The sequence below is a fragment of the Bos taurus genome, chromosome 22, assembly GCF_002263795.3.
Source record: "Bos taurus isolate L1 Dominette 01449 registration number 42190680 breed Hereford chromosome 22, ARS-UCD2.0, whole genome shotgun sequence".
NCBI classification, from domain to species: domain Eukaryota; kingdom Metazoa; phylum Chordata; class Mammalia; order Artiodactyla; family Bovidae; genus Bos; species Bos taurus.
In genome coordinates, this window is record NC_037349.1 from 28,818,178 (window position 1) to 28,962,356 (window position 144,179).

Below are 144,179 nucleotides of genomic sequence, written 5' to 3' on the forward strand. Positions count from 1 at the left end.
TATACAATATTTGTTTTTCTCTGACTTCACTCTATAGATAGTCTCTAGGTCTGTCCATGACTTTACAAATAACCCAAGATCCATCTACTTTTTAGGACAACCTGACTCACAGTTCATGCCCCTCTCACCACAGGAACAGGGGAAGAAGCTCAGAACTCTGGTCTGAATAGAACCTGGTGGTCCTGTGGGGGATTGCATGATGATTGACAACATGGGACCAGAGGGGACTATTGATATATGGATTACAAATAAGTCACTTCAAGGTCACTTCGACCAGTAGTTCTCTTGGTGAAATCAGAAAAAAATTTTGCTATTTAAGTGTGTGAATTTTATCCAAATTTTCAGTGTATACATATTAAATAAAGTTAGACTTCTGAGAATTTTTGCTGTGAAACTGGACAGTACCAAACAAGATAACACTGAAGGAAGACAGCCTGAGGCCAGGGGCGGTGGCCGGGAGGACCAACCCCACGCCGTGGCTTAAGGGCACAGGAGGGCGTAGAGGAGCTATCCCACATTGAAGGTCAGGAAGGGCGGTGGTGAGGAGATACCCCTCGTCCAAGGTAAGGAGCATTGGCTGCGCTTTGCTGGAGCAGCCGTGAAGAGATACCCCATGCCCAAGGTAAGAGAAACCCAAGTAAGATGGTAGATTTTGCAAGAGGGCATCAGAGGGCAGACACACTGAAACCATACTCACAGAAAACTAGTCAATCTAATCACACTAGGACCACAGCCTTGTCTAACTCAAAGAAACTAAGCCATGCCTGTGGGGCAACCCAAGACGGGCAGGTCATGGTGGAGAGATCTGACAGAATGTGGTCCACTGGAGAAGGGAATGGCAAACCACTTCAGTATTCTTGCCTTGAGAACCCCATGAACAGTATGAAAAGGCAAAATGATAGGATACTGAAAGAGAAACTCCCCAGGTCAGTAGGTGCCCAATATGCTACTGGAGATCAGTGGAGAAATAACTCCAGAAAGAATGAAAGGATGGAGCTAAAGCAAAAACAATACGCAGCTGTGGATGTGACTGCTAATAGAAGCAAGGTCCGATGCTGTAAAGAGCAATATCGCATAGGAACCTGGAATGTCAGGTCCATGAATCAAGGCAAATTGGAAGTGGTCAGACAAGAGATGGCAAGAGTGAATGTTGACATTCTAGGAATCAGCGAACTCAAATGGACTGGAATGGGTGAATTTAACTCAGATGACCAGTATATCTACTACTGTGGGCAGGAATCCCTCAGAAGAAATGGAGTAGCCATCATGGTCAACAAAAGAGGTCGAAATGCAGTACTTGGATGCAATCTCAAAAACGACAGAATGCTCTGTTCGTTTCCAAGGCAAACCATTCAATATCACAATAATCCAAGTCTATGCCCCAACCAGTAATGCTGAAGAAGCTGAAGTTGAACGGTTCTATGAAGACCTACAAGACCTATTAGAACTAACACCCAAAAAAGATGTCCTTTTCATTATAGGAGACTGGAATGCAAAAGTAGGAGGTCAAGAAACACCTGGAGTAATAGGCAAATTTAGCCTTGGAATACGGAATGAAGCAGGGCAAAGACTAATAGAGTTTTGCCAAGAAAATGCACTGGTCATAACAAACACCCTCTTCTAACAACACAAGAGAAGACTCTATACATGGACATCACCAGATGGTCAACACTGAAATCAGATTGATTATATTCTTTGCAGCCAAAGATGGAGAAGCTCTATACAGTCAGCAAAAACAAGACCAGGAGCTGACTGTGGCTCAGACCATGAACTCCTTATTGCCAAATTCAGACTTAAATTGAAAAAAGTAGGGAAAACCACTAGACCATTCAGGAATGACCTAAATCAAATCCCTTATGATTATACAGTGGAAGTGAGAAATAGATCTAAGGGCCTAGATCTGATAGATAGAGTGCCTGATGAACTATGGAATGAGGTTCGTGACATTGTACAGGAGACAGGGATAAGACCATCCCCATGGAAAAGAAATGCAAAAAAGCAAAATGGCTGTCTGGGGAGGCCTTACAAATAGCTGTGAAAAGAAGAGAAGTGAAAAGCAAAGGAGCAAAGGAAAGACATAAGCATCTGAATGCAGAGTCCCAAAGAATAGCAAGAAGAGATAAGAAAGCCTTCCTCAGCGATCAATGCAAAGAAATAGAGGAAAACAACAGAATGGGAAAGACTAGGGATCTCTTCAAGAAAATCGGAGATACCAAAGGAACATTTCATGCAAAGATGGGCTCGATAAAGGACAGAAATGGTATGGACCTAACAGAAGCAGAAGATATTAAGAAGAGATGGCAAGAATACACAGAAGAACTGTACAAAAAAGAGCTTCACGACCCAGATAATCACGATGGTGTGATCACTCACCTAGAGCCAGACATCCTGGAATGTGAAGTCAAGTGGGCCTTAGAAAGCATCACTACGAACAAAGCTAGCAGAGGTGATAGAATTCCAGTTGAGCTATTCCAAATCCTGAAAGATGATGCTGTGAAAGTGTTGTACTCAATATGCCAGCAAATTTGGAAAACTCAGCGGTGGCCACAGGACTGGAAAGGGTCAGTTTTCATTCCAATCCCAAAGAAAGGCAATGCCAAAGAATGTTCAAACTACTGCACAATTGCACTCATCTCACACGCTAGTAAAGTAATGCTTAAAATTCTGCAAGCCAGACTTCAGCAATATGTGAACTGTGAACTTCCTGATGTTCAAGCTGGATTTAGAAAAGGCAGAGGAACCAGAGATCAAATTGCCAACATCCACTGGATCATCGAAAAAGCAAGAAAGTTCCAGAAAAACATCTATTTCTGCTTTATTGACTATGCCAAAGCCTTTGACTGTGTGGATCACAATAAACTGTGGAAAATTCTGAAAGAGATGGGAATACCAGACCACCCGATCTGCCTCTTGAGAAATTTGTATATAGGTCAGGAAGCAACAGTTAGAACTGGACATGGGACAACAGACTGGTTCCAAATAGGAAAAGGAGTTCTTCAAGGCTGTATATTGTCACCCTGTTTATTTAACTTATATGCAGAGTACATCATGAGAAACGCTGGACTGGAAGAAACACAAGCTGGAATCAAGATTGCCAGGAGAAATATCAATAACCTCAGATATGCAGATGACACCACCCTCATGGCAGAAAGTGAAGAGGAACTAAAAAGCCTCTTGATGAAAGTGAAAGAGGAGAGGGAAAAAGTTGGCTTCAAGCTCAACATTCAGAAAACGAAGATCATGGCATCCAGTCCCACCACTTCATGGGAAATAGATGGGGAAACAGTGGAAACAGTGTCAGACTTTATTTTTCTGGGCTCCAAAATCACTACAGATGGTGACTGCAGCCATGAAATTAAAAGACGCTTACTCCTTGGAAGGAAAGTTATGACCAACCTAGATAGCATATTGAAAAGCAGAGACATTACTTTGCCAACAAAGGTTCGTCTAGTCAAGGCTATGGTTTTTCCTGTGGTCATGTATGGATGTGAGAGTTGGACTTAAAGCTGAGCGCCAAAGAATTGATGCTTTTGAACTGTGGTGTTGGAGAAGATTCTTGAGAGTCCCTTGGACTGCAAGGAGATCCAACCAGTCCATTCTGAAGGAGATCAGCCCTGGGATTTCTTTGGAAGGAATGATGCTAAATCTGAAACTCCAGTACTTTGGCCATCTCATGTGAAGAGTTGACTCATTGGAAAAGACTGTGATGCTGGGAGGGATTGAGGGCAAGAGGAGAAGGGGACGACAGAGGATGAGATGGCTGGATGGCATCACTGACTCGATGGACGTGAGTCTGGGTGAACTCCGGGAGTTGGTGATGGACAGGGAGGCCTGGCGTGCTGTGATTCATGGGGTCGCAAAGAGTCAGACATGACTGAACGACTGATGTGATCTGATCTGAATGCTGCTCTGTGTTATCATGCTCCAGTCAGTTCTGATTACAGCAAGATGGTACTGGCAGTTGAAGTCATGTGATGACATAGAGTAGAAACCTAAGAAATGATTCTGGACAGTGTTCATCTGTACTGTGAATTAAAGAATGCTTTTTGAGTCAGTGTGGAAGGATGGCTTTGGTGTAAACAAGTGCCAAAATACTTTCAGAATGGACTACAAAGTTGAATATAAACAATCAACCATAAAGAGCTGAAAGAAAACAGAAGTAAATAGTTTCATGAATTTAGTTTGAAGACAGCTTTTGTGAGCATAGCCAAAGTCATTCTTGTTTATAGTGGCCAAGAAATTGGATGCAACTGAATTATATAATCACTGGAATAAAATTTTTATCAAATCAGATAAACAAATAATGATACATTGATTCAATATAATGTAGTCACATAGAAAGGTTTTTCATGACATAATTAGTTTTAAAATGAGCTATCAAAAAAGTATGTACTGTTTAACTTTATTATAAGAAAAAACTATACATAATACTTAGCTAAAACGTGTAGAACATTAATACTCTGGTTATCTCTCACTGGTGAATTTATATTTTTCCTGTTTTTCTGTATTTTCTTATTTAAATAAACAATCTCCACAAAACTCCCAAAACTTCTGTGAGACTTCTCTCTACTAACCAATCTTTACTATTTTTAAATTTAAAATTAGTGGAAGCAGAATTATTCACAGTAGTCAAAAAGTTGAACCAAGCCAAATGTCCACTCTAATAGATAAACTAAGACGGTATATCCATACAATGGAATACTATTCAGCAATAAAAAGGAATTAGCTACTGATTCACATTACAGGATGGATGAACTTCAAAAATATGCTATGTGAAGGAAGCCAGACACAAAGGGCCACTTAATGTATGGTCTTATTTACCTGAAATATCCAGAAAGGCAAATCTATAGAGACAAAAGTAAATTATTTCTGATCTGCAGCTCCAGGCAGGAAGAAGGGTTAACTGTAAATGCACAGAGAGATTTTGTTGCAGGGAACAGAAATATCCCGGAAGTGGATTAAGGTGATGATTGCTCAACTCAGTAATAAAAAACGCTGACTGGTAGACTTAAAACAGAGTGAATTTCATGAAATGTAATTTATGCCTCAAAAAAGTTTTTTTAAAAAAACTTAATGGAAAATTTGGTGAAAGTTCAGAAACTAAAAGATTTAGAGGTTTTGTTGTATTCTGGTGTTAACATGAAAGAAGAGGATGGAGAAAGAGTGATTAGAGACTTCACAACTGCAAAAGAGAGAATCTGGCTTTATACACCGTGGTTATCTGTCCAGATATTTGGGATGGATATGGTTTTTTGTTTTGATGCCAGGGAAGAAAGCTTATCTAGATTTAGACACAATGAATCATGATTCTATTTCCTTAACCAACTGTGGGTTCCTGGAGAAAAGAAACTAAGTCCTAGCCTTGAGTATTAACTTTTGCCACCAATCTGCTATGTGACCTTCTCCCAATCACTTCATTTTTCTGAATTTCAGTTTCTTTATCTTACAGAAGTGTGAGTTGTACTAAATGGTTCTTATAGCCCTGTTCAGCTGCAGAATTCTTTTCCTGGGCATTCACCCCTCCCAAGGATTGCCCTAGACTCTTATCTAGTCCTAATGCTTGTTGCTTCAGTTTCTGTATCCTCCACATCAGATAAAGTGACCTGGTTCCACCCCATTTATCTGTATTTTTTCCCCTGGGAGCCTTTGCTCAGGCCCCAGGTTTATCAGAAATGAGATTTTTCTAATTGTTCAACCCCCTACACATTTCTCTATCTCTGGATCTCTCTCACTGGATTTCTACACTTGATTGTCTTTCATTGCTATTCTGTTTATCCCCTGCTGCATTGCAAAACCTCCCTCAAACCTAACAATTTGAAACAACAATCATTTTCTTAGGCTGAAAATTTTGTGAGTCAGAAATTAGGGCAGGCAAAGTGGGGATGGCTTGTCTCTCTTCTGATGTAACTGGGGCCTCAGCTAGGGTGGCTCAAATCCTAGAGGTGGCTGGGATGGGACTGTAAGCTTCGAGCTGTGTTTCTGGCTAACAGCAAGATTTCTCTGTTCTTCTTCACGTGGTATCTGCTGAGGCTTAGATGTCCAAGATGGCTTCTTCACTCTTGAAAATGGTACCTGGGCTGGGATGGCAGAGGCAGTCACTGCTGGCCACACAGCTTCTCCAAGTGGCAGGTTGGGCTTCCCCACAGCATGGTGATCTTAGGGGTAGCTAGATTTCTTGCTCGGTGGCTGGCTTCCTTTAGAGCATGTGTTTCAATAGTCCGGTTGGAAGTGGCAAGGTTTTTTTATGACCTGGCTTTCCAAGGTGACACCTGGCAGTGTCACCCCTGTACCACAGGGCCAACCCAGCTTCACACTCAGGGGTGGGAAGATGCAGCTTTGGAAACTGGCTACTGCAATTGCTAATTCTTCTGTGTTTCATTTTCACAACTAGAGTCTAAATTATTTGAAGTTAGAGATCATTTCTTTCATCTTGTATTATCTCTTCTCTCTCTTCCTCCTAGATCACCAAGAACAGAAACATGTGTTTTATAGATGGTGGACTAAAGGTGGGATAAACTCAGAGGTCCCAATCCTGACTGTGTTACTTATAAGCCATGAGACCCAGAAAGTCACTCAACCTCTTTAAGTCCAAGTTTTCTCATGAATAAAATGAAGGCAGTGGTAATATAAAGTCTGTTTCCTCCCAGAGCTGAAATAATGACATTGTTTGCAAAACACTTAGAAAAATGGCTCATATAAGCAACCAATAAATTTATTGTTGATTAAATTTATACCATAAGTTTATGATAACTTGGGGGCAGTATTACCTAGAGGCAAAGAAAAGAGCATAAGCATTATTTTCCAGGATGAAAAAAAAATTCCATAAGCTGTGATAATGAAGGCAACAGGTTCTGTTCTCACTGGTTGGAGACCTCTGATGCCATGAAGACAGAAATTTAAATTTTCTTATTTCTTCATGTTTTATATAAAGAGAGAAGGCACTTAACTGGCTACAAATTATGATTTTCAAAAATCACCATAAAAATGTTGTTAACTACTGAAGTGACAAAGCAAGATGAGTGTAAATAAACAAAACCCATAAGGAAAAATATTGATTTGAAGCAGAGAAAATGTCAATGTAGGAAAAATAAGTGTAAGTAGAAATTGAGGGATGAATGAACACTTAGAAATGTTGCAAAAACCGGAGTGCAGAATGGAGAAAAGCCAAGGGAAAAGATTGGGAGAAGGTTTCAAGGCTATGTCTTGATTATGCACCATTGACAATGACATGATTACTACCTACATTCCAAATGCCATGGCCTCTGGTTGAAAAGGGTGTACTTTTATTTAGGAAAAAGATAATTAACATGAACTCCCCTGGGAAAATAACATAAAATTATCCAGTTATGCTACTTCAACTTTACAGAGAAATACTTATATCAACTTCATAGAGAAGTACTTATAAAGAATTTACAATAGACATAATCAACAGAAATTGTTTCAAATTGCAGGGGACCTATTTTCCTCCTCCTTAGAGCTCATAGTATAGCTTAGTGTTTTCTTCAGAAGGTTAGTTTTCTTCTGAGTGACTGCAATAATCAAAAGGCATTCAGGAAGAAAGAGAGTCTTGGCAACAGTTTTTAAAAAATATTGTATAGAACAGGCTTATGGACTCTGTGGGAGAGGGAGAGGGTGGCAAGATTTGGGAGAATGGCATTGAAACATGTGAAATGTCATCTATGAAACGAGATGCCAGAAAAAAAAAAAAAATATTGGCAAATTCATGGCTTCCAGACCCCTTGGTGAAGGAACACCAGGAAATGACACTGCAGAAAAATCAAGGAGGCTGTTGAGTTAATTTTAAGAATGTTGATATTGAAAGTAAAGTGGGCATTCCAGTCTATTTGGAAGAGTAGACCTGTGGCACGAACAACATCTTATACTAGGGCTCCTGGGAACAGACTCTAAGAAGGACCACTGAGTGCAGATGGTTTTGGAGGGGGTGCTCTTTGGAGACCCACCTGCAAAGAGAAAGAGGCACAGGACAGAGGCCCACAGTGCCACTGCAACCAAGGCCTCTGCCAATTCTGCAGGGAGCCCTGGAGCCGGGATGGCTTTCAGTTACTTCTCCCATCTGAGGTAGGGAACCCAGGACCTTTATATCCTGCATTAGCCTCATGGAAGTGAGTAATTTTGGACGAGGCACTACTCTGCAATCAAGGACAATGCCCTCTGAAGGACATGACTGTGAGCCATCAGCAGTCTATATTCCCAGCATCCAGGCATGAGTCATCACTTCTGATCGTTTTCTAGTCATGCGCAGGATTTATTTTATTATATATTGATAAATTTCATACAGTAAGTTGCTTAATCTTATATATGTGTATGGCTCTCTGAATTTTCCATCTGTATATATATCCACATAATTCTCAGCCAAATCAAGCTATAGATTAAATATTCAGCACCCAGCAGGCTTTCTCACACCTCCTCCTAGTCAGTAACCATCCCCTCAAAAGTAATAACTGTTCTCACATCTATGATCATGGATTAAGTTTTGCCTGTTTTGAACTTCCTATAAATGGAAATATCTAGTATGAACTCTTTTGATTCTAGTCTTTTTTCCCCTGACATATAAATGTTCTTTAATAACTCTCTTATCTGCTTGATTTTATTACTTAAAAAGGCAGAGGGTATCTGTTTTTTGGATTTTTTAAACTTTTCACCTTTTTAAAAAATTGAAATTTTATTGATTTACAGTACTGTGTTAGTTTCAGGTGTATAGCAAAGTGGTTCGTATATATTTGTTCTTTTTTCAGATTTGTTTCCATTTTAGATTATTACAAGATATTGAATATAGTTGCTATACAGTAGATCCTTGTTGTTTACCTATTTTATACATACAAGTGTGTATCCATTAGTTCCAAATGGTTTCAAATGGTTCCTAATTTATCTCCCTTCTTTTACTTTTCAGTAACCCTGTTTGTTTTCTATGTCTGTGAGTCTACTTCTGTTTTGTGAATAAGTTCATTCATGTCATTATTTTTTAGTTTCCACATATAAGTGATGCCACATATTTGTCTTTATCTTACTTAGTATGAAAATCCCTAGGTCCAATCATGTTGTTGCAAATGGCTTTATTTTATGGTTTTGCTGTGGGTCAGCGGTAAAGAATCCGCCTGCCAATGTAGGAGATGCAGGTTTGATCCCTGGGTGGAGGTGATCCCTTGGAAAAGGAAATGGAAACCCACTCCGGTATTCTTGCCTGGGAAATCCCATGGGCAGAGAAGCCTGGCAGGTTACAGTCCATGGGATCTCAAAAGAGTTAGATACAACTTTGTGACTAAATAACAATACTCCATCTTCTTTTGGATCTGGTCTTTTTAACTTAACATGCCTACGTGATTCTACATGTTGTGTATAGCTATAGTCCATTCTTTCTTATTTCTGTTTAGCAATACTGAGTAAGTATACCACAATTTGTCTACTGTTGATGGGCACTTGAATTGTATCTAGTGTAGCATGTAATGGATAATACATCTGTGAACTTTCCTGTGCCTGTCTCTTAATGGACAATTACCACTCATTTCTGTTATGTATCAAAGAGAGGAATTGTAGGGTGCTAGGGCATACATATGTTTAGTTCTAGTAATACTGCCAAACAATTTTTTCAGGTTCACTTCAGTTCAGTTCAGTTCTCAGTCGTGTCCGACTCTTTGCAACCCCATGGACTGCAGCATGCCAGGTCTCCCTGTCCATTAACAACTCCTGGAGTTTACTCAAACTCATGTCCATAGAGCTGGTGATGCCATCCAACCACCTCATCCTCTGTCGTCCCCTTCTCCTCCCATCTTCAATCTTTTCCAGCATCAGGCTCTTTTCAAATGAGTCAGCTCTTTGCATCAGGTGGCCAAAGTATTGGAGTTTCAGCTTCAGCATCAGTCCTTCCAATGAATATTCAGGACTGATTTCCTTTAGAATGGACTGGTTGGATCTCCTTGCTGTTCAAGGGACTCTTGTCCAAGGTAGTTGTACAAATTTACAATCCCATCACAGTCTTTGCTGCCAAAAGAGGTACATTTAAATGATTTCTGCATGAAGGACTAAAAACACGTTCTCTGTGAATTAAGGAAAAGATTAGTTCTGTTAAGGATAGTTGGATTATAAGAACTTTGAAAAGAGTAACATAAAAACGTGTATCATGTATTCTCTGTAGATATTGTAGATAACTTTTCTCCAGCAGTTTTGAAGGACTGTAAGGAATGGTAAGAGGTTCCTCAAGCTGTATACATAGGTCAGGTACCCTCAACTTATTCCCTAAAAGTAGAGCCTGAGACAGAGATTCCGATGCATGTGACTTACTGTGGGGGTATTACTCAGGAGAAATCTGTAAGGAAGGAAGTGAAGGAAAGGGAAAGGGGAGAAGCTGAGCAAAGATGTGGGCTCAGGAAAAATTTGCCCTTAAGAATTCTGGGGTGTAAGCCACACTGGAGTCATCTGCCCTTTAAGGCAGTCTTCTGTACCCCATAATAATCCTTATGGTTGTGGATCTGGGGTAGGTGGCGGCGGCGGCGATAGTTACTTCTGGGAGTCTTCCATCAATCTAGGGCAGTCGTTCTCAACTATGGCCTATTTGGTCTCCTAAGAGACATTTGGCAAAGTCTGGAGATATTTGTGGTTGTCACAATAGCAGGGTTGGTATTGGAATTGAGAAATAAGAGGTCAGGGATGCTGCTAAACATCTCACAATACGCAGGCGGGCTCCCCACAACAAAGAATTAGTTGGCTCCAAATACCTGAGGTGGAGAAACCCTGAACTAAGGAAAGTCTTTGGAGAAGAGGTCATCCTAAATGTTTGTGGCCAGGTACAGATGGGCCTCCTGGGTCCATAAAGAACACCTGGGCAGGGCATCAAAACAGCACCTTCTGTAGATGTCTTTTATATATACGATAGAAAACAATAAAGGAAGCTCAAAGTGCAATTTGGTTAGCATTTTCCCCGTGGTCTGTATTTCATCAAATGGAATGGGACTAGCATCTTGGAATGTATGTTGCTAAGCCCTTAGCCAAACCCTGCACAAAAAATGTCAAAACAAAACAAAAAACACCCTAGGATTATCTGTAACTGTTTTAGTTTTTTTCCAGAACTTTATTGAGCTTGTATACAATTGGAATTGGACTAAGTCTTAACTGAAATACCCATGACTGTGCTCTTTTATTGCTAACACTGTGCTCTTCTAACAGCTGTAACTTGAATAGGCTGAAAGACTGGTGCAAAGATAAAAAATAGTTGTGCTTAACAATAAAGGGGTTTAAAAAACACTGGGCACATCACCAGTGTCCAACTCATGCTCATGTACCCTGTTAGGTCCCCATCCCTTAATCCTCTTTTACAATCCAAATTTCAGAGCTTCTCTGGTGGCTCAGATTGTAAAGAATCCACCTGCAATGCAGGGAGACCCAGGTTCGATCCCTGGGTTGGGAAGATCCCCTTGAGAAAGGAATGGCTACCTACTTCAGTGTTATTGCCTAAAGAATTCCATGGACAGAGGAGCCTGGTGGGTTACAGTTCATAGCTTTGCAAAGAGTTGGACATGATTGAGCTGCTAACGCTTGCTTGCTATCCAGGAATTCATCCAAGCCCTCTTAGAAATAGTTTATAGCTCAAAATTGCAAAACTTCAGATTATCTAGTCCCACTGTATATAGAAGGATAGTTGTTTTTCAAATTTCAAAATGGGTTATCTAGTTTGTATTCTAACTTTTGTATTTTTATTCTAGTTTTCTGATCTTTGCTTATGATTCTATTGGTCTCACTTTTTTTCCCCTCTTGAAACAAATCATCACTTTGTTCACTTCTTTTTATGTGTGTGTGTAATAAAGTTTTATTAAAGTATAAAAGAGATAGAGAAAGCTTCTGACATAGGCATCAGAAGGGGGCAGAAAGAGTACCCGCTTGCTAGTGTTAACAATGAAGTTATATAATCCAAAGAATATCTGGAGGTTGTAAAGACCTCATCAGACCTACTCCCATAATTTACATTTTAAGATGACACGGTCCTCAGGCAAGATACATCCTTGTAAAGACCAGGTCTACTCCCATAATTAACATTTTAAGATAACAGAAGGTTGAATCCAAAGACTGTCCTTAGGCAGGATACATTATTGTTATATAATCCTAAGGAATGTGGAGAAAGAAAAAAAGTTTGTCCTTTCTTCCTCCTTGAGAATTCCAGACCCCTCTCTCCTTGGGGACCCCTAGACTCCCTATCAATCTGCCTAGGAAATGACTCTCTCATTCCCCCCTTTTCTTTTAGGAGAATTATGTTGCCTAGGGAAAAGGGGCATCGTTCTCGTTCCATAACTGCTTCCGAGCTGACAAGGGGTGTTGTCCCTAAATTGGTGAGGCAACATTCTCCTAATCCTCATATTGAGGATATCTGATCCAGGGGCCCCAAATATTAGTTGGAGGAAGCTACAGCAGTAGCAGGAGTTTGAGCAACCATTTGTAACTTAAAAGCTTTCATGCGGCTAGAAACAAATCCAGTTATACAATTACAGATGCAGGGAGCAAACAGCAAGAACAAAACAACCAGAATTATTGTAATTAAGATAGTTCTCCACCATGGGGAACTAGTTAATGTCTCCCAAAGTGAGGCAATTGAGGAATCAAAGTTAAAATTCACATTATGTCCATAGTTAGAGTACAAAGTTGCACCAGTCCATTTTAGGGTTGGTAGATGTCATCAGATGAAGAAGAGGCATCGCATGTGATTGTTGTCGAAGGTATTCACAGACTTGGAGAAAGTCTTTTCCTTGAAGTGGGGATGTCCACCACGGGAAGCCTTCCACTGATGAACAGGGGAGCGCTCCGCAGACCCAGCAGTTAGACCAATTGTGGAATGTAACATAGGAGTGAGCCCAGGACAGGAAGACATTGTCTTGAGGATCCAACAGCAGACTCAGGATATTTGGAGTCAGCAGAAGTAGACTCACAGAGATTATCAGGCCTATCCGCTGCCCTTTGCTTAACTCTAGAGCTCGGGTCAGAGCCACAAGCTCTGCTAACTGAGCACTGGTTCCCTGGGGGAGACATTTTGCTTCCAAAACCTGTTCAGCAGTCACCACGCTTTCCATCCCAAACAAAAGAACTGCTATCTTGTCCTGAAGGATCCCGGAAGAGCCCCCAAGATGAAAGGTTGTTGTTGAATCACGAGAATACACCGGGATTCTTGGCCCCCGGAGGAGAAGAATTCAATCTGGGGCCAGAGACGAGGCTTGATTGCTCAGAGCTTCTGTGTAATAAAGTTTTATTAAAGTATAAAAGAGATAGAGAAAGCTTCTGACATAGGCATCAGAAGGGGGCAGAAAGAGTGCCCCTGTTCACTTCTTAAGAATTAACAATAACAGTGATAAATAAGGAAGGTACAGTTATGGTAAAATATTCTTGCCAAAAAACAGTCAAATGAAATACTAGATATAATGCCATGTTGGGTGGAAATAATGAAAAAATAAGGTATGATACCATTTTTGTTTAAATTCTCTCTGTACTTTTTATGAGTAGGAAGATACTTTTAATGAATTTTATGAATACACTGACAGTCATAAAAGATATGTGCCAAAATAATAACAGTGGTTAAAGTGTAGTTTGCAAGTTCTGTATAAGATCCCACCATCTCCCAAAAATGGCTCAGAGAATGAACTAGAGTTATAAACAGCTTATACAGGAAGCTATTTCCAACATAGATTAAAACTCTGTTCTTCATTAACATTGTCTTACTTGCCTAAGCGCCTGCCACCTTCTGGAAGCAAGGGGGACTTCACCATTAAAAGATTTCTAATAGTAGAATTTTGTAATAGGGCTGCAACTGGGATTGTTCTTAGAAAATATTTTTAAATTAACATTTAATTTTGAATCATGTGGATCACAATCAAGTTATTAGACTAAAAGAGGGGATAATTTAATTCAATCAGAGATGGCAGGTTATATGCATGCTTGTGCATGCTAAGTTGCTTAGGTCTTGTCCAACTCTTTGTGACCCTATGGATTGTAGCCCGCAAGGTTCCTCTGTTCAAGGGATTCTCCAGGCAAGAATACTAGAGTAGGTTGCCATGCCCTCCTCCAAGGGATCTTCCCGACCCAGGGGTCAAACCCAAGTCTCCTGCATTGCAGGCAGATTCTTTACCATCTGAACCATCAGGGAAGCCCAAGAATACTGGAATGGGTAGCCTATCCATTCTCCAGGGAAACTTCCTGACCCAGGAATCGAACTAGCATCTCCTGCATTGCAGGCAGATTCTTTTTTTTTTTTTTTGCAGGCAGATTCTTTACCCGCTGAGCTACCTGGGAAGACCACCAAACTGATCACAGGAAAAAAGCTATTTTTAAAATAGTGAAAGGCCATCCAAAAATAAGGCTTAAAACAATGGAAAAACAAACAAACCCCTGGCAACTTTGAATGCTCAAAAAAGATGAACATTTTCATTCTTGTTTTCTTCCCTCCAAAGCAGAGTTAACATGAAATGTTGAAATGATGCCTTTATTTTCAAGCATTGTCTATATCTAGAAATAAGAATTCAACTGGATCTTTGAACCAATATTGATGTGCCTGAAAAAGAACCCAAGAAAAACAATAAACTAGTGTTGCAGATATTCATTTATAGTGTGATAATGCTCCCCAAGCATTAGAGACATAAAGTAACAGGGCACTTAGAAATGTATATAGAAATCTAAAAATCTCTGCAAGAGTGGCTAGAGGGGTTATTCTTGATGAAGCAGGAGAAATAACCAAAGTGAGACAGCAGTCAAGGGAATTTTTCTGTAATATTCTGTTTTTTAAAAAAGAGAATGAACTTTTCACTTGTGTAATTAACCATTAATTAGAAGTCCCAATAGAGTGAACTATGACTTGCAAATAAAGTCATAAATCCCTGTTTTATATATATATATATATATATATATATATATATATATATATCAGTATTTGTGATATAGCGAATGCAATATATATTTTGAATAAATACATAACAGCAGCAATGTACCTTATGGTCTGTTTATCTGTATTGCAACAATTTGTCTGTGTGTGTTGCCAAACAAAAAGTAAAACATCCAGGAAATACGTAGATCTACTGTGTAAAGTGCTTTCAAATAGACTTTCCTCAGGTGTAGCTTCAGCATCAGTTAATTCTTTGGCATTAATAATTTAAAAATATTAATCCTTGTGACCTCCAGGAATGAGGTCCCATGGCAGATGTAAAGATTCTTTTTAGAGAAGCTAATTTGGAATGAGCCAGCCAAAGGCCTATCTCAAGGGATTTTTTGAGGGCTACACTAATTCCATGTTTGCATCACTTCATTTTCATTATAGAGCACGTGTTATTTGTAGGGCTAAATATGGTCTAAAGCAGGAAGACTTGTGCTCACAATGGGAAACAAGCTGGGTAGGAGGTAGTATATTGGGAGCCAACTCTATAGTATTTTAGAGCTTGAGCTCAGGAATCAGACTCACTTGGGTTTCAATTCTCATTGCACCACTCACTAACTGTAATCTTGTGCACACTATGGGGATATGTAATCCCTAGTTCACAGAGCTGTCAGAATGGAAAAATGAGATCATTATAAAGGATATGGTGCAGTGCTGGCACATAGTGAGTATTCAGTCAATTCAATTAATCCCTCTGCTCCCCAAGCAATAGATGAATGGGCAGAGTACTTTTTAAATTGTTTAACATAAACCTCTTGTCTTTATTAAAACTCTCAGATTTAAGAACGCATTGAGTCAGTTCTAATGAGGTGGATGAAACTGGAGCCTATTATCAGAGTGAAGTAAGCCAGAAAGAGAAACACCAATACAGTATATTAACACATATATATATGGAATTTAGAAAGATGGTAACAATGACCCTATATGCAAGACAGCAAAAGAGACACTGACGTAAAGAACAGACTTTTTTTTTTTTTTTTTTTTTTAAAGAACAGACTTTTGGACTATGTGGGAGAAGGTGAGGGTGAGATGATGGCATTGAATAGTATTGAAACATGTATACTACCATATGTAAAATAGATGACCAGTGCAAATTGGATGTGTGAAGCAGGGCACCCAACGCTGGTCCTCTGGGACAACCCAGAGGGATAGGGTGGGGAGAGAAGTGGGAGGGGGGTTCAGGATGGTGGGACACATGTACACCCAGGGCTGATTCATGTCAGTGTATGGCAAAACCCACCACAACACTGTAAAGTAATTAGCTTCCAATTAAAATAAATAAACAAACAAAAAACTCCCAGATTTAAGCAGATTGATTTTTATTTTGAATTTTTAATTTTATTTACTCCTATTGATGTGCTGAGTCCTAATTAATTTTCAAGACTCATAAAAAGTTGGAGGTTGAAAAGGTTTTTTAGGTTATCTGATCCACTGTCTCCAGAGATGACTTTCACTTGCCTTTCACTGATATTTAAAATCAGGAAATAAAAACATTTCTTGGACTATTCTAGTAACTGGTGGAATAACCAGAAATAAAATGAGAGGGAAGGAAGGCCAAGGGAATATGCAGGGGAGGAGAGAGCCTAGTGGGAGAGGCATTGAGAGAGTATGGCCAGAATAAAAAGGAGAAATACAAGGAAGAGAAATAAAAAAGACAGAAAAGAGGACCTCGAATAAGTGTAAGGAGAAAAGTGAGAAAAGGAAAGAGGAGAAAGCACAGAGGCTTTGCTATTCGTCATTGCAGACACTAATACGGTTTAAGAGTCAGATGTTACGGATTTTGGTAATTGTAAAATGCATGATTGTAAGACATATTGCTTAACCTTTGTGAGTCGTGTTCTTCGGCATTCGTGGTGTAGATTAAAAGAGATGAGTGGAATGGACGTTCACTAAACGAGCAAATTCTGTTCAATTAAGGAGTTAGGAAAAGGAGAAAAGTGGCAGAAACGGACAGAGGGAGAGAGGCATGGAGGGAAAGAGGAGGAGATAGAAATCGGTAGAGAATGAAGGAGAGGGAGAAAGGGGAGTTATTGACAAGGCAAGTGAGAACTAAGGAAAACCACAGTAACGGTGTTTCTGTGGTTTCTGCGGTGACGGCTCCAACACACCGGGCCTCGACAACTTGCCGGGAACCTTGTTAGAGCTTAACATGCACAAATGCATGCTATCCTCACACCGTTTCTACGAGGCTAGGTTTCTAACCTTATTTTATAGAAGAGATATCTGAAGCATAGAGAGGTTCTGTAACTTTCTCAAAGTCGTAATTCTGGGTATTGGAAAGAAAGAATTTAAACGCAGGTTTCACTGCCTGCAAAGCCAATGCTGTTAAAATCATCTCTTCTGCTGCTGCTGCTGCTAAGTCGCTTCAGTCGTGTCCGACTCATAACCCTCAAAGAAGCTTAGTGGCTCTGAGGTGGATTCTTGCCCGGGTTCTTGCAAGTTATGCCCTGGGTTCAATTTCTGCGCACAAAGCCTCACTCCTCCGGTCCCTTCTCTAGCTCCAAGCGCACAGCGTCCCGTCTTCATGGAAACCGGCGCGAGGCGGGATTTCCTCTTGCACGCACGCGCACTTCCGCCTAGAGCCGGAAGCACCGTGTCTAACAGCGGGTACCAGCGCGTGGGTACTTCTTGGAGAGTTTCAGTGGCAGGCCCGCGGCGGCTGCGAGAGTGGTCGACTTGGGCGCCCGAGTTCGGCGTGGTGATGCTGACTCCGGCGTTCGATCTTAGCCAGGACCCCGACTTCTTGACTGTTGCCATCCGCGTGCCTTACGCCCGAGTCTCTGAGTTCGATGTCTATTTCGAGGGAGTCGATTTCAAATTCTACGCCAAGCCGTACTTTCTCAGGCGAGTTCCGGGTGTTTGGCTCTGGGAAGAGTATGTTTTGGGGATTCATTTATTCATTCATTAGATAACTGCTTATCGAGGGAGGACTTCTCGGCATCGCGACTGCCTTTTTCCGAGGTACCAGCAGCAGGTGCCGAGGAAGCGAACTCTTTCGGGCTTGCGCTCTGAATGCTGCAGAAGCTTATTGTTTCTTATATCTTCTTACATCCCCGCCTGGAAGAGATTCCGGAGCCACTTTAGAACGCAGAGTTTGGGACCATAATCGCCTTTCCTGTTTTTGTCCTGTCGCCCTAGTTCTTGTCCCTTTTCCTGTTTCCTTTTCGCTCTGCGTTAGTCCTCCTTGTCCTGAGACAGCTCACGCTGCCTTCCCTACTAACCTGTCGGTTTGACTTTTTCAGTCCACGTCGTGTTCGCCGACCTCCTGGCTGACGCTTTCTCTTCCTTGAAATTTTCGCCTTTCTTGGTCCGGCTGATGCCATAGTCTCCTTCACCTCTTCGTTGTTTGGTTCTTCTCTAATATTACCCCTTCATTGTCGTTGTCATCCCGCAAGCCTCAGGGAGGGACCTTCAGCTCTTGTTTGCATTTTTCTCCCTGCAGAACCGTAACATCAGTGGTAACAGCTGACCTCTTCTCCCCCTCGTGTGGTGGGGCAAGCAGTGCGTTTAAGTGAAGGATTAAGTGCTTGTGTGCATTATCTCATTTGGCCTGGATAGCGATTCTTGGAGATCAGTTCAGTTCAGTTCAGTCGCTCAGTCGTGTCCGACTCTTTGCGATCCCATTGAATCGCAGCACGCTAGGCCTCTGTCCATCACCAACGCCCGGAGTTCGCTCAAACTTATGTCCATCGAGTCGGTGATGCCATCCAGCCATCTCATCCTCTGTCGTCCCCTTCTCCTCCTGCCCCCAATCCCTCCCAGCATCAGAGTTTTTTCCAATGAGTCAACTCTTGGCATGAGGTGGCCAAAGTATTGGAGTTTCAACTTTAGCATCAGTCCTTCCAATGAACACCCAGGACTGATCTCCTTTAGAATGGACTGGTTGGATCTTGCAGTTCAAGGGACTCTCAAGAGTCTTCTCCAACACCACAGTTCAAAAGCATCAATTCTTCGGCTCTCAGCTTTCTTCACAGTCCAACTCTCACATCCATACATGACCACAGGAAAAACCATAGCCTTGACTAGACGGACCTTTGTTGGCAAAGTAATGTCTCTGCTTTTGAATATGCTATCTAGGTTGGTCATAACTTTCCTTCCAAGGAGTAAGCGTCTTTTAATTTCATGGCTGCAGTCACCATCTGCAGTGATTTTGGAGACCCCAAAAATAAAGTCTGCTGTTTCCCCATCTATTTCCCATGAAGTGATGGGACCAGATGCCATGATCTTAGTTTTTGACTTCCCTGGTGGTCCAGTGGTTAAGAATCCTCAGAGATAGGCATCATTATTTAGAAAACATTTTAGAAGACACTGCCATATTATTCTTTCTCAACATTGTCAGTACTTTCTTTTCTCCTTTCTACCGAGTGAAAATCCAATCCCCTCATCTTTCTCATTCAAGTGTAGTTCCAGCCTACCCTTCCTGCCCAAGTACATTTCCAGTGCAGACATTCTTCTTGAGTTAAGCTATTAAGTACTTGGCCTGAACCTGTTCTGCTCAGGTATTCCTTTGGCCTTAACTTAATCTACCTACTTGAATATGTTGTATAAAAGAGTGTCTGGATTTATACAAATTGACCAGGGAAAGCCTGTTTGAAGAGGTGATATTAAAGCCAAAACATGAAGAATGGGAAGAAGATGATGATGTTAGCAAACATTTATTGACATTTTACTCCTAGTTAGTGCTTTATGTGACTCACTTGATTTTAGGACAGTCTTACAAAGTAGGTTTTGTTATATACTCATGTTGCAGATAAGGGCTCAGAGAAAAGATCTTAAATGAGATAGGATGATAAAATTAAGTAATGTGAAGGAGTTTATACAGTACTTTTTATACAAATTTATCCATTCCTTGAGTAGCAGAGGCTTGGGTGTTGGGTACATATGGGTGTCAGCACACTTATAGTTCTGTGACTTTTGGCAAGTTATTCAGTCTCAGTAAGTTTTCTAGTCTGTTAAGTGGGACTAATATTAGTGATTTAAAGAGCTGATGTGAGGTTTGAGATAATGCATGTATAATCCTTATTACTGTGCCTGATAATTACATATTCAATAAATGGTAGGTATTATTATTTATTAAGGGAGCATATTGTTGCAATTATCTGCTGCCAATAACCAATCAAACCTGTGTAAAATAACAATTCTTTAACTCCCTCTGTTGATTTTTATGCCTTAGGAGTTTGGTAAGAGCTTGGCTGAACTGTTCTGGCTTAAGGTCTTTAGTCATGCATGGCTGGACCTGGGACAGGAAGGGCTAAAGCAGCTGGGGACTTACAGGGTAGGTGAAGGAGAGAATCTCTTTTCATGTGGTCTCAGGACCTCCCTGTGTGGTCTCACTTGTGATTCCTGCAGGGAGTTACATCCCTACCATGACAGCTGAAATTTTTGAGTAAATATTTCCGGGAGCAAGGCAGAATCCATATCATCTTTTATAACCTAACCTCAGAAATCACAGTGTCACTTCTGCTATAATGCTTTGTTTCAGGTAAAACAATTCTAGAAGCCCACTCAGTTTTAAGGGGAGGGGACATAGATTGCATTATTGGGAGGAATGATGTGAGATAGGTCATCTTTGGAAATGCAGTTTGCTACAGTATACCAGAGATGAATAAAACCTCACCCCTCTCCTTGAGAAACTGAGTGTATAGCAGGGAAGGCAGATTTGTTAGCAAATACTGTTTCGCCATCATGCATTAAGAATTTAACTCTGTACTTACAAAGAGCTTAGAAGGGAGATGATAATAATAGTTTACATTTTCCGAACGCTTGCCTAATGTACTAGCCACTAAGCTTTTTGTATTATCCTTTCTTTCTCACAGTAACCCTCAGATAGATTCTATTATTTTTCACATTTTATAAATGATGAATATGAACTTTGAAGTTAATTAACTTGTGGTACAAAGAAAGTTACAGAGCTAGTAAATGGCACAACTTGGAATTAAGTCCACAAATGGACTTAATTTAGACTCTGAAGGTAAAGTTCATATTTGTATCCATTGTATAACAAATTTATTCATACCTGAATTTTTATGCTAGGTTTAGAAGGGATTTTTGTTTCAAAAATGTGTTATAGCTTCAGGAAACATTACGATCAAAGGTAAGTAGGGGTAAAGCCCTGTACCTTTTGGGGTCTGCTAAGATGGATGATGATGATCATGATGATGGTGTTAGAATAGGGAACAAGAAGGAGGGGGGTGTGGGAGGAAAGTAGGTTCATATTTTTAAGTTTGGAGTGGAATGGATCTGGCCTCATATATAGTATGGGTGAATTTAAATTGTCTACCCAATATCAAGCAGTCATGGAAGCTTTCATTGTAGAGAAGTGACAGATTTCTGTTTTAGAAAAATTCTTTTGGGGCCTCAGTTAGAGCATTGATTGACCCAGAGTAAAACTGGGAACAGGGAAATCAGTTCATGTCCTTTAGCAGGAAAGAGGGGGAAATCCCTATACAGTAATAATGAGATTTACAAAAAAAACACTTTTGCTTTCTGCCTTCTTTTTAAAAAAGTAGTGATTTACCCAATATAAACAATTGGTTTTGTTGGTTCTTTATTCTTTCTCATTTTTTTTTGTTTCTTTTCTTTTTGGAAGCCAATTAGTATACTTTTATTGAGCCCATCCTGTGTCAGTCATCAGGTATGTAAATAACTCATATTAGGAAGGGAAAGTACTATAAGAGTAGTGATAGCTAGTATTTATTGTGGCTTTTCTTTTTTAAGTGTTTTATCAGTGACTAGTGCCTATTCAAACAGAAAAATGAGTCATCTCTGATTCCTCTTTTCTTAGCTAGGGAAGAAATATAAGTTATTTAGTTTATAAAATTTAAATGCTGAGGAATATCTTTTTAAATGGTTGCTAGATTTCAGTGCTTGATGCTTACTATCATGCTTCATGATGCTTTGTAATTTAAGGACTTCATGAGACCTTTTGTTACATCTGCAGGTTAACCCTTCCTGGAAGAATTGTAGAAAATGGAAATGAGCAGGGATCCTATGATGCAGATAAAGGTATTGCCCTTAGAATTTTCTATTAGCTTTTTTTCTTTGAATTCTTCATGTTGGTGTAGCTCCGTAATAATCTCATGTTATGGTGACCTTTAGGTGAATGGCGAGTGCAGTCTGTCCCTGTCCCTCTTTATTGTTTCTTAATGTCCAGTGCCTGTTATTCATGGATTTCTTAACAGTTACAGTTTCCCCAGTCCTTTAAATTATACTTCACATTGTTCTTTAAAGTTTAATTAGTTAAATACTCTGGCTCTGTTTTCTGAAAGTTTTATTTCCTACTTCTCCCTACATTTAGTAAGTGTTTAAAAATTAAAGTTAGATTGTGGGAAGTGACTGATTAGAAAAGAAGTGGATGATTTTTGTAAGCTGTGAGTCAAATGTTTCTAAGACAGTTTTTTTTAGAATTTTAAAAATTTATTTTTTGTTTAAGCATAATTGATTTACAGTGTGGTTAGTTTCAGGTATACAGCAAAGTGATTCAGATATATATATATTCTTTTTTTCCATTACTATTTTCAATCTTAAAATATAATTATGTGTAGGTGAGAGAGAAACTGTCCATATTGGACTTTTAAAGACTGATTGAATTTTCTTCTCTTCATTGATAAGCCCTTCATTTCAGCTTATCTTGAAACCATTTATTTTCCTTCTGTAGAAGTCACTGGATTTTCCTTTATCAGTGAATCTGGAATAAGAATACCTTGTGTACTGTTGTGTGATTTATTCAGTGAATATTGACCTCAATGAGCTAGGGTAATGGAGGAAAGATGGAATGAAAGAGTTAAATGACAAAGTTCTAACCCATAACACAGTATAACTGATGTGATGAAGTACAATGAAACTGCCTTTCTAGGTATTAAATCCACTTTTAATTGCAGATAAGGTGCATACTGAAGCACAGTTATTAAATCTTGAAAGTAAATGGGGGTTTAGGAAGGTTAAATATGTGGAAATATTTGGATTTAGTTGTGTTTGATATATTAGAATATGGCTAAGTGCACTGAAAGAGGTAGTTCAGTTCAGTTCAGTCGCTCAGTCGTGTCCGACTCTTTGTGACCCCATGAATCACAGCACGCCAGGCCTCCCTGTCCATCACCAACTCCCGGAGTTCACTCAGACTCACGTCCGTTTTAAAATGTAAGAGTAGTGAATAATGTAATCTATTCATAGAGGAACCTAGATGAAGGTGATAAACCCTGTCAAGGGAAAAAAAGAAGTACATAGATGGAATTTGGGCTTGTATTAGACAGGCTTTAGGGATATATCTCTTGAGATATCAAAGAACTTTATCAAGCCATCATTGCCTTATTTAAGATTTTGTGTATATTTGAAATGGCTGCTATTCTTCATTGGATTCAGTTCAGTTCAGTTGCTCTGTCATGTCCGACTCTTTGTGACCCCATGGACTGCAGCACACCAGGCCTCCCTGTCCATCACCAACTCCCGGAGTTTACTCAAACCCATGTCCGTTGAGTCAGTGATGCCATCCAACCATCTCATCCTCTGTCCCCTTCTCCTCCCACCTTCAATCTTTCCCAGCATCAGGGTCTTTTCAAATGAGTCATTTCTTCGCATCGAGTGGCCAAAGTATTGGAGTTTCAGCTTCAGCATCAGTCCTTCCAATGAATATTCAGGACCGATTTCCTTTAGGATGGACTGGTTGAATCTCCTTGCAGTCCAAGGGACTCTCAAGAGTCTTCTCCAACACCACAGTTCAAAAGCATCAGTACTTCAGTACTCAGCTTTCTTTATAGTCCAACTCTCACATCCATACATGACTACTGGAAAAACCATAGCTTTGACTAGATGGACCTTTGTCAGCAAAGTAATGTCTCTGCTTTTTAATATGCTGTCTAGGTTGGTCATAACTTTTCTTCCAAGGAGTAAGCGCCTTTTAATTTCATGGCTTCAGTCACCATCTGCAGTGATTTTGGAGCCCCCCAAAATAAAGTCTGTCACTGTTTTCACTGTTTCCCTATCGATTTCCCATGAAGTGATGGGACCAGATGCCATGATCTTCATTTTCTGAATGTTGAGCTTTAAGCCAACTTTTTCACTCTCCTCTTTCACTTTCATCAAGAGGTTCTTTAGTTCTTCTTCGCTTTCTGCCATAAGGGTGGTGTCATCTACATATCTGAGGTTATTGATATTTCTCCTGGCAATCTTGATTCCAGCTTGTGCTTCTTCCAGCCCAGCATTTCTGATGATGTGCTCTACATATAAGTTAAATAAGCAGAGTGACAGTATACAGCCTTGAGATACTTCTTTCCCTATTTGGAACCAGTCTCTTGTTCCATGTCCAGTTCTAACTGTTGCTTCCTGACCTGCATATAGGTTTCTCAAGAGGCAGGTCAGGTGGTCTGGTATTCCTATCTCTTTAAGAATTTTCCACAGTTTGTTGTTCTTCATTGGACTAGATATCTTGATTTCACTGCCTCCCCCACTCCCCCAGGCTAGAAATAAATCTTATGAGTAGCTACAGTTGAATCTAAGCTATTGCCTTCTCAGGCCATTGTGTTTTTGACCTGAACTTTTAATGTTATCAGTAGGTGAATGTGATATTGGGTAAGATTTAAGCATTTGCAGCTTTAACAGATTAATTTCTCATAGAGAGGACAGCTGAATCAGTGGTTCTGAAAAACCTCATTTGAACCTTTTCCTATCTTGATTTTTATTTACTAACTATGTAATAAGGGCATAATTTTGGAGCTCTATGAAATAAAATGATAATTCTGAGATGTCTGTTTCTTAGGTATGTTTGTGAAGTGTTTGAGTATTTTAATTTAGCTAAACATAGAACCCATTTATCTTTAAGGAATTTTTACCATTCGGTTGCCCAAAGAAACTCCTGGCCAACATTTTGAAGGGCTGAACATGTTAACTGCTCTGCTGGCACCAAGAAAATCCAGGACTGCAAAACCACTTGTGGAAGAGATAGGTATGTTTATTGCAGTTGGGAGGAAATGCAGGTAAGTGAATATTTGGAATGCTGTGTGTTTCTCGGGGAAAAGGGATATAGCACATAGGAAATAGGAGAAAATACTTCAGATGACAAGATGAGGAGATCATGTCACACCATATGAAAATAGTTCATTTGTTGACATTTAATTTAAGACATAAAGAACTCTGTTAAACCAGTAGGTCAGTCATTTTTGGGGACCAATTGAGGCAGCATCTATGTGTTTGGCAAAATATTGGCCTCTTGAGCTAAATCCAGAAGCCTACAATTCAGTGTAAGCAGAAAGCAAACACCACCCAGGTCAAAGAAGTAGAACATCTCCCATGTCCTGGAATCTTACCCTGGTTATTTCTCACTCCTGACTCTCCAAGGTAACCACCACCTTCAGTGTTGCCTGTTTTTGAATTGGATCAATATATATATAATCCATTCGGAGAAGGCAATGGCACCCCACTCCAGTACTCTTCCCTGGAAAATCCCATGGACAGAGGAGCCTGGTAGGCTGCAGTCCATGGGGTCGCTAGGAGTCGGACACGACTGAGCGACTTCACTTTCACTTTCCTGTGTTGGAGAAGGAAATGGCAACCCACTCCAGTGTTCTTGCCTGGAGAATCCCAGGGACGGGGGAGCCTGGTGGGCTGCCGTCTATGGGGTCGCACAGAGTCGGACATGACTGAAGTGACTTAGCAGCAGCAGCAGTAGCATATATAATCCATTACAGTAAATGATCTTTGTTGTCTAGCTTCTTTCACTTAACATTTTTGTGAGATTTATCCATGTATAGCTGAGGTCCGTTTGTTTTTATCATGTTATTGTTTATATATCCTACCATTGATGGAACTTTGGCTTGGTTCCTTTTTTTTTTTTTGTCTAATAAGAATAGTGAGGTAAGGGCTGGGCAAAATAGGTGAATGGGATTAAGACATACAAACTTCCAGTTTTATAAGGAAACCACGGGGATGTAATATACAGCATAGGGAATCAGGTCAATAGTATTGTAATTACTTTATATGGGGACAGATGGTGGTCATTTTGTAATGTTTGCCAGTATCAAATTATTATGTACTACACCCAGAATGGACCTAGTATGATACATTAACATATTTCAAAAAAAAAAAGAGAATAGCAGGAGTATTCTTTTGGGGTACATGGGCAGACACTTTTTCCCTATACTTTTTCTTCCCCAAGGAAATCTAGTGCTTTAATGAACTAGTACTTTACATATTTAGGTGCTTCTGAGGTTTCTGAGGGAGGAGTGGAAGATGACGATGATGAGTTTGATTGGGAAATTGAACAGTCCCCCTATGAAGAGGTACCAGAAAGTGCCTTGAACCCAAACTGCCGCTACGGGTTTGGAAACTTGCGCTCAGGAGTGTTTCAGCGGTTGCAGGTATGATTTTCTAAAAGACCTTGGTATATACCAAGGGTTTGACCATTTGCATAGTTTAATTTCAGTTCTGCTCATACCTGGAGGTTTTCTTATGAAGATAGTAGGAGATGTTGTATTTAGAGCGCAAACCATAACTGCTCGCACGTGATCGTTACACAGTCACTCCCTTCCGTGTCACTGTCTGTGTAGCCCGGTCTCATTGTGCTTACACATGAAAGATGTCCTGGTACTTTCTTTTTTCTCCACTTCAGTTGTTATTTTAGACATGAAGTTTCCAAAATACAGAACAGAACCCCTCTCTCCTCATACTTCCTGAAAAGCTTTATGTTTTATACTTCTAAAAAATGAAAATTCTTTATTTGTGGCATGATGTCTCTTCTGTTTTATATGTAAATGAAGCAGAATATTCCTGATGAGAAGGGGTTTCCGTCTTTTGATCAAATTGTTTAGTGTTTAGTGTACTGTAGACACTTTTCTGTATTTACTCTTTGTGGGGTTTGAATGGAATCTTTTGTTAAAATCTGCTCTTTGGTCAGTTAGGCTAAAAAAGGAATGACATCACTCTCTTCCTCAGACAATGTGGGAAATTCTATTTCATGAATAAAATGGAGATTTTGGGTTATTTTCTACTTTAGTTGTATTATAGAAGGCAATATAGTTGATGTCTTACTTTAAAATTTTTTAATTTATTTACTTATTGAACTTTTTGGTCTAGTTTTACTTTTTTTTTAAATAGAATGTCACATAATTGGAACCATGCAACATGTAAACATGTAGCCTTTTCAGATTGGCTTCTTTTTTAGTAATATGTGTTTAAGTTTCCTTCACGTCTTTTCATGACTTGATAGCTCATTTCTTTTTTTTTTCTTCTCTGTTTCCTCTGACTGGAATAGAGCCCCAGCCCTTAGCAGTAAAATTGCAGAGCCCTAACCACTGGACTGCCAGGGAGTCCCCTTAATTTTTTTCAAATGAAAGAAACATGTGATGAACAGTTTTTTAACTTCATTCCTTCTGGGTAGAGGATGTTAAACCTGCTTGGTATGTGGTTTATTATAGTAAGACATATTTGAGTCTGCTAAGGAAAGGTAAAGGATCTGTGTTTTGGTCCTACTTGTACCTCTGTTTAAATTTGGAATTCAGGCCAGTTATTTGACCACAAATAAATTTTGTCTCCTCTTTGTAAAACAGCGATAAATTTGCTCACCTACTTTATAAGGCTGTTTAGAAAAAATACAGAGATGCTACATTTGAAAACTCTTGAGAAAAAAAAGATTAGCATGCTAGAAAGACTTCTGCCCTTAAGAAATTTAAAATGCTCTCAAAACTTCTTAAAAGAAACAAAATTGGGATTTACTTAAGAGCAAATAATACTGATGAGATACTTCATTCAAATGCCTTGTATGTTTTTCTGCCGAGTTATGGTTTCTCCATATTCTCTCTCCCTAACCAAATTTCCTGGTTATCTCTCAGGTAGTAAGAATAGAATCAGTTTTTTTCTACAGCGGAAACTACAGTAAATGGACCTCCGTTGTTTGGCAGAGAGTAGTCTGTGGTTAATCTTTTGGAGATTACCTGTCTAAAGCTATAAATGAACGAGAGAAGACTCCTGCAGGCTAAGGACAGATTGTACGTTCAGTCTGAAAGTGCTTGTTGATGCCAAGGAACTTGGTTTCTTCATTACTGCCGCTGTGGAGGGAAGATCCTCTCAAGGGGTTTCTGCCACGTTGCTGAGAAGATGCAGGACTGCCATGATGTGAGCCCAGGCCAAGTCCTTGGGAGGTCAGAAATTCTTGTATGTGTTGAAAATGTTCACTAAGTTAGTAGTTTAGGTTAAGAGAAAAGTTATTAATCAATATTCTTTTTATCTTTGAATGTCTTGTCTAATGCCCTGAATCTCTAGATTCCTGTCTCCCAGCTTAAAAAAACATAAGCGAATCATCCTCACATTTTTGGAGCCCTCCTGTAGCTCTTCCTGACTGCATCCCTCTGAACCTTGTTATTATAAACAATTTGAATGCCTGTTGTCTTCAACAGATGGAAAAACAAAATGCATTTGATAAAATTCTAAAGGATAATGTAAATAGCAATACTGTTAACAGTGTAGGTATATAACCCCACATGTACAATGTAGGGATCACAAAAAGTTCTGAAACTAGAAGTTTTTTATATTGAGTTTGATGACATGACCTGATCAGAGCTGATATGTGAGTTTTTCAATAATTAAAAAAAAAAATCCCACTTAGTGTACATATTCAAAGATTTTGCAGTAGAAATAGCAATGAATTTAAATAGGGTGTGCTGCCCCAGACTTCTTAGAGGGGATTAAGTAACACATGGATTGTATGTGCACCATTACTTTTCTACACTCTTTTAAGAGTGAATCCTGAAGCTCAGCCCTCCCTGGGGAACTTGGGTAGACCGTGGACCTCAGTGACAGCTAGTGGACAGTATCTGGACCTCCAGTGACAGCTAGCAGCTGGTATGTGTGTCCCTGAGAGGCACTGGGCTGGGTTCCACGTCACCATTCTGTTGTGGCCTCATCGCTATTGTATATGCATATTCTACCACTGGATGAACCAATATGTAGTCTTTAAAGAATATTGTGTTTTCTTATATGGATTAAATGTGAGGTTTGTGGTGTCCTTCATGACAGTTTGGAAATGTCAGAACTTTTGAAAATCATGTGTGAATCAAGATGCCAGTAATTAAAGGATGCTGTCTTCGGGGTATTAAGGTACATGTGTTTTATGTGATCGTGCCACAGAAATCTTTCATAACTGGTATTACTTGCAGAGTTCAATTGCATTTATAACTGTTCTGTTTGTGACATTCATGTCATGCGATTAAAAACTGAACAATCATGTAAGATTAGCGTGTAAGACCTTTTTTTATGGATTGTAAAAAAAAAATTCTTTTTATTTTTAGAAATTTTATTATTTTTAAATTTTTTAAATTGCAGTATAGTTGATTTATGATATTGTGTTAGTTTCAGGTGTACAGCAAAGTGATTCAATTATACATGCATACATACATATATGTGTGTATATATGTGTATATTTCAGATACTTTCCCCTTATAGGTTATTAGAAAATGTTGACTATAATTCCCTATGCTATACAGTAGGTCCTTGTTGATTATCTGTATTTTACATGTGGTAGTGTGTATATGTCAGTACCAAACTCTTAGTTTATCTCAACCCCACGTCATCCACAAGACCTTTTTCTACTAGTAAACGAGCTAGAGGAAACTGAGACCATTATTGCATAAATAAGAACTTTGAGAACATATTTTCTATTTTAAATGATGTGTTTAAGAAACCACCATTTACAGTTCCTCTGGTTCTGCCTTTGGATGAGACAATATCCATAAAGTTTTGTTGACTCATATTTTATTAACATTTTTACAGTCTCTTCCCACCCACCCTCCATTAAATGAAATACAGCTTCATTTTTCTCTGATGATAAAAGCAATATATATTCATTATAAAGATACAATATAAGAAAGAAAGTAAAACATCATCCATAATTCCAGTACCCAGTTATCTTCTCTGAATTGAATTATTTAACCCTTTATTGGGGGACAGTGTATAGTCTTTCATGTTTATTTCCCACCAGCCATTTACACAGGGTTTGCTTAGGACTTCTGTATTTTATGCTAATACTGAGAAGGAAATAAAATTATTTTTGCTGAAACAAATTCTCTGTCACCACCCTGCCCCCATACACATGTGTGCACGCTCACCCACACTCTTTCCTTTCTGAAATTTCTGCCAGCCACAGGGTGCCTTTGGAAAACTGTCCTGGCAGTTCCAAGTCAGGGTTTCTAACCAGGCTTCTGGCGTCAGTGGCTGCCAGCAGCAACAATCCTAGAGTCTCTGGACTGCCACCCAGCAGGCTCCCGGGACCACTGCTGCCAGCAGCCGCAGGATGCTGGCCTGCCGGCCCTTTCCTTCTCTCAGCTACACTGGGGACCTGAAGCTGTTGTTTCCAGAGACCTACTGGCCTGATGGGCACACATTTCTTCATTTTCTCTCTGGAGAGTCTCTGCCTTCACTCTGCTGAAACTCACATTAGCCTTGTTTAGATCCCACATGACCTTTTCTTGGCGCTGCCCATCTTTAAATGGCTCTCCCAGTGCTGACCTTAGCAGTACTTTCACAACAAAAGAAAAACAAGAATCATTTTCACCCTGTTGTAGCGTGTCATTTCTCATCCTCTTCACTTCCTTTCTCTTGTTTGACAGATGCCTTAGATTTCACTGCTCCAAGCTAACTTCACTTTTTAGTTTGTTCCGTTTCACACTCCCCGCCCCCCACCATGCTGCCCAAGGCCTGCCTCGCTGCCCCTCCTGTCTCTGTGGTTGAGGAGGTGATGTCAGGCAGGTGAGGAAGCAGAGGAGAGAGAAAGAGTCCAGGTTGTCCTGCTCAGGGAAGAGATATGTCTGAGAAATTAAACCAGAACTCTAAAAATGTTTTCCCCTGGAAGCCTTGCTGCACGCTTGTAAACTCTGTATTGCGAGTGCTCTATTTCCAGTTTATTTTGAATTGAGTAAATTTGTGGGCTGCCCAGAGAATCTAACTCTGATTTATAATCATGTATCTAGGAAAATTCATTCTGAGCCTCCTAAAAGTAAATTGTAAAAGAACTCTTGGAATGTAGATTTTTCCAAGTTTGGGGATCTGTTTTTTCCCCAGAATGTTTGTGCTCTGAAGTATTCAAATATTCTGGATGTGACTTCCAAAAATGAAAGAGCCCCTGGGCCCCTTCATTTCACTAGGATGTGCTTACATTAAATGTTGGTGATGTTTCGTTGTTCAGTCGCCGGGTTGTGTACAACTCTGTGACGCCATGGACTGCAGCAGGCCAGACTTCCTCGTCCTTTACTGTCTTCCAGAGTGTGCTCAGATTTCACATCTGTTGAGTCAGTGATACTATCTAACCATCTCATCCTCTGCCACCCTTTTCTTCTTTTGCCTTCAGTCTTGCCCAGCTTCAGGGGTTTTTCCAATGAGTTGACTCTTCACATCAGGTGGCCAGGCGCTCAGCCTTCTTTATGGTCCAGCTCTCACATCTGTACATGACTACTGGAAAAACCATAGCTGATGTTACTTTAGCTCAATGGATTGTGGTAGGGCTGAGAGGCTTTTTTTGAGGGTTTTTTTTTTTTATTGCAGGAATTCTGATGGTGTGGAGAGTTCTATATCTTAGTCTCTCCCTGGAAGATTCCATATAGCTGGTTTCATTGTAGTGATTTTGCTGTGCCACAGCTGTTGACTTTAAGCCTGGGCATCAGTCACCAACCAGTCATTCTATTTTCAAGTCTGTTTTAACAGTTTGCCTTCAACCCTCTACCAAGTTATTTCCCTTGATTTCTTTTCAACTAATAGTCTTCAAGCTGCTTCCAGTTTGCTTACTTATCCCTTGCAGTTGGTGGTGGGAATGGGGAGATTGAAGAAAGAAAAAAGAGCTTTAGAAATATTTTGTATTGTACAAGTTTTCTTCCCTTCATAATTCTAGTCAAAAGAAAAAAGACTGTATGGATTGTAGGTGGTTTTACTAATACAGGTGTTTTTTGTAGAGTTGGACTTAGGAAATGTGGTAATGTTGAATATTACTTTGGATTAGATTTTTAAATTTTCAAGTGGAAATTATGTCTATTAAAATTGTCCTTAAAAATTCTTGTTAGGGATGAAAAGGGGCAAGGAAATAAGGACAGATCCCAAAGTTGGCTTGGTCTTGGGGGATTGACTAAAAAGATTGCATTTCTCTTCAAGGGGAGTATTTACAGGGACATGAAAATTATCTAAGTTTTGGGTTGCTGACATGGCACCCCTGGCAGCAGCAGCTCCATCTTGGGTCTAGAAATTTATTTCAACTTGCCCTTTTATAATTTTTAAATCTCTGGGAGTAAATGGGGGAATAAATGGAGAATTAGATGTTCCTGTTTGCTTGGAGAGGTTTATTCTGTTCTGGTTTTCATGTTAAACTTTTATAGCTTTAATCCATGTTAATCAGTTTGTTTGTTGTAAGGATTAAATGAAATAATTGATGTGAAAGCTTCTAACAGGGCCTGGCAAATAGTAGATGTTTAACAAACATTTGTTGGATTTGAATTTAAATGTCACAGGGGGTATAATGACTTATCGATCTATTAGATTCTTCTTGTGTTTGGGCATTTTGTACAAAATTAGATATCTCATGGCTCAAATAGGAGACAGCAATTATTCTTTCTTTCCTGGGTGTTCTTAGGATGAATTGAGTGATGTTATCGATATTAAGGATCCAGATTTCACCTCTGCTGCTGAACGAAGGCAGAAACGCCTGGCTGCTGAGCTGGCCAAGTTTGATCCTGATCATTATCTGTAAGTATTGAGTTTTATTTTTTAAGGTTTAAATAATTTACTTGAAATTGAGTATTTAAAAAAATTTTGAGTGCGTTCTTGACCATGTTGGACATGTGCTTTTTGGACTCCAGAAATGAGTGATAGCTCACAATCTTAATTGACATTTAAATTAACCTACAGCTGTTATACCTCGGTGATCTTTGTAAGGTGCTACTTTTCATTACCTCATTTTAGCACACCACAGAAATCTTTTAAGGTACTTCTTTGAGTTTTTTGTTCTCCAGGCTTTAAAATAGAACACTGCATTCCTGAGAATACATACCATTCTTTTGAGAAGACTCTGTTGTGATTAATGGTATATATGAATAAAAACACATTTCAGTTTCTTTAAGAATTTGAATCTACATGTACTGCATTTCTTGGCTGATCTAGGGGTGGGTTTTCCCAACACTTTTATCCACTAGCACCTGTAATCAAGGATCCATTTCAAATTAATAAATAACTTTATTGGGATAGGACATAAATACAGTCTAATTTTAAGTTTTGCTTTATTTCCCATCTGCATCAGTTGTATCTTGAGCTATCATGTGTCTCTGTCCGGCTTATATTTGTTGAAGGAACAAAACTAAGGGGTAGGTAAATAATCACTTGCCTTGGAAAGATTGTGATGTGTCTCATTGATCACGAATAGCAGCACTTCTTGCAAGGAAGTGATTGTCCCCAGGTGTCTGTGAGTATTTGATAGCTTTCTTAGGATGTCAGTAGTATTTTGGAGAAGGCAATGGCAACCCACTCCAGTACTCTTGCCTGGAAAATCCCATGGACGGAGGAGCCTGGTGGGCTGCAGTCCATGGGGTTGCGAAGAGTCAGACATGACTAAGCGACTTCACTTTCACTTTTCACTTACCTGCATTGGAGAAGGAAATGGCAACCCACTCCAGTGTTCTTGCCTGGAGAATCCCTGGGACAGGGAGCCTGGTGGGCTGCCGTCTATGGGGTTGCGAAGAGTCAGACATGACTAAGCGACTTCACTTTCACTTTTCACTTACCTGCATTGGAGAAGGAAATGGCAACCCACTCCAGTGTTCTTGCCTGGAGAATCCCTGGGACGGGGAGCCTGGTGGGCTGCCGTCTATGGGGTCGCACAGAGTTGGATATGACTGAAGCGACTTAGCAGCAGCAGCAGCAGTGTTTTGATATAGACCTCAGGTAATATTCTCCCCATACTCTGGGCCGGCAGTTTCTAAACTGTTACGTATGCAGCTATTCCCTTGTACAGTGCTCTCAGCTTATCGAGTTCTCTTGTGTGATTATTTCAGTTTTCACAGCAGTGAGGAAGAGGGGGTTAAGGGACTCACCCAAGGTCACACCACTGCTAAGTGACTCATCTGGGACTTGAAAAGAGTCTTTCCATTTATCATTTTGTATTTCCTTTTCATGTACACTATTTCAGTTTAACTGCTGTTGCTCTTGTGATTAACATTCTATCTCCTGTGACTCAGTGGGAGACTAATTGGAATGGCAGAAATATATCTTGTGATGTGCAAATGGGTTGAGTGATATGTGACGATGAATGGTGGAACCCTTCAACATCCTCAGGGAAGCTGTGTAAGAGTAGGGTGGGTTATATTTTGGAGGACATCTGAGAGATTCAACTCCATTTACATTGCCATTTCTAATTACCTTTATCTCTCCAATTGTGATTTTAAATGTCCACTGAAGAATAATTTGAAGAAACCCATTTAAAATCATGCTGAATATTTAAATTGGAAATTTCATTGTCAGCAAATTTCCTGGGCAAACATGAAAACAGGTTGAGCTTTACAAGACAGAAATTTTGAGTGGGAGGGAGCTTAATTAGCAGAACTGCCTATCTCTTCTCTTCTAAAACTTGAAGAATAGTGATATGGCCTGAGAGAGTTAGGAAATTGGAATTTATAGTTAGCAGTGTGATATTAGAAGCAGCCCTTATTTTTCTCTATCTTCTGTGTCTTTATCCAGAAGCACATTTTCTTTAATAGTATGCATGAAATGTTTTTTGTATTACTCCAGGAAGGGTTCTTTTTACATAAGCGGTTTAAATTCAGCTTCAGGCAAGTTGGAGGCTGAGAGTCAGGAGGTAAAGATTCTTTGTGACTTTTCTGGTAGGAATGGTGGTGGTGGTATAGTCACTAAGTCGTGTCCGACTCTTTGTGACTCCTTGGACTATAGCTGGCCAGGCTCCTCTGTCCATGAGATTCTCCAGGCAAGAATACTGGAGTGGGTTGCCATTTCCTTCTCCAGAGGATCTTCCTGACCCAGGAATCAAACCAACATCTCTTGCATTGCAGGCAGACTCTTCGACTGAGCTATAACGGGAGCTGGTAGGAATAAGACCAGTTATTTGTCATTTTTGTTTTACTCTTTATTTATATTAGCTGACTGACTCGCCCAAATGTGTTGAATTAAATGAAGTGCAAGTAAAATTCTTTTAAATTATCAGTTAAAAATCACTGCTTATTTTGTCATTCTTAATGGTTAATACAGTGGAAGAAAAGGTTTATTTTAAATTCTTACCTACTATGAAGACAATACACTGCATGTTTTGTATTAAAATTTATATGTATATAATGTGATATGCATGTGTAATACATAGTAGATTTTACATTAGCATAATACATGATGTTTTCAAGTTGTTTGACTTGCCCTCACAAGTCATGATGTCTCTTCATGTTGTCCATGTTGTCAGGTTTTTCAGTAGCTTGCTGCTGCTATTGGTGCTGCTAAGTCGCTTCAGTCGTGTCCGACTCTGTGCGACCCCATAGACGGCAGCCCACCAGGCTCCCCCGTACCTGGAATTATCCAGGCAAGAACACTGGAGTGGGTTGCCATTTCCTTCTCCAATGCATGAACGTGAAAAGTGAAAGTGAAGCCGTTCAGTCGTGTCCGACTCTTAGTGACCCCATGGACTGCAGCCCACCAGGCTCCTCTGTCCATGGGACTTTTCAGGCAAGAGTACTGGAGTGGGGTGCCATTGCCTTCTCCATTTCAGTAGCTTAAGGAAAACTAATTTAAATTTTACCCTAAGGCAGAACACCGTGAGGTAAATTGACTATATACAAAAATTTATACATTCCAAAGGCACATGTAAATGACTTCAGGTTATTATTGTTTTAAAAATCCTTTCTTGTAAAATCTGGGTACCAGTGTGTGATATTTTCCCCCATAAGTTTTGCATCCCAGCAGAATGCTGAGCATGTAAAGTTGATCCATTATACTTTTTGATTATCCATTTCTTGCCATTTTAAATTTATTTTGGTATTATTTTCACAGTAAAGTATGTTGAAGGAATTTTGAAACATTCGTTAATAGTCCTTCCTTTTTTGCTTATTATAATTTCCATATTTCTCTAGCTGAGCCTGGTTTTTGTTTTTTTTTCCTTCCCAGGCAAGTTTTTTTTTTTTTAATTGTTGGCATATATTTTACTTTAACCAGTTCATAAAGTCTCACTTATTCTCTTATTAAAGAAAATAAAAGAATTTAGTTAACATTCAAAATAACAAGATAAGAAAAGGGACAACAATGATTATATAGCATTTGAAGTGCCTTTTTTGGGACTGAGAGAAGACCTTTTGTTTATTTATTTATTTTTAAAAATTGAGGTGTAGTTGATTTACAATATTATATTAGTTTCAAGTGTACAACATAGTGATTCACAATTTTTATAGATTATACTTCGTTTAAAGTTATTATATAACCTATATATATATAAAGTTATTATATATATATATGTATATATATACACTGTATATATAAAGTTATTATATAACCTAGATAGCATATTCAAAAGCAGAGACATTACTTTGCCAACAAAGGTCCGTCTAGTCAAGGCTATGGTTTTTCCTGTGGTCATGTATGGATGTGAAATTTGGACTGTGAAGAAAGCTGAGAGCCGAAGAATTGATGCTTTTGAACTGTGGTGTTGGAGAAGACTCTTGAGAGTCCCTTGGACTGCAAGGAGATCCAACCAGTCCATTCTGAAGGAGATCAGCCCTGGGATTTCTTTGGAAGGAATGATGCTAAAGCTGAAACTCCAGTACCTTGGCCACCTCATGCGAAGAGTTGACTCATTGGAAAAGACTCTGATGCTGGGAGGGATTAGGGGCAGGAGGAGAAGGGGATGACAGAGGATGAGATGGCTGGATGGCATCACTGACTTGATGGACGTGAGTCTGAGTGAACTCCAGGAGAGGGTGATGGACAGGGAGGCCTGGTGTGCTGCGATTCATGGGGTTGAAAAGAGTCGGACATGACTGAGCGACTGAACTGAACTGAAAGTTATTATAAAATATTGACTCTATCCCCTGTACTGTACAATATGTCCTTATAGCTTATTTATTTTATATATGATAGTTTATACCTCTTAATCTGGGGAGTCTTGTAAAATTGTAATGTTCAGCATTATACATTTGGTAAAGAAGATGATAGAATGATCAAGCTCCTGGATTTATTGAGGAGATCTCACAATGACACGGAGAAGGCAATGGCACCCGACTCCAGTACTCTTGCCTGGAAAATCCCATGGACGGAGGAGCCTTGTAGGCTGCAGTCCATAGGGTCGCGAAGAGTTGGACACGACTGAGTGACTTCACTGTCACTTTTCATTTTCATGCTTTGGAGAAGGAAATGGCAACCCACTCCAGTGTTCTTGCCTGGAGAATCCCAGGGATGGGGGAGTCTGTTGGGCTGCCGTCTATGGGGTCGCACAGAGTCGGACACAACTGAAGCGACTTAGCAGTAGCAGCAAAATGACAAGTAGTAATTAGAAGCTTGAAAAGAAAGGTTTACCTCCTTCCCAGTGTGGTTCTTTATGCAAAATAGCAACCTTCGGAAAAAACACTGGAATAAAATGTCACTTATTCATTCTTTCATGTATATACTTACTTGTTCTACCAATATTTGTTTGAATGACTTCCATGTCAGGCGGTGTTGCAGACAGCAGGCAGAGAATGGTGAATACATGGTAGCTGGCCTCAAGGGGCTTACACTCCAGTGGGGAAATGAAAAGTATTTCTATTGTGATAAGTGCTATGAAGAAAAGCCAGGTGAAGGGTTTAGAGAGCGACTGGGCATCTCACTGATTCCTCTATTTCCACATGTTTAAAATCGAATGCATCATTTTACCTGTAAAATCTTCCTGAATTTTCTGCTTGATAGGATGCCCTTTATTTCATCCCAGTCACCCAGGTTGAAAACCTGGGATTCACCTTGGACTTTGTTCTTTATTCCACATTTCCAGTCAATCCTGAAATTGTACCACTTATCTCTTTCTGCTTTGCTTCACTCCATCTCTTCCTGGCCCTCATCTGTGTCTGGCTTGTTGCATCTGTCCCCTAACTGCCCAGCTGGCGTTTCTCATTCCAGCCCTGCTCTTCTGCAGATCCATCAACCATAAAACCATTAGTGCAGTGTCTACTGAGAGTGAAAATCTGCTTAAGGCCTTACTGGGCTCTCCTTATGGATGTGAGAGTTGGACTGTGAAGAAGGCTGAGCGCTGAAGAATTGATGCTTTTGAACTGTGGTGTTGGAGAAGACTCTTGAGAGTCCCTTGGACTGCAGGGAGATCCAACCAGTCCATTCTAAAGGAGATCAGCCCTGGGATTTCTTTGGAAGGAATGATGCTAAAGCTGAAACTCCAGTGCTTTGGCCACCTCATGCGAAGAGTTGACTCATTGGAAAAGACTCTGATGCTGGGAGGGATTGGGGGCAGGAGGAGAAGGGGACGACAGACGATGAGATGGCTGGATGGCATCACTGACTTGATGGATGTGAGTCTGAGTGAACTCTGGGAGTTGGTGATGTACAGGGAGGCCTGGCGTGCTGTGATTCATGGGCTCGCAAAGAGTAGGACACTACTGAGCGACTGATCTGATCTGATCTGGTCTGGGCTCTCCTTTGCCTAAAGCATAAATTCCTAACTCCTTAGCATGTATAGAAAGTTTTCTGTTATCTGGATGCTACCTGCCTCTGTGGTGTCTATTTTGCCACCCCCTGCCCACATTTCATATGATGACAGTAATGAATGTTTGCATCTCCCCACCTGTACCACACTGCTTCTCACACATTTTTTTACTTCTGATTTCCCTTTGCCAGCTGATTTTTCCCCTTTTCCTGCTTTCCCTGAATAACTTTGACTTATCCTGCAAGGCTGGGCTCAATTGTCACCCCCTGGCACCCTTGCTTCCAGCAAGGGTGGAAGTGCTCATGTGTTATAGCTCATCTTGTTTTTACTGCATTATTTTGTAACATTCTGTGTTTTTTTTTTTTTTCTATTGTTCCCATTGAATTGTGGTGCCCTGAAGGACAGGGCAAGAGTCTTACTGGTCTTCCCTCTTACGCCACAAAGAGGGCACTCAGTGAATGCCCATTGAACTCATGGCATTTTAAAACTTGAAAATAATTTATTCTGAAACGTAGAGCATCAGTCGACCTTAGATGTTGGGCATCACAAGGAATGAACCATCACTGTTTAGATGAGGGACTGTACTAGTGAGATTTTACTCAAAACATTTTTGAATTTTTTGAGGGGTGTGCATGAAGGTGGCAGAGATACTGTTTTACAAGAGGATTTTCCCCCTATTATTTTTCCTCCTGGGGAAAAAAACAGCATCTTTTCAGATGGGCCCTTCTGCTGCTGCTGTTGCTGCTGCTGCTGCGTCACTTCAGTCGTGTCTGACTCTGTGTGACCCCAGAGATGGCAGCCCACCAGTCTCCCCCGTCCCTGGGATTCTCCATGCAAGAGCACTGGAGTGGGTTGCCCTTCTTCTATCCTTGATTAAAACGTCCTTGGTGCTCCAGCTTTCAACACCCTTTCCTCTCAGGTGGCCACTTCACCCTGGGTGTTCTGTCCTCTTCTTTCGCCTCAGTAACTGTGTGAATGCTCAGGACTTCTGTGTGTCTCTCTTGAGCACAGGTTAGCATATCTGACTGCCTGGGGGACAAGTTTCTGTCTTTCCTACAAGGACACCTCCAATAACTCGTCCCAAAGCAGAAGCCGTTCCCTCTCCAGTCGAGTCTGTTAGCATCCTGTGTCACTGTCTCTGTGGGGGGCACCTAACTGTTCAGGCCAGAGTCCTGGGCAACAGCCTGATCCCGAGAGGAGCTGGCACTGAGAATTACTCCTTCAAGATAATTGCTGTTCAGTTTTGTCCAATATGTGCTTTATTTCCTCACTCATAAAAATGGAAAGTTTATATTGGTTAATAGCTTGGATTTCAGACTGAGACTTAAAGGGGTCCAAATCCTGGCCCCACTTATCACTGGTTCTTTGACCTTAACCCTGGTACACAACTTTTCCAGCCCTCAGTTTCCACTCGTGTAAAAGGGGAGTATTGATAGCACCCGTTGCCTAATGAAGTGGTGTGGGTATTCAAGGAAATAATGAATGAAAAGCACTTAGTGCAGGGCTTGCCACATCCAAAGAACTCAGTAAGTTATCTGTGATCTTTCTAATTTTAAAAAGATTTCAGTATCTCAGTTGAAAGTCTTAAAAATCTATTAAAGTCTTTAAAGTATTAAAACCATGAGCTAGAAAGTCCAGTGTATCAAAACGACCAGTGTCTTGAGGTTCTAATTACCTGAAATATCAATGAATTTCCCACCATAAGTTATACTTTATGTCATTCTTTTCCAACTTCCAACTTTGAATATAAGATAGTATTTGTGCTGTGTGTGCTATGCTAAGTTGCTTCCGTTGTGTCCAATTCTTTGTGACCCCATGGACTGTAGCCCCCCAGGCTCCTCTGTCCATGGGATTCTCCAGGCAAGAATACTGGAGTGGGTTGCCATGCCCTCCTCCAGGGGATGTTCCCGACCCAGGGATCAAACCAACGTTTCTTCTGTTTCCTGCATTTGCAGGTGGATTCTTTACCACTGCTGCCACCTGGGAAGCTGTAAGACAGCATCGTTTCTGAATAAGTGTCTTCAAAGAGTTTACTTTGAATGTAGCAGTTATTTTTCTAGTTAAAACTGAGAAAGTAAAGTACAGGAAAAGTAATTTTCTGTTCTCTGTGAAAGTTCCTTTTATCTTTTGCAATAGTTTTGACTTAGGGTCTATAAATATTAGCATAGCTAAATGAAATAGATTGCGTCTTGGAAGGAAACATGAATGCACATACTAAAAAATGATGTGTGTGTGTATGTGAGAGAGAGACCTCTTGGTGGTGGTGGTGGAATTAAAATACTATTTATTATAAGCTTATGAAAATTTGTAATATTTGCAAATTGCACAAGGCCTAGCCTTCATGAGCATTGTGTATTCAGATTTGCTTCATCCCACATAACTGTGGTATAGGACATAGGACTTTAGAGGGGACTGGTCTTCTCTGTACTTTCTGTTTAAAAAGATCGCAAATGTCAAATACCCCTTTAGTCTGAGGCTTACTTTGCATTTATGATGATTAGTAACCACAGTGAAAGTCATAGCAGCGCTCAGTCTTGCTTTGAAATGTGCTTTAAATCAGTCTGTATTTCTAGTACAAATACGATGAATTAAGGTAAAATTTTAAACAGTGAAAACCAGCCTGATTATATGTAACAAGCCCCTTCTTTTTTTTTTTTTTTTCCAGAGCTGACTTTATGGAAGATGAAGCAGTTAAGCAGGTTTTGGAATATAATCCTTGGTGGAGTGATTTATATTCAGAAATGATGACCTCTTTGGGAAAGAGTCAGGAGGAAGAAAATCTTGCTGCGTTAGGTAAGAAACTCAAAATAAGACTCATTTGCACACTGCCTTTCTTAAACACACAATTGTAATTGTCACATGGGGTGAAGATATTATTTTGATTTGCTAATTTTGGAAATAGGAGCTTTACCCGGGACTTGGAAATGTCACACAGTACTTATACTTATTTGTCTGAGAAAATTCTTTTGGAATATATTTTACTTTTGAATCATTGGGGTTCTTTAAAATTTCTTAATTTTTTAAATATTTTTATCAAATTTAGGGACATGTGTAGTTGTTGAATAATCTGCTTGTGGGATCTGAATGTTCCTCTGTGGTAAAGGCGTTTGAGTATTAGTAATGGTGAGAAAAGACCAAGTTTTCCATCCCTTTGTCTGTTGGATGAATTTGATAAGTTCTCCCCAGTTATTTCAGAAGTGGTTTCATGTGGAAGCAGGACTAGTTATCTTCCTTTCTGTACCTTACAGAGAGCAATTTTTACCAAATAAGGCTGAGTTAGGGGGTTTTATGAGCCACAAGAGACGATTGTGCCATGCTTAACATTAAGCCAAATATTATACACAGAGTTGTAGTTTTAGACAAGCATTTTATTAATGGGCTTCCCGAGTGGTGCAGTGGTAAAAAAATATGTCTGCCAGTGCAGGAGACATAAGAAATATGGGTTCAATCCCTGGATTGGGTAGATTCCCTGGAGTAGGAAATGGCAACCCACTCCAGTAGTCTTGCCTGGAGAATGCCATGGACAGAGGAGCCTGGTGGGCTATGGTCCATGGGGTCACAAAACAGTTCGACATGACTGAGCACTCACACACATACACACACACACACACACACACACGCATTTTATTAACACCTTTTCTAAGTGGGAGGTTGGTATGTTAAGTCTGTGAATTAGAATTATAACAATTTCACATAGATCAAGAATAGTGGGCTAATGTTTTCTGTTATACTGATTTGGCTTTTAATTATACATTAAAAATACCATGCCTAGACTTGTGTTGTGATGATCATTTTGTAGTATATGCAGATGTTGAATTTTAATGCTGTACACTTGAAAATTATATAATAAAAATACATGTATTAAAAAATCCATCCTATGCATTATTTGAGAGCAAACAATCTTACTTCCAAAAAAAAAAAAAAAAGTCAGTGTTTAAATGAAAGGAACACACACACATACACACGTGCATGAAATGGAATATAGAATCTCCTCACTCCAAATTCCTTTTCCTGAAAATAATCACTGTTAACAATTTGGGGTATTCTAAACATATATACCCACATCTAAGCATTTGCTTTTAGAAGTTTATACACATAGATTCATATACACTCTCTTCTCACTTTGCTTCCTTTATAGTGTATGTTGTACATCTTCCATCAATGCTTACAGTTCTACCTGAAGCTTTTCATACCTGCCTAGTATCCTGTTGTGTTTTTGTGTCACAACTGGTGACTGTTTGGGTTGTTGACTACTTGTGGACATTCGGGGTGTTTACATGGTTCTGCAGTGACCTTCTTTGACCACTGATTCTGAAGAAACTGTTGCTTCACAGTATTTTGATCCTCTGCATAGAAATGCAGCAGCTTGCTATTTGTTCTATTTCTAGAGCCTTGAAAGAGCCTATCATGTAATGGGTACTCAACAAATATTTGTAGAATAAAATAAATATTGCAGTAAATATTTTTGTAATTAGGTTTCGTTAGAATTTAGGTGGTCTCTAGCAGATTGAAAAATTGCCAGTATTTTTTGGAGTTGACTCTCCGGCACAATGGAAATTTATTTGTAAATGATGATTCTTGTTACATTGTTTTCAGCAAATCCTTGGTTGTATATTTGATTTGAGTTCAAGAATCTTTCAGAGACTTCCCGTATCATGTAAGGGAATTTTCAGGCATGGGATTGCTAACACGATTTATAGACCTGCTTAGAAAGTTTGTTCAGACTTAAATCGTCAATGCTTTCTATTGGTTTGAGTCCGTTCCCCAGTTTTGGTGTGGTATCTTACTGAAGCAGTCTGGGAAGGAATTGGTGGTTGTGTAGTTTTCTGTCCACAAGGGTGAGCTAGTTGCCTTAAAAATCGAGATGGTATTTACCTTTAATTTAAATTTTAACTTGCTCTGCTTTAATCAGTTGTAGTGTATTCTAGGTCCTATTTTCTGTCTCAGTCGTTCTCTATGTATACTTTTAACAGAAGGCTAAGCCAGTTGGTGCCTTGAACCACTGTCCCTTCTGAGTCTCTGTGGTGTGTAACCCAGACTGGTGCTTCATACACATTCCCAGCCCATTAAACTGTTACAGTGCTTTATTCTAAGAATCACTTTTAAAAACAACAAGGGCATGTGATAAAGGTAGAGGAACTTGAATTCTTTGTTGTACAGATGGTATCTCTTGTAAATGTGTTAAGTAATGGTTATGCCTATGAAAGTGCTCAGTCGTGTCCAACTTTTTGCCACCCCCTGGACTATACAGTCCATGGAATTCTCCAGGCCAGAATACTGGAGTGGGTAGCCTTTCCCTTCTCCAGGGGATCTTCCCGACCCAGGAATTGAACTGGGGTCTCCTGCATTGCAGGTGGATTCTTTACCAACTGAGCTATCAGGGAAGCTTGGTTATGCATAGGATATAAGGGGGATATAATAGGGGGTTCAGGGTTTAATGCCCTCCTCCTCCACAGGCTGCTTTGTGACTTTGCAACTGCTCTGGGATGCTGTGGAAATCCTGTATCTGCCTCACAGAATTGTCATGAGGATTGAACTAGATCATTTACTTAAAATCTTAGCGTATTATGTGTTAGAAATATCAGTACAGAGTAAATCAATGGCAGGAGAGCCAGGAATTGGCTTCCGTTTGAAATGACAGTTTTTGCACATTTACATGGCTTTAAGGGCAAGTTCTTTGTTTACATGATTCTTCTTTCAGGTTTTTTTTTTTCTTGTTCAATGTTTTGAGACACCCAGAATTGGAGGCACACATTGAAATGCGTCGAACCGGGCTCAAATAGGGGAGAAAAGAAATAAACCAAAACATGAACTTTGAAGTTCTCAGCTCATTCAAGCAGCGTGCTGCTGCTGTAATTTCCCCCTTCCTCCTCTTCCTCTCATCCCCTCTTTGCTCCCAGGCCTTCTTCCTCTCTGTCATCGCAGGGGGACATTTCCAGCAGATACAACAGTGCAGGTGAGGGGTGCGTCTTGGATTCCTCCTCCTCCTAAAGCATTAAGCTGGATTGTCTTGATTTCCAGATAAGCCTTAGGTGATAAACTTTGTCCCCTGTCTTTGCCTCGGTTATGACTTGTCATATTCGTCACGTCGCTCTGAGTTACAACGCGGAGACTTTCCTTGCCGTCTTCAATTCTGTAATGATCTGGATCTTCCTCCCCAAAGGCTTGTAAATGGAAGTGTTAAATGCAGTGCTCCCACTGAGCTCTGGTTTCACGAGGATGAACTTACCACATTTCCCATGTTGTGTCTCAGCAGTTAATCTCAGCTCAAGAATCTTGGCACATGATCGCTTGTTATGACACCACGTAACACTCGTAGTCGGTGAACTTCCTAGCAGGGACATCCTGTTTGGCACCAGTGTTTGCGGAGTTAAACTGTCAGCATCAGCCCTGAAAGCTGCAACACTGTGGGGCTGGCCACTGGGGCCAAGGGTTTGAGTGCAGTACCTTTTCTTCTGATTCCCCTGATCTGTTTCCAGAAAGTGTACAATGGAATAGGTTTGCATTTCTCTGAGAGGAGCCAGATCATGTATGATTTGTTGACCCACAGAGGACAAGGATGTTTGGGAAGGGAATTAGGCAGCAAAGATTTAAAAATAATAAAAACAGATGATGTTTGAAGTGAAGTAACAAAGTCACTTTCCACTTTGGTGGGAGCCACTTGGCGGTCTTCAAATGTTTTGGTGGAGTTTCTCATCTCGGGAGGTGATCTTGGGCCATTTGCTTCCATGTTAAGGCACCAGTTTCTTCCCCAAATAGAGCCCGAAATAGGCTTTTGTTTGACTGTAGATTATTTGTTGTTATGTGTTCAGTTGCTGAGTCTTATCTGATTCTTTGTGACCCCCTGAACTGTAGCCCAGCAGGTTCCTCTGTCCACAGGATTTCCCAGGCAAGAATACTTGAGCGGGTTGCAATTTCCTCCTCCAGGGGTTCTGCCTGATCCAGGGTTTGAACCTGTGAGACGCTCCTGAATCTCCTGCATTGGCAGGCAGATTCTTTACCACTGAGTCACCTGGGAAACCCTGTAGATTGTTTACAGAAGTATAATTAACCAAAATGTTATGAACTGGATAGCAAAGCTGCTATGTTGTGTAGCTAAAGTCACATGAATGCTTGACTTTATTATAAATGTTAATTGTGGTGGCAAGCATCCAAGTATTATTTGTACCGCGTCTGTAGTTATTTGTGGTGCTTCTCCTTGGTTGGACCTGACTGTGTGCAAATCTCCCCAAGTTTCCCTTTGGGTGATATGATTTATAGCTCTAATGTGAAAGGCCTGAGGGAGCTCAGACTTTTGGTTTCTCTACTGATTTCCCGGTTTGCTGTTATTGTTATTTATTATCTCTGGTTTCTTTGTTTGAAGTTCAGAATTTAAATATTTCTGTGTATTTTTAATGAACTACTTAGGCCAAACTGGAACTCAAACCACCCAGGAAAAGGTGGGTGTGTTGTAAGTGAAGGTTAGGGGCACCCAGCATTCAGGAATTTGGAAGAGTGCATTCAAGTCAGCCTTGTGTGTACAGTCATAGAAAATTATTTGTGATGTATGGAAAGACTTATCTGTGGGTCATATAACATCAGAGCTCATAGTACCCAAGTCAACCTTTACAAATCATTGAATACATACAGGTGTGATGACTTAGGAGTAAGGAATAAATGTGTGTGTGAATGATTTGGTATGTTGTTCACTGGTTCTGGGCACGCTTACCTTGTGATTCAGAATTCCATGGAAGCAGAAGTCTTTCTTAGCCAGCTAGAGTCTAAAGGCTTTTCTCTAGTGAGATCCTATTGTCACGATCACCTGGCACTTTCCTATTAGCTAAACTAATGAACGTCTCCAAAACTGTACTTAAGGGAATACCTTCTCAGGTGTTCTTGCTGAGTGATAGGAGTCTTCAAATATTTTGTCAGATATGTGTTCTTCATGCAGCGAAGAAATGTTCCTTTTAATAGTTTCCTCACATCAGACCACTTTAAGTGAACGGAGAGCTTCTCTTTAATTGAAAAATCTTCATATGAGCCCTGTAATGGGACAGTCAATACCCACTTGATCTGTCACATGAATTTCTTTTTTAGAATTCAATCTTTTTTTGTTTTTTTAGAAGTCAGTCTTTAAAGAGTGCTTCTCCTAACTGTGTTATACTCACCTGTATTATTAAACTTTAAAATATACACATTTCTTTTTGTTGCTGGCCAGCAAATTAAATACGTTCATATAGTTACTTGTTTATGTGAACAATGCTTGTACAAATACACTAAAATTTTTTTTTTCTTTTTTTTTTTATAATAAAAAATTATACATGTGTTCCCCATCCTGAACCCTCCTCCCTCCTCCCTCCCCATACCATCCCTCTGGGTCGTCCCAGTGCACCAGCCCCAAGCATCCAGTATCGTGCATTGAACCTGGACTGGCATCTCGTTTCATACATGATATTTTACATGTTTCAATGCCATTCTCCCAAATCTTCCCACCCTCTCCCTCTCCCACAGAGTCCATAAGACTGTTCTATACATAAGTGTCTCTTTTGCTGTCTCGTATACAGGGTTATCGTTACCATCTTTCTAAATTCCATATATATGCGTTAGTATACTGTATTGGTGTTTTTCCTTCTGGCTTACTTCACTCTGTATAATAGGCTCCAGTTTCATCCACCTCATTAGAACTGATTCAAATGTATTCTTTTTAATGGCTGAGTAATACTCCATTGTGTATATGTACCATAGCTTTCTTATCCATTCATCTGCTGATGGACATCTAGGTTGCTTCCATGTCCTGGCTATTATAAACAGTGCTGCGATGAACATTGGGGTACACGTGTCTCTTTCCCTTCTGGTTTCCTCAGTGTGTATGCCCAGCAGTGGGATTGCTGGATCATAAGGCAGTTCTATTTCCAGTTTTTTAAGGAATCTCCACACTGTTCTCCATAGTGGCTGTACTAGTTTGTATTCCCACCAACAGTGTAAGAGGGTTCCCTTTTCTCCACACCCTCTCCAGCATTTATTATTTGTAGACTTTTGGATCGCAGCCATTCTGACTGGTGTGAAATGGTACCTCATAGTGGTTTTGATTTGCATTTCTCTGATAATGAGTGATGTTGAGCATCTTTTCATGTGTTTGTTAGCCATCTGTATGTCTTCTTTGGAGAAATGTCTATTTAGATCTTTGGCCCATTTTTTGATTGGGTCATTTATTTTTCTGGAGTTGAGCTGTAGGAGTTGCTTGTATATTTTTGAGATTAGTTGTTTGTCAGTTGCTTCATTTGCTATTATTTTCTCCCATTCTGAAGGCTGTCTTTTCACCTTGCTAATAGTTTCTTTTGATGTGCAGAAGCTTATAAGTTTAATTAGGTCCCATTTGTTTATTTTTGCTTTTATTTCCAATATTCTGGGAGGTGGGTCATAGAGGATCCTGCTGTGATGTATGTCAGAGAGTGTTTTGCCTATGTTCTCCTCTAGGAGTTTTATAGTTTCTGGTCTTACGTTGAGATCTTTAATCCATTTTGAGTTTATTTTTGTATATGGTGTTAGAAAGTGTTCTAGTTTCATTCTTTTACAAGTGGTTGACCAGATTTCCCAGCACCACTTGTTAAAGAGATTGTCTTTAATCCATTGTATATTCTTGCCTCCTTTGTCAAAGATAAGGTGTCCATATGTGCGTGGATTTATCTCTGGGCTTTCTATTTTGTTCCATTGATCTATATTTCTGTCTTTGTGCCAGTACCATACTGTCTTGATAACTGTGGCTTTGTAGTAGAGCCTGAAGTCAGGTAGGTTGATTCCTCCAGTTCCATTTTTCTTTCTCAAGATCGCTTTGGCTATTCGAGGTTTTTTGTATTTCCATACAAATTGTGAAATTATTTGTTCTAGCTCTGTGAAGAATACTGTTGGTAGCTTGATAGGGATTGCATTGAATCTATAAATTGCTTTGGGTAGTATACTCATTTTCACTATATTGATTCTTCCAATCCATGAACATGGTATATTTCTCCATCTATTAGTGTCCTTTTTGATTTCTTTCACCAGTGTTTTACAGTTTTCTATATATAGGTCTTTAGTTTCTTTAGGTAGATATATTCCTAAGTATTTTATTCTTTTCGTTGCAATGGTGAATGGAATTGTTTCCTTAATTTCTCTTTCTGTTTTCTCATTATTAGTGTATAGGAATGCAAGGGATTCCTGTGTGTTGATTTTATATCCTGCAACTTTACTATAATCATTGATTAGTTCTAGTAATTTTCTGGTGGAGTCTTTAGGGTTTTCTATGTAGAGGATCATGTCATCTGCAAATAGTGAGAGTTTTACTTCTTCTTTTCCAATTTGGATTCCTTTTATTTCTTTTTCTGCTCTGATTGCTGTGGCCAAAACTTCCAAAACTATGTTGAATAGTAGTGGTGAAAGTGGGCACCCTTGTCTTGTTCCTGACTTTAGAGGAAATGCTTTCAATTTTTCACCATTGAGGATAATGTTTGCTGTGGGTTTGTCATATATAGCTTTTATTATGTTGAGGTATGTTCCTTCTATTCCTACTTTCTGGAGAGTTTTTATCATAAATGGGTGTTGAATTTTGTCAAAGGCTTTCTCTGCATCTATTGAGATAATCATATGGTTTTTATTTTTCAATTTGTTAATGTGGTGTATTACATTGATTGATTTGCGGATATTGAAGAATCCTTGCATCCCTGGGATAAAGCCCACTTGGTCATGGTGTATGATCTTTTTAATGTGTTGTTGGATTCTGATTGCTAGAATTTTGTTTAGGATTTTTGCATCTATGTTCATCAGTGATATTGGCCTGTAGTTTTCTTTTTTTGTGGGATCTTTGTCAGGTTTTGGTATTAGGGTGATGGTGCCCTCATAGAATGAGTTTGGAAGTTTACCTTCCTCTGCAATTTTCTGGAAGAGTTTGAGCAGGATAGGTGTTAGCTCTTCTCTAAATTTTTGGTAGAATTCAGCTGTGAAGCTGTCTGGACCTGGGCTTTTGTTTGCTGGAAGATTTTTGATTACAGTTTCAATTTCCGTGCTTGTGATGGGTCTGTTAAGGTTTTCTATTTCTTCCTGGTCGAGTTTTGGAAAGTTGTACTTTTCTAAGAATTTGTCCATTTCTTCCTCGTTGTCCATTTTTGGCTGAAAAAAATAGTGTATTTTATGTCATATCCTGTCTTTTTTTTTTTTTTTTTTTTAGTACTAACGGTATTTTAGTAAGTAAAGGAATATTGCTTCTAGTAATTTCATGTAAGGGTATTTAAGATTTTTTTCCCCAAGAGAACAGACTGCAAAAAACTGCTGGAAGGAAACCTTACAGCAAAAAGAAGCCATGTTAAACTTAAGGCTCCTGAGAGTATAGACATGAAAACGATATGTGAAAAGGGACCATTATGCGGGAGTAATCATATTCTTTTCCTTCAGGCTTTTGCCCAGTTGTGATGAACAGAAGGGCAGTCTTTTGTTGAGCAGAGACAGAAAGGCTGGGACTTAACTAGCTATTAAGATAGTGACTTGGGAATACTAAAAAGGTGGTTTAATAATTTTTGGTTTCTGAGAAGGTGTCAAAAACACGTGGCTTTTATTAACTCTTCTCCACTAAGAAGAGGCTTCCTGAGTTAAAACTGAGCTCATGCCCTCTCAGCTAGTGGCCAAGTTTCCTGCCTTTCTTTGCCCCTGGATGTGTTTGTAAGACTTAAGTCCTCGATGATAGGAAGTGAGTGAAAGTGCTGTGTGCACTTTCTGGATCAATTCCTTAGAAAAAGGTGTTTGTCATCCTCTTCTTCTTCCACTTTGCCATTGGTTGGAAAATTTTAACCTGAAACAGCATCTTATACCATAGATGGAAGTCATATAGTGGAAATGCTGATACTCACCCGTTCTGGACTGTTCACTCCGAGTAGTAGTGTGAGAAACTTCTGTCTTACTGAAGCCACTGTATTTTGGGTCTGTCTGTATGTACATTTTATATGCCTATATGTGTGTGTGTGCTAAGTTGCTTCCACCCTGTCCAACTCTTTGTGAGCCTGTGGACTATAACCCACCAAGCTTCTCTGACCGTGGGATTCTCCAGGCAAGAATACTGGAGTGGGTTGCCATTTCCTTCTCCAATGCATGAAAGAGAAAAGTGAAAGTGAAGTCGCTCAGTTGTGTCCGACTCTTAGCGACCCCATGGACTGCAGCCTACCAGGCTCCTCTGTCCATGGATTTTCCAGGCAAGAGTACTGGAGTGGGGTGCCATTGCCTTCTCCATTGGTAAGGTGACTGATATTTAAAAGAGATAGTGTCTCTCTCTTCTGTTGATAATTTATTGGGAATGGGAAAAATATTGTATTTGCAGGTGACAAAAACCTAAAGTGCTTGGAAGTAGTATTTAGCAAGAAAAGCAGCAGATCTATTTGATAAAGTTGGTGGTTCAATACAGTAGAAAAGATGGCTTACTGAGCAGACTGTGCGGGCACAATTAACTCCTCATCTGTAATTAACCAAAATCTGAAAATACAAAAAAGTAATTTTCAGATAGATTATAGATTTAAATTTAAAAGAGGAAACGGTAACTCTTAAAGAAAAGCTGAGAGACTCCATGGACAATTCAGGAGTTGGAGAAACCTTATTGAAGGCTATAAATTCACAATCTGGTTTAAAAAAAAAAAAAAGATAGACATATTGGACTACACACAGACATAAATAATTCAATGACCTAAGATCCTCTGAACAGAGTCAGTAGAGATGCAGTAGATTTGGAGAGATGACTCGGGTTTGAATCCATAATAGACAAGTTCTTAAATATTTGACAAGCCATCCAGAAAATAACTGGGCAAAACATATGGGTAATTTATAGGAGAGCAGATCCAAGTTGCCAAACAAATCTATGAAATAATGTTTGGAGTTTACTAGTTAGAGAAATGCTAACTGACGTAACAGTGATATGTCACTGTATTAGTTTCCTCTTTTTGCATTCCAAGTTACCACAGATCAGAAACAGAGTTCTGATTTGGCTGTTTTCATGGGTCAGGAGACAGGTATGGAGACCCTGATACCCACCTGTCCTGGACTGTTCACTCTGAGTAGTAGTGTGAGAGAGAAACTTCAGTGTATTTTGGGTCTGTCTGTTACAGCAATTTAGCCTGTCCTGACCTGCATATAATGGACAATTCTGAAACCTGGAAAAAAGGCTTCAAAGTTATTTTGGCAATACTTTGATATTCACTGGTTCTGGAAGCTAAATGTTCCTCATGACTGAGTTGAACAACTTTTAAAGTGAATTTGAAAGTGGTCTTCTTATGGGGCATGGAAGGAGAATGAAGAATTAATTTGTAAGGGAAGAGATTGATGACACTGACATAGAGGTAATAATATATCTAGATACTTAATAGTTTATCTAGATGCTTAGAAGCTGAGGTGTGGTCCTCTGCTAGGGGTCTTGGAAGGCTGGAGACAAATATGGCCATCTTTTCATTTTCAAAAAATAGATGTTTGCAGCTGTATTCCTTTCTGAAGCTCAGAGTTCTTTTCTAAGCTCACATGATGGTTGGCAGAACTTGATTCCTGCAACTATAGAACTGAGACCCCCATGTTCTTGTTGGCTTTCAGCCGGGGCATCACTCTCAGATATTAGAGGATCCCACAGTTCCCTGCCACGTGGCCCCCTCATGACATGACGTCTTATTTCTTCACGATTGGCGATTGGCGGGAGAGTCTCTGCCAATATCAGAACATAGTCATAATAATCGTAACAGTAACTGTCCTATCACTGTTGCCGTATTCTTTTGAATAGAATCAAGTCACAGTTCCTGCCCACACTCAAGTGATGTCTTATTGGAGGTTATTTTAGAATTTTTCTTACCACAGTCCTTTCATATCCATTAAACTGAAAATGGTTTTTAAAAAAGCATTTATGGCTGGGAGCAAGCAAGAGATATGCTTAGGGAAGGGAACTTCTGTCCATGACCATTACAAAGGAGAGATGTAGCCCTTAAATAAAGTATCTCTTAAAAACAGATAAATTTTTTGACCCAGTAAGTCTACTGTTGGGGATCTGTTTTATGGAAATAAGGCCTCCATTATCCAGTGACATATGATATGACATTTACTGCAGCATCATTAGCAGTGGCATAAAGTTGGAAGCAGAGTGAATGCCCATCAGTAGGGGGAGTGGTTGGATAGAGCATACCACACCATGGAATATTCTACTCCTTCACAAAATTAGCTAAGTACCAAGTGACTTGGGGAGATTTCCTGGAGGTGTCATTGAGTTAGACTGGCTAGATGGAAAAAAATAATCTGATTCTCTGGGGAGGAAAAGATATCAACTCCCTTGTATACATGTTTGTGTGTCCTATGGTTGTAAAGAAAAATATGAAGTGACATATACTAGATTTTTTTTAACACGGAAAAAGTTATTGATGAGGATAAAGGGTGCCAAGCAGAAGAAGAAAAGGAAACATCCTCTTCCAACCAGTTTAGTATGTGTGGTATAATCAAATTTGCATATTTATGTAAAACTTTGTATAAATGATATTTTGAAAAATAATATGCCCTTAAAATTGACTAATACATGGGAATACTTCGAAATAATATTTACAGAGTGTTTCACATGTTTTCTGTTATCAAAATATAATTATCTTATTTTTAAAGTCAATTGAGTAATTGTCAGAGTTGTTGTTGTTGTTGTTGACAACAGAGTTGTCATTTAGCTGTCTTGAGTACAGAACTGTGTAGCAAAAAAAAAAAAAACAGTATGTGGGAGGGGTCTGGATATAAGGAATAGATATTGTTTAGACATTTTTTTTCTTTTTTTTTTAGCCCTACTAGAATTTGAACAAATACATAGCTCTTAAAAAAATTGTGAAGTCTAATTAAAAAGTTGTTTCCATGTCCAGAGTTTAAGAATTTTTATTTCAGTTTCTATAATTAAAGTTCTAATTTTGACAAATCTGTCTGCAGTGGGGGTTTTACCAAACAGAATGAAACATCTAAGTTTTAAATGCATTTTCTTCTAGTATCTTTTTCTGAAGAAGAGAAATATCAGCTGCGAAAATTTGTTAATAAATCTTACCTGCTGGACAAGAAAGCCCATCGTCAGGTGTACTACAGTTTGATTGATATCCTTCTGGCATATTGCTATGAGACCCGTGTCACCGAAGGAGAGAGGAATGTAAGTGCGTGTGTGTCTGTGAACGTTGGCATAGACTGTTGTACAGAGTAAACTGTATTAAGGTCATGAGTGTTTATTTGGGGACAGTCCGAACTGAGGTGCACAGGTCTGTTGGTGATGGATGCCAGCATGAAAGCATAATGCTTTTTAAAGGTTTGTTCATTTATTCATTTTTGATTGTGCTGGGTCTTCATTGCTGCACAAGCTTTTCTCTAGTTGTGGCAAGCAGGGGCTACTCTCTTGAGGTATGCAGCCTTTTCACTGGAGTGACCTCTTGTTTCGGAGCACGGGTTCCAGGGTGCATGGGCTCAGTAGTTGCAGCTTGCGGGCTCTAGAGCACAGGCTCAGTAGTTGTGGCACATGGGCTTAGTTGCTCAAGGCATGTGGGATCTTCCCGGACTAGGCATTGAACCTGTGTCCCCTGCATTGGCAGGCGGATTCTTACGCACTGAGCCACCATGGAAGCCCCAGCATAATGCTTTTATTTGGTCTTTTTTTTCTTCTCTCTTGGCATTAGTCTCACTCAATAGCAGAGTGGGGAAGTAAAGCTGAAGGTAGGGAAGAAGGATATCCTGGGCTCTCATCTCTTTTAGGAGATGAAGTGACCAAATGAGACACCTGTTGCCACATGACACCTGACATTGGAAAGGGGTAAACTTTACCATTTCTAGTCTTTCTCTGAGCTGTCTATTAACAGATGTAAGGTATAGTATTTTGTACAAAAAGGAATGTGAGCATTTATCTGCAGGTGTCCCTCAATTTAAATAGTATTTGTACTTCTGAAAAATTGTATGTAAATCACATTTTAAAAACCTGAATTGTATCTGTTTGCTATTCAGTGAAATCCTATTGCAAAAGTAAATCTTTTTGTAAAGAAAGGATGATCTTACTTTTTAAAATGATCTTTTAAAGAAACATATACAATTGTATTGTATCTCTTCTTATACCACACTTGATTCTGTAAATGAAGAGCTGAATTTCTTTCTCACCTGTATCTCTGATCGTATATATATGTTTTTTTCAAAAGGCTGGAAAGCCAGAAAAAAAATCTTTCCAGTTAATGTGTCCCTGTATCTATTGATAATAATTTTTGCTCAAGGGGTTATACTTGAGGTGTGCATATGCTTCCCTGTTTTTTATTTATTTATTAAATTAAAAAATTCTTTAAATTGGCATAAAGTTGATTTACAATATTTCACGTTTACAATGTAGTGATTCAGTATTTTTATATATTTTACTTATATTTCCTTGTGCTGTACACTGTATTCTTGTATCTTATTTATTTTGTACATAATAGTTCATCTCCTACCCCTATCGTATCCCTCCCCCCTCCTTTTTAGATTACACAAATAATTCATATCATTGTAAAGGAAAATACAGGAAGAAAATAATTAAAATTTCCTGTCATCTCAGCTATCAAAGGTAGCCATTGTTACAAGGAAATGTTTCTCTTCTCGGCTTCTTTCATCACACACATGTATTTATATTGGGTTGTAATGTATGTACTATTATTTAACCTGCTTTTCTCGCCTACTTAACATCATAGTATTAGCATAATATTGGGATAAGGATTTGATATGTGTCAAGTTTTTTTGCTGTTGGGATTCTGAAAATTTCAAAGGTGACTTTTGAGATTTGTATTTGACTCCAAAATGAATATTAATGAGTGTATTAAGTGCATACTATAACTGAAAATGGATTTTGTTCCACTCACCTACTTAGAACACCATAGTCAGAGAAAATGTTTTCTTTGACAGAAAAAATAGCTTCATATTGCTTGAGAAGATGAGTGAGAGTGTTTAGTTATGCCCAATAAAATTTTGCATTTTTCATTCTTAGATTCATATATTTGAAATCACAAAGTCTTGCAAACTTCAAGGTCTTCTCTAGAATGTACTTATTCTTGCAGACCTTCTCTGAAAAGCCAGATTCTTCAGCAGCTTTTTAAATGCCACAGAGGGTACTTTAACATTATCTTTGAGTCTTTTCGTAGATTGTTTGTGAAATATTTGGGAGGTAAGTAACCTAGTTGAGAAGGACAGAAATTGAGCATGCATTGCTTTTCTTTAGTTTCAAAGCTCTTGCTTATGTGCTCTTGTGTTCTGGTACTCTTACCAGTGCAAAAGCTTCACTTTATAAAATTCTGAAGAAAGTAGAGACTTGGCGTTTGATCACCTTGACATCAGCAAAGCCATAGACACTTCTTAGGTTTTACACATGTCAATACTATTCATATACTAGTTGAATAAGTGGATATAGTTGTTTTCTTTCTAAATGACTTTACCTCTCATATGACACTATCCTTTTCTTCATAACAAATAAAGGTTGAATCTGCATGGAATATCAGAAAATTGAGCCCAACGCTGTGCTGGTTTGAGGTACAGTTTTCAGTTGCAGTTGTTTAGATTTTGTTTATTCAGAGTTACATTTTGTTGTTATTAGTTCATTTGTGGTAATTTAAGCAATTCTTTGACTTTTTTTTTTTTTTGCAAATTAACTAATTTATTTTAATTGGAGGCTAATTACTTTACAATATTGTAGTGGTTTTTGCCATACATTGACATGAATCAGCCATGGGTGTACATGTGTCCCCCATCCTGAACCTCCCTCCCCATCCCATCCCTCAGGGCCATCCCAGTGCACCGGCCCTGAGCGCCCTGTCTCATGCATCGAACCTGGACTGAAAAGTGGTAACTTTATTGTACTAGTTTTTTTTTCCCTATGTTTTTAAATGAAATTCTGCTTTTATCTGTTACTCTTACGCTAATCATAGTACATAAAGAAGGCCAAGTGTAGGGTTATCTTCGAAGTTTGAAGAAGTGATGGGGACATTGTTATGGGAAGATGCTGAGTCAAATTTGAGGCCTGTATATAAATTGGCATATATTGGGGCTCAGAGCTCAAAGACAGGCAGCAAACCTAGGTGATAATACTGTTAACTGTCACTTACCACCAGAGACTGTGCTAAGCCTTTTATATACATTACTTCACCTAACCTTGCAGTAAGTCTGTGAGATAAGTATTACTGGTGTTTTACAGATGAAGAAACATAGGTTATATAGCTTAAATAATTTATCCTAGGTTTCTACAATTAGTATGTTTAGATCTCATAACTCTTCTAATATAGCCATATTTGGTTTTGTGTCTGTTTTCTAGAAAGCACTTGTTTATATTTCAAATGGCAAAGGATGGTGTCTTTAAATTTACTAGTTTTGAACATGCTGTTGTCCATCAAAACAGAAGCTTTAAAAAAGTGTTTATTTAAGACAATTGATAACTGCATCGTCTATTAAGGCAACTAGTTTTGTTTCTGTTTCCTCCCCACCCCAGTTTGAATCCTAAATAGTGTACATTTTCAGTTGGAAAATCAAAGTTGTTTCATGGCATCACTTTGTTCAAATAATAGATAAGGCCTATATGTAAGTTGGCATATATTGGCATACATCTTCCCATAACAGACATTGTCTCCAAACTTCCAAAATACCCTACATCTGTTCAAATAATAGGTAAGATAAAAACAGGAACTGAAACACTTCACTTTAGCAGAGAATCTTACTACTCCAAGAATGTCCATGAACCAACTGCCTGACCAGTATCCTCTGCTGGGAGCTTGTTGAAAAAACAGAATCACAGAGCAGACCCTCTGAGCTAGACTCTATAGCAAGATCTCCAGGAATTCATATGCATATTTAAGATGGAAAAGTGCTTTTCTCTGGACTCCTCTTGGGTTCTGTGTATTTCCACAATCAGCATATAGTGGATAAATCGGCTTTTGTGATACTCACAGTAATTATTCCAATATTGAAAACAAAGTAGTTGGTGACTAGATCATTTCATAGTTTAGTTATTAAAATCTGCATGAAAAAGTTCATCGATTTATGATTTTATTTTGACATTTTTAATTGTTTTTTAGATAACTTGCTATTGTCATACATATAACCAGCTCTGTCAAACTTTTATAAGTATTTAGTTTTTGCCAGAATTTTTTAGAAGTTCACCATTGTTTTTTATATTATATCAACTATTCTTTGTTGAGTACTCAGTATTCTTAATCAGATCACTCATTTATTAAAGGTGAATATACATGGAAATGTTGTACTCCTTTAATGTTATATGTTAAGTTTTATTTGCAGGTTAACATTTTTATACATTTTAAATCAAAACCCAATTAAAAAACAATTTTGTAGAAAATGTGTTTTCATTAAGTTTTACATTGCTGATGGCATCAGTTTGATACCATTCAAGATAAAGCCTTTTCACAGAAATGGGTAGTTTTCGCTTTGATAAGTGAAAGTAGATTACTGAAGTAAATGCCATGTATTACTCATGCCCAAAGCAGAAAAACAAAGAGAGAGAGGAAAGAAGGGAACTCTGAACACGTTGCAATAAAGAGTTCTGCATTTTTCATCTGTATTATCTCGAATGGTCCTAAAGGACAAAAACATGAAACATGTATCATTTAGAGATGCATTTTATGCGCATCTGTATTTTGTTAGTACCATGTGTTTCACATTCATAGTGGTAATTCTTAAAAGACTTTAAAAACTTTCCTGCTATGAATGTGATTTTTAAGGAGCACTTGTGATATGTTGATAAAGTATGAGGAATTACAAAGGCCGAGATAAAAATTTTATTATAAGTTTACAGAAAGAGTCTCACTGTATGGCACTGTATTTATCTTCCACTTGGCTTCATGTTGACTCAGACTTGGTTTTTAATTGAGAATAGTTTTACATTTTGTTGTGGTGCTTTTGTTTTGTGTAATATGGAAATGATTATTCATGTAAATGATACTTCACAGACTTGGACCAACGTTCATGAAATCCTGGTGTCTTTTGGAAGAAGAGTTTTGTGTTATCCACTGTACCGCCATTTTAAGCTGGTGATGAAAACCTACAGAGACACTATAAAGATATTGCAGCTAGGTAAGATGTTATGCTTGCAAATTTGAGAGTGAAAAGTTAAATGTTTTTAGTCTGTGAGGATGTAGTCATTGATTTTTACTTTTCTTCCTTTACAAAAATAAGTAATGAAAATCATTCAATCCAAACACTCTTCCTCTCAGGTATTATATAAAGTAATTGTCTCTCTCTATAGGTATATAATCATACAGACAGGTGTGGTACTTTTTTTAGAGTTCGAGAGTGGGGAGGGTAAATACAGACAGTGTTCCCAAACATCTTGTATTTAGTAGATTGTATCATTCAGTATTTCTGTGTCATACAGATGCCTGTAATTTTCTAGGCTTTATTTTAGGGTTGCGAGTAAATTAATAAGTAAGTTCCCTGCTCCTGTGAAGTTTACAGTTTTGCCAAGGTGACCAATGGTAAGTAAGTAAACAATTCCAGCGGTGAGTGAAAAGTTCTCTGTTGGAGGAAGGACAGTCATCCTAGGAGGGGCACAGAACCTGGATTTGGCAGATCAGGAAAGGTTCTCCAGAGAAAGTTCAGCTACTCTGGTTACTTGATTACTGCTAAATCAAACCCCAAAAGACAAATGTTTGCTATTTTTAAGGATGTGGAAAATTCTAAGCTCTGAAACAAATTCCAAAGTGCCTATAACAGCATCACTGGATTAAGTATATATTTTCCAAGGTAATGACTTTTTTAATGGGACAACATCCATTTGTATGTATTAGTTCATTTTTATTAAAACTCACTTGGTATACTTTATGGTCATTTCTTATATTTTTTTTTAGGGAGTCTCATTATTTCTTTGTCTTTAGATAACAGTGCTTCTGGAGGTTTAGTTTTCAGACTTGAGGTTAAGAAGGAGAAAGGAAGAAGTTCGTTCCTTTATATCATTAGGCTTAATGGGAATAATCACATCTGTACTGTTTTCTCCCTCCTAGGATTTATCTAGGTTTTTCTTTGACTTCTGTGTGACCCATAGTTTTCCTGCCCTGGGGGGAAAAGTCATCTTTGAAGTAGATTCTTTTAAAATAGATAATAATCGTAAAAATGAATCATAGTTAAGTGAAAGATCTTTTTAAATTCATCCTACTGGTTTAGACTAGCAGTATTTTATTTTAAAGGATTGTTGATTATAGAACAGAAGAGCTACTGCCTTTGAGGAATCTGTCTTCTGGGGAAACACACTGTTTTGTTTGTTTGTGTTTTTTTTTTTTGGATATTCTTTCTTTTTACCTTCTAAGATATTTTTTTTAAGATATTTTTGGTGTGGACCATTTTTAAAGTCTTTGTTGAAATTGTTACTATATTGCTTTTGTTTTATGTTTTGGTGTTTTGGCCCTGAGGCATGTGGGATCCTAGCTCCCTGACCAGGGATCAGATCCATACTCCCTTCATTGGAAGGCGAGTGTTAACCACTGGACCTCCAGGCAAGTCCCCAAGATATTTTTTTTGAACTGAAAAAATTATCTTGAAAAGTCAATCTACTATAAATGACTGATTGTTGAATTTGAGTACATGTCACAGTTAATTTCTTATTGAAGTCATGCTAGATTATCTGCACATTATTCATAGATTTAAACAGTGAGAATGCAGCTGTGATTTTCTTGTTATATCATGGCTTTGAGATGGAAAACTTGCAAAACCCCCATGTGCGTGTGCACATGCACGGATGAGCATGCATGTGCATGCACACGCGCACACACACACACACACACACACACACACCCTCTTGTTATTTTATTCTGCGAAATAATCTAGTTCTCTGGGTTTTTATTTGAAAAGTAAGCAGTTGTGTGATTCATAATCAAAAATAAATTTGATTGCCTTGACTTACACTGTAGTCAATTCCTCAGTTTTAGTAGGTCGGAATTGAAAATTTCGACTTAAGTTTCCATTATTATCTATCTACAAAAAAAGGCTTATCAGCTGTGTTGTGATAGCAACAGAAAACCCGAGGTAGCATGCTGAAAATGAATCCCAACCCTGTATAAACCATGCACAGTATGTTCTGTGGCTTGTTTGGGTTGTGGCTAGTTAGTGCTGAAACAGAGAGCTAGGTTGTCTAGAGTTCATGCCCTAAACTATGGGGATGGCAAGCTCTGGATGAGGGTTGACGCCTTTGTTCATACAGGTCGGTGCCACCGGGATGCCATTAATACCATTGAAGAGTCTCAGTTGTTCAGACACCTTATAGTTTAAGTGCAGGTAGCGCTGGTTTGGCATTTAACGTTTTCCAAGAATGAATTCGTGCCTACTTATAATCAAAAAAGCCATCACACTTTTATTCTGAAGGTCAGTGTCATGCTTTCATAGTTGAAAGTAATAAATAACTCTCTCCCCAGAAGAAATGCAAATCTTACGTGAAACACGTTTCCGAAACCAAGGAAGGAAGGCTGGTATCAGAATCTACAGATTGACTGAGAGCTAAGTTTTTAAAGAGCCATGAATTTGCTTTACCTGACTTCACAGAGGCCTTACAAAATTCTTCTCTGGGCCTTTGGCTGTTTTCAACTTTACATTCTCTCTGCTATACCTTCCCCACCCCTGGAAGACTGTACATTCATCTCTCACTGTTGCTGTACGGATAGCTCAAATTCTTGTAAGAGAAGAAAACCTACTTTGTGCTTTCAAGTGTCATTTTAGTGCTTAATGTCGGGTCTTGCATGTGGAATTCCTCTGTCTGAATCTATAATCTTGGGGCACATGATCATTCCATGTTTTCCCCCTCTGTTCCTGTATCTTTAGCAATTTTTACTTCTTCCTTCATTCTTTTGAGAAGATTAAGAAGAATCCTTCATGGAAGTATCACTTAGCTGCCATTATTCACTGAAAATCAATGATAAAAAGGAATTAAAAGAGAGCAGTGTTCTAGTATGTCTTAAGAAATTTTATTGCTTTTATAAATGACCTGAGTACTTGATTATACATTGTTTATACAACTTACTGTTTATTCTACTATCTGTGTTTCATTCATCTTTCTAAAGGCATTCTTTATTCTTCTTCCACATTCTTGTATGGTTATTGAGCATATCATGTAACTGTTAGATTGAAAGGGCTAAACATCAAGGGGTAAAAGGGAAAAAACTTAATTTTTTCTCCCTGTTCCCACTTCAAGCTCTTTCTGTGGAGTGTTTCTTTTATTGCTTATGGATGGAATATATATCCTATAAATATCACATCACACACATATATCCTATATGATAAATATTCTATAACTTTTTATATTGCTTTAGATTATAAGAGAAGTCTCATTTCAGTACTTAAAATGTTCCCTTTGAACTTGATTAAAAATATAAATCTTCCCTTCCCCAGCTTGGGCTTGCCTCAGGTTGGGAAGCCAGCAGTGGGGAGGGGGCCCTTACCCTGCTGCGGGAACCTTGCTTTCTTCCAGAGCTACTCTCTACTCAGCCACAGGCTGCTCCTGCCTGCTTCTCTATGGGGGCCTTTTATCAGTTTGGGGTCAGACAACAGTCTTTGTGCCCCACAGTTTCCAGGACAGGTATCTTATGCTCTCCAAGGTCCCCCCTTTGAAATCTCCTTTCTCTTGGTTTAAGAAAAACCAAGAGACAGGAGAGCACCTTTTTCCCTTCCTCATGAATGATGGTAGAAATCCCATAGTACCCCAACAGTCTTATCCGAAGAGATTTTCTGGACCATGATACCCTTAAATTCCAGGAGGTGAATATTGGTCCAGAGGTGACATACCAGGTTTTTGGCTAGTGTCTTACGAGTTTAGCAACAGAGGGTTAAGCATCCCTTCTTAAAATATGGAAATACTTGATGTCTATTTTGTCCTCTGTGAGCCGCACTGGAAATGAGCCACAGAGCCCTGTCTTAATGTGCTAGCACAGTGATCGTTCTAGCCACAGCACCTTGGTGACTCCTTTCTGTGTGCCAGCACGAGGCTCAGTTCCTCATTATATCCACACTGTCTTCCTGAGAAGTCGGGATGTCAGTCTCCATCTCATGGATAGAAGAAGACAGTCTCAAGGAAGTTCAGTCCAGTTGCCCAGGCTCACTCAGCTAGGAGTTGGTGGAGCCTGGATTGGACGCTGGGTCTGCCTGACTCTTAGGTCTGTGCCCTTTGAAGTATTGAAATAGTTATAGTAAAGGAAATTTTATGAAACTGGGATTGACTTTACAATAATCCACAGTGGGTTGGCGGAAAGTGGGAGGGTGTGGAGACAAGGCTGGCCATGAGTTGGTCCTTGCTGAAGCTGAGTAATGAGTACTTGGGGGTTCACCACCCTATTTTTTCTCTTTGTACATGTTGTGATCTTCCTTTATAAAAAGTTATTTTTTAAAAAGAATCTGGGGTCTTAACCCCTATATATCTGTGTTTTCAATTTAAATTTATTCACCATCTTTTAGAAAACATAGTACTCTTTGTTCAGACCATTATATAAAATTTTTGGCTAGTAAAAATGCATGTTTGAAGTTATTATTTCAGGTTCTGTTTTGTTTTTAGGTCTAACAAGAAACCTACCCTTCTGTGAACATTTGAGATCTGATGTCTGGTAGTTCTGTGGGCAGACTATAACCTAAGAAATAGCCTTCTGGCGATTAGTTATTGTTACCAAGTAAAAGCTGGCATTATTTCATGTAATTAATAGCCCTTACATATTAGTCTTACTGGGCTAATCACTTTTTCAGAAATGACTGAAATGACAGCTTCACTAACCTCTTCTGTGAATAGATATAATAGCACAATCCATGTGAAAGAAAAGAGCCATAGTAAGTGGCTTAGGGCTGATCTTTTCCTTTAAGGCAAATGGTTGTTTAAGAAACAGAACTATGGCAAGTGTATTGTGTGAGCTCTGAGACCTCATGCAACCTGGAAGATGAGTTTATTTTTAGCGTTTCATTTCTCTTTAGTCCAGTATCCAAATGCTTCTTTTTAAAAATAATTAATTAATTAATATGACTGTGCAGCATTGTAGCATGTGGGATCCAGTTCCCCAAGCAGGACTTGAACCCAGGTCCCCTGCATTGGGAGCTCGAGGTCTTAGCCACTGGGCTACCAGAGACATCCCAGCTTCTTTTTATTGAATTTTAAAAATTGTCCTAACTTGAAAACTAGAAGAAAAATCACTAGTTTTTGATGTTTACATTTATCTGTACTTAATTTTTGTGGGTTCTCAATTATGGACATTTTAAAGAACTATTAGACCTTTTAATTGTTCTTTCTTATGGGCCTTATATGAAATGATTTTGAGGGTTATTCAACAAGTATTTGTTGAGCACTTGCTATGTGAAGATGCTGAGCTGGGTCTGGAGATCTTGGAGTAAGCAGGTGGGACATGACTTGCACTGGGAGAACTTAAAATTCTATTGGGGTCCTGGAATAGCACAGCTATCAGGTTTTTAAAAAATTACATCTTGTAATAAGTAGTTCAAAGGAGAAATACAGTGGATGATAATATAAAGCCAGGAAAACTGGCTGAGCTTTAAGTCACATATGACACGTCATTTCCTGCAGAGGGGAGCTTCTGCCTTGTTTGACTTCTGATTCTAGGCTCCTCCTCAGTTTCCCGTCGCTCTAAAGTACTTGTTCATTGGTTAGTGTGTTCATCTGTTAACTTATTCATTCAGTAGGTATTTGTCAGCACCTACTATAAAGCTATTTATTATGTACAAAGTGCCCATATGAAGAGCAGCAGAAAGCTGAATTAGGTTCACGGACTGTATTTGGGGAACATCTTCATGAATAAGGGAGCTAAGATGTCCATCACAAACATTAAAGACAGAGCAGACAGTGGTAAGCACCTTACAGGAAATGCTGAGTGAGCGGTTTCAAAACAGGGAGAGGTGATATTTCGTTAGGGATCAGAGAAAGCTTCATTCGGGACTGGAGATTTGAATTGGGACTTCAAGGACTGGTAGTATTGCATAGCAGGGTGGAGGGAAGTATTCTAAATATTGTGAGTGAGGGGCATGAGACATTTTATAGATGAGCATCTGTTTCATCAGTGAAACTTGGGAATTGATAGGCTCTCTGACCCTGAGACTTGCCCTTGTTGTTCAGTTGCTAAGTCGTGTCTGACTGTTTGCGACCCCATGGACTTTAGCACACCAGGTTTCTCTGTTCTTCACTATTACCCTACAGCCTCTAAAATTAGTTGACAGTTTTACTTGAGTCAACTGGTCTCCAGAATTGATTTCTCTGCTTCCCTAATATGATCACTTAATCTCCTGCTCTCCAGTCAGGAGATGATATTTCTTGATGTTTCCCTCTTCATTCTAAATTGTTCTTGAACTTTCCCTTTCTTGGTCAATTCCCTGTCACAGTTAAAACATTTTGAAGAATGGAACAACTGTAGTGCTTTCAGTTAATTTCAATAGCATGGAATTCAGATTGGATATTTGAAGTTGTGTTGGTATCTGCTTTTGCTGACTGCTTCCTTACATGCCAACCAGCCTAAGAAAGGAGGGACTTTGGAGCCCTGGCGAGTGTGAACTACAGCTGGAACCTGTGAAGGAGAGGATTCCCCTGGGAAGTCCCCATGTGCCAGTCTTCTGCCTTGCTCTTCTGGGATTCTTCGACAAGGCAGAGCAAACTTCTTTTACTTCCATCACTTCCTCAGAGCCTAAATCCATGTTCCCAATCTTAAATTGGCACATTCTTATTGCCTATCTATATTATTTATCCTCACAGCATTTTTGGGTTTATACATATACTTTTGTATGGAAGGAAGGGTATTGTATATGAGCATGAACATTAAAGGGAAGAAAATAAAATTCTGATCAACTCCATAGACACATATTTCCTCTAAGTATCTTATTCATCATTAAATATTGTTAATCACTGAAATTTTTTTAGATTGCTTGCCTGGAAATTACTGGTTTACATTTGTATAAAGCGTTCTTTGTTCTCTTAAAATATTCTCTGCTAAGTCGCTTCAGTTGTGTCCAACTCTGTGTGACCGCATAGGTGGCAGCCCACCAGGCTCCTCTGTCCCTGGGATTCTCCAGGCAAGAATACTGGAGTGGGTTGCCATTTCCTAATCCAAAAATATTCTCTAGGGGGCAGCATTTCCTGTATGGTTTACAAATAATAAATTGCTTTTAATTGCCATAACTGATTAAGATCTTGTGGTTATTCTGCTCCCCCCAAAAAAATCACTTAAAGTATCTTATGGGTGGGTAATAGCTCAAGATATACTGCTTATCTTTTAAATATTTAAATTTAAATCTACATGTTATTTACATTTAAGTCTACATGGTATTTCCTATACCATTTATATAAGATTTTTTGTTAATTTCTACAGTTTCTGATCTGAGCAATGGAAAAGAACCCCAGGAGGTTAGTTACGTGGTTTGATATTATGGCTTAAAAAAATTCTATGTTTAGTGACTCTTTTAATAAATCTAAAGTCAATTTTGAGATTTTTTTTAATCTGAATTTTTAAGGAAGTAACTATAAACTTTCTTTAAGAAGATAAAGGTATAAAAATGTATATATTTAAGACAAATTTGGGAGAACAAAGAGAAAATATTTTATTTACCCTAAAGAGTGAAAGTCCTGTGGCATGGTAATATTGAGACCTAGATGAAGTATGTGCTGTGCTTAGTCATTCAGTTTTGTCTGACACTTTGTGACCTCATGGACTGTAGCCCCCAGGCTCCTCTGTCCATGGGATTCTCCAAGAAAAAATACTGGAGTGAGTTGCCATGTCCTCCTCCAGGGTATCTTCCCAACCCAGGGATCAAACCCAGGTCTCCTGCGTTGCAGGCGAATTCTTTACTGTCTGAGCCACCAGGGAAGCCCAGATGATGTATATTGAATAATAAATACTTGTATGTTATCTGGAAATCATGGAAGAATTATATTTTTGCAATTTAGGGTTCCTTTAAATAGAAATTAATACTGAAAAATAATGACCAAGCATATGTTTATTCAACAGACACAAATCAAATCCCTTCTCGGTACAAGACATTAAAAGAGAATCAGGAAAGAATTATGAGGATATATATGACTTGGCTTTGACTCTTGAGTTTATTGTGTAACAGGAATGATAAGACAAAAGTACAAAATATAAGTATTTACAATATACAAAGGAGAAATAGTCCCTTAAGATAATATCTTAACATCTTCAAATGTTGAAAAAAAATCAAAACAAAAATAGCATTTCATGACACACGTAAATTATATGAACTTCAAATTTTAGTGCCCGTAAATGAAGCTTTATTGGAACATAGTCGTCCTCATTCACTGGGGTGTTGTTTATGGCTGCTTTTGTGATATAATGGCAGAGTTGAGTAGTTGCAACAGATCATGTGGCCTGCAAAGCAAAATATTTACTCTCTGGCTCTTTAGAGAAAAAATTTGCCTCCCCTTGCTATAAGTACATATGAAGTTGACCCTTGAACAAGCTTGACTTTGAACTTGGGCAGGTCCTTTTATGGGCTTCCTTGGTGGCTGAGATAGTAAAGAATCTGTCTGCAGTGTGGAAGACCCAGGTTTGATCCCTGGATCAGGAAGATCCCCTGAAGAAGGGAATGGCTACCCACTCTAGTTTTCTTTCCTGGAGAAGTCCATGGACAGAGGAGCCTGGTGGGCTACTGTCCTTGGGGTTGCAAACAGTTGGACGCGACTGAGCGACTGATGCTTTCAGGTCCTCTTACAGGTGAATTTTTTTCTTCAGTGGAAAATACTGTAGCGCCCCACTGTCCATGGTTGGTTGAATCTGTGGATGGGGTAGAACTGTAGATACAAAGGCCAGATTAACCCTGTCATTGTTCAAAGATCAACTGTATTTGGGGTTGGAGGAGAGCCCTTTCCAAGTGAGCCAAGGTCTTTGGCTGCCTTCCATCCTAAAGAGTGGCCAGCATTGATGGGCATCCTGTCACGTTTCTCTCCCCCTATAGGATGAGATGGACCCATTGTTCCTGCAGTGTAGGAACAGCAGGAGACACAGGTTCCATCCCTGGGTTGGGAAGATCCCCTGGAGGACGACATGGCAACCCACTCCAGTATTCTTGCCTGGAAATCTCATGGACAGAGAAGCCTGGCGGGCTATGTCCACGGGGTCTCAAAAAGTCAGACATGACTGAAGCGACTTAGCAAGCCCGTGTTCAGCTGCAGTGAGGCCTTGTACCAGGTGTCCGTTCCTTCCATCACAGTTTAGGTTCAGTCTCATCCAGTGTAGCTTCCAAGATGAGGTCTGGGGAGGAGGTAGAGGTCCTGTATTCTCTAAATGACTATGACCAGAAACTTAGAAAATCCAAACACAACAAAGCCCAGATCCCTTACCTCTCTTTCTACTTAATTTTCTGATGTCACCAAAAGGGACTTGTAAATCTGGTCAGACCAGGTTTGTTCTTCCCATTTACACGCCATTTGAGAAATCCGGTCTTTCTTCCTGTATGTTTCTTCTCTCTGACTGCATGTTTAATCTGGTCTTTCTTCCTGCATGTTTCTTCTCTCTGACTGCATGTCCAGTCTCAGTTTTCCCAATTTGAAACTAAGCTAATTGCAAAAAAAAAAAAAAAAGTCAGAACTTTTCATACTAATATCTACTGGGAAAAATGAAGTATAATATTAATTAAAGCAGCAATACAAAGAGTTTATTTTAAATTGAGGTACCAGGCATTGAGATCCATGCCATATTCATGGCAGAATAGTTGAAATGCAATTTTATCTGCATAATTAAGTTTTAGATGCTTATGGATTTTTTAAAAAATTGAGATCTAGATCGCAGCTGTTCTAAGAGCTTTTTCTCCATGCATGTTCAGCTTCTTGACCTGTCTACTTTTATACTTACTGTGTGGATGGGTTTTTTTTTTTTTTAATGTTTTACCTTGAACTTGGATGCCTCACTCTTAACTGTCTAAAGAAATGGAAATTAGTCATGCTGCCATTATGTAATTTTGATGACATCAGGCCATGTATTTCTACACTGACACAACTGCTGGCTTTGACAGGTGACTTGGAGCACAGAGTGAATGTCAAGGCTGTCCTTTCAAACCAGCGAATCTAGCAGAGACTGTTAGAGCAGAAAAGGCAAAAAGCAGCCTTGGGTTAAATTCATTATTTGAACTTCAGATGGTGTGGTGGTACGAGAAAGTTGGCACAGCTACATCCTTTTCTTGTTGGGAATAGAAATAAAAAGGGAAGGCAAACATGTTGTGTACCACACATCTGTCAGGACACCTTGACTTTTGGGTACAGATCACAAAAGTGTTATAACTAGTACAAGTTAACTGAGCAATCTGACCAAGTGGTTTTAAACTTAAGTTTTGTGTACTCTGGGTTACATTAGCAAGCTGCCTTTACTGAACAGGATCCTACCGTTTGCCAGACATTGTTTTAGACTCTGGAAGACAAATGAAAAGCTGTGTTCTTTCCCATCAAGAGGTTTGCCACAGAAGGTGATAAATAGTGACACTATGTATTATGTAGTGGCTGGGACGCAGACATACCTATGTTCATCATGGCTGTTGTTTCCTAGCTGTGAGCTTGGCTAACACCTTCGGTTGAGCCTCAGTTTCCTCTTTTATGAAATGAGCAAGAAAGCACCAAACTAGTAGGGTTAAATGATGCAGTATATAGAGAGTACTTGGTGGGTAGCTATTAATTAACAGACAGTGTGACAGGCATTTTGAAAGAACCCAAACTAGCTTGGGTGGAGGAGGGTGGGGTTGGGCAGTTAGTTGGCAGCCAGTTCCTAAGGAAGCATGGCCCATGTTGAGACTTGATGGAAAATTAGGTTTGGGTTGAGGTTTGTGCTTTCTAGGCAAAGGGAACATTTATAAAGTATGTGTTTGCTTTTGCTGATTTCATTTGTGGCTATACAGATAACATGTAGAATTTTAATAACACATATGTAATTTAATAACTGAGAAGCTTTCATAAAGTTAAACTAACTCATGTTTGTGTTGTTAAGGACTTTATGCTACTTTCTAACAGAGCCTGACATTGAAGCAAATTCCCACACTTTGATTCTCTTCATTTTGATCACTTTGATATAGTTCTTCTGTCATCCCTTTTTATGGTCCAGTGATCTCTGAAAATTAATGTTAAAGATAACTCATAAATTATCCCTCCTCATAATATGGTCTCATCAAAATCCCAGAATTCTAGCCAGGCATCTACTAAGTTACCCATTTTAAGATGATAGCCATGTTGGGTTTTATTTTGAGATGCTCTTACAAATGAAGGCCAACCAGTGCTTTCTTTCAGATGTTTTGAATCACCATTTCTTTCTCCTTTACTCTTTTTGACTTCTTGTTATGTATGGTTCAAAACTTTAAAGGACAGAACTATACCCAGAAAACACAGTCATATCATAGCTATAATGTACCAAGAGTTGAAAAGAAATTCTGCTCTTACTGTATAGAGTTAGCAATTTATATTATTTTTTCTATGCTGGCTTTTAGCCAGTAAACATATCCACTATTCTTCTAATCTCCTAGAGATGGGAGCCATTTCTTAAGAGCCTTCAACCATGAGCTGGCCTGTCACTGAATGATTATGGTCAAACCTGGTCAGCTAATAGGAGGATCTCAGATAGCCAATGGATTCTAACTTAGAACAGTTCAATCTTGTCTCTGGTTTAAGATGTATTAACCTGAGATGCCACATCTGCCCAGAACAGGAAAGCATATTGTTCTTAGTTTACATTCCCATTAAAGGAATGCTGGAGAATGCATAGCCAGAGACTGTTAAACACTGTTTACTGCCCACCTGATTGTTACTATCATGTGTTTGTTGGTGGTGGTGTTGTGTTTCTCTGTTGTCATTAGATAGTCATTTTCCCAGAAGTGAAACGTGCATGGAACTTGTCCATTTATGTGCTGTATTTCTAGTTTTGAAGTCCCTTCACTGGTTTAAAACTCTTAGAGAAATCTTGGTGTCAAAAGTCTTTCCTCCATGGACAGAGTTGGCTTCACTGAGGACCAGGTGAGCATAGAGAATCCTTAACTCATCAGAGAGGTCTGTTAGTGTATCACTGCAGTGAAATTAGTTACTGTGGTTATTATGCAAGGTACCTGCTTTTTTGTTCTCCGGGCCAGGCAGTGAACTGGCGGAAAATGGTCACTCATCTGCAGTGCCTTGGAGCAGAAATGATTCTTTTGGATTTAGGTCTGAACAATTTTTTAGGCCCATGTGTTGTGTAACTAGCCCACAGCTAGCTACAACCCCACAGGGAGGCAGGTACATTGAGTCCCCTTCTAGCCAGTGGTTGTGCGACTGTCTGAAGATGGACCAGCTCTTTCCTTTGCTCATAGCTCTTGGATAAGTGCTTGGCAACTTGAGAGAAAGAGCAGTCAGTGTAAGAGATGTAAAACAGAGAAGAAAAAAAAGTGCATGCTTCCCAAGCTTCTTGGCTATGATGCTGCAGTCACCTATGGTGATTTAGTAGGAATACACGGGATCAAATATGTCCTTGGAGTAATAGTATACATTGTTGGGGGCAGGATGGTTTTAATGTACTTTTGGTTCTAGAGTGTCAGCTGCCAGTAGCCTAGTTATCTGTTAGCTTATTTGTCACATAGCACACTGCAAAAATAGTTTGAATAAGACTTACAATGAAAACATAAACTTTGAAAGAATGCCTAAAACTGCCTCACATGTGATTTTCTAGAATCACCTGATCCAAATGTTGCTTGTCTATTGTTCAAAAATACAAGGTAAAGAAGATTGAAATAAGAATTAAAAATTTTTCACATTCTTTGTCAGTATTTCAAGGGTTAGCTATGTAGTCAGGAATATCTGAATTTTGGTAAATTACTAAATGTTTATTGTGGAGAATTTTGAAAATAGGGGAAAGTTATTTCTGTGTCCATGGAGATGCCATGATAGCCTTGAGCAGTGGGAGAAGTTCAGGTTGTCAGGGCTGTCCCTCAGTGGGTTCTGCTTCTAGAGAATATCCAGGGCATCTGTTGCCTTTAAGAACACTGCTGCATCTAAAATAGCAAATAATCTTAAGCTGTAAAAAAAACTCAAACTTATAAGATAAGTGAAGTTGCATCCATATATGAGGTACATCAATACAGGAGGTAGTTTTTGAATGTCCTAGTAATGCCTAATGTGATTGGCCTGTGAATCTCTGTAGAATTTGCCCTTACTGCAGTAAGATTATACATAGTTATGAACTATAAAATTAAAGTAAGTATGAACTATATTTTAAAAAAAAAGAAAATAGGGGAAAGTTTAAAGAAAAATAAACAACTGTAATCCCATGTGTGAAACGATGCCCGACACACATCAGACTCCCACATGTTTGTTCAGTGACTATAGAAATATGAGTGTGTTCAGGCTTAAGATTTTTTTCCATGTGTATTTGTCTTTTTTTAAAAAAAGAAAGAAAATAGAGATCAGAACATAAGTACAGTGTAACTTCACTTTAAATTTTAAAAGTTGATTTCTTTGGTCATTGCTGTTATTATTGTTATTATTTTGTGACAACTGGAAGATTTGAACTTGCCTGTGGCCCCTAGCAAGGGGCAACCTCACTTTAGGCATGTCTGTTAAATGAAACTTGGAAATTTCTTAAAAAAAAAAAATTTAATTTGCTTTATTCAGTGATTCATGAATCAGCATCCCATCTAGCAAGTAGAAAAGAGCTCCTATAATTTCATTAGGTAATGGTTGCAATGAATTCTCATTAAACATGTAACCTTAATTCCACACACTTTTTTCAGAAAATCTCTGGTGTGTAGGGTCATTTTTCACTACTGCCCACAGCTGCCTTTAGGTCTTGTCCCCACAGTCCTGCCTGATCACCTTCAAATTCCCTTCCTTGTCACAGTCTCACTTCTGCCAAACTCATCTGTTTACTCCCCGTTTCCCTACGAGAACTATCGCTCCATCTAAATGGTCTCCTTCTGTTGTGCCCCTAACCTACCCCATTTTAAGTCTCTGCTCCTTTACATGCCACCCTCCAAGCTGGCATACCTACCCCTTTTCTTCACTCACTGAATTATTTGCTATGAGAAAGAAGAAAGTGTTAGTTGCTCAGTCGTGTCTGACTCTGCGATCCCATGGACTGTAGCCCATCAGGCTCCTCTGTCCATAGAGTTCTCAGACAAGAATACTGGAGTGGGTTACCATTCCCTTCTCCAAGGGATCGTCCCATCCCAGGGATTAAACCTGGGTCTCCTGCACTGCAGGCAGATTCTTTACCATCTGAGGTGACCTAGCTCCAAATCTTGCATTTTCTATTAACTCTCATGTCATAGTAGGGCATGTCATATTGAGAGGCAGTATTCTGGGGCATCATGCCATAGAGGAGCTTATGTAAGCTTCAAGTGAATGTCTTTTTGGTTGACTCTGAAACCTTTAAGTTAGTAGTTGTCATAAAACTCCGTGTCCCCCCTCCCGACCCCCTGAACAAGAGAGAGAGGGAAAGCAAGAACTTGGCATATGCGTGCCCTGACAGTTTTTTTCTCTGTTGCAATTTAAACTGTTTCCCCAAATTCTCATAGTTCCCTTGGTTGTCCCTTGATTTTTTCCTGTTTGAATAACATGGCTAACTTGGTTTCATCAGTTCTGTGAGTTATGATTGGGTTCCTTCCTCCTGTCTTCAAACTTAGCCTTCAGGGTTACCTACTTTGTAATTAAAGTAGGTCTGTGGTGGTGGGGAGATGGAGATCCACACTCATTAGGTACAGTTACCCTGGGCCACTTTGATAAGACACAAACACCTTGACTTAGCCAAATGTAGTTTTAGGCCTTCTAAGTATTTATTTCTCTTAACCCATTGAGCAGTGAAGTGTTTATTGACATTCTTTCCCTCTGCATATAAGGAAGCCACATAAATTGTGAACATTTTTGAAAAAGACATGGTCTCTGTTTTGAATTTAGTACCCCCTTAACTACTGAATAATAAAAATGTGATATAACCAAATGGGCCAAGAACACATGGGTAGCAGAGCACAGTGGGTAGCTTCTGGAGTCAATAAGATCAGAATTTAGATCCTCCACTCAAGGGCACTGTGAGTATCTTATGGTCCTTGAGTCTCAAAGAAAGTTTCTCTTTCTTTGAAATGAGCAAGGGAGGTTATAGGGAGAATCAACCGTGTTTTCTTTCCACTTCTCTCCTTTTCAGGGTTGGGTCAATAATTGTGATGCCTGGGGAAGTCAGTCCAGGCCTCCTGAAGGGAGCTGAGCTGTGAAGGCAGGCTAGAATTCTACTAGGTGAAATGAAAAAGTAAAGGCCTTCCAGATGTGAGGAACCGATCAAGCCACAGACTGGTTCATAGAGCCTTGCAAGCAAGTGCAGGGAACCACTTGATGAAAACAGTGCATCAAAATGTATGAGAAGGCTTGACAGGAGAAAGTCTGCGATCTGACGAATGCAGAAGAATTTATAATCTAGGATGAGTGAGGATGGGTTATTGGGAAGTGGTGGAGAAAGGGTAGCTCTGAGAGGCATTTCCAGGGAAAAATCATCAGAGCTTGGTGTGTGAGGCTAGGTGATTGGCAAAATTGCAAGGGTTTAAGCAGGTGAAGAGTCAGACACAACTGAGCGACTTCACTTTCACTTTTCACTTTCATGCATTGGAGAAGGAAATGGCAACCCAGGGTCACAAAAGAGTTGGATATGACTTAGCAACTAAACAACCACAAAGCAGGTGATTACTGTGTCATTCATTCATCATTAAAATACTTAAATCAAAAATCTGCTGCTATGGGGTTCTGTTCTAGATACTGAGGATTAACCACTGAAAAAAATAGAAGTCCCTGCTCTTTCGAAGCTTAGTTTCTAGGGTTAATTGTGTTAAAAATTTAGTGGCTGCAATTTTGGCATCTTGAGGTGTTATTAGGCAGCTCATGATGCTTTTATTATGTCTAAAAGTCAGTTGGGAAATGTCAGTGAAAGCACATCCAGTGTCTTCACGAAATGAATAGACAGTATTTTCATGTTTTAGGACTATAAAGATAAGAATAAAGCAATTAAACTGAAAATGCTGTATTTCACAGATCAAAGTTAGTGCTACTACTGTAGATTTAGTAATTTGCCTTATAGTTGATAAATTTCAGGGACTATCTTGAAGTTTGGAACACCTAGAGAGTTGTTGTTGAGTTGTGAAAGGTTCCTTTTGTAGGTTTGGGTTTGGGTTAAAATTAGGTTCATTTAACAAACAGGATTTAGAAAAGGCAGAGGAACTAGAGATCAAATTGCCAACATCCGTTGGATCATCGAAAAAGCAAGAGAGTTCCAGAAAAACATCTACTTCTGCTTTATTGACTATGCCAAAGCCTTCGACTGTGTGGATCACAACAAACTGTGGAAAATTCTTAAAGAGATGAGAATACCAGGCCACCTGACCTACCTCCTGAGAAATCTTTATGCAGGTCAAGAAGCGACAGTGAGAACCAGACGTGGACCAACAGACTGGTTCCAAATAAGAAAAGGAGTACGTCAAGGCTGTATATTGTCACCCTGCTTATTTAACTTATATGCAGAGTACATCATGAGAAATGATGGACTGGATGAAGCACAAGCTGGAATCAAGATTTCTGAGAGAAATATCAATAACCTCAGCTATGCAGATGACATCACCCGGATGGCAGAAAGCAAAGAAGAACTAAAGAGCCTCTGATGAAAGTGAAAGAGGAGAGTAAAAAAGTTGGCTTAAAACTCAACATTCAGAAAGCTATGATCATGGCATTGGGTCCCATTACTTCATGGCAAATAGATGGGGAAACAGTGGAAACAGTGACAGACTTTTATTTTTGGGGTTCCAAAATCACTGCAGATGGTCGCTGCAGCCATGAAATTAAAAGACGCTTGCTCCTTGGAAGAAAAGTTATGACCAACCTAGACAGCATATAAAAAGCAGAGACATTACTTTGTCCACAAAGGTCCGTCTAGTCAAAGCTGTGGTTTTTCCATTAGTCATATATGGATGTGAGAGTTGGACTATAAAGAAAGCTGAGCACTGAAAAATTGATACTTTTGAACTTTGGTGTTGGAGAAGACTGTTGAGAGTCCCATGGACATCAAGGAGATCCAACCAGTCCATCCTAAAGGAGATCTGCTGCTGCTAAGTCGCTTCAGTTGTGTCCGACTCTGTGCGACCCCATAGACGGCAGCCCAACAGACTCCCCCGTCCCTGGGATTCTCCAGGCAAGAACACTGGAGTGGGTTGCCATTTTCTTCTCCAATGCATGAAAATGAAAAGTCAAAGTGAAGTCACTCAGTCGTGTCCGACTCTTCGCTACCCCGTGGACTGCAGCCTACCAGGCTCCTCTGTCCATGGGATTTTCCAGGCAAGAGTACTGGAGTGGGGTGCCATTGCCTTCTCCATAAAGGAGATCAGTCCTGAATATTCATTGGAAGGACGAATGTTGAAGCTGAAACTCTAATACTTTGGCCACCTGTTTCGAAGAACTGACTCATTGGAAAAGACCCTGATGCTGGGAAAGATTGAAGACGGGAGGAGAAGGGGATGACAGAGGATGAGATGGTTGGATGGCATCACCGACTCAATGGACATGAGTTTGAGTAAACTCCTGGAGCTGATGATGGCCAGGGAGGCCTGGCGTGCTGCAGTCCATGGGGTCACAAAGAGTTGGACATGACTGAGCGACTGAACTGAACAGGACTGAACAAACAGGAAGTAATTAAGTTGGACAAGACTTCGATACTTGATACCTTTTTTCCAAGTGATTTTGTCAGTTTGTTTTTGAAGCAGAGTTATGATATTTTATATTTTTCAGTCTGAGTTTTCTTCAGTTCTTTAAGGTGGAAAAATTTATGTTTGTTCTAGGTAATTCCTTGACAAAAAATATTGATTTAAGAAATAGAGACATTTGAAAATATAATTTTCCATGATATTTTGAAAGCTTGAATTAGGGAAACATTATCTAATTAAAGCTATGATACATTTAAATATTCATTTACTTATGATAACTTCTCTCCTTGTTATTTTAATGTACCTTGTCATATCTTATGGTGTTTTTATGGTAACCATAGTTAATCAACTATAACAATAGAGTATAAAGATTTTTCTATAATTCTTCAGGAAAGAAATAAAAAGGTTTGGACTTAATGATACTGATATGATATCTTGCAATAAAATAATATGAAAAATATTTAAAAATGATTAAAACTCTGAGCTGCTATACATATGTTACTCCTCCATATGTGAATTTCTCAGTTAAAAAAATCAGATTTTTTTTTCTTGAGGATAATTTTATTTTTTTCAATTTCCTTTAGGGAAAAGTGCAGTTTTAAAGTGTCTACTGGACATTCACAAAATTTTTCAGGAAAATGACCCAGCTTATATTTTAAATGATCTCTACATCTCAGACTACTGTGTGTGGATCCAGAAAGCCAAGTAAGTTTTGAGTTATGTATGCTACATGCTCCCATTTCTGAAACACTGAAGAAAGTGAAATAACCTGGAGGTTAGTTTTAATGAGAGAGAAACCTCTACACCTACCAAATACTTGAGAAGTAATGGATCAACATGGGGTACTTGGTGAAGTTGCTTAGGGAGGAGGTGCAGATGACAGAAAGGTGAAGTTTTCTAGAAAAAATTAGCAATAGCTTGGAAAATAAATGTTAAACAGTTGTGACTATTCATTGTTACGCTATTGACTGTTCCCAATGAAATCACAAGACTGTTCTATCTGAACCTGTATCTGGAGTTTATTTATAGGGGAGTGTGAATGTGAGTGTGTGTGCTAGCAAATGTTTAACATGACAGGATAGAGACCTAATCAAAATAACTGTGCCCTCTTTGGTTAATCACTGGCAAATGGAATCCTTTATCAGAGTATAAGAACAACTTTCAGAGCCTAATTAAATGTATCTAAGGGTCTGAACGGAGAAGGCAATGGCACCGCACTCCAATACTCTTGCCTGGAAAATCCCATGGACAGCGGAGCCTGGTAGGCTGCAGTCCATGGGGTCACTAAGAGTCAGACACGACTGAGCGACTTCACTTTCACTTTTCACTTTCGTGCATTGGAGGAGGAAATGGCAACCCACTCCAGTGTTCTTGCCTGGAGAATCCCATGGACAGAGGAGCCTGGTGGGCTGCCGTCTATGGGGTCGCACAGAGTCGGACACGACTGAAGCGACTTAGCAGCAGCAGCAGCAGCAAGGGTCTGAACACTAAGAAATGAGCTCCTTGAACTTGGTATGTAAAAAAAAATTTTTAATTGTTTACCATTGTCTCATTCAAGGAGGCTTATCAAGTTTAAAAATACAATGAATTTTCATTTTGTTAAGAATGTTCTATAGACCTGATTCTTATCAGACATGCCTAAAATATCCATCTTAGTAGCAGGAGACTGTTAATTGAGAACATACAAAAAGAGCCTTTGATTGGAATAATTCTTAGGTGCTATAGAAAATGATGGCATAATATCATTTGTGACTTAGAAGATAAATGATAATATTTTTACTATTACTGTGAATGGTAAATGAATGCGTTAGGATGGCTTTTAATGCCTGTTTTGAACAAGCCATTATACAGAATTTATTTTTGATTTCTGTTCACGGGGAAGCAATTATATTGCAGAGTGAAGTAAGAAAAAAACTTGAGGCTATACCTGTTGTAAGCAAAATGCTTAGGGACTGCTCAAGATAATGCCTAATAGCATACAGCAGGTGGTGTCAGCATTCGAAGTAGAAATCTAGATTTCACCAGATGGAAAATTGGATCTTTAACCCCTGAGGTCATAATGGTATGTCATCACTTCATTTGATCCTTCTGCTAATTGAGCTTATCAAATACCCTGCTGCCATTTCCCGTTGTTTTCATAATAAAATTAAATTGAAAAGTCTATTTGTGAGGGTTTAGGTTTTTCTTTTTTCTTTCAGGGTGAGGATTTTATAAGCATGTAATGAGCATTGAAGTTTATGCTAGGATCCCATTTCTGAGAGCGCCTCCTTGCTCTGTTTGTGGCATTCTTTATTGACTAGAGAGATCTTATTTCATTGAAGTAGAAGAGTGTAATACCCTCAAGTTGATGTGGGGATTAATAGGACTTTCTTTCGCTTTAAAAGTTTTCCCTTTGTTTTAAGTTGCCGGAAATCAAATAACATTCTTAGGCTACTTGTCATTGTTGTGGTGACAGTAATTTTTAAAAAGATGTTAATGTATAGGGAGCAGAATAGAAGAGAGAAACAACAGGAATGCTTCAAGTTGCTTTGGAAAAGAAATTTTCAACTTTATCATTTGACTGTAATGTCCCTTTCTCTAAGTAGGTTGTGTTGTTTTCACTTTGTGTGTTATGTTTTACCTATTTTCCCCTCCCCCTTGAAGTAAGAGAACTGAATTTTAAATTTTCTAATATCATTCTTGATTTTTCAAACACAGAATAATTGAGCTTTCTAGTATCATCTTAATTGTGAACTTTGAATTAATAATACTATGATGAATGTCCATAATTTTCATAACTAATTTCTTCCTTTCTTTCACTTTCTATCTCATTTCTTTTCCAAACAATTTATTAGTGAAATCTAGTGCCTTATTTTTATGTATTAAAATAGTTCTGCATTTTCCTTAGTCTCTAGTTGATGCTTTTTATTTTTAATAATGACTGTATAAAATTTTATTTGAAATACCAGACAGGTGCTACATTCTGACTAGCATTCCGTTTTTACAGTCAGACATTTACTTTGGCAAAAACTTCCTGGAATATGGGCCGCAAAGTCATTCTTATGGTGAATTAATGAAGTTAGGACAACAGTTACCATGAGGTTTTGCTTTAGTGCTTCATAGTTTTCTTTGTAACATTTGTGTCCTGTAGAGCACACTTGCAGGTCTTAAAAACTGAAGCTCGTGTATTTTTATTTCGAGTTATAGACTCTGCACATTACTTTTCTAAAAAGAAATGTTTCATGCTATCCTTCATCGTAAGCTGCATTGTAAGTTTCAAGTGTGGTGGCTCCTACAGCAAACACACCCTGGGTAGCAGCATGCAGGGGTGGTTTGCTTGAGGTCATATATCTTATAAGAGATATGTCTGTGATAATCTCAGGTCTTCTGGCTCCAGGTTGCATGTTTTCCCAGATATGCCACCTAGACAAGCAGTTGTCTCTGTCCATGATATGGGGTGGGGTAGAGAGTGAAGAGGGGAACCTTTCCTGTAGAGAGCTTTTCCTTTAGGAAGAGGGATTAAGGATTTATCTGTCTTCCTCAGGGATGTTCCCATAGCACTTGGTTTAGAGATCACTTGGGCGCACACTGTGTCTGCCTCTCATTGTAGTAATTTAGGTGCATATCTCTTTCTTCCTCTAAAAATTTAAAATCCATGTGAATAAGCACCTATCTGTGCCTATTACAGTCCCTTGTGAGCACAGTAAATTTCAGTTGAATTGAATGGTACCTCATAGAGCCAGTTGAAGGAACACATTTTTTTTTCCCCCTCAACTGAACTATAAATCAGCTCTAACCTATTTTTATTGAAATTTTTAGCTACATTTTAGCTATATAAGATTTTGCCTTTCCCCTGATTTCCTTCTGGTGGGCTGTGCTCACCAGTAGCACTGGTAGTTCTGACCTACTGAAAGTTTAGCATTTTACACTCTTTAGTATAAGCTGGAGTGGAAAAGCTTACACAGTAAAATATGTTCCAGCCCTGCCTCTCATTGACAATAAGACTTTAGCAAGTCACTCCATTATTTCATCTAATGCATTCAGTGTTAGTATTTTAATGCATGGTGTATTTTAAAATGACACAGGATAAAATATGATGTTTTCTATGTCAAAGATTTTGGATTTTTTTTTAAAAGTAATTAAAATCTAAAGTCCCAGCTAACTTCACTGTAAGTCAGAGCTTGTCCGTGAAGATTCTATATCTTCGTTTTCTCTGGTATAGTTTTTTAAGGTAGGTAGTTATAGGGGAGAAAAGAAAATATATGTCTTTGAAACACTGAACCTTTTTACATTGAACTGATAAATGGTTTGCTGCTGCTGCTGCTAAGTTGCTTCAGTCGTGTCCGACTCTGTGCGACCCCATAGACAGCAGCCCACCAGGCTCCCCCGTCCCTGGGATTCTCCAGGCAAGAACACTGGAGTGGGTTGCCATTTCCTTCTCCAATGCATTAAAGTGAAAAGTGAAAGTGAAGTCGCTCAGTCGTGTCCGACTCTAGAGACCCCATGGACTGCAGCCTACCAGGCTCCTCCATCCATGGGATTTTCCAGGCGAAAGTACTGGAGTGGGGTGCCATTGCCTTCTCCAGATAAATGGTTTACTCTCATTAATACTCTTTGTGCGTTTGTTTTTTTCACTGCTTTTTTGCATTGTTCCCACCCACCATGAAATGCAATCTTATTTTGCAGCCCTTTGGACACTAATGTGCAAAGTTTGTAGAGGTAAACAGCTCCATTGCTAGAGAATTTTATTTGATAAATCCTGGACCTCAGATTCTGTAATAGAGCATGTTCTGCTCTACGGCAGCTCTTAGCACACCTGGCGGTTGCTGCGCACCTTTCATTGGGCAGCTTCCACAGTGGGCCCCTCCCCCAAGCGAATGACTGTCCAACAGCGACCGTTAGTGGTCCTGCTCAGCCATTGGTCAGTTTTGCATTGGGCCCCTCCCACAATGAATAATTGTCAAAGAGCAACCGTTAGTGAGCCATTCAGCCAGCCGTCAGCGGAGCTGTGGTCCTGAGGTGGAGAGTGAGGTAAGAGGTGGATCGCGGCTTTCTCCCGGTGCCCTCTAGCTCACCTGGCCTTGGGCCAGTGCGTGAGCTGGGTGGTCCAGGAAACAGGCTGGGGTCTGTGTCCTGTAGGGCTCCAGAGCCCTCGCCAAGGCACCCCACTGGCTGGGCCCGCTTTGAGGTGGGGTGAATCTTTTCTGTATCCGTGCCTCTGTGACCTGAAGGCCGCAGCCGTCTGCCTGGCATGCGCTCTGCTCGCCCTGCCCCCGCCATTCCAACTTCCTGAGGAACTTGAGGGTCAGTTGGGTCTTAGGTGCCTGGCTCCCTCCATGATGACAGCAGGGCAGGGTCTGGGGACCGGACCCTGAGGGAGCTGCCAGCTGAGACCTGCTTCCTCAGCCAGGACCTGGGCACTGGCGGGAGGACCCAGGCCGAGTGGTATGTGAAGGTTTTGGGGCAGAGTACCTGGCCCTGCGGGAACCTCTCCTCTCAAGCCAGGATCTGGACCTCAGAGGGTGAAAGCTATGCCCTGGGACCTTGCTCTTTCTTGTCAGAACGGAGAATAACATTTGTTTAGTGTAGATTTATAGGAACATCATTGACATGACCTCAAGAACAAAGAATCTGGTACCAAAAAATTTGCAGCAGCTAATCACTCCCTTCCCTCACCTTTTCTATGAGGAAAACTTTCAGAGAGTTTGGGGTTTTTAAGGCAGGAGCCACCCATCTCCTTGCAAGGCTCTCAGTAAACTTTTTCCTGTTCCAGACTCTGATGTTTTGGCATTGTTTGGCCTCACTGTGTATCAGACACACAGACTGGCGTTTCAGTAATATTTCCTCAATTGTGAATAAACTTAAGCTATTTCTGCACTAAAATCTTAAAATTTTAGAAAACTTAAAACCTTATATTGCTTCATACTGCTTTGGTTGCTTCCTCTGTGTGTGTGTTTTGGTAGGGAAAAGAATTATGTTCCTGAGAAGAGTATAGATCTCTTCTGGCTTTCTCTTGTTCCTGGTTTATCTGCCAAAAGCCATGGGAATGGTGGTAACTGATGCAGAGGTAAACCATCAGCATTGGATGTAAAAGAATTATTTTTTTAATCACTAATTATCGAGCCCTACCATGTGCCAGGAACTGAGGTGATAAAGCCACTCTGGTGAACATGAGACACGCCACGTTGCAGCTGACCTTCTAGCAGGAAACACAGATATAAGGGGAATATTATTCTGTAGCCAAATAGCGGCTGCAGTGGGAAAGTATGGTGCTGTGGAACCACCTAGAAGGCCACATGCCTAGTCTTAGGGTCTCAGAAACCACTTCCAGAAGGAAGAGTTGAAGCTGAGAGCTGAAAGGTCAGTAGGGGATGGTCGGATGCAGATGGGGAAGCAGGTATGGAGAGTATTTCAGACAATAGGGACAAAAGAATATGGACCTTTTAAAGAGCTTGAAAGCTCAGATTAGTTGACTGTTGGTACCGGAATGAGAGGAAAGAAATAAGGCTGATTCTTATAGAGCCTTAGCCACATGAAGATGTTTGAAATTTATCCTGGAAGAGCGTGGAGAATCTAAAGAGTTTAAGTGCTGGGGTATGTATGTGAGTGACATGGTGAGATTTAGATTCTGGGAGGGTCCATCAGGTCACATTGTGGGGAATGAACTGGCATAGGAACAGAGCTCAGATTCAAGCTGGAAAGGCTGATTTCAGAAGAAAAGGTGATGGAAGCAAAAGGCAGTTGTAGCCTGAGTGAGGGCAGTGAGAGTGGGGCAGGAGACGAGTGGTCAGGGGTAGATGAGAGAGGACCAAGTAAGAATTGGATCTCAGGCAACGGTGAGAAGTGGGGGAATCAAAGATGAGATCTGAATTTTGACTTGGCCAGTAAACCAGGTGGTTGGAGGTGCATTTGCTGAAATTAAATCATATTGGAGAAGGGTATAGGATGGAGGAGAAGGGAGGTGAGATGAGTTCAGTTTTTAAAATGTTGATTTGAGATCTCTAAGGAGTATCCGTGAAAAAAAGAGTCAGGAACATTTGGATCACAGCTGGAAAAGATGTATGGAGAAGAGCTGGACAAAGAAAGGATGTGAATTAATAGCAAAACATAAAAAATGGTATCTGGTTGCACAGCACTGTTTCACATATGAGTATAATAATAATCAGGAGTGGATGCATTCCAGGCTGGGCAAACAGCATCATGCAGAGGAGTAGACAAGTTAAACATGTAAGCAACATGGAGAATAGATTTCCTGGTTGTAGCTCTGGTGCATTGAAGGGCAAGAATGGATGTGAGGCGTTTTTGCTTTTGGATCACAAGTTTTATCTGTCCTTTAGTGTCCCTTATTATTGAATAAGAGAGTCTGCAGTTAGCCTGGGGTTCCGGCGTTTTAGTAACAGGGCCAGATATGAAACCTTTATTTCTCTCTTCAGCGTCTGGAGACTACAACAGTATTTTTACTTAGAAATCGCTTGGTTACAAACAAGAAACCCACTCAGACTTTTATAGTAAAAATGGGGACGTTATCAGAAGGCTTTCGATTATCTTCTGGGACCCAGGTGCTGGGAGTGCAGTTGGACCCCTGAGCTCAAGGCACAAAGTACAACAGTTGGCTGACTTTCTGGTGACCTGTGTCCCTCATGTTGCTTCTTTCTGTAAGTCCTTGCTGCTCTTCTTCCTTGACGCACGAGAAGGAGAGTGGCTTTTCCACTGCTCTGAGTTTCCATGTGCCTAGTTTCAGTAGAGATGGACTAGAGTCACTTGCTTATGATTCCAAGGGAGGAGCATGTGGTTGATCCAGTGTGGGTCAGTGTTCTGGTCTAGTTGCCTTGATGACAGTGGGCATGTGCCCCCTAAAGTGGTTTACACATAGTCCCAGGGCCCACTTTGTCACTAGTGGGTGGCCTTTCTCAGAGCAGGGTGTGGTGCATGTGTGGCACCAAAGAGGACTGCTGTAATTTCATGGCACCTATCTGAGCCATAGCTGAGGGAGAGCCCTGCTGCCCATGTCATTGATGATCATAATAAAAATACAGTGCTGCGGCTGATTTCAGAGGTCTGTTTAATTCAGGCATAACCAAATGATAATCAGGCACTCTAGGTGGTTTCACTTCTTCAGGGGAAGTTACTTCTCTGACAAATGGTACAATGTTAAGTGTTACATTAGCTGCTAATGATTAGCATGTAGAAATTTCAAGAAACAATTGTGCAGAATTTCAAGCAAGTTAAACCTCCCTTGAATTGAAATCATTCTTGGTAAGGTGCTTATTCTGGCCTGTCAAGTTGCTCTTCAGTTTTACTGTTTATTTTTAATTAAATCCACAAATTCATCCTAGATGGGAGTGGGTTTTATCTCCGTAAGAAAAGATTAGTACATGCCAATCTCCATTCACTTGTAGCCCTTAGTGAGGTTTCATATAGAAAGGATTTACTTAATGGTTCTTCACCTTATCACCAGTAGTTCAGCAATGCCCACTGGGGACTGCTGCTCTTCATTAGACTTCTCTAACAAGAAATGTGCCAGTGAATCATGGGATTATGAATGTTCCTAAAGATTTCAGGTCAAAATAACCCTTTGTAAAGATACGAATGCTCCCTGTAACTATATACATTGAGAAAACTTGTCAAAGAATCCTGTATCTGACCATTCCAAGGTTTGTGGAGCTTTTTGTTGTTGTTGTTTTTGTTTGTTTTTTAAAATTTGTAATATCCTTTTTTTTTTTTTAAGTAGCCTTTGGAATAGTTTTTAGATTTTGGAATAGTTTTAGATTTACAGAAAAATTATGAATATGGTTTAGAGAGTTCCCAGATGTCCCAGACTCAGTTTCCCCTATAATTAACTTTTTATATCCGTATGGTCATTTGTCACAAAGAACCATTATTGATACATTATTGTTAGCTAAAGCCCATTGATTTATTTAGATTTTCCTACTTCTTAACTAACATCCTTTTCCTATTTCAGGATATCACATTTTGTTTTGTTTTTTACTAAGAATGGGAACTCAGATCAGTTAAGCTCTGTTTCTTGCCTGTTTTGTTTTTTCAAGAGCTTAAATGTTATCAAAAGGCAATAAAATATTATTGAGATATGTTAAGATTTACCTGAGGGGCTTAATACATACAAACATTATAATCCAGACCTTGGGAAAAAAATATGTTTGGAAGGTGGGAGAATTTTTAGAAATTTGAAGACATAATTCATTTATCATTTTTACTTCTACCTGTACTGTGGGTATTGTGATTTTGCTAGATTAATCAAAATAGAACAGATTTGTAAAAATAAAGTAAGACTTTATATTTTCTTACTGATTTTCTAAAGGTGGAGGATTTAGTGGAGAAAGTGTGAATACAATTTCTTGTAAAAAAGAAACTTGCAGGGGTGACTTGGCAGCTCCCAGACCGGAAAGTGCCTGCATTTATTGCTACATGGAGGTTTGTGTGTGTCACGCCCATTCAAGAGCTACAGCTGGGTGGCTGTGTTTGGTTTTTGTCTCTGTCCTTGCTCGTTTCATTTCTGCATACTTGGCTTCAGACTTCTCAAATCCTTAATTTTGGCTTGCTGGAGCCCTGGCTTTACAGGGAGTATAATTAGCTACTGTGTGAGCAAATTGGTATTTTCCTTCACCTCCCTTGCTCTAATGTACTTTTTGCATGTCAAAGGTCTTGGAAGGATTCTCAGTGGAGAAGATCTGCAGGATCAAGTGAGTTTAGGTGGGGATTGATGTAGTCAGCTTTTGTAAACCAGTATTTTCTGCTTCAGATAGAATTTTCCCTGTGCTCGGATGGTCTTCACATCTCATTCAGAGAAGAGGCTTACATTGATTAATGTGGTGTATGTGTGGTTATCGTACTTAGAAAGTGCTCTGTTTAAGAAGAGCTTTGTCAAGAGCGTCCTTTGAATGGAGTCACAAGAAAGCTTTTTTAAAAAAACTGACAACTTCAAGTACAGTTTCCTTTTTCTTCTGCCAAATATGATTGAAACCCAATCCTTGTTATAACATAATTATCTCAACCTAAGCCAACAGGGAGTTGCTGTCTTAATGTAAGGGGTGTGAAGTCCCCTAAATAAATAGAGGATTAATTACATTCACAGCATGTTGTGAAGGTGATGAGATTGATTGTGATCATTTGGTCCCATTTCCTGCTCTGACTACTTTCCTGAATAAATAGAAGCTGGGAAAATTATAAATAGAGCTTTAGAGAGTATTGTGCCTGGGATGGGAAATGATGTTGGAAAAGGGCCTCTGAAGTTTATTTCTCAATTGTAAGTGATGTATAACATTTATTGTAGATAATTTTATCATTGATTATTTGCTGTTCTCAGTTTAAACAGTCCAGGAAATAGTGTTTATCTTGTAAATTATAAATATTAATAGAGCATTGAAAGAATTTGACAGATTCTTTTTTAAATGGATGGGTTTCAGCAAATTCCTGATCCATTTCTAGATGTTTTCACTCAGTGTGGCCTTTTAGAAGGTTTACACTAAGGAAAGTGTCAGCTTTTCCATGCTTGTGTTGTCATTTCCTCATAGAAGCTTCTTCTTTTGTTAAAATGATGTAGTATTTTCATGAAGAGTACTGTTTTCTATTTTTATTTTATGTTTATCTTATCTCTTTTTCGTGTATAGTTTTCTAATACTGTAAAATTGTGGTTACAATTTAGATGTTTATTTTCTAAATCTATTGTAGTCACCTTCAAAGTGAAGTGATCTTAGGCCATGGAGAGCATAAAACAGTCTTTAGAGTGCAGGAAAACTGTATAGATCTGTGTTTATTAAGAAAAATATTAAGCTTCACTAATATTTAGTATATGGAGCAGTAGCAAAAATCATGTTTTGTGGGTACCAAACTTTTAAAATAATGGTCTGAAGTTTAGAGGAACAACCATCCTTGTTTCCAAAGGGAAGCAGTATATTTATTCTCAGCCTGAATTATGGCTGGGAAGGGGTTGTTTCACGTAAGAAACTGGAGTTGAGGTTCAGGGACTCCAGTCAGGCTCTGTCAATTGCTTGAACTTAGTTGAAGACATAGAAACTCAACTTTTGGAGCTTGAGATTTATGCTAGCTATGAAATGGTCCCTTCCTGCTTTAGTTGTATGTTCTGTTTGCTTAGTGGGGAGAGAGAAGCCTGACTTGGAAGGCGGGGCCTTTGTCAATGGTAGCACATATTTCTTGGACACTTTGGACTACAGAGGCTTTGTCTTTTGCTTTTGAGCTTCTTATTGTTAACCTATAGTATGAAAGAACAAAAAGATGACTATCATTATGAGGCAAAATGATTGAAATTTGAAATGGATGATTATATAGATCTGGGAGTGGGATGAGATAGAGGTTCTTTCTCAAGATGTATGATTCTGTGAAGAATCATTTTGTTATTTCATTGTTAATTACTGATTTGAAAAAATAATTATTGAGCATCTGCTCAACCAGGAGTTAAGAGAAGTGGTGAATTTTAACATTTTAGGATTTCACCTAGAATGTAGTAGGTCCACTACTTGCAGAGGCCTTGTGGCAGGAGGGAATTTTATATGTGTTCAAGAAACTGAAGGAACCAGAATGTCTGAAACCTAAAAGGTGTATGTATGTGTGGATGGATCAGGATGTGGCTGGTGCTTCAGGCAGGGCCCAGACTGTAGAGTATCTTCTGTGTAATGTTAAGAATCTTTATCTTAAGTGCAGTGGGAAGCTGGAAAAAGATCGTAGGTACATGATGGGAGATCACTAGGGTAATAGTCTGAATTGCATATTGTACCAGCTAGAAAGGTTCTTGTAAAGGATGAATGTAACCTGACGAGGAAATTAGGATTTAGAAACTAAAATGAATTTGAGGAGAGAGGGAAAAGACATCTTGGAAGATTATGCCTGAGTTTGTGGCTTGCACAGCTGAAGAAGTGATGAGAACACATTTGGGAAAAATAATTCTCAGCCTGTTGACTTTTGTTAGAAAAATTCCTCTATTTACAGAACTTGGCTTCTTTTGGGGTGGTCTGCTAAAACTAATGGTTAGTTTTCTTTCTTTGCCTCTGTGGATTTTTTATTTTTTAATTCTTTAATGGAAATATTGGATTCAGTTATCCAGCTTATTTGCCTTTTTTGTATGTTTATAAAGTTTATTTTTAAAAAATATTTTCTTATGAAATATTACAATAATATAAGATATATGTGTATACTTTAAGAATAATAAAAAAAGTGAACATGCATATACTTACCACCAATCCTAAGAAGTAGAGCATTACCAGTTTCCTAGAGGCACCCTATAGGAGCAGTTCCAGTCATATTTCTCTCCTCCCTTTGCTAACCACAATTCTGAATATTGTGTTAATCATTACCTTGCTTTCCCTTATGGTTTTGCCATCGTATTTATCCCAAGTTTAGTTTTAGTTTCACTTGCTTCTGAACTGTATGTAAATGGAATCATACTGTATGTGTTCTTCTGTTACTTGCAATTCTCACATAATGTTTTTTCTTTTCTTTTTATTTATCCATGATGATGCATATAGAAAATGAAAGTGTTAGTCACTCAGTCATGTCTGACTTTTTACAACCCTATGGACTTTAGCTCCCCAGGCTCCTCTGTCCATGGAATTCTCCAGGCAAGAATACTGGGTTGCTGTTCCCTTTTCCAGGGGATCTTCCTGACCCAGGAATCGAACCTGGGTCCTCCTACATTGCAGGCAGATTCTTTACTGTCTGATCCACCAGGGAAGCCACCAGGGAAGATGGTGCACATAGGTATAGTTTATTTTCCTGCTGTGTGACTTGACTGCAGTTTGTTTATCTATTGTAATGTGTGTTATATTGTTGATGAATGGTTCCCATTTTGGGTTATGAGAAAAATCCTGCTCTGAACATATTTGTTCATGCTTCATGGTACACTTGTGCAACTTTTTGAGTAAGCCCTTTTACTCTGGAGTGGAATTGCTGGGATTTAGGGGATGGCTATAGGCCAGTTAGACTTCACTGGGTAATGCCAAGCTATTTTCCAAAGTGGCTGTGCCAGTTTATTTCAACTTATTCCCTAGCTCATCCTTCATACCAACACTTGTATTGTTCAGATTTTAAATTTGACATTCTATAAGGCTGTGAAAGAGTTTCTTTTGTAATTTTCATTTTCTTGGTAACAAGTGTTATCTAAGCATCCTTTCATGTGTTTATTAGCCATTCATGTCCCTTCTTTTGTGAAATATCTGTCTGTTGTATTGGCCTAATTTTCATTAGGCCTATCTTTTTCTTTTTTGATTTTTAGATTTCTCTGATAGTCTAGATACTAGTCCTTTATTGATTAAATATGTTGCAAACATTTCCCCCCATTTTGTAGTTTATCTTCCAGTCTCCTTGTAGTGTCTATATAAACAGAAGTTTTTAATTTTAACGTTGTAGGATTTATCAATATATTCCTTTTGGGGTAGGCTTTTTGTTTCTTGTTTAAGAAAGTTTTTTGATTTGCTTGTCATAAAGATATTCTCATATAGTATCTCCTAAAATTTTTATTCCCTTGGGTTTAGCATCTAAGTCTTTAGTCCACCTGGAACTGATTTTTGTATGTTTTATGAGGTAGAGGATCCGGTTTCATTTTTTCCCCATATGGATAACCTTATTCCGGCTTCATTTATTAAATAGTCCATCCTTTTCCCATGCATCCAGCAGTGCTCACTCTGTCATACATCAAGTTTACATATATACATGGGTCTGCCTCGGGGTTGTCGCTTCAGTTTCACTGATTTACTTGTCTATCATGTGCCAATACCATACTTTCTTAATTACTGCAGCTTTGTATCTTAGAATCAGCTTGTCAAATTCCATGAATAACACTTTGACTGGAATTGCTATGAATCTGTTTATCAGTTTGGGGAGACTAAAACATTTCATCTCTTTGCAATAACATGGTGTGACTCTCTTAAGTTTTCTTAGATGTCTTTTAATAAAATTGTATAATAATACTCCATAAAGACTTTAGACATGTTTTGCTAGATTTACTGCTTTATTTTTTGCTTTGCTATTATAAATGGTATTTTAAAAAAATTTAATTTTCAAACTTCTTGTTTAAAATATGCAGAAATATAATTCATTTTTTAATACTGATTTTTGTATCTAGCTACCTTGTTAAAGTCTATTATCAACTTACATACAGTTTCTCCTCAGTTTTGATATAGGCAATGATAGCAATGCAAATAATAGCAGTTAGATTTCTTCTTTTCCAATCTTTATATCTTTTAATTTTTTTGTCTTTTTCTTCATCATATTAGACTGACTAGACCCTCCAGTAAAATACTGAATAGATGTAGTGGTAAAATACTTCTTATCTTGCTCTTTATCTTTTAGAAAAAACTTTCAGCAATTCACCATTAAATTGGTGTTTGCTGCAGGCTTCTGTAGATAGCCTGTATCATGTTAAGAAAGGTTCCTGCTATTCATAGTTTTTGCTAAGAATTACAATCCCAAATGGTCATCAAATTTTATCACATATTTTCCTCATCTGTTGGGATGATCTTAAGGATTTTCTTCTTTAATCTGCTACTAGACCATTCAGGTATGACCTAAATCAAATCCCTTATGATTATATACTGCAAGTGGGAAATAGATTTAAGGGACTAGATCCGATAGACAGAGTGAGTGTCTGATGAACTATGGATGGAGGTTCGTGACATTGTACAGGAGACAGGGATCAAGACCATCGCCAAGAAAAACAAACACAAAAAAGCAAAATGGCTGTCTGAGGAGGCCTTACAAATAGCTGTGAAAAGAAGAGAAGCGAAAAGCAAAGGAGAAAAGGAACGATATACCCATGTGAATGCAGAGTTCCAAAGAATAGCAAGGAGAGATAAGAAAGCCTTCCTCAGCGATCAATGCAAAGAAATAGAGGGAAACAATAGAATGGGAAAGACTAGAGATCTCTTCAAGAAAATTAGAGTTACCAAGGGAACATTTCATGCAAAGATGGGCTCAATAAAGGACAGAACTGGTATGGACCTAACAGAAGCAGAAGATATTAAGAAGAGGTGGCAAGAATACACAGAAGAACTGTACAAAAAAGAGCTTCACGACCCAGATAATCACGATGGTGTGATCACTCGCCTAGAGCCAGACATCCTGAAATGTGAAGTCAAGTGGGCCTTAGGAAGCATCACTACGAACAAAGCTAGTGGAGGTGATGGAATTCCAGTTGAGCTATTTCAAATGCTAAAAGATGATGCTGTGAAAGTGCTGCACTCAATATGCCAGCCAATTTGGAAAACTCAGCAGTGGCCACAGGACTGGAAAAGGTCAGTTTTCATTTCAATCCCAAAGAAAGGCAATGACAAAGAATGCTCAAACTACTGCACAATTACTCATCTCACACGCTAGTAAAGTAATGCTCAAAATTCCCCAAGCCAGGCTTCAGCAATACATGAACAGTGAACTTCCAGATGTTCAAGCTGGATTTAGAAAAGGCAGAGGAACCAGAGATCAAATTCCCAACATCTGCTGGATCATGGAAAAAGCAAGAGAGTTCCAGAAAAAACATCTATTTCTGCTTTATTGACTATGCCAAAGCCTTTGACTGTGTGGATCACAACCAACTGTGGAAAATTCTTCAAGAGATGGGAATACCGGACCACCTAACCTGCCTCTTGAGAAACCTGTATGCAGGTCAGGAAGCAACAGTTAAAACTAGACATGGAACAACAGACTGGTTCCAAATAGGAAAAGGAGTACATCAAGGCTGTATATTGTCACCCTGCTCATTTAACTTATATGCAGAGTACATCATGAGAAACACTGGGCTGGTAGAAGCACAAGCTGGAATCAAGATTGCCGGGAGAAGTATCAATAACCTCAGATATGCAGATGACACCACCCTTATGGAAGAAAGTGAAGAACTAAAGAGCCTCTTGATGAAAGTGAAAGAGGAGAGTGAAAAAGTTGGCTTAAAGCTCAATATTCAGAAAACAAAGATCATGGCATCTGGTCCCATCACTTCATGGGAAACAGTGGAAACAGTGTCAGACTCTTTTTTTTTTTGGGCTCCAAAATCACTGCAGATGGTGACTGCAGCCATGAAATTAAAAGACGCTTACTCCTTGGAAGGAAAGTTATGACCAACCTAGACAGCATATTGAAAAATAGACACATTATTTTGCCAACAAAGGTCCATCTAGTCAAGGCTATGGTTTTTCCAGTAGTCATGTATGGATATGAGGGTTGGACTATAAAGAAAACTGAGCACCGAAGAATTGATGCTTTTGAACTGTGGTGTTGGAGAAGACTCTTGAGAGTCCCTTGGTCTGCAAGGAGATTCAACCAGTCCATCCTAAAGGAGGTCAGTCCTGGGTGTTCATTGGAAGGACTGACGTTGAAGCTGAAACTCTAATACTTTGGCCACCTGATGTGAAGAGCTGATTCATTTGAAATGACCCTGATGCTGAGAAAGATTGAGGGCAGGAGGAGAAGGGGACAACAGAGGATGAGATGGTTGGATGGTATCACCGAGTCAATGGACATGGGTTTGGGTGAACTCCGGGAATTGATGATGGACAGGAAGGCCTGGCATGCTACGGTTCATGGGGTCACAAAGAGTCGGACACGACTGAGTGAACTCAACTGAATGAATGACATTTTTTAAATTTCTAACTTAAATTGGGCCTTGCATTCCTGGGATAAGTGTATTTTATTAAGATGCATTATTTAAATAGTATGCTGAATTTGGTTTTCTAACTCTGTGTGTGTGTGTATATGTGTGTGTGTGTGTGTGTGTATGTGTTGCGTGTGATTTCTAGTCCCCCACATGGACCACTTGGAATGTCTAGGGACGGACTGATGGAAAAGTAGACTGATTCCACTTGGAAGCACCTTAGATTGTTTGAAGGTTCTCCTTTGAATTGGATGAAATCTACTCTTTTCATATTAGTTTTAATTCTGCACCCATACAGAATAATTCATTTTCTATTCAAGTATCTGTTTTTATTTATCTAGAGGATTGCTATTGGATCCCTTCCAAATCTTCTAGATTAGGCTATTCTGCCTTTAAATGATTCTTACAGGTCCCAAATTTCTACTACTTTGCCCTTCTTGGTCTCTTTTTAAAAAGCAAACTGTACTTTGTCACTACCTCTTCCCTTCCTTTTTTGGGTCAATACCTTTTCAAAGCATCCTCCAAGATAAATATAATCCTCTAGGTGTGGCCAGAAAGTAGAAAAGAGCTGTTGCTCTCGTTTTCTATTACCATTCTTGTGTTCATATGATCTAGGAGCTCATCTACTTACAGTTGGAAACCTCAACACACTACTTACTCTTAGTTTACCATTAACTCTAACCCTTAGGATTTTTTTCTCAGACATTGTTGTTTAACTTCTCTTGTATCAGCTATGAAGAACTTTGTTTCCTTGATTTTTACCTTACTGGGTTTGGTTTTGTCCTATATACCTGCTTTAAATCTTTCAGGAGCTATAAGATGTCATCCCAGCTATTTCCTGATCTTTTCTGGATATTTTTACTTATGTAACACTCTTTGTAAACTTGACTCCTGAAATCCAATAAGTAACCATTTTTGGAGCTCTGTTAGTGTGTGAAGCATAAAATGTGGCACTGGGGAACTGAATAGGAATTAGTAAGGCTTCTAACCTTAATGAATTAGAATGAACATTCTGTGTTTTCATCTAAGACAGTGAATACATGTTGAATGAACAAGTCTGACATGAAAACTTTTTATTCTCCCACTAGGTTACTTCCTTCAGATGGAAATTAATCTGTGATGTCAAATGTGAGTCCAGTCAGCTTTATAACTAACCATACATCCCATGTTCTGTATTTTCATCCATAAAGAAGCCATAGGAGACTGTCATCAGTTCAGTTCAGTTCAGTCACTCAGTCATGTCTGACTCTTTGTGACCCCATGAAGTGCAGCATGCCAGGCCTCCCTGTCCATCACCATCTGCCGGAGTTCACTCAAACTTGCATCCATCGAGTCGGTGATGCCATCCAGCAATCTCATCCTCTGTCATCCCCTTCTCCTCCTGCCCCCAATCCCTCCCAGCATCAGAGTCTTTTCCAATGAGTCAACTCTTGGCATGAGGTGGCCAAAGTACTGGAGTTTCAGCTTTAGCATCATTTCTTCCAAAGAAATCCCAGGGCTGATCTCCTTCAGAATGGACTGGTTGGATCTCCTTGCAGTCCAAGAGACTCTCAAGAGTCTTCTCCAACACCACAGTTCAAAAGCATCAATTCTTCGGCGCTCGTCTTTCTTCATAGTCCAACTCTCACATCCATACATGACCACAGGAAAAACCATAGCCTTGACTAGACAGACCTTTGTTGGCAAAGTAATGTCTCTGTTTTTCAATATGCTATCTAGGTTGGTCATAATTTTTCTTCCAAGGAGTAAGCATCTTTTAATTTCATGTCTGCAGTCACCATCTGCAGTGATTTTGGAGCCCCCCAAAATAAAGTCTGACACTGTTTCCACTGTTTCCCCATCTATTTCCCATGAAGTGGTGGGACCGGATGCCATGATCTTCGTTTTCTGAATGTTGAGCTTTAAGCCAACTTTCTCACTCTCCTCTTTCACTTTCATCAAGAGGCTTTTTTAGTTCCTCTTCACTTTCTGCCATAAGGGTGGTGTCGTCTGCATATCTGAGGTTGTTGATATTTCTCCTGGCAATCTTGATCCCAGCTTGGCTTCCACCAGCCCAGCGTTTCTCATGATGTACTCTGCATATAAGTTAAATGAGCAGGGTGACAATATACAGCCTTGACGTACTCCTTTTCCTATTTGGAACCAGTCTGTTGTTCCATGTCCAGTTCTAACTTGCTTCCTGACCTGCATACAGGTTTCTCAAGAGGCAGGTCAGGTGGTCCGGTATTCCCATCTCTTGAAGAATTTTCCACAGTTGATTGTGATCCACACAGTCAAAGGCTTTGCTATAGTCAATAAAGCAGAAATAGATGTTTTTCTGGAACTCTCTTGCTTTTTCCATGATCCAGCAGATGTTGGGAGTTTGATCTCTGGTTCCTCTGCCTTTTCTAAATCCAGCTTGAACATCTGGAAGTTCATGGTTCATGTATTGCTGAAGTCTGGCTTGGGGAATTTTGAGCATTACTTTACTAGAGTGTGAGATGAATGTAATTGTGCAGTAGTTTGAGCATTCTTTGTCATTGCCTTTCTTTGGGATTGAAATGAAAACTGACCTTTTCCAGTCCTGTGGCCACTGCTGAGTTTTCCAAATTGGCTGGCATATTGAGTGCAGCACTTTCACAGCATCATCTTTTAGCATTTGAAATAGCTCAACTGGAATTCCATCACCTCCACTAGCTTTGTTCGTAGTGATGCTTCCTAAGGCCCACTTGACTTCACATTTCAGGATGTCTGGCTCTAGGTGAGTGATCACACCATCATGATTATCTGGGTCGTGAAGCTCTTTTTTGTACAGTTCTTCTGTATACTGTCATATGCCTTCTTAAAACCCAGGCACAGTCTTTGCCCAGGGCTCCTAGGCTCAGGCCACTCCAAGGGATGGCATCTGTTTTCGTGAATTGACACCAACTCCTGAGGATACCAGTTTATCTCCTAATGCCCCACAGTTTATGGATTTTGAGTTCACTGTCTGTGATTTCACCACTTTTCTTCTTCACATTCTGAAAGTTATTGAAGATGCATTTCCGTCTTTCCTGTCTTTTCTGGGGTTATTGAGAGCTAAAAATATTGTTGATTCCTTTTCAAAAAGGTTTTTTCTATGATCAGCAAAATGCCTTTTCTGTTAGTATTAATCTATGTGAGTTTTTGCCTTCCATAATGATATTTATAATTTTATAGTATTTCCTAAGCATTTTTCTTTTTTCCTCATTATTTTCATTTTATAGGACATATAGCCCTTGGTTAAACTGACAGAAAAGCAAATTGCTTCTTCTTGGAACTTCTGAAATATAGTTTGGCTCAAACCAAGCCCTGATCACTCTGTCCTCTTAAACCATTGTCTGCAAAGTGAAATCCTGCTTTTGATTTGAAAAGGTTGTGGTCAGAAAGATGTCCCTTCCCATTAGATATATAAAGACGCCATTGAGTATCGTCATTAAGAGTATGGGAGCCAGTTGGCTGGGTTCAGATCTGGGTAGCCTAGACAAGTCATTTAACCTTTCTGTGCCTCAGCTATCCATAAAATAGGTAAAATTAAGAAAGTGGATGAGCTGACACATTCAGTATGTTTAGAGAATGTTAGCAAAAAATAAATAGTCAATAGTTTGCACATAAGAAAGTTCCTCCATTGATGCAATGCTTGCTTAACAATGATATTGGCTGAATCAGGCTATTAGTCCATGATAATAAGAGCTTACTGTGGCTCAGCTGGTAAAGAACCTTCCTGCAATGCAGGAGACCTGGGTTCAATCCCTGGGTTAGCAAGATCCCCTGGAGAAGGGAAAGACTACCCACTCCAGTATTCTGGCCTGGAGAATTCCATGGCCTGTATAGTCCATGTGGTTGCAAAGAGTTGGACAAGACTGAGTGACTTTCACTACTGCATGCCAGGCATTGTGCTAAGTGCTTTATATCTATTTATGTATTTTTTTTATCATCTCTTTTTTTTTTAGGAGTTTTCATAATGTCACTTTTTTTTTTTAATGTGACTGTCTTTTTTTTTTTTTTTTTTTTTTATGGAGGCTAATGACTTTACAATATTGTATTGGTTTTGCCATACATCAACATGAATCCGCCATGGGTGTACATATGTTCCCCATCCTGAACCCCCCTCCCACCTCCCTCCCCATACCATCCCTCTGGGTCATCCCAGTGCACCAGCCCCAAGCATCCTGTATCCTGCATCAAACCTGGACTGGCGATTCATTTCTTATATGATATTATACATGTTTCAGTGCCATTCTCCCAAATCATCCCACCCTCTCCCTCTCCCAGAGTCCAAAAGACTGTTCTATACATATGTGTCTCTTTTGCTGTCTCGCATACAGGGTTATCATTACCATCTTTCTAAATTCCATATATATGCATTAGTATACTGTATTGGTGTTTTTCTTTCTGGCTTACTTCACTCTGTATAATTGGCTCCAGTTTCATCCACCTCATTAGAACTGATTCAAATATATTCTTTTTAATGGCTGAGTAATACTCCATTGTGTATATATACCACAGCTTTCTTACCCATTCATCTGCTAATGGACATCTAGGTGGCTTCCATGTCCTGGCTATTATAAACAGTGCTGCAATGAACATTGGGGTATACATGTCTCTTTCAATTCTGGTTTCCTTGGTGTGTATGCCCAGCAGTGGGATTGCTGGGTCAGAAGGCAGTTCTATTTCCAGTTTTTTAAGGAATCTCCACACTGTTCTCCATAGTGGCTGTACTAGTTTGCATTCCCACCAACAGTGTAAGAGGGTTCCCTTTTCTCCACACCCTCTCCAGCATTTATTGCTTGTAGACTTTTGGATCGCAGCCATTCTGACTGGCATGAAATGGTACCTCATAGTGGTTTTGATTTGCATTTCTCTGATAATGAGTGATGTTGAGCATCTTTTCATGTGTTTGTTAGCCATCTGTATGTCTTCTTTGGAGAAATGTCTATTTAGTTCTTTGGCCCATTTTTTGATTGGGTCATTTATTTTTCTGGAGTTGAGCTGTAGGAGTTGCTTGTATATTTTTGAGATTAGTTGTTTGTCAGTTGCTCCATTTACTATTATTTTCTCCCATTCTGAAGGCTGTCTTTTCACCTTGCTTATAGTTTCCTTTGTTGCGCAGAAGCTTTTAATTTTAATTAGGTCCCATTTGTTTATTTTTGCTCTTAATCTCACAGGTTTTATATGATTTGGGTTATGTCCCCATTTTACTGTGGCCCCAGGTTACAGGTATGGGAACCGAAGCTCAAAGAGATGAAGAAACCCAAGCCTGCTTGTCTTCAGAATCTAAGCTCTTAACCACCTTGCTGTGGTCAGTCAATCCCTGTTGTCTTCCAGATTGTTAACCCTCCCTCTCCATTAACACTGCATACTCCATCTCCATTGATGGATTTCCAGAGTGGTTTCTATTATTGAGCATTTAGTCTTCTTGGGGAGATAAGATATGCAAATAGAAGAATTAGAGGATGGTAGAGTGAATCCCTGCCTCGTTGCCAGTGACACAGTCATAAGAAAGATATTGACTCAGAGAAGAGGGAACTTGAAGTGGGGCTGAGTGGAGTAGGAGGGTCTTGACCTGGGAAGTAAAGATGGGTGGGATCTAACCAGGCACAGAGAGAAAGGAGGGAGGTGTGCAAGGCAAATCCCCACAGTTAAAACAATTGTGCTGGGAATGAGACAAGTAGCAAACTGGTCACACCAGTGTTACGGGAATGTGTTGGGGTATTGAGAGTAGGTTGGAACAGTGGGAAGATGCAACTAAGTTTGCAGAATGTAAGGGTTGCAAGCAGGCGGCCATTGGGTCACTGTTGGTACTCAGTTTTGTAAAACTTCTAATTGGTTGTCAGCACTTAAAAATTGGTAGATTTTATGTCAAAGTCTGTTTACAGCTGCCCCTAAACTAATGGAAGTTCTGGCAGTTGCTGAGCCCACATTCCCACATGGTGACAGTTGGCTGAAACTGAGGCCAGCTGTCTCCATCATGCGGGACAAGTGTCTTCATTCTGCCGCAGACCCCCTCCACTTCTTGTGACTCCATCTGCCTACTGGTGAGGGCAGCAGAGTTTGTGACCTTGGCCTCATGGATACAGGCTCTGAGAATGGCTCAGAGGACCTTGTCCTTTCTTCCTGCCAAACTGCAAGCTCCATGTGAGCAGGAGCCAGGCCTTGCCTATGCACTACTGCGCTGCTCAGGTTGGAAATCTGCCCCACACATCTCATGACACCAGTGACCACGTTATAGTGGGCTCAGTTTTGGAAGCTAAATACAGATGAGGCACACACCAGTAAACCTAGTGGCTCATTTTAAATCCACTTAAAAAGGCAAACTGTAGATGACCCTTAAGCAGCAAATAGGTCGCTTATGAAGTTGAGAATGGTCATGGTGTGTGTCAAGGAAAGAGCTACTGGTTGTTCGTTGCTCTGTTTCCAACACTACTCCTGGACACAGGTAGGCACGCTCTTATTTTCTTCTTTGGACACAAACTAAACAATAGAAGTAGAAAATGCATCAGGAGGACTTTGGGCACGTACTTATTTGCTTCACTCAGCAGGACAGCAGCACAACAGAGATCACAGCCAGAGCTTCTGGCTTGGCGTGGTTTCCCCAAAACCTGTAAAACCCTTGTTGCTTTTCACTAGGGATGTGATCTTTCCTCCTGGCTGCTGATTGCAGCTCTCCACCACGGTTTAGTGTAGTCTGGCTTCTTGTTTTGTTTCTTTTTTTCTTTCCCTTTCTTCCACACTTGGTATTCCTCAGGGTTCTGTCTGCACGCACCTTGCCATGGGAAGCCCCGGGAAAGAAGAAAGTCCAGCCGCCTCTACCCCCAGGCGCGGCTCCAGAAAATCAAAGCCAAGCAGAGGCAGCTCTTCTCTGCCTGCAGCAGGGTCAGTGATTTGTGTAATGTTTTCCCTGTCAGCTTATCTCTGCCGATTTCTTGTGTTTTTGAGCAAGAGGAGGAAGCTCCACGGCTGCCTTTTTAAGCAGGTGGGAGCTCAGCTGCGATCAAAGCCCAGCCTCGCACTCCCTGCTGACAGCCAACCCTGCTTTTTTGTCAAGTGCTCCTGGTGGGGCTGGATTCATCTCGTTGGAGTGAGGTGGCTCCAAGAAAAAACCCACCCAGATGCCCTGACAAAGAATGAAAGGAGAAAAGCACTTACATCTCTCATGCCACGCGGGAAATGTTTTGATAACATCATTGAATCAAACCATAATTAGGCTTTTGCATCTAGTTCTTGTAGGAACATGAAATGCTGTTCAGCCAGCAGGTTTGTTTCTCACAGCCGTCTAACTGGGGGTTTCACTTGTGCTGTGTATGCCTGTATTTAGTCAAATGATATCTTGGAGCCACTTTTTCATTCTTATTTTTAGTAATCAGTAATTTTTGTAGATAGTAATTTGGGTCTGATTGGACATCTTGGCAACTCTTCAGTTCTAATTATAGCAGAGTTTTTGCCTGTATGTCTTGATGCTAAAGTGAACATAGGATTTTAAAGAGATGTCCAACAAACTAGTTGAGTCCTAGTTTTTAAAAGTCATGGTTACTACCCTCAAATAGAGAACCAAGTGTAATTGTATCCTGGAAGACTTGATTTGCATAAATGTTTGGTCAAGGATTGCATCCCCCATAGGAAAGATTCTTCAGTAGTTCTCCTGGCCAGTGCAGTCTTCCAGCAATTTGTTTCACATGGGTAATAAGCCCTCTGAGTACCCAGCTGATGTCACTGCTTCCTGGGAGCCAGCACACAGCAGGTGTGTGTGTTAGAAGCCCAGGCTACCCCCGGATTTTCCCTCTAGTATCAGGCACACGTTGGCCTGTGAGCCATGGTAAAGTGTGGAGAGTCTTAAGTGTGAAGAGTCCCAGCTTAGCCTGCATGGCTGAAGAAAGAATCACATGGGCTCATGCATGTGAATGCAGCTTGAAAAGCCTCCAGTCTGGTGCTCGTGTGGAATATTCATGCTTCAAGTTGAGGTAGCCCAGTGGTCTTAGCTTTGTCTAGGCCTCATCTTTGTCACAGAAAATTAGGGTTTTAGATTTTAATTATGTGGTCCAATTTTATAGTAATGGCCTTCCAAGGCTATTTTAGTGTAAATTAATTAAAATACAATTTAAGATTCAACTCCTCAGCCACACTGGACACTTCAAGTGCTCAGTTGACACATGTGTCTTGTGGGTAGCATGTTGGACAGTACAGATCTAGAATGTTTACATCATTACATAAAGCTCTGCTGGATGACCCTGGGCTCAATAGGTTCCTTCCAACCTATTGTGTAGACCTCAACAGAGTAGCTTGCTCAGTCCTTAGGAGAATTTTTTTTTTAAAGAATTAATTGTGCCTCTAATGCCATGACTGAGCGACTGAACTGAACTGAACTGAACTAATGCCCCATCCTCCACTCATACCAGCTTCACGGATCTGCTGTAATCTTTGCCCTCGTTTCCCTGGTGGCTGAGCATGAGGTCTTCCTATGTCATCTTTCATAGTTTCTTAGCAGAGAGAATTTAGCTATAGAAGGATACATTCTTGAGCCCTCAAGTGGTTTTATATAGCTTATATTTATCACATGAAATACTGTAAAATTCTGGCAGAATTTTTCTCCTCTTTTCCCAAACCTTTGGGTCTTCCTTTTTAGAAACAAAGTAACATGTTGTCACGTCCCATGAACATGGGACTGCACAGGTAGTCTGTCCGGCTCAGGAGTGAAGCCAGGTAGGAGAAGCAGTTGTCTAAGCATGGATACATGATCTGTATATCTGGAGATTAGACAACCACATGGCAATTGATATCCATATGGCTCTTAGGACTGCAAACAGGGAGTCAGTTTGAGTGCTATACTCTGTGGGCTGGAGGGTCAAGCCAGGAAGAAATGGATTAGTATAAAGAAAGAGTAATGCCAGGTCCCACACTTCAGGCTGTTCAGCGTATTTGGTCTTTTTGTCACCTTTCAGTGAGGTCTTTTCTAAACACTTATAAAAATTGAATGTCCTCTGTCCTTAGCACTTGTAAGCCACTTTTTAGCTCTCTTTTCCCCGTAGCACATACAGCATGTGGCACATTTATTGTCTATCTTTTCCTGCAGAGTATAAGCTCCATGAACATGAGGATCCTTATGTGTTTTGCTCAGTCCTTGGGCACATAGTACTTTCAGTAAATGTTTATTGAATGAATGAATGAAAAAAATCACCTGCTACATTGTTTCATTGAGACCTGTAGGTAGAAGTTACTTGTAGGAGGGTCCAGGTGAAGTAATGGGTGGAGGTTGGGGGAGGCAGGCAAGGGATTGGGGCTGTTTGGACAGCAGAGGGGTCAGGGCAGACTTTGGGAGCCTGACCTTGGTAGAGGTCCCTGTGGAGGTTGAAGATTCTGTACAAGATAGCAGCTGACCTTAGCTTTGTAGAATCAGGGCTGAGAGATAAAGTGTTTCTGAGATTGAGCCTCAGGATTAAGCTGGCCTAGAAGAAAGGCCGTAGGGAGAACCTTAAGCCAAAGGGCCATTAGAGAAGGGCTCCTTGCAACTTTGACCTGGAGCCATGGTTGCTGAGTGGCTGCAGGCTGAAGAGTCAGGTTTATGCTCCAGGTAAGAGAGGGCTAGGACAAAGTCAGGCCACCCTTTCCAGAACCTGTGAAGGGAAAGCAAATGCTTCACCCTCAAGAGCTGACCCAGGAGTCAGGGAGAGCCTCATGCTGCCCCACCCTCCCAGGTGTTTGATAAGATTGAGTCAGCAATGTTGAAGCCATAAAGTATAAGGTGGTCATAATCTTCATTCTGATGAAGATGATGGTCACAGCTATCTGACTCAGTGCTTCTGAGACTTTATTGAGCAAGCAGGTCCCCTGGGAGCTTGTTAAAATGCAGATTCTGATTCAAGGGTCTGGGGCAGGCCCTGGGATTTTGTAATTCAAACAAGTTCTGGGGTAATACTGCTGCTACTGGTCCATACTTTAAGTAGCAAGGGACTATACTTAAAGTAGCAAGGCTTTATTAAAGAGAGAAGCTAAATATGTCATTGATATCAATTGCTCTTATTAAAACTATTTTAAAATTCCCCTTAGATGGGCTGGGAGCTGCCACTTGAGAATGTTCTGATAGGCAAATGCTTTTCACTTTAGTTGAAGTAATTTTTGAGAGAATATAATTGAGCATTCAGAAAATCAGCCTCCCCAATTTTGATTTTCTGTAGATGAGTGCTTGTCGGCACTGCTGTCCAGTCTGGCTTTCAAATCCAAGACTTCCCAAATCAGTCACTGAGTACTCCAAGCCTGAGTTGAGTGGACTTTTATGTCTGTTCCCTTCGTGCAAGAGGTGGTTGTGCCCAGCAGGATGTAGTGTGGTATGCTGAGCCACTGACCAAGCTGGTCTAGACATGGGCCTGGATCGGGATTAGGAGAAATCTGTTCTTGTGGTGCAGAGGAGTTGGTGGCACCTGACTCACACTGAAGGCTCTCCATGCTTTTATCAATATTGCTGTCTGGAAGACTTAAGAGAGAGAAGTAGGAAAGATGACTTGAAACCATGGGCATTTTGGAATTTGTGTTCTGAGAGTCAAGGTGACTTATAAATAGACCCTCTTAGCAAACCTTGTCTGCTGTCTTTGCTTTGTCACCACCATTCCAAACCTGAAATGGTTGCCCCCTTCTTCTGGTCTCATGGCCAATACCTAGTTACAGTCACCTTTCATCATTTACAGCAGGCATGTTATATGAAGTTGTTGCAGACACTCAATTAGCAAACTTGAAACCATTGAAATACAGGCTTAGTTTCTTGTGAGCCTCTAGCCACAACATTTTCATCAACCAATCAGTGCATATCCTTGTCTTATTAGTGTTTCTGCTTAAAGACACTTTATTTCATATATACCAATATTATTGATTCATTCACAGTGAACTCTTGGCCAACAGCACCATAACTCATGTCTGAACAAAGCTTATCTAAGAACATGTGTTTTCTTCATAAGACACATTCTAGACTTTGGGCAGTAGACAACAGTTAAACACTGGACTTGGAGGCCATGATATACAGGAAAATTGTCAACAAAAGCCCCCAGATACAAAAACCATGGCACTAAATTGACCGTGAAGAAGGACCGTATTTACAGTATGAAAACTGAAACAAGAAGGCAGAGCTGCATCCAGTCATCCCTCAGAATATGTGTGTTGGGGATTGAAGATGCCCACTGCTCTCTGTGCAGCCATGAATGACTACATAAGGCTGAGGAGTATTGATTTTGAGGCTACAGAAAACTGTGACAAGTAGTCAGATTTACCAATATGGAATTTGTGAATAATAAAGCCTGTAAACATTGATATACAGACTCACACAGAAGGGGCAGAAGACAAGAAATAACTATTGCTTCTCTCCAAGAATCTGATATTTAAAAATTTAAGATAAGCATTGAAGTAGTCAATGGTAAGTCAACTGTTGTCGTACCCTCAATTTAAGGCATAAAATGGTTTTCCTGTGGAATTATATGTGGGAACAGACTGTCTCTTCAATGCCTGAGGCACCCCAGGCTGATCCTTCCCATAGATGTCCTTCACTCTAGTGGGATGTCTTCTTCCTTGCCAAGTCCAGACTAAGATGATATGATCCTCAGAGCAAAGACTGTGTTTTATATTCACCATTACATCCATCAAACCTGGGTGGTCACCAAACATAGCAGATGGTCAATAAATATTTGTCAGAAGACTGACTTTGGACCTGGGCACTTGAACTGAAAAGCTGCAGCTCAGTCTACTTGCTTCTGGTCCTTGTCCACCACCCCTTGACCTCAGTTCCTCAGTTCTGAAACCTACAAAGTTCTGAAATCAGAAGTATTTTCAGGGCAATGGACAGCAAAACCTGACTGACCTAAATTCATCTGGTGACCTGAGGCTATTTATAATATTTATTCAACTTGGAGTGACTAACCATACATCTTGCATAGAAATATTAGTCTTATTTGATTACAGATTGCTGCTGGTGGTGTTAAGTAATGCATATATAATATTACAGATCCAGAATCACCTTTCTGATATGTAAAACAAACTGTAATTTTGGAACTCATCTAGGTCCAAGAGTTTCAGATGATGTCTTATTCACTTTTAGTATGATTTAGGGGTTTTCTGTAGAAATTTTATTTAAGAAGCAAATTTATTTAGAAACAAATTAGAGACGTAAATGATTATGGCCTCTGGAAGATGAGATAGTTAAGTGATATAATCTGATAGCTTACCTCCTGCAGGAACAATGTATAGAGTAAAGTCCCAGGGTAAGTTTGAAGATTTGTGAGAATAGTTCTTTATGTGAATTGGAAGCTTAAATCATAAAAAGTGAAGAAGTTGATTAATCTTAAGACTTTATAATAAATATTAAAAATGTGAGTCTTTTATAGAAATTTGAATTTCAGGACATATTTGAAAGACTGACCATAATGTCCAAATCAACTATCATTTCACAGAAAAATGTATTTGTAAAACATTCAGTTCAGTTCAGTTGCTCAGTCATGTCCAACTCTGCAACCCCATGAACTGCAGCATGCCAGGCCTCCCTATCCATCACCAACTCCTGGAGTTTACCCAATCTCATGTCCATTGAGTCGGTGATGCCATCCAACCATCTCATCCTCTGTCGTCCCCTTCTCCTCCTGCCCTCAATCTTTCCCAGCATCAGGGTCTTTTCCGATGAGTCAGCTCTTCACATCAGGTGGCCAAAGTATTGGAGTTTCAGCTTCAACATTAGTCCTTCCAAAGAATACCCAGGGCTGATCTCCTTTAGAATGGACTGGTTGGATCTCCTTGCAGTCCAAGGGACTCGCGAGTCTTCTCCAACACCACAGTTCAAAAGCATCAATTCAGCATCAATTCTTCTGTGCTCAGCTTTCTTCACAGTCCAACTCTCACATCCATACATGACCACTGGAAAAACAGCCTTGACTAGACGGACCTTTGTTGGCAAAGTAATGTCTCTGCTTTTCAATATGCTATCTAGGTTGGTCATAACTTTCCTTCCAAGGAGTAAGAGTCTTTTAATTTCATGGCTGCAGTCACCATCTGCAGTGATTTTGGAGCCCCCCAAAATAAAGTCTGACACTGTTTCCCCATCTATTTTCCATGAAGTGATGGGACCAGATGCCATGATCTTCGTTTTCTGAATGTTGAGCTTTAAGCCAACTTTCTCACTCTCCTCTTTCACTTTCATCAAGAGGCTTTTTTAGTTCCTCTTCACTTTCTGCCATAAGGGTGGTGTCATCTGCATATCTGAGGTTATTGATATTTCTCCTGGCAATCTTTATCCCAGCTTGTGCTTCCACCAGCCCAGTGTTTCTCATGATGTACTCTGCATGTAAGTTAAATAAGCAGGGTGACAATATACAGCCTTGACGTACTCCTTTTCCTATTTGGAACCAGTCTGTTGTTCCATGTCCAGTTCTAACTGTTGCTTCCTGACCTGCATACAGGTTTCTCAAGAGGCAGGTCAGGTGGTCTGGTATTCCCATCTCTTTCAGAATTTTCCACGGTTGATTGTGATCCACACAGTCAAAGGCTTTGGCATAGTCAGTAAAACAGAAATAGATGTTTTTCTGGAACTCTTTTGCTTTTTCGATGATACAGCAGATGTTGTTGTAAAACATACTATTCTGGTAAAAAAAAAAATTCATAGCAAAAGAACCCCAGTATCAGAGGTCTACCAAAAAAGTTTTTCCCATCTGCTTCTCTTCTACTAGGAATAATAAAGAAGATTATTATAATGAAGCACCTGGAAACGGAATTTGGTTGTCTTTTCTCCTTCTCCAGGGGAAGAGTTTTTGTTTTTTTTTTTAATCCCTGTATAAATTTTAATTGGAATTGAAAATATAGCCTGGAGTCTTACAAACCTTGAGCTTCCCTTATGGCTCAGACAGTAAAGAATCTACCTACAGTGTGAGAGACCCAGGTTCAATCCCTGGGTCAGAAAGAACCCTTGAAGAAGAGAATGGCTACCCACTCCAGTATTCTTGCCTAGAGAATTCCATGGACAGAGGAGCCTGGCGGGCTATAGTCCATGGGGTCACAAAGAGTTAAACATGACTGAGCAGCTAACACTTATAAAGCTTTTTACTCATTTAAAAACAAAACAAAACTATCTGGGGACTTCCCTGGTGATTCAGTGGCTAAGACTTCTCACTCCCAGTGCAGGAGGCCTGGGTTAGATCCCTAGTCAGGGAGCAAGATCCCACATGTCACAACTGAGAGTTTGCATGCTGCAACTAAAGATCCCATGTCTACAACTAAGACCCAGTGCAGCCAAACAAATAAATAAATAAATAAATGTTTTAGAAAGCAAGCTTCAGTCTGTACTACACAAATTTGATAAAATTGCTCACTTTCTGGAAAATATTCATACAAGTGATAGAAAGATTCCTGGTGGCTAGTTTTTAGGGTTTTAATGGGAAAAATGAAATATTTTTCTAATTAAACGTTTTCTTTTGTATTGGAGTATAGTTGATTTACAGTGTTGTGATTGTTTCAGGTGGACAGCAGAGGGACTCAGCCATACATATACATGTATCCATTCTTCCCCAAACTCCCTTCCATCAAGGCTGAAGGCTTGAAAACAGTATTAAAAAGAAAAATAATACACATTCTTATTTTATTCTTACTTGAGAAAGTACTAAGGTTGGTCTGTAGATCAAATGTTCTGTTGGGGCTCTGAGTGGATGCCTTTAAAAATGGTATTTGAAATAACCCACAGACAGTGCTTTAACCAATATCATAGGAATCACCTCCATTGCAGTGAACTGTGTACTTCTGCAAAGAACAGCTTTCTGTGGAGAGTATGCTTGTTGAAAGAAATGACTAATGGATCTTTCTCTAGGCATATTTTGAGATTCTCTTTGTGTTTGGTAAAACGTGCCAGGCCTTTTAAAAAGTAGTTTGAGATGAGTAGCGTTGTATTAGAAATCTTGTTGTTTGCCCCAAGGAAACCAGAGCTATCCCTGTGACCCTCTGCACCCTTCTCTCTCTGGCTCTGCCCCCTTTACCTGAACAAATGTTCAGAAGCCTCAGGCTTCTTTTCCAGAACTTGTGTTTGTTAAGTAAGTACAGATGATAAATATACAAATAATGAATTTTAAAACACCTGTGTAAGTATCACCCAAGTCAAGAACCACTCAGAAGTCCCTTGTACCTTCTCACATTGTGTTACCATCCATTGGTCTTTGCCTGCTTTGGAACTTAGTATAACTGAAATAATACAGTGTGTACTCTTTTGCATGTGGCTTCATCTATTCAGAGTTATTTTGGTGAGAAGTCTGGAGAAAGAAATGGCAACCCACTCCAGTATTCTTGCCTGGAGAATCCCAGGGACAGGGGAGCCTGGTGGGCTGCCGTCTATGGGGTCGCACAGAGTTGGACATGACTGAAGCGACTTAGCAGCAGCAGCAGCAGCAGCAGCTAACTCAGTATCAGTTTTTAAAGGTCTCTCTGGGGGCACTTGTAGCAAAATCTCTTGGCCTTACCCGTTATGAGCTCATCTTGACTTCATGGCATTTGTAAAGACCCTGACCTTGATGCTGGGAAAGATTGAAGGCAGGAGGAGAAGGGGACGACAGAGGATGAGATGGTTGGATGGCATCACCGACTCAATGGACATGAGTCTGTGTAAGCTTTGGGAACTGGTGATGGACAGGGAGGCCTGGCGTGCTGCGGTTCATGGGGTTGCAAAGAGTCGGACACAACTGAGCGACTGAACTGAACTGTTTCCTCAACTGAGGAAAACCCAGTGCATCATATCTAAGAAGAAGCTGAGTACAAATGCTGCAGCTCCGGGTCTGGCTTCCCCACAGAGGGAGACAAGTTATAGAGCTGTCTTTATCGTGTCAGCAGGCTGTACCAGTTGGCATTCTGTGGAATCATTCTGTGTAAGAATGAGTGCAGGAAGGTGCTGCAGGTCTGCCCTTGGAGGTGGCCACTTAGCATAGTGACTGGCCCTCATGAGGAGGTCTGTTCTGTAACTGTGTCTGATCATGTTGGAAAGCAGAGGTTCCCAACTTTCTCTAGAGAACATGTTAACTGTGGTTCAAAGTGTGTGGGAAGAGCCAGAGAGCTTATGTGATATGTCAGACATTTAGTTATTCCAGAAAACCCACACCAGGGAGCAGGCAGTGCATAGTTGTCATTCATTTGGTAGGACGAGATTGTCATTAAGAAAAGGCAGAATAGTTCTTTTTTAACTGATTCATTGCAGTATGCATTGGAGAAAACATTTCATTGACCATCATACTTGCGAGCAGATAAATATTCTGAATTTTCAAAGTTTCTTGACTTCCTTCATAATTTGGAAAGCTGTATGCTGCATCGTGTGTGTGGTGAACATTCCGGCACTCGAGTATTTTCCTGTTTCAGTACTGTGAAAACAACACAGTGCACAAACTTTGTGTTTTGTAACCAGGGAAAATCTTAGCATTGAGAACAAACTTACAAAGAAATAAACACATTAAATCACTTGTCCCAGTCTTTCTTCCTCAGAGCATGCCAGGAAGTTTGGGAGCAGTCATTTTCCTTCTGCTTTCAAGATGGGGAAGTGGAGACAAAAAGGACATGTTTGAAAACGCAGCCAGAACTTGTGCTTCTGTAGACCTCAAGACTGTCTTAGAATGCCAAGTTCACTGTGTGTGCAAGAAATTGGAGGACAAGGGGCAGAGCATCCCAGCTGGTGGTCTGCGGCCCCACTGGTGGCTTTCAGGAGAAATGGAAATGATGGCCCCTCAGCCTTCAGGATGGCAGGTGGGATGGGAGCCAGCCTGGACAGTTATTTTGTGCCATGCCAGACGGAGACTGTTTTCTGTGTCCCAGGGCCTGAAACAGCCTGGCAAGCGTTGCTTTAAATAGACTCTGCAAGACTGTCTGAGTTCAGCTTAGAACTGGATGAGTAGGAGCCAGCCTAGGAAGACTTGGGGGAAGAATGTTCCAGAATGAGGGAGCATTTGCAAAGGCCTTGAAGAAAGAATGTATCATTGTGTCCTTGGGACAGAGAGAGGGTGGTGACTGGAGCTCCAGAGCACAGTGATGAGGAAACAAATGCCAGGCAGCCCCCCTGAGAGGAGACAGGCCCAGAGGGCTGCTTCTGGGGCCTTGTCTTCACTGGGGAAGTTTAGATTTTATCCTGAGTGTTCTGGGAACCCATTGCAGGTGTTAAACAGGGGAACATCATGAGCATAATGTAGAAGTGTAAAAGCATAGCATTTTAGACTCAGAAACTAGAAACAGACTGATCATTCACTGCATTTTACTATGTGAAGAAAACTTTTCTGTGTCTTGCTGCTGTTGATAGTCTTCGTGGTATCATTTATTTCATTTGTAAAATCAGGAATTTGTATGAGGTGCCTTCTAATTTCTTTTTGGCTCTAAAGATCTTGATCCCTGTATACACCTCTGTATTAGTTCCCTTGGGCTATGATAACAAATGACTGCAAACTAGATAGCTTAAAATAGCAGAAATTTATTCCCTCACAGTTTTGGAGGCCAGAAGTCTAAAGTCAATGGTTCAGCAGGGTTGGTTCTTTCTACAGGCTTGAGAGAGAGTTGTCCCATGCCTCTCTGTAGCTTCTAACTACCAGCCATGCTTGACATTCCTTGCTTGGCTTGTAGACACAGCACTTCAGTCTCTGCCACCATTATCAAATGGTCTTCTCTGTATCCTTGTGTCTTTTTTTTTTTTAATTTATTTATTATAAATGAAACAAAGATGAATTTTTTTAATAATAAAAAGTATAATTCACAAAGAAGATAGACATCATACACCATTAGTGTGTCCTTGTGTCTTATATGATATTCTTGTAAGGACACCAGTCCCTATTAAGTGATTGGATTTAGGGCTCACCCTAACACAGTATGACCTCATCTTGACTTTATGACATTTGTAAATACCCTATTTCCCCAACCGAGGTCATACTGATAGGTTCTGGGGATAAGGACTTGAACATATCTTTGTGGGGGGTACATTTCAACCAGAACACCTTCCTTATGCTACCACCTTCTTAGTGCCTTCTTCCCTTTAGTTTATTGACCTCTACTTAGTTTGCTGCTGCTGCTGCTGCTAAGTTGCTTCAGTTGTGTCCGACTCTGTGTGACCTCGTAGACGGCAGCCCACCAGGCTCCGTCATCCCTGGGATTCTCCAGGCAAGAACACTGGAGTGGGTTGCCATTTCCTTCTCCAATGCATGAAAGTGAAAAGTGAAAGGGAAGTCCCTCAGTCGAGTCCGACTCTTCACGACACCATGGACTGCAGCCTACCAGGCTCCTCCGCCCATGGGATTTTCCAGGCAAGAGTACTGGAGTGGGGTGTTATTGCCTTCTCCATCTACTTAGCTTAATGGAATCCAAATAGCCATGTCATCTGAACAGTTAGTAGGTCAAAATACTACATCTCTGTGGTTGAACAGTACGGTCTGCCCTTTTCACATAGATGAAAGGTAGAAATGTTGTCAGAATTGTACAAGTCTGACAAACCCGCAAATGTCTTGCTTCATGGAATAATTTTAGAGAAAAAAAATGGAAGGAAGAGATGTGTTTCCACCTTGGACCTATAGTCCCCATTTTCCCATATCCTTTTCTACCCTACAAAAGTCTTTTGTTGTTGTTGTTCTTTGTTTTACTCAACCAGTTGTTTGGGTTCACTGATAGATTATGTATTTATTTCCTGCCTTGTACCATAAATTATTTAAAGCATCTTTCTTATGTGCATAAACAAGATGAGCTGATTAGGGTTGGGGTAAAAGAAGTGGGGAGAAGGTAAAGACCTAAATGGAAGTGGAGAGGCGAGAAGGAGCCACTGGATTGTCCCATGATGCACGTGGATCACGGATTGGAACTTCACAACTGCTGGTGTAGAAAGGGAGACCTTTTGACTTGGCATAGTTCCAAGAGTTTCATGGGGCCAGTTTTGAAATTGATTCTGAATTCTAGCTTTGGGGATTACAATGAAGCACATTTCCCTAACACAGTTCTGCTGGGGTGCGGCGGGCATAGAGGGAAATGTGGCAAATTTATGACACTTAACATTTCTGTCTACTGTTTGATTCGGTCTGGCATAAATGCAGAATGGTTTCAAGGACAGGATGCAGTGCATTTCTCTCAAACTATGGACATTGCGTCCTTCTTAATCTATTTGTCATCCTCACTGTCCGCTTCTTAGGTGGATGCCAGTGGTGAAGCGAACGATAGCTTCTCTGGATTTGGATAAACCTTCATTCACCTACTTCATTTAACTGTTAACTGTACTTAAGTATGTATAATTGCCATATCAATTTTTTTTAATATAAACTCTTTTACTTTGCTCTAAAAATGTTTGTGTGTGTGGAGGGTGTTTGTATATCTAGTACACCACATATATATCGTGAGGGGGTCATTCTTTCTGAATAGTTGTAATTTAGAGTTTCTACACCTAGAAAATTACAAACAGAACTGGTGATAGCACACAAAAATAACACACTATTGATCAAATCATTTAATAAATTTAGTCCCAATTCTAGTATATCACTCTCCTTCCTAGCATCTCCCCTACTCATCCTGCCAGTATTTTTTTTCTTTAACCTCTTGATGATGGTTGATATTATGTAGTACAAATGAACTGCAGATTGAGGAAAAGGGCAAGGATTTCACAAAGGCAGAGGAAGTAATATAGAAGCTGGATTTGAACCACACATAGAACTGCTGACAGTGAGGCTTGGATGTGTGGGATTATTAACAACTGAAGCAGAAAATTCTACAATACTAGTGACAAGTTGAAAGTCTTTATTTTGACTATTAAAGCATTGATTTGAGTATCACATGATTGAGAGGCCCTTGAACTCATGGTGCCATCGTGATTATTTCTAAAAACTATCTTACAATTCTGCTCTAAAAGACAACCTGAAGTGTCATACAGTACTATAATAGAATTTTCTTGGAATAGTTACAAATACAATTAATATTTGGTTCATTCTTTGTTTATTTTGAGAGTTAGTACCTAGTTGTAATTATAACCTATGTATGAATATTGTTAAATATTTTCTAAACTTATTTTTGTAGTTTGTCATTTTGTCTCAAGGTGAAATCTTCACTTTTTAAAAATCACTTTTTACTGTTAAATTTGACTTCTATTTTATGTTGATCGACTTTAAGTGTTCTTTTTTCTTCATCTTAATTATATTCCATTAATGAGCATCTCCACTCTCTTTCAAAATTCATGTCCTCCCCAAACCTAAGAAGGTGACCTTATTTGGGAATAGGGTTGTTGCAGATGTAGTTAGGTGTTAAGAGGAGGTCATACTGGAGTAGGATGGCCCTTTGATCCAATATGACTTGTACCCTTATAAGGAGAAAAAGAGTCACAGAGATGCACCCAGAAGGAAGACAGCCTTGTGAGGAAACAGACACACAGAATGCCATGTGGTGACAGAGCATAGAATGATGTGTCTACAAGCCAAGGAAGCCAAGGATTCCTGGCAACACCAGAGGCTAAGAGAAAGGCATGGAACAGATTGTTCCACTGGAGCTCCCAGAAGGAATCAACCCTGTCAGCACCTTGATTTTGGATTTCTAGCCTCTAGAACTGTGAAAGGATAAATTTCTGTTGTCTTAAGCCACCACATTGTGATGGTTTGTTATGGCAGCCCTAGGAAATTAATACAGATTTTCATACCGTGAATGGGGTATTACTGTAACTGATACCTGAAATTGTGGGAGTGGCTTTAGAGTCCGGTCATCAGTAGAGGCTGGAAGAGTTTGGGAATGTGTGCATAATGGAAGAATCTTAGATTACTTAAAGAGATAACATAGTAGAAATATGGACATTAAAGGTGAATCTTGCCAAGGTTTAGAAAGAAGTGAGGAGAGCTACAGAGTAAGCTTCTGTAGTCTTAGAAAAAAATTTACATATCATCACCTGTAGAATGGTGCTAGAAACAGAAATGTGAAAGGTACTTCTAGTGAGATCTCAGATGGAAAAGAACTTGTTACTGCAAACTGGAGGAACAGTGACCCTTGTTACAAAGGTGGGGAACTTGGTTGTGTTGTGTCGGCCAGCCATTCAGTGTGGAGAGTAGAACTCGGGTATTTAGCTGAAGAGATTTCCACAGTGTTAAAGATGCAGCCTGGTTTCTCCTTGTTAACTAGAGTAGAATGAGAGAAGGCAAAGAGAAATTGAGGAAGAAATTGTTGAGTATAAAGGGGTAAGTACTTGATGATTTGGAAACTTTCCAGCCTGTCCACACTTCCCCAGTGCTCAGTGGGTAAAGAATCTGCCTGCAATACAGGAGACACGGGCGATGCAGATTCGATCCCTGGGTCAGATACCCTGGAGGAGGAAATGGCAACCCATTCCAGTATTCTTGCCTAGAAGATGCCATGAACAGAGGAGACTGGCAGGCTACAGTCCACAGGGTTGCAAAGAGTCGGAAAGGACTGAGCATGCACTCATCATCATCATGAGCCTGTTCACATAACTGTGCTCTGGAATTGGGGCCACAGGTATGTGTGGACAGCCTTTGGCTAAAGAGATTAAGCATGTGAATTTTGGATCCGTTCAGCCATCTGGCACAAGTCAGGAATGGAGGTGGGCTCATCCAGGAAGGACATATGGAGAATTCTCTTGTCTAATGGTGTGCATCCCCTTGACTTTCACAGAAGACTGACAAGGTTTTTGAGAATGTTATAGCAGCAGAGAAACAACCAGCCTGGACTGAGAAGGGCAGAGAAGGGAGGAAATGAAGGGAGAATGGGTCTGAGGGCAGAACCAGGAATTCAGAGGCCAGAGTAGGTGGAGCTTCCACCCTCGTGGGTGGGCCCAGACATAGCATCAAGCCACAGAGGATTATTCTCAGGCTTCAAAACTAATGGAATTTGACCTACTGCATTGTGAACTTGCTTTAGATTGGTTAACTTTTTTTTATCTATTTCATTTTTTCCCTTCTGAAATGGAAATATTTGTTTTTTACACTTGTACAACCGTTGTGTTTTGGAAACAGATAACTTGTTCTTTAGTCACAGATCTGTGGACAGAGAGAAATGTTACCCCAGGATAGAGTATACCCAGAGTTCCACCTAAACCTGTTTGAGATGAGAGTTAGATGAAAGTTTGGACCTAGAGTTGATGTTGGAATGGATTGAGACTTTGGGAATATTGAGATGAGTGAATATATATTGCATGTGGGACAGACATGAATAGGGGGTGAGGCAAAGGCTAGAAGACAGAGTGCGTCGTTGGATAGTGCCTCCCCTTAATTCATATCTTCTCACAGAACCCTAGAACATGACTTTGGAAATAGGGTTCTTGTAGATGTAATTAATTGTTAAGATAAGGTCATATTGGTGTAGGGTGAGCCCTTGATCCAGTATGACTGGTATTCTTAGGAGAAGAGACGCATCTAGACGGAAGACAGCCTTGTGAAGAAACACACAGAGAGAACGCCAGGTGGTGACAGAAGCAGAGCTTAGGTTGATGTATCTACAAGCCAAGGATTCCTGGCAACACCAGAAGCTATGAGAAAGGCATGGAACAGATTCTCCCCTCAGAGCCCTCAGAAGGAAGCAACCCTGCTGATACCTTGATTTTGGACTTCTGGCCTCTAGAACTATGAGAGGATAAATTTCTGTTGTTTTAAGCCAGCCAGTAGTAGTTTGTTATGATGGTTACTAGTAACTAATAGAGGGAGTTTTGGGGAAAATTGATCCAATGACCCATGGACTAGGTATTGTTTTTCATAATGCAGACCCAGAGAAGGGTATTAAGTCAAGTTGAAAATAGGATGAAAAAATATTTTATTGGCCCATACTCAGTGAGGCCTAAATAACTCTTATCTTGCAGTATTTTCTGCATTAAATTGGTATTTTCTTGTTCAAAAAGATCAGTTGTTTCTGCTAATGACTGAGCTGGAAATGCTTTTCATTCTTACAGAGTCAGGGCAGGCAGTTAGTTCTATGTTCATCTGTGCATGAACTGGTATTTGTCTTTCATGCCTGTTCAGAGATGAGTTTCACCAGCAACTTCTACCTAAAGCAAATGCGTTACCTTTTATTTAGATCAGGTTGCATAAATGTATATTAGGCAGGGGAGTTTGAAATTTGGAACTGGTTGTTTTTAGTAGAAAGGAATTATGATTATATGTCATTGTCATCATTGTCTTTTAAAAAGAATGTTGATATACGGTTTGTTCCCAGAAAGAGTCTGACGGTGTGTGCGTGTTTGTGTGTGTGTGTGTGTGTGTGTGTGTATGTGTCCTTTGAAATTAAAAGCCAGTCACTGTATTCATCATCTAGTATGAAATGTGTCTGGAGTGGCCTCACTGGAGTCCTGTCCTACATTATCGGTTGCTGGCTCTAGTGTCAGTATGTCATGGCTGGCAGGCTAGCAGGTTTTGGCAGAGGAAATGAAACCTAGTCAGTTACTATGAGATTTATAGTAGACCTGCTATTGCAGGAAGTGGTGAAAAGTTGATTGATAGTTTGAGACAAAATTCTACAGCAAGAAACAGGATGTATGCTTTCTATTTATACCCAGTTTTCTTTTGCCTACATTTCAGGGCTCCTTTTGCACTTTGTTTTGGCGGTTTCATAAGGTTACAGTTCCCTTTTTGCCCCCCTAAAATCAGTCACCAAATATAAAATAATTGAGGAAATTTTATATCAGCTCAGCCACAGTAAAGGCATGCACCCTTAGCTGTTACTATTACTCTTCATTGGTAGTTGGATTTACTGTAGCTTGTCAGTCTTTAATTAAAAAAAAATTTCTCCAAATAGGAAATTATTTCACATATATAAACAGAATGGAAGATTTTTTTTTCTTCTTTTTAAAGTTAATATGGCAGGATTACATTTCCAAAAATTTTCTGAGAAAAACCTGCATTGAGTATAATTTTATTAAAATATGACATTAGTATGATCTATCATGTGTCTTTTAAATGCTGAATCTCTTCACTCCATAATTAATACATCTTAACAGATAGGTATTCTTCACTTAGATGTAAAATATACTCTATAAGTACAACTAGTAATTCAACATATGTGTCGGTTGAGTATATCCACATGTACCTGGTTTTTGCAAGCACTCTGGCTAACTAATAATGTCATTTGACAAGGCTTTTTGACATGACCTAGCCTGGTCTGTTTTGAGTGTGACAGTGAAAAGCCACTAACTGCGTTAAATGAGGTGCTTTCTGAAATGGAAAGGCCATTACAGTTAGATTCTAGAATTTACAAGGAGTGGCAGACAGAACCACCTCCAATTGTGCCAATGTTTGAAAAGAACAAAAAGGCTACTCTTTCATGGCTCAGTTTTTTCTCCAAACGAATAATTTCCTTTTCTGTGAACAGTGACTGCTAAATTATCTGTGTCAAATAATTGAACAGAAACAAACCCAACTTTCATTCCTGAGATTAGTTGGGTCATATTCTATACCAATGATATTTTGAAATTTTAATTAGTTTCTTTTTTTCTTCCTAGCATTCTTTGAGAGTTCAAAGTGCTTATTCTGTTAAGTTTCTATCAGAAGTTTAATATAAATTTGAGAAACTAGATAGCTTGAGGTAGTAAAAGTGGGTAATAAGAAATAAAGATGAATCAGGGTGGTAAAGAACAAAAAAAAAATCCACATATGATCAATTTTTTAATACACATTATATAGTGGATCATTTTAAACATAATATTGTGCTAAATTAAACATAATATTGTGCTAAAGGTGAAGAACTTTAGAATTCCAAATTTATACAGTATTAAGTGACAGATTAATATTTTTATAGTAGACAATAATAAAGATCCAAACAGTTTTAGCTTGAGTACATATATCTGTGGTATTCACTAATACTCACATTTTTTCCTCAGATCCTGCAGTCTTTGTAGGTAAAGCTTAGATGTATACTTTAAGACTGCTGAGCTAAAAAGAGACCCGTCACAGTTTCTATGGAGAATTCTGGGCCTTATGCAAGTGAGAACTTGCTCCTTGGGAAGGTGTTGAGTGGCATCAAATTGGGAAGAAATCATGGGAACCTTTTCAGAGCCCTCAGAAGTATTCCTGAGAGGCCCTGTGGTGGAGGAGAGAGCGCGCTAGAGCTCAGAGGTGTGGGCTTCCGCTCCTGACTGCCCTCCTGCTCAGCGGGGCAAACTTTAGCTGGTCTCTCAATTCCTCCAAACTTCTATTTTGCCATCTGTCATGTAGGGATGAAAATGAAGCTGATTCACAGGATTGTCATAGGAGCAATTACAACAATGTTTGTGGAACGTCATCCTTCATATATTGTCAATAGTGTTTGTTATGTCTGTTAAAAATGTGAGATGTGTGGTCACTGAAGTGTAAAGGCTTATATTAAAAAATTTTATTTTGGATATTATAATTTAATAAGAAGCATTCTCTTCTTTTCCAAGTTCATGGCTCTTTATCTCTTAAGGCTGTGTGTCATTACCCAGAGAGGATCTTTTTTTTAGTGAGAAAGATGACAGTGAACTAGTCCTTAGGCTGGCAGAGCCTTGCGGCAGGGAGGTTTTAAACTGGAACACTAGCTCTGACCAGATCCTTGGCAACCGGTACCCAAGCCTTCAAAATATATTATGTATATCATCCAAATTGTCTTGGACATGGATGTAGATTGTATTGCAAACATCTTATTTTATCACTGTGTTTTTAAAGATGTCTCAAACCCACCAGAACTTACCCAGAGTTACAGCCCTTTGGTAGATCATCTACTAACTCCAGTGAATCTCACCCAAGCTTTCCTTTGAACCGCAGGCCATCTTTCCTTTTCTAAACTCCTGCAATTCCAGCACCAAAACACAGGGTTTTCCTCGTTTAAGAGAAAGTTGCACATCCATGACAGCCATTGTCCTCGTCCCACCCAACCTTGGACACTGACTGCAGTGGAGCTTTGGGTCCTGATTACACTCTCCAGACCTGGGCTGGGGGTGGGGGAAGCATCCCTGTGGAATCTTTTGTTATGCTAAATATTTTGAGACAAAGGGGTCTCAGGTATATCCAGGCACTTAGATGAAAATCCCCATCCATCACTCTATTGAAATGAAGCCTGTAGTCCCCAGTGTTATGGGGTGGACTGCACTTTGACAAATGAATTTATCCTGTGAACTCAACTCATTCAGTTTGTTTCAAGCGACTCATGTAATCTTTGGAGCCAGAGAAACACAGAAGCCATGTCAGCACGCTTACCGTTTTCACTCACTGCTACTTTTTTTCACTTGTCACACCAGATTTCCCTGTACGGAACAGCAAAGACATCTTTTTTGGAAAACTGCAGTATGCTTTACACTGTTTCAAAAACAAAACAACTAAAATGCATCTGAGTTAATGAAAAAGTTTATCTGTTCAGTATAGTGTTTATCATGTAATGTTATAAGTTTAGCAAAAATATCTTCTGAAATAGCATGAGATGGTTTTCAGTTAAAAAGCACTCTGTTGCTCTTTTATACTGCTTTTCTTTTCTTTTTTAGTTAGGAATTTTGAATAGATATTCCATTCCCATAAGTTTAAAAATAAACCATATGCATGAAAAGTCTCCCTTTCACTATCATCCTTCATCTTTCCAACTCCTACAGTGCCCCCTCTACATAAATATTAGTGTTTTCTGTAGCTTTCCAGAGTTCATGGTTAAGTGTACAAGCAACTTCAAATGTTTTTGCTTCTTTACTCTTTTTGTGTGTTTAACATAGAAAGCAGCATATACATATAGAAAGCCTTTTGTCATTGTTAAACAATATATCTGGCTTAGTCCCTGAAGAGCCTCCTACATTACGTCACCATTGACTATTCCTTCCTGTGGCCATGTTGGTGGACATTTGGGTATTTCTTATTTTGGAGTATTAGAAACAATGCCGCACTAAATATTACCTTGGACCTGCGTCTTGTAGCATATGTGTTTAATTTCCAGATGTGGTTTTGCTGGGTCAAGGGTATGTACATTTTCAATTTTGAAAGTTATTGCCAGGTTCTCCTGCACCGGGATTATAACTGTTTACTCTATCACCAGCAGTGAATGAAAGCGCCTTTCGTCCACAGCCTTGCTGGCAGTGTTACCAAATGTTTGGATTTTTGCCAATCTGATAAATGAAAATATATCTCAGCATGATTTTAATTTGTATTTCTTTTATTTGACTGAAGTTGTTGAACATCTTTTCATATATTTTCAGAGTCATTTCTATTTCTTTTTGTGAGAATTGTCTGCTTGTATCTTTTGCCCATTTTCCTCATGGATTGTTATCTCTGCTTTTAAGAACTCTATTAGGGGAATTAGGCCTTGTTTTATGATATAAATCACAAATACTTTTCTCAATTTTGCATTAGCCTTTTGACTTTTCTTCTTATTATTATTACTTTTTTACCCTTCAGAAATTGTCTTATTTTTATTAGTTGAATTTATCAGTCTTAGCCTTTCTTTTGTGGCTTCTAGATTTTGATCATAGGAAGGCCTTCCTCATTCTGGTGTCATAAAGGAAATCTCCTTCATTTCCTTGTAATACTTATTTCCTTTTTTCTGTTTGTATCTTTGATCTGTTTGGGGGGTTCATCCTCTGTGCCATGTGAAGTATAGATCCAGCTTTATTTTGTCATCTCTTTAAGCTGTGGACCCTGTTATCCCCAGACTAGTTAATGAATAGTCCTAATAATTGTTCTTAAAATGGTTTTCAAGGTCCAAAAAGTTGGCAGCTCTTGCAGAAGCCTTAAAGAAAGCATCCCTAACCAAGGCCCAGCTGGGGTTAGAACTGGAGGAGCTGGAGGCAGCAGCATTTCTGGTCCAGGAGGAAGAAGCCACATCAAAAGCAGGAGTCCATTCCACTTCCAGGCAGCAGACACCTTCCTCCAGCTCTGAGACGAGTGGTTCAGAAGAATCAGAGGGCAGTGCATCACTTGAGACTGAGGAGTCAGACTCGGAACAGGAGGAGCCTGGAGGCGGTGAATCTGAGACAGGGCATTCCTTGCTCGGTCCCTTTGTTGAAGAAAGCAGCATGGCCCTGCTTCTTAACGATGGTGGTATGTGTAGAAGCACCACTTTCCTGGGGTCTGATGGTGGTCGAGGACAGCCGCTGGCCTCCCCTGGGGCTCCCATAGCATTTGGGCCTCTGATCCAGGAGCTTGGAGAACAACTGGAGACTTCGGTTCAGATTTCCGAGCCCAAAGACTCTGCTGCTGGACAGCAGGACAGTGTGCTGGAGAGAGAAAGCCGGCAGACACCTGAGGATTGACTCCTGAGTGGTCTCATTTGTTATTGAGAATTATGTCAGATTTGGTTTTATTGACTGAATTAAAATTCTTCATTTTCACTTTGTACTTTTCCTTGGTATATACAACATTGTTTGTGAGCTAACATTGACACCAGTTGGTTTTCTTGTACCTTTAAGAACAAAGTTCTAAAGCAAACTGTAATTAATATCAGGCTTATTTCATGCAGTGTTGTTATTTTGAGATTCATCAATGTAGCATGTATTGAGGGTTTGTTGTTTTTTTTTCCGTATCTGAGTAGTATTTCATTGAATGGACATTTGGGTTGTTTCCAGCTTTTGGCTGTTCCAAATAAAGCTGTTATGAACATTTGTGTGCAAGTCTTTGTGTGGACATATGCTTTTATTTCTCTTAGGTAAATATCTGGGAGTGGAATGATGGAGCCGTATGGTAGGTGTATGTTTAACAGTGTAAGAAACTGCCAAACTGTTTTCCAAAGTGACTGTACCATTTTGCACGCCCACCAGCAGCCTGTGAGAGCCCTGCTTCTTTCTCATTCTTGTCATCACTTGGTATCATCACTTGGTGTGGTCAATTTTTAACATTTTAATAAGTGTGAAGTGGTATCTCATTGTGATTTTATTTTGCATTTTAAGACTACTTGTGTTAAGCATCTTTTCACATGTGTGTTTGTCATTCACATATCTTTGGTGAAGTGTCTGTTTAAATCTCTTGCCGGTTATTTTTGACCTGGGTTGCTTTTCTTATTTCTGAGTTTGCAGAATTCTTTATAAATTCTAAATACAAATCCTTAAATGAGTCATCCTTGCCTGCCTGATAATCTTTGATTGGATAAACATTGTGAGTTTTACCTCATTGGGTGCTGGATATATGTATTCTCCTAAGTATTCTTTAGCTTTGTTTTGGGATGCAGTTGTTTGGAAATAGTTTTGATCCTTTGGGTCTTGCTTTTTTAATTTGTTATATAGGTCTGAAACAGTGCTCCATCTAGGACAATTTCCCAGCCCTAAGGAAAGATTTTTCCCATGCCCCAGGGATTATGTGTTTTGCAGTCCGGCTGATGAAAATAGACACCTGTGTGAATACTGGTCCCTCTAATCCTTTCACATGGCTCTTTCCCAGCCTCATTGACAGGCTCTCCTCAGTGAGTAGTTGACCCTCTCCTGGTATCTGGTGTTCTCCACAGCTCTCACCTTTCCCATACTCTGTCTTGTAGACTCGGGCCAAGTCCCCAGCTCTGTCTCCTGAACTGCAGAGTCCACTGAGTTCTCTCTGGGTTGCCCCTCGCTGTGCAGCCTGGACAATCATCTGGGACAGTAGGTGAGGCCCTCTTACCCTCCTAGGGTTTGGTTTCCATTCCTCAGGATCACTGTCCTTCATTGCCTCATGTCCAGTACCTTAAAAACCCATTGCTTCATGTACTAGTTCTGGTTTTCTTTTTTGGTTATATCAGAAGGGGGGAGGTTAAACCTAGTCCCTGTTACTCCATCTTGATTAGAAACATAAACTTCCATTAATATTTTATATGTGAATTTTCTCACTTGAGTGTAAGCTCCTTGGGAATGATGTCTGTGTCGTGTCTTGTTACCACTGAATCATCAGCCCATATTCTCAGTGCACCATAAATATTTGTTGAGTGAATGAACAAATGAAATAAACCAATTTACTTTGGGGAGGAAATGAAATGAAATCTGATATGTATTAATCTCAGTAGCATTTTTATTTCAGGAAAGTGTATGATCCCTTTTATTCTACTTCTCTGTGGGTTGCGAGTATTTGTATTTCCACTGTAAATTCCAGCTTGTATTAACAGGATAGTTGGGGTGACTGTGCCATTTGACACGCACGTTAACTCCTGAACACTGTAACAGCTTTGTTAGAATGTGTTCAAGACTTTTCTCAGGCTCCCGGAGAGCTTCAAAATCCCTATGACCATTGAAAATGCATTTCTCCTCAGTAGCACATGACCTGAGGCCAGTTTGAAAATGCATTATCTGTTATTCCTCTCATTTACTACTACTAATGTCAAGTTGAACAAATCTACTCTTGTCTAAAAATTTAAAGCTGTGGAAATTTCTCTTTCCATCAACTTCTGTCCTTACTTAGGAATCTAAAGAGGATCTACTTTGGTGAGACTCACCTTGGGTGGAAAAATCTGTGACTCCCTTACTCAGAGGATGGGCAAATGTGATCCTTCCTGGACATCCTCAAAGCATTCTTATCACCATACAAGTCTCATGCATTGGAAAGACAAAGAGAATGAGCACTTTAATTTTAGATTCCATGTCTGCAGCGTTTCTCTTACCCTGTCTTTGTTTGCTGAGGGTTAAAACTTTATTATATTACCCTGTCTTTAAGATGAGTTAAGAGCACTATACCATGTCTATAACACAAAACACAGCCAAAGATGCTGCTTTTAATATATATTTTTTTAACTAGATAATTGGCAGGCAACTCGAGGGATCTCTTATAACCATATGCATTTCCAAGAACCCTGGGTGATGGTGAAAAAAAAGTTAGGGAAAGCACAAAGAGGGGGATTTAGCAGCTGACTAGCTCCAGCTTAGTGGCAAGAACCACGGTGACAGGGCTGAGGAGATGAGGCATTGAGTCCCAGAGACACAGTTTGGGAGTGAGCAGCCTGCCGGGGGTACGCCAACCTCGAAACCTCACTCTTCCTCCTGGAAAGTGAAAGTGAAGTCACTCAGTCGTGTCCGACTCTTTGCGACCCATGGATTGTAGCCTGCACCAGGCTTCCCCATCAGTGGGATTTTCCAGGCAAGAGTATTGGAGTGGGTTGCCATTTCCTCCACCAGGGGATCTTCCCAACCCAGGGAATAGAACCCAGGACTCCCGCATTGCAGGCAGAGACACTTTACCCTCTGAGCCACTGGGGAAGCCTCTTGGAAATGGGAATACAACTACTTTTCTTGCTCACCTTATAGGATGAGGAGACTGTATATTCAAAACACTTTATAAACTAGAAAGTATTAAACCAGCACAAGGGTTTATTATTATTGTCACACTTCCCAGAGCTGCACAGGGCTCTTTTCAGCTACCTGACAACAAGCCACTGGGGGAGCCAGCACTTGGAAAATGAGAGCCCTCTTAATCACTTCTGAGGTGTGCTCGTGGTAAAAGTCTGCACAGTTCAGCAGATTAGATAGAAATATTAATTGTATCAGTGAATCACAGCACTGCCTCATCCGGTTGGAATCATTGACCTATTTTTCTATGCTCTGTCTCCTCTCCCATTATCCTTGAAGAACAATGTGGGGCCTTGCTGTGGGCATGATCGGTTTTAGGTGCCAGGGACTATGCTGATATCATCTTTCACTGGCATGGGATTAATTTACAAATGAGACAGGGCTGCTCCCTACCACATTCTAAATTGGTTGAACAGCTGGGGGGTGGTTTTCACACCTGCTAGTGAAAAATCCATTTTGGATGCATGGATCAAATTATATTACCCAGAATTGGGCATAGGAGAGAAAGGGTCAAGTTTTCTTAGCCGTTAAGACTTTATAAAATTCTAAATTAGAGAGGGCTTCTAGATAACTCTTTTGTTATAAGGGGATTTTTATTTTCTATCTTGTGACTAGAAATTGACCCATATAGTCAATGGTGACAAAAGAGATACCTCTAAAAGAAATGGAAATGAATGAAAGACAATAATAGAAAGGAAACTCTTGGCAGCTTTATAGTTGTTGCACTATCAGAAATATTCCAACTCTTCAGAATGTATTAATTATAAAATCTTTGAAGATGCAGACATCCTCTTGTATAAAATGATCTGTCATGTAATGTCATTGCCTGTCAGGTAGATTGAAGTTAAAGCTTCATAAACACAAATCTCTGTGACTGTTTGGTCAGGCGTCTCCATGAAAGCAAATCAAAGATTGCAAATGTTTCTGTAACATCATTCCATCTAAATCCCTGACAGTTTTTGTTAGTGATCAGCTGCTGCCTTTCCCGCCCATTTTCTGAGTGTGTTATATATAGTTTCAATCCATACCAAATGAAGGAAGCATTGATTAGACTTGATTTAAGGCAGCAAGTGATAAATGCTGCTGGAAATTGATTCATGCCTCTCCAGTGACTGGGGCACAGACATCCACAGTTGACACAACTCTTGTCTCAAGGCTGGAGAAAACAAACAGGGAAACACATGTCAAACAGATAAATGACTTGGCTGTTTTGAGCTCTCTGTGAAGGCCATTTGTTTCCTAGATAAGGAAGACTTCTCTCCAAAGTTGTGAAAAGATAAGCTGGAGGAAAAGGATGAATGTGAAAGCAGATGCCTGAGCACTTGGAAAAAAAACAAACAGAAAGGATGTACCTCCTGGAAGAATCTGGCTGTGTATCTGCTTTCCTTTCCCCTTAAACATACTGGAAGCAGCAGTTTGGCCATGCGAGCCTCAGTCCTAGCTAGGATCACATGCTGAAGGCTCTGCCCCTGGTATTTTATGTATTCAAAGTGATAGGATGTTACCTCTTAAGTTCTTCCAGGACGGCCTTACCGAACTGCTCTTGCTAGAGTGAGCATTTAGAAGCAGCAGCAGCAGGAACAGCCGAGCAACTTGAGAGCCCTGCCTGTAGTCCATCTGGCCTGGAGCTCCAACAGTTTGACCACCAGCCTAGAGATGCTGGAAAAGAAGAGCCGTGTTGCAACCCAGAGGCTCCCATGGAGCCTTACCCACTGTACAGTTTACTATCTTTATGTTTCTGTACATTCTGTGTTTTCCCACTTCCCCCTGTTTGCTTGCATACTGCTTTCTCTTTTCCCTGTGACTTTGCCCAGATTTGCGTTTCACCCATCCTTCAAGGCCCCATGCAAATGCCACCTCTTTCAGGAGGTCACCCTTCATTCTTCCTGGCTGGAAATAATTTCACTCCTCTGAACTCCCACTGAATCAGGGCCAACCCTGCTGGAAGAGCCTGGAACCCAAGTAAAGCCAAAGAAATGGGAGCAGGGAAGAGGGGTTTCTACCAGGCTGTACTCAGAAACAGTGGGTTCTAGAGCTCTGTATTCAGACTTGTGTAAAATTAAGATGAGAAAGAAGCAAGAAAACTGTGGTGGTGTAGGGAGGAACTGGACAAGGAACAACAGACTGGTTCCAAATAGGAAAAGGAGTACATTAAGGCTGTATATTGTCACCCTGCTTATTTAACTTATATGCAGAGTACATCATGAAATGCTGGGATGGATGAAGCACCAGCTGGAATCAAGATTGCCAGGAGAAATATCAATAATCTCAGATATGCAGATAACATCACCCTTATGGCAGAAAGTAAAGAGGAACTAAAGAGCCTCTTGATGAAAGAGGAGAGTGAAAAAGTTAGCTTAAAGCTCAACATTCAGAAAATAAAGATCATGTCATCCGGTCCTGTCACTTCATGGCAAATAGATGGGGAAACAGTGGGAACAGTGGCTGTTGTTTTGGGGGGCTCAAAAATCACTGCAGATAGTGATTGCAGCCCAAAAATTAAAAGATGCTGTTGTGACCAACCTAGACAGCATATTGAAAAGCAGAGATATTACTTTGTCAACAAAGGTCCGTCTAGTCAAGGCTATGGTTTTCCCAGTAGTCATGTATGGTTGTGAGAGTTGGACTATAAAGAAAGCTGAGCGCCGAAGAATTGATGCTTTTGAACTGTGGTGTTGGAGAAGACTCTTGAGAGTCCCTTGGACTGCAAGGAGATCCAGTCAGTCCATCCTAAAGGAGATCAGTCCTGGGTGTTCATTGGAAGGACTGATGCTTAAGCTGAAACTACAATACTTTGGCCACCTCATGTGAAGAGTTGACTCATTTGAAAAGACCCTGATGATGGGAAAGATTGAGTGAGGGCAGAAGGAGAACGGGACGACGGAGGGTGAGATGGCTGGATGGCATCACTGACTCAATGAGTTTGGGTGAACTCCGGGAGTTGGTGATGGACAGGGAGGCCTGGCGTGCTGTGGTTCATGAGGTCGAAAAGAGCTGGACACGACTGAGTGACTGAACTGAACTGAATCCTCAGCGGATGACATCGGATTACTCTGATGGGATCAGTTCAGGGAAACTGAATCATTCATGGTTGCCCAATGAAGTGTGCTAGCTGACTTTGTCTCAGCCAAGTGGCCAGCCCTGGAGCAGGATAGCTGAGGGGGGATGGGGGTGGGGGGTGGTGTCAGCTCAGCTGACACCAGTTCTCTCCCTCCAAGTAGACCCTTTGGGGGAGTATGGTGAACTGACAGCTTCAGGCTGCCACTTTCACTTCCCGATCAAGCACTGTTCACAAACGTGCCTCAGTTGTCCCAGGTTGTTCCCAGATGCTAGCACTGGGCCACTGCTGCCCAGTGTGGGCATAGGCAGTTTTTGCTCTGGACTCGCCTGCATAGCTCTGAGACCTTCTCAGGCTCTGGGACACTCCGCCAAATCTTCCTCTCCTTTCTTTCACATGTGTCAGTCCCCTTTCTGCTTGAGGCCCTCTGCTCCTACTCCTGTTTCCTCTCCTCTTTATCCTTCATGGAGGATGCGCTTGTAATTATGTCTTGGCTCCTGCTTCCCCACAGGACCCAAATGACACACTGGTTTTATGAGTGAGCCTCTGATTTCACAAAAGAGCTCAGCTCAAATATACTGTACCCTACAGTGCCTGTAGGGTAGAGACTACCTCCCTTACTATACAGAAGAGGAGACCAGGGCTCCAGACTGAGTGAATTGCCTAATGTCCCCTGGGCAGCAAGGGACAGCCTTGGATTCCAAATTGTATCTTTCCCTCTCTGCATCCCGGGCTCTTTACAACCTTAGATGCTGTCCCCATGGAGCCTGGTGAGGTGGCCTGAGTCACTGAAGGTCACCCGGCTCCTTGTGGGAGGAGAGAGTGAGACTCAGCGTGTGTCCACTCCAGAGGGATTTTCTTGACTCTTTCACCCTCCTGGGGGGACTCGCGCTGCTGTCGGTGGAGATCGTCACTGTCTGTCTACCGCGTGAGCTGCGGGATCCACTGCCCCGCGGAGCTTGGGAACTTGACAGGTGAGCCATCAAGGCGCCGGTCATCTTTTGCGCATAACTCATCCTGGCACGGTGTTTTAAAAGATAAAGCAAATTCAGATGTCGCTGAGGAGGGCCGGAATTCAAAGCGATGCAGCAGGCGGGCAGCCCGCTACCCTGGAGGCGCTCGCGTGGCCCTTGCTCCCTCCGGGTTCGGCGCGGGTGTGAGCGCCGAGGATCGGGGATCGGCGTGCGGCACATCAATGAGGACGCCTGTCCTCCTTGACGCGAGCCCACCCCCTCTAATCCGCCGCATTGTCCATTGACGTGTCTAATTATGTGTCTTACAACCGCAGAACTCCCCCCAGAGCAGCGGGGCCCTTCTGGCGGAATGAAGAGGATGATCGCTCCATCTGTTCCTCCGGCGCCAACGGGAGGCGGGCGAGGGGGCGCGGGCTGGGGTTGTGCGACTACGCGTGCGCACGGGCGAGGGCCAGGAGGCAGGGCGCGGCCGAGCGCAGGTGCCTGGAGAAAGGGGATCCCAGCGGCAGGTGCAGATGCCAAACTAGCGATGGCTGAGTGTATGTTTAATTACAGTCGACGGAGGGGGCTGTTTTAGTTAAGAATTATAGGAGACAGGTTCAGATGGAGCTCTGAGCCGAGCTCGAGAAGGTAGCAGACTGGAAGCTGCCGCGGAGAGGAGACATCTGCTTCTTTAATTAGGGGTGGCGCGCCCAGAATTTCCTGATATGTAAAATAATCACCTGGAACCCCAGGAGGCTTTAATAGAGAACTCAGAGCGCCTACTCTCACCCCCATTCTGACTAAACTGTTTGGCACGAAGCTGATCCTTAAATCACAAGCATATTTCATTCTCCTCCCAATAACATTTTTTCTGTGTGTGTGGAGTGCTGACTCAAGGGGCCCATGGAAGTATTGCCTGGAGCAGAAGGCACAGAGAAGAGGATCAGAAGTAGTCTGTTTTTGGAACCAAAGACTACTATGAGCTTTACAGTTGGCAAAGCGCTTTCTTGTCCATTGCCTGGTTTTCAACAGGGGCAGGCAGGAGTGGGCCCATTTCAAAGCTGGGGCTCAGGCTTTCTGGGGAGGCACTTAGCAGCAAGAACCGAGGAAGTAGGCAGTGGGGATCACAGAAGATTGGGGAAGAAAGGATGAACAGGAGTTGATTAAGGAGACGGAGGTTGGAATGAAAAAGCATGTCCCAGGTGGATGGATGTGATGGCTGAAGGAACCAGAGTGCTTTGATGGTGGGGACAGAGAAGGGGGCAGGTTAGCCACCCCATTGGATTGGGAAGCAACCCATAAAAGTCACATCTACTTGTGGGCCCAGACTCAGCTTTGTGGCACAGAAAGATAGGGCGGGGGTGGCAGGGGCGGGGACCGGGGGGAGGTAGAAAACCTATTATACACAATAACTGAAAATCAATTGAATATTGTAGTCCCTGGTGCATTTCATTGTAAGAGCTCAGCAAATACTGTAAATCATCTCCCTTCGTCTTTTTCTCACTGTTTGATCAACTCTGCACACCACCAAATGAAGAGTCACCTTTCCTTTCCAAATTTCCCTGACTCTCAATCTCTGCCCCCACAGTTTCTTTCCTTTCTCCCTTCTTCTCCCTCTGTGGCTGTGATTTTGATCCTACAGCATCCTCTTCCCTTCAATATAAATTCTGCTTACTTGTGGCTCCTTCCCTCTTGAATGGTTTATGACAAGACTCCACAAACTAGACCTTGCAGAAGCCAAATCCATCCCATCACTTATTTCTGTGTGACCCATAAACTGAGATTTTTTTTTTTTTTTAAGTATGCTTTTAAATGATTGAAAAGAACTTGTAAAAAATTCTTTTCTCTTGTCGTATGTTACATCTTATTGTATGTTTTTCTACATGTCATAGCCTTGAATTTGCCTCTTGGCTTGCAAAGCCTAGACTATTTTACCATTTGGCCCTTTTCAGGAAAAGTTTGCTGACCCCTTGTTTTGGAGAAGTGGGATATGGATATGTATCTTGTAGCAATTTAGGTGCCTGGCCTGGGGCTTTTGGGGTTTTCCAGGCCCACCTGGGGTAGACTCTGAGGAAAACTGGAGGGAGGCGGGGGGGAGGAGGCTGTTGTGTGCCAGTCTAGGAGGGCAATCAAGGGGAGAGGGATGGAGGCTGCTTTCAAAGACAAACCATTGGTGGTTGTCACATGGGTCTGCCATGGTCATACTTGTTTTTCTAGGATGGGGAGTGACTTAGAACTATTTGATCATTCCTGGGGTTAGGAATGGTGGCATTCTGCTTCAAGGTTCTCTTTCCAAAAGCTATGGCCCTTTTGTGATCCTTTTTAGAGGGCCCATCCCGTCTTTTTTGAGCATTTTTTAAAGCTTATCATACAAAGCATCTTTCCATAACCAACTGAACTCCTGGGCAATAGCGGGCATGCCTTTTGGTCTGTCTGGCATCTTCCCGGGGGAACCATTCCTCTTCCCCTCTCTGATAATAGTGTTCTGTTCCTGTCTGTTTGAAGGGCTGACGCTACACTCTGGTTTCCACAGGGGTGGAAACCCATGGCAGTAAATCAAGTCACAATAAAATGAGGTATGGCTGTAATAAGCATGGGGCCCATGATGCTGAATTCTGAGTGGAGTCACCTAGATAGGCACCACTCGTGGCATTGCCCCATGACAGCCATTCTGGCCAGGGTTCACTGTAATCATTGCATCCAGCACAGATTTGTCTTTAGGATGGAGTGGTCAGATACACATGTGACAGTTTATAATTTCTCTTAGGCTTTCCTAAAGCTGTGACAATCAGAGTCAAAAGGTTGCAGTGTTTGAGCACCTAATTAATTTATAATGATTACTGCCATATTTTCTTCTATAGGCCTGACTTAGTACACTTTCATTTTTAGTATTAAAGTTTCTGTGACTTAGTTTTTATTCATTTATTAGGAGTGATTTACTAGGTGTGTTATAATTTTCTCCCCATGTGAGATTGTTTATATCAAATATGAAAATACTATTAATAATAATAATTCACATTTATTGAACACTTACCCAGCACCTAGCTCTGAACAGAGGGCTTTACAGCTCTGATCTCCTAAGGGCTTTACAGGTCTGATCTCCTATAATCATCACTACTACAGTCCAGGGAGATGGGTGCCATCAATCCCATTTTACAGATGAGAAAAATGAGTCCCTTACACAAGCATACACAGTTATTAAATATTGGTACTAGCAACTAAACTTGGTTTTATTTTAAAGGAAGACTAATCACATGGGTTAGAGAAATGGAGAGGCTTCATGAAAGACACACATTACCTGTTTTGAAGACGATCAATATTTACTGCCCATTAGCTCTGTGACCTGGAGCATCTTACCAAACTTCCTTGGGCCTTGATTTGATCATTTCTAGAGTAGTGCTGATAATTTCAAATGAGATATAAAGCTCCTGGCACATCATTAGGGCAATAGTTGAAGCTCAATCCCTTTTACTTTTTCTTTCACAGAGGAGACTAGATCATACTGGTTTCCAGAGAGTCCACAGCTCCCTAAGAAGTTGTTTTTTAGTCATTTGGTTGATGCTATATCTCCTGCACCAGAACTTGAATGCATGTTTTTTAAATTGAGTTGTCTTTCTGTGAGTCTAGGATTCTGTCACATGTGACTAGCAGTGGCTTCCCAAGGGCTGGTTGGGACCAGGAGACAGAGGAAAGTCAGGAGCAAAGCTTTGCAAAGAGGAGGAGAAAGATCCACTTTCATTTCACTCAACAGCCCTCTAAGAGCCAGGCCTAGTGGACTGAAACGTTGAACTCAGCCCTGGCTGCCCAGCGTGGGAAAGCAGCTTGGGAGGTGCTGGAGATGCTGGATGCGTGTCCTAAAGCAGTCAGTGGATGCAGCTCCATCCCCCACCCCCTTCCTTCTCCCAGGCTTGTCCTGGCCTTTGCCTGGGAGCCCCCACCCATCTGCACAGCAGCCAGGCTCAGAAAGAATCCTTCTTTGATGCCAAGTATCAACCCGGCTCTCTGAGGGTGTGAATTATTCATCGACAAAACCCAGCACCCATCTGTCTCCAGTCAGCACTGCTCACACCTTTCTGTGCCCAACGCTGCCCAGGGCACCCCCAGCCCTGGCCTGCCTCTGGTTTCCTCAGAGTGAAGATGAGCCTCCCTGAGCCTTTTGTCTTAATTGGAGAGACGATGGGGTGAACAAGAGGCTCTAAAGTGTGTATTTGAAATCAATTTTCTCCTTGAAGCGGCATGAAAACAAAAGGGTGAGGGATGCCCGCTGTGAGGGGATTGCCCTGGCACCACCTCAACTCCGGCTCTGCTAATGACCTGTGGCTAACTGCCTCTTCACACATTTGCTCTGAAGAGGTTGGCAGAACGGTGTATGTGGTAGGATGGGGAGGACGTGGCTTTCTAGTCTCAGCAGTTTCACAAGGCGCAGTCTCCAAGAACCAGGGATAGAAGATGGGGGCCCTGATCACTTGCACATTTGTGGCGGCTCTCCTGGGAGGGCCGGTGAACCCCACAGGCTCCTGGAGGAAAGGCAGTAAGATTTCAGAGATTTGAGATAGAGGTTCGGTTGTCTGTGAACCCAACCAACTTCCAGAAACCTCAAAAGGTAAGAGATATGGCAGCAAATCTGTAGGATAAGAGGCCAAGGAAGGCATATATATATGTACACATATGGGTTGCCAGTCATGAATTTTCTTAATTCTAAAGGGCAAAATGGCCCTTTTCCTATGTTGAAATAATAAGGCAGGATTTATTTGCATCTTTTGTGACCAGTGACTGAAGGTCTCCAGGGGGAAAAAATACAGGCTTCCTCAGAGGGTATACTCTAGTAAAGCGTTCCCCAAGAACAAATAGCAGTTGTGACTTTTGCCTCATAGCAGAGCATTTAAAGATGTTTCTTTTCTTATACTTACTCTTACTTTTAGAACCTCACCCTATATTATATGTTGCATCAAGTATTTATACTAAAACCATATCATATGTATTTATATATTACATATAATACACATTATATAATACATATATATACCACACATATAATGTACCCATATCATATGTATATATATATATTTATTTTTATGTATTATCTATATTTTAAAGAAATTTTAGAGGTTTGCTTTTGAACTTATAGGCTATGAATAGTAACTTATTTAATTTGCTATTGGCTCTACTTTCTAAGCAATCATCACGCATACTCAAGACTTCTTGCAAAGCAAGGTACCACACAAAATGTCTTCGTATGTAATAAAATCTTTATGAAAACTAAACTTGAAAATGAACAAAATAGATACAGTGTTTGCAAGGTCCATATAGGCAAAGCTATGGTATTTCCATAGTCATGAATGAATGTGAGAATTGTACCATAAACAAGGTTGAGTGCTGAAGAGTTGATGCTTTCAAACTGCGGTGCTGGAGAAGACTCTTGAGAGTCCCTTGTACAGCAAGGAGATCAACCCAGTCAATCCTAAAGGAAATCAACCCTGAATGTTCACTGGAAGGACTGATGCTGAAGCTCCAATACTTTCATCACCTGATGCGAAGAGCTGACTCACTGGAAAAGACCCTGATGCTGGGAAAGATTGAGGGCAGGAAGAGAAGGGGGTGACAGAGGATGAGATGGTTGGATGGCATCTCCGATTCAGCGGACATGAATTTAAGCAAATTCTGGGAGATAGTAAAGGATAGGAAAGCCTGGTGTGCTGCAGTCCATGGGGTCACAAAGAGTCGGACATGACTGAAAGACTGAACTGAACTGAACTGAATGTAAATGTTGAATTAAACATTTATTCATTCTGATTTTGCATGTCTTTCTTTAAATATTTTAAGCCAATGCCTTTTATTTTTTCGTGATCCCTGACGTGTTTTTGAGACCTTGAAGGTGCGTGTGTGTGTATGCATGTGTGTTGTGTGTGCATATGTGTATGTATGTTCCTAAGGGATAAAACAAGATTGCCTGGCCAGGGGTTGGTCTATGGGGAACCTAGAAGAGGTGCTGCCAGGATGTCCAGGCTTCCCGAGTCTTATTTCTGCAGCTCTTACTGGCTCTTTCCCTTGATTAAAACAATAAGCTTGGCAGGGTTTGTGCTTAGGTAAGGAGGCCCAGGACTCATGGTCACTCAGCACCTCCAGGTGAGGAAAACCTCAGATGGTGCCAAACCTAGAGGACTTTCTAAGAAATCCAGTGACACATAAAAGTCAAGAAATAAGTGGGAAGGCCGATGCTCTCCCCTGGCACTGGGTCTCTTGGTGGGCATGTGTTCATGTATCACTTCACCCAGCAGAGGAGTAGTGGAAAAGTTGTTTTCATGCTAGCCTGAAGCAGAGGGAACAGATTGGGATGGGAGCTTTGTCACCATCACCTGATTGGTGGCCTGCTTTGATTAACATTTTGTAGCCTGGCACTAACAGTGGCGAACATTCGAAACTAACACGAGGTTGACCCAGTTCTGAGTATCAGCGGATCTTGGAGACATATGCACATGGGTCCCAGTCCAATCCCAGCCACTTGGTGAGCCCCGCTGGCTATTTGGAGAGAGGGGTGCAGGAGGAGTGAGGAGGGACCAGCACTGGAAGGGCAACTCTGGCCGCCAGGCGGTGCACCCACGATTTGCTTCCTAACTTTATGCCTCAAGCAATTGTGTGTCCTTTCTCAGCTGAGGCAGTGGAAGCTATAGAGTGCAACAATGATGAACCCAAAGTGACACAGTTAGGACTTGACGGTGGCGGGATTTGAATTCAAAGAAGTTACACTCAAACCCTGCACTGTTTCTTTCATACTCTGCTCATGCCCTAAATTCAAAGGGATGTTCAGGCTCTCAAGAGTATGTTGGTGGAATTTTTGATATGCCTCAAAAATAGAAGAGTTGTCCCTTCCAGTAAATTGTTCCTTCCCTGAAGCCAAGAAGAGAGAAGAAGTACCTGCTGCAGTGCCTCTGTGTTGGGCAAAGATACCCAGCAGAGGAATAGGTGGGGGCTGAAATCCAACCTCCATGTCACCTGCCAGTCATACCGTGGTGTTGGGCTTCATCAGACTGGAGAGTGCTGTTTGTAAGTCCTGTGCCCCTGAGACCACATCCTCTCAGACAGGTGCGTCTTAATAAATTAAACAAAGACACTGCCTTAGTTTGGGTTTTCCAGGAAGCAGACCCAGAGACCAATATTGCAGGAAAGGTCTTTGGTCTTGAAGATGATCCCAAGAAGCACTAGTAGGAAGTAGGGGCGTAAGACAGGGAAGGGGGGGACCAGAATTGTCCAGGTATGTATCAAGGTGGGTATTGTTGTGGACAACCAGAGCCCAGGCTTGCTGGGGAGCTTTGGGAAACAGCAGAGAACATTGCCCTGAAGTCATTCCAGTGCCTCCCTGGCCATCATTAAGGGCTGCTTTTGAGGGCTGTTCCACTTGCCCTGCCCACAGGCTATGCTCTCAGGAAGGCAGACAGTCCTCCTGAGAGGTCACAGTTGTTCCTGCTGAGCTGCCCTGGGCAGGGTGTGGTCAGCGTCCACCTAGGCACCCTCTACGTGAGCCTCTCACTGTGTCCAGAACTTCTCTTCTGCCAGATCCAAGCAATCCAAACTATTGCCCCCTAACTTCATTCATCACCTGCAGTGTAAATATAGGCACTTACCTGTGATGTTGTCCTCACAGTCTAAATAAGAATTGTTTTTGGAAAAAAGGCCCATGACTGCTAAAACATCATCATGACATAAAGGCTCCCAAATTTATAATCAAGTCTGGGCTCTGTTCCTGGCTCTGATGTGCCCTTTCTTCATTTTCTGCCTCTTTCCCTTCCTCCCCTCCACACTCGGAAGCCAATAAGGAAATCCAGGTTTCCTGGCTTCCTGCCTTCCTGTTTTTATCCCGCAGACCTCCGGAGGAGTTGGCAGGATCAGGAGTGACTGCACGAAGCTCAGGAGTGGGGCTTGCGGGGCAAGGGAGGCGGTCATCTTGAAGTTGTGTGTGTTGTTTTCCCTGACATTGTTTATTTAATGGGGGTGGTGGCCAGTGGAAACTTGGAGGAGGTTCAACTAACCCTTGGCATCACCCCCAACAAAGCTGAATCCTTGCGTCTGCTGAGTCCCCAAACCTCAGAACATGCTGAGCCTCTCAACACTCTCCCTGAGCCACCTGAGGCTGTGATTTTGCTTGTTTTCAGGCTAAATCTCCAACTGCAGAAGAGCTAAAGCAGGAGTTTGGCAGAAGTGTAAATAGTTTTCAAATCAGAAGCTCCCAAATGCAAAATTGTGCCCATTTTAGTTTCTGTTTTCTCCAGCACGGTTGCTGTCATCCCCTGGAGGGTTTGGATCCTACTTTCTGATTCCCCTTGACAATTTTTTTTGCCCAGCACAGACACAGCTCCTAAGGAGGGGACGACCCAACCCTGTTGCTTCATTTGGCACCGCGGATCTAATGAGGTGTAAATCCCACAGATGCCGCTCGGGGCAGCCGGCATAGTAATTTATATCAATTGGTGTGATTAGAGGAAGCCCTCAATCATCCCGCGGTGTCTCATTGCAATCTGTCATAGTCCTAATCAGACGCACTTCACCCTGGCTTTGTGCTGGGTTGAATATATGCTTTCCTGGGCCCTGCTCAAGAGCCCAAATATTAGAGAAAGGAACTCGAGGAGGTAGAATGTGACCCATGATCACCTCCCAGGAATGAGGATGCTTCCTCCCCTTCACCCAGGAGGGCACTGGCCAAGAGCTCACAAATGTGAGCTCAAACCCAAACTCCTTGGTTGTGAGTCCTGGCACTGCCCCTGATAGGCTGGTTTCCTTAGACAAGTGACTCCATCTCTGGTGTCTCAGTCATTCATCTATAAGATGGGGTGATAATAATGCTACAGTCCTCATATCATTGTTGGAAGGATTAAATGAATTAATATTTGCTTGGAAACATACCTGGCACAAGTAAGTAAATTCTCTTATATTTTTCTGTCCATTCCAAAAGGGCTCTGAGAAGTCCTCCAATGAAGATACACAAAGACCAGTAAAATGAAGATACACAAAGACAAGTAAACTGAAGACTGAGGAATTCAAGAACCACCTAAGGAAAGGGGTAAGAAGAGAGGATTGTCATATCTTGTATTAAGGAAGGCTCTTTGGGCTGCAAGGAACATTTATGTATCCAACGACTGTCTGCTGAGCTCTTAGCAGGTACCAGGCAGTGCGCTCATCACTGGGTTTACAGCAGTGACCTCATGGAGCTCACATTTGCGTATTACTTGTATGAAGTTCAAGAAAACAAGCAAACAAATAAGATTATTTCAGAGTGACAAAGATGTGAAGTAAATAAACAGGATAGAGAGAAAGGGCCAGGTGGGGTGGAGGGCAAATATATGTTGGGTGATCAGGAAAGGCTTCTCTGAGAAGGTGACAGGACAAGAAAGAACCAGCCACATGACACTCTGAGACAAAAACTCTCCATACAGAGGGAGCAGCATGTACAAAGGCCCTGAGGTGTGTGGGAGCTTGAAGAGTTTGAAGAATAGTAAAAAGAAGACGATTGTGGCTGGAACAAAATGAGGGAAGGAGAGCAGTTTGTATTGGTTGGATGAAGCTAGATCCTACGAGGTCTTATCTGGTATAATAAAGTATTCAACTATTATTTTAAGAATTTTGGGCCCTTGAAGCAGAGAAATGGCATAGTCTCCTTTACTGTTTTAAAACATTTAGAAACCCAACTCAAGGAAGCTTTAACAAAAGGAGGGATTTCTTAAAAGACTGTGGGAGTGTGTCAGAGAAACTACAGGCAAAAATAAAACTGGGTTTGAGTAGAGCTGGGGGCTTCTCTGTACTCTTTCTACCCCAATCCACATGGAGCCAACAGCTCCTCTATTATATAAACTTGACTTCCACAATCCAGCATCTCAAGGGTAATGTATCTCTCAGATGACTTGAGCCAGGAGTTCATTCCTGGATCCATCATCTTTGGCCAGAGTGGGTCAGGAACACATTTGACATCCTGGTTGCTTCTGAGTAAGGGTAGGGGAGGTCTGGGCGGGAGGAATAATTCTCCAAAAGGAAAGTGAGGATGTAGGGCAGAGTGAGCAAAGTGTCCAAGTTGCCAGAAAAAAGAAACCAAAGAATGTAGCAGGAAGCAAGCTCAGAATTTAACACTGAGTTTCCTGGTAATCAAAGCTCAAAAAGAAACGTGAGTGGGTTTCAGAGTTTCTCATCTGCTAATAAAACAAGGCAAAGCAGATTATTAGGAAAGAAAAGCTTTCCTCTACTAAAGTTAAGCAGACATTCTTGGGAGGTTTTCCTCCCAAGAGAAAGGGGGAACTGAGAGATACAGTGGAGGATTCATCGGCAACTATTTAAATTTCTCAGATGATTTAGTTTTTCTGAATGTGTAGAGGTTCCCTCCGGGTGATTTCTGACAGTAGAGGGGACATCACAGAGTCCCAGAGTGAGGTGGGCAGGATATATTGATGGGAAGCCAGCATGATGTGTTTCTTTCTGATGACCTCATTGGTTCTTGGAGACTTCTGCACAAGGCTTGAAAACTCAAATGCTCTCATACCAGGGAGACACGTGTGACATGGGCTGGGTGCCCACACCAAGGTTGGCGGCAGTTGGTGATTCAGCTCAGTCAGCAAAGAGACTGCAGGAAATTGCTGCTCCTCAGCTCCTGCCAAGTGTGGCCTCTTGGGCCTAATGATTTTCCAAGAGGAACCGGACATTCTGGATCCTAAACCTTGAATGTTGACAACTAATTGAAATCTGTTTGAAAACTTTCCGTGAGCCAAGCAAAATGGGGATGAGGGGTGAAGGCATTTACAGCCAGGGAGGGTCGGGGGGAGCTGCAGGCTCTGTGTCTGTCTTCCTCACGTGAGCTTCCTGAAATATTGAAGGATTAGCCTGGCTTTTGGACAGAACTGGGCACAAGACCCCTGGGTATGGAGACTCGTGATCCTTTGGAGAGAGATCATCCTCCTGCACTTGCCTTGTTCCAGGCTCTGAGCTATGAATGAAGTGAAGTGAATGAAGTTGCTCAGTCATGTCCGACTCTTTGCGACCCCATGGACTGTAGCCTACCAGGCTTCTCAGTCCATGGGATTTTCCAGGCAAGAGTACTGGAGTGGGTTGTCATTTCCTTCTCCAGGGGATCTTCCCAACCCAGGGATCGAACCCGGGTCTCCTGCATTGTAGACGGATGCTTTTACCCTCTGAGCCACCAGGGAAGCCCCAGCTCTGTGCTAGGCCCCAGGTTATCCGCTGATGAGTGAAACAGACCCACTATTGCTCTCAAGGGGGTTGTATTCCAGTCAAGGAGCTAGACTTTCAACAACAAATCGTACAATAAGGTAGCTAACCAGAGTTGTAGAGGTGCCAGATGGAGGCCAACAGAAGGCTGCCTTAGGTATTCATAGTGGGTGTGACCTAGTCCAGGGGGTTAGGAAAGTTCCCTTGAGGCCATGACTTCAGCTGGGAATGTGAGCATAGGAGAAGGGAAGTGAGAGGGTTGTCTTCCAGACAAAGGAAGCTGCCACAGGGCCCAGAGAGGGGAAGGAGAAGCCGATCTTAGGAGGGCAGCAGTATTGGATGGGGCTGGAGCTGGGGAAGTAGCTGATGTTGTCGGCCATGTTGAAAACTTAGAACTCTTACAAAGAACGATCCAAACCTTAGAGAGCTATAAGGAAGACCATAGATTCTTTTGATGTCAGACTATAGCATCATTACCAAACCCACCCAAACAATGACTTAATTCTCTGAGATTGTACCTTTGTTTGAGTTTGCTCTTTACTGTTTGGGCCTGATCTTTATGAAGTTATATGTACTTTTGTAGAGCTGTCCTGCAGAGTAGCAAGTGCTTTCTGTCTGGTAGAGAAGATGGCCCCTAAGGTTATTGCTTTATAGTCCTGAAGGACTTTAGTCAGTTTTGTTTCTAACTTAAAAAAATGAACAAATAGGGAATTCCCTGGCAGTTCAGTGGTTAGAACTCCATGCTTTCACTGTTGTGAGCCTAGGTTTGATCCCTGCTTGGGGAACTAAGATCCCACAAGTCATACAGTGTGGCAAAAAAAAAAAAGGAAGACAGTAAATAACAGTTAACTTCCTTATATCTTTTCTGAGGGGCAGTTTAAACCCTTGTTATCAAATGCTTTTAGCTCTATCGTACCACTGGTTCTCTCATTATTGAGTTAAATAAACATCCAACATGTTTTTATTCTATATCAATAAGAGTTAGGTTTTCAGAAATCACTATCTCAAAGACATGTCTGCACCCCCATGGTCACTGAAGCATTATTCACAGCAGCCAAGACATGGAAACAACCCAATATCTAATGACAAATGAAAGGTTAAAGAAAACATTGTGTATATATAGACTACATAAATAGAATAGTATTCAATCATAAGGGGCTTTCCTGGTGGCTCAGTGGTAAAAAATCCACCTGCCAATGCAGGAGACGCAAGTTCGATCCCTGGGTTGGGAAGATCCCCTGGAGAAGGAAATGGCAACCCACTCCAGTTATTCTTGCCTGGGAAATCCCATGGACAGAGGAGCCTGGTGGGCTATAGTCCATGGGGTCACAATGAGTCAAATATGACTTAGTGACTAAACAATAATTTAATCATAAAGGAGGAGGAAATACTGCCTTTTGTGAGAGCATGGATGAACCTTGAGGGTGTTACGCTAAGTAAAATAAGTCAGATAGAGAAAAGACAAACACCATATGATCTCATTTGTTTGTGGAACCAAAAAAAACCAAAGTAGAAAAGATACAGGAAAGAGATTGGTGGTTGCTAGAGATGGTGCGTGGGGAGTGGGCAAAATGAGTGTAGGGATCAAAAGGTATAAACTTCCAGTTATAAAATAAATAAGTTTTAGAGAGGTAACGTACAGCATGGTGACTATAGTTGACAATACTGTTGTATATTTGAAAGTCACTGATAGTAGATCTTAAACATCTCATCACAAGAAAAAAAAATTGTAGCTATGTGAAGTGACATATGTTAACTAGACTTACTGTGGTGATCATTTCATAATATATACACATATCAAATTATTATGTTATACACCTTAAAGTCATGTAATGTTATATGCCAATTATGTCTCAATGTAACTGGGGGAAAAAAGAGATGGGTTTTATGTTCTTAATATGATTTTTTGACAGAACTTTCTCCTAAGCATGATGAGAAACTGTGGAAGGTTTTAAGCTGACAACTGCCATGATCAAATTTGCCAGCGGACCATTGTTAATGTTCTGAGCATAAGAAAACCAGGTTTCTACTTTGCTCATCAAATATGGGGCCTTCCATCTTGGGACAAACAGCCAGTTTGGTTGAGAACCAATCTGCTGTTGTTATCATCAAGTGTGGTTTATTATAGGGTCTTTGTATAAACATAGACTCTAATCATGGTAGTGTCCGTTTTGTTAAGATTGAAAGCAGTGGCTAATAATTTATTGTAATGGGATCTAAACTAATGAGCTCCACTTACAATGAAAATGTTTGAGAAAGCTCTATTTTCTCCTGAGTCTCCCCAGGAGGCCCAGCTCTGGCAGAAGTGGTACCATGCAGCCACCAGGCAGATTGCTCATCGACTATGTCAAGTGTCAGAAGATTGGGCCATCTTTTTAAACTGCTTTTTTTTAAAAAAAAAAAAAAAAAAGAGGGAGAGGGGAAAATACCAGCATCCATTTCCATAAATTATTGAATATGAATTTAACATCATCTCATTGGAGAAGTGCTGAAATTGCACGTGCTAATTGGTGAGACACAGAAGCAGTGGTGGGACTGCAGAGAGCAGAACAGTTGTTGTTCTGGAGCCCATGGTGGGCAAAGTGAAGGGCCCTGCAGGTAGGGGCAGCCACGCTGATCCAAATGGATCTCAGCCAAGAAGGGCACCTGGAATTATGCTAGAATGTTACTCTGTTAGCTCCTTTAACCCTCAAAGCACTCTTGGGGACCCTTGTCACCTTTCCTCAGGTAGGAAACTAAGTCGCTGAGAGGTTGAATGACCTCCCAGAGGTAACATGGCTAATAGGTGGCTGAGGTGACTTTTCAGCATAGGTGTTTCAATTTTGGCATGCCAAGGTGCTTTCCTGTGAATCTCAAACATTCTTCACCTCGATTGTCATTCTCTCAGTGCTTATACTCCAGCAAATTCATTCCACCTGATATGGTAGAAAGAACATGACCATCCCCAACCCCACTTGGTAGAATTAATACTCAGCTTTAGGCAACTGATAGATTATTGAATTGGGAAACTATAATTCCTCCCTCACCCACTTCCTGCCTGAGTTCTTTCCTTTTTCTCATCAGTATGCATTCTTCAAGTTTTTGCTCAAACATCATCTATTCACTAAAACCCCTTGTGGCTATTTTACTTTAAATTGCAAACTGTGAGCCCTGAATGCTCTTATCTGTCACCTTATTCTGTTTTCTTTTTCTTTTTTTTTCCCATTGTGCTTGTCATCTTCTCACATATCTATATAATAGTATATATAACATATATAATTTATTTGTATTGTCTTTGTTATTGATTATGTCTTCCCCAAACAGAATTTAAAATCTTGAGAAGAGAAGAATCTTTGTTGTTTGCTGGTGCTTCATGTGCTATGAACAATGCCTGGAATATAGTAGATGCTTAAGAAATACTTGTTTCATGAATGGATGACTGACCCATTATGTGGCCTTTTGTAGTTTAATGAAAACCAACAAGGAAAGCACCCCAAGCCTATTGTACACACGCATATTCTCAGTGTTTGCAGTATTCTCTCCTTTAATTCTCATAATATTGCAACTGCTATTATCACCATTTTACAGATGAGGAAACTAAGCCCCAGAAAAGTAGAATCGATTGCCAAAGGTTATACTTTTTAAAACTACTTTGAAAATGAATTTTGGTGAGGTATGAATTTCCTATAATGTATCCACATCCAATGTATTATTGACAAGTGGATACATATAACTATCACCCAAGTGAGACATGGAACCTCTCTGTCACCCCCAACAATTCCCTTGTGCTACTTTGCAGACAATATCCTTCAGCCTCTGGTAATCCCTAATTTGTTTTCTGTCCTTATACTTTTGCCTTTTCTAGAACATCTTACATAATGGCAACATATAGCAAGTACTCATTTATGCCCAACTCTTTGGCTCAGCATAATAATTGGAGGTTCTTCCATGTTGCTCTGTGTATCAACAGTTCATTCCTTTTTCAGTACCATTTGCCTGTTGGTGGACATTTGCATTGTTTCTGGGTTGTGTCTGTTAGAGATAAAGACACTGTGAACATTCATGTACAAGTTTTGTATGTATATCTGTTGTTATTTCTCCTGGGTAGATGCTTAGGAGTGGACTTGCTGCATTGTATAACCATTCTGTGTTTAACTTTAGAAGAAATGTTCAAACCCTTTTTCAGAGCATTTGTACCATTTTGCATTCCCACCAGCAGCATATGAGAGTTCCAACTGTCTCACATTCTCTCTAACCTTTAGTGTGGTCAGTCTTTTTAACTTTCAGCTTTGAACTGGATGCCAGCCCTACTTCCTCGAGGCTTAACTTTTCATTTCCCAAACAACTAGTGATACTGATCATTTTTCATGTGCTTATGGCCAGTAATACATCCTCTTTGGTGAAGTATTTATTCATATATTTTGCTCACTTTTAATTGGATTGTTTATCTTATTGTTACTGAGATTGAGTGATACTTTATGCATTTGTTCATTTATACATTGTACACACATTTACAGAATATAATATGATCTGCCTCCACTCCCTAGTCTGTGTCCTGTCTTTTCATCTCCTTAATGGTGTTTCAGTCCCATTTTGAAACCATTTTTGATCCAAGGTTTGTCTGCCCTTCATTCCTTCACACTTTCCCAAGTAAGGTCCATATTGAGGAATACGACCCTCAAGGAGTATGAAAATAATCATGAAAAATAACCAAAATACCCAGAGGAAAAACACAATCCCTGCCTGTGCCTGTTTGGTGAGTTCAGAAACAAATTACCCCAATGGGAGGCTGAGGAAAGTGGAGAGAGAGTTAATCACTAACCTAGACTCGGTGTTATTTTAATTAAGTATCATAAGAATAATGAAATTATGCACTTCTTAGGATTTGTGGCTTACTATTTGTATGGCATGGAAAGAATTTCAGAAACAAATATAAATGATGGAATCTCAGAGTCTTTTCCTGTCTTACTGGGTTATCATTCTTTAACCCCATGGGGTGAGGGGGCTGTGGTTAGGTGGAGACAGCAAACCAGGGTGGGGGTGG

General features: G+C 40.4%; 1 protein-coding gene across 2 annotated transcripts; it reads left to right on the top strand.

Annotated features, from left to right (window-relative positions):
- Positions 1–17,498: 17,498 nt before the first annotated feature.
- Positions 17,499–121,309, top strand: SHQ1 (SHQ1, H/ACA ribonucleoprotein assembly factor). 2 transcript variants are annotated; one of them, NM_001035049.2, is made up of 11 exons: positions 17,551–17,764; positions 21,861–21,925; positions 24,738–24,860; positions 26,111–26,271; positions 32,520–32,632; positions 41,221–41,348; positions 53,540–53,694; positions 56,019–56,072; positions 58,496–58,619; positions 76,778–76,898; positions 120,400–121,309. In NM_001035049.2, the coding sequence occupies exons 1-11, from the start codon at positions 17,622–17,624 to the stop codon at positions 120,950–120,952; spliced, it is 1,740 nt and encodes a 579-aa protein (NP_001030221.1). In that variant the 5' UTR covers positions 17,551–17,621; the 3' UTR covers positions 120,953–121,309. The 2 variants fall into 2 exon arrangements, with proteins under 2 accessions (XP_024838279.1, NP_001030221.1); XM_024982511.2 differs by lacking the exon at positions 21,861–21,925 and having other exon boundaries at positions 17,499–17,764.
- The last annotated feature ends 22,870 nt before the right edge of the window (positions 121,310–144,179 follow it).

Excerpts from the sequence above, each read along its gene's own strand:
- SHQ1 (NM_001035049.2), top strand. The coding sequence starts at position 17,622 with ATGCTGACTCCGGCGTTCGATCTTAGCCAGGACCCCGACTTCTTGACT. Across the intron at positions 41,349-53,539 it reads AGAAAATCTTGCTGCGTTAG|TATCTTTTTCTGAAGAAGAG; the intron begins GTAAGAAACTCA and ends ATTTTCTTCTAG. Across the intron at positions 56,073-58,495 it reads CAACGCTGTGCTGGTTTGAG|ACTTGGACCAACGTTCATGA; the intron begins GTACAGTTTTCA and ends GATACTTCACAG.